Consider the following 137917-nt stretch of genomic DNA (forward strand, 5'->3'; position numbering starts at 1 on the left):
GAGGAGGGGATGAGAGAGGGGTAGAGGAGGAGAGAGGAGGGGATGAGAGGGTTAAAAAATCAGGTAATGGGATGAAGAAGTCTATCAAATAAAGCCTTGGAGCTGGGTAAGACATGCCTCATTGGTTGAAGTTAAGCATAAAGTAAAAAGCTGATACCCTGCCTACCACTGACTGTAGCCCAGGTCTGCCCAACCCACTACTACTACTGATCTACCACGCTGATACCCTGCCTACCACTGACTGTAGGCCAGGTCTGCCCAACCCACTACTACTACTGATCTACCACGCTGATACCCTGCCTACCACTGACTGTAGCCCAGGTCTGCCCAACCCACTACTACTACTGATCTACCACGCTGATACCCTGCCTACCACTGACTGTAGCCCAGGTCTGCCCAACCCTCTTCCTAGAGATCTACTGTCCTGTAGGTTCAGTCCAACCCTCTTCCTGGAGATCTACTGTCCTGTACATTCAGCCCACCCCACTTCCTGGAGATCTACTGTCCTGTACATTCAGCCCAACCCACTTCCTGGAGATCTACTGTCCTGTACGTTCAGTCCAACCCTCTTCCTGGAGATCTACTGTCCTGTGGGTTTTCAGTCCAAACCTCTTCCTGGAGATCTACTGTCCTGTGGGTTTTCAGTCCAAACCTCTTCCTGGAGATCTACTGTCCTGTACGTTCAGTCCAACCCTCTTCCTGGAGATCTACTGTCCTGTGGGTTTCAGTCCAAACCTCTTCCTGGAGATCTACTGTCCTGTACGTTCAGTCCAACCCTCTTCCTGGAGATCTACTGTCCTGTGGGTTTTCAGTCCAAACCTCTTCCTGGAGATCTACTGTCCTGTACGTTCAGTCCAACCCTCTTCCTGAGATCTACGCTTGTTCACCAATGTCTATATAGAATTGCCAATACCTATGGTATGGGCACCCAAGTATGGTATAATCTGGTTGAGTCTAGAGAGTAGTACCACAGCTCACCGCTTCAAGTTCATGTACCCCTCGTACCTTACCTTAGCAGGATGTAGTACCTTACCTCAGCAGCGATGTTGACTTTGGGGGAAGCCCTCCCACTTCTCCCTGCATTCAGGGCACTCAGTCTTCCTACTCGACTCCCACCAGAGAGCCAGGCAGTGGCGGCAGAAGCTGTGACCACAGTTCACGTTGTCGGGTTGACCAGGACATCGTAGCAACAGTGGCAACCCAAACTGGTCTTCGCTGGGAGGGGCTGGCCGAGGGCCGGGGGTACGGAGAGGGAGGGGGGGTCGAGGTCACAGGATGGGGTTAGGGGGAGGAGAGATCGGAGAGAGGGTTGGGGGCGGGGGCAGCAGGCGGCATCCCCCTCCATCTGCTGGATCATCTGGGGTCTGGAGGAGAGAGAACCAAAGAAAGTGAGAGGGGACAGAGGAGAGAGAGAACCAAAGAGGGGGACAGAGGAGAGCGCAAGAGAAAGAGCAAGAAACAGAATATGGGTTGTAAAAAAAAAACTACTTGTACTTCCTTACAAACTATATATTGTATATCTACATAATATGATATTGAAATGTCTTGATTATTTTGGACCTCTGAGTGTAATGTTTCACTGTTATTGTTAATTATCTACTCCATTTGCTTTGGCAATATTAACATGTGTTTCCCGTGCAGTAAGCCCTTGAATTGAATATGAGAGAGAGAGAGAGAGAGAGAGAGAGAGACAGAGACAGAGAGAGAGAGAGAGACAGAGAGACAAACAGAAAGAGGGAGAGAGAGAGAGAGACAGAGAGAGAGAGACAGAGAGACAGAGAGAGAGAGAGAGACAGAGAGAGACAGAGAGACAGAGACAGAGAGAGAGAGAACAGAGAGACAGAGAGAGAGAGACAGAGAGACAGAGAGAGAGAGACAGAGAGACAGAGAGAGACAGAGAGACAGAGAGAGAGAGAGACAGAGACGAGACAGAGAGAGAGACAGAGAGACAGAGAGAGAGACAGAGAGACAGAGAGAGACAGAGAGAGAGGAGACAGAGAGACAGAGAGACAGAGAGAGAGAGACAGAGACAGAGAGAGAGAGAGCATAGCCTTGCTATTGAGAAAGGCCGCCGTAGGCAGACATGGCTCTCAAGAGAAGACAGGCTATGTGCTCACTGCCCACAAAATGAGGTGGAAACTGAGCTGCACTTCCTAACCTCCTGCCCAATGTATGACCATATTAGAGAGACATATTTCCCTCAGATTACACAGATCCACAAAGAATTCGAAAACAAATCCAATTTTGAAAAACTCCCATATCTACTGGGTGAAATTCCACAGTGTGCCATCACAGCAGCAAGATTTGTGACCTGTTGCCACGAGAAAAGGGCAACCAGTGAAGAACAAACACCATTGTAAATACAACCCATATTTATGCTTATTTATTTGATCTTGTGTCCTTTAGCCATTTGTACATTGTTAGAACACTGTATATATATATATATAATATGACATTTGTAATGTCTTTACTGTTTTGAAACTTCTGTATGTGTAATGTTTACTGTTCATTTTTGTTGTTTTTCACTTTATATATTCACTTTGTATGTTGTCTACCTCACTTGCTTTGGCAATGTTAACACATGTTTCCCATGCCAATAAAGCCCTTGAATTGAATTGAATTGAATGAGAGAGAGAGAGAGAGACAGAGAGAGAGAGAGAGAGAGAGAGGCAGAGAGAGAGAGAGAGACAGAGAGACAAACAGAAAGAGGGAGAGAGACAAAACTATGAACTGTGTGAGACCCCAAATGGCAACGTATTACCCGCAAATCAAAGTTTATTGGTCCTTTACACAAATGTTCAATGTTATCGCAGGTGCAGCAAAATGCACACCTTTCTAGCGCCAACAGTGCAGTAATATTGAGCAATACACACAATCCAAAAGGAGGGGGAAAAAACAAGAAATATCACAACGACTACTTTCGACCAGAGCCCAGGGTCCATAGCATAGACACTCCTCCATAGCCCTATGGGTCATGGTCGACATATGTACACTCACTATACTAGGGAATAGGTTGCCATTTGGGACGAAAAAATGTTCAAATATTACAGAACAACTGGCTTTGAGTTCTGACAATGTATTTTATAGCTAATAACAGGAACCCACTTTTATAGCTTCCTTAAATTGAGTAGTACCTGGCGTTTTGACAGACATGCAGTTTGGCTAACTAAATGAGTTAGTAAACAGGAAGTTACTCAAATGAACACTGCAACAAATGCGTCCTTGTCAACTCCTCAGATCAACTTATACCGACCGGAAAACCTGTTCCTGGGAAAGAGAGGTTCATACAGGTTCTCATATAAGGCTAGCCATTCAATAAAAACAATCATTATTTTAGTTAGCTAATTCTTGACCAAATCACTGTATCTAACGTTAGCTGCTAACTAGTTAGCTAGCCAGTGGCAAACTCCCACATAATTGTGCTAACGTTAGCTACCGTTTGGTATTAAAAACAACATTTGTCATATTTAGTTTCCTACCTCGGGAATAACGGCCGTTGCAACCAAGCTGGAAAATCACATCACTGCCGAATAGATGGTTTTTTCAAAGTTAGTTTTGATTATGCTAGCTAGCTAATAAGACAAGTAGACATTTTGCAGAGCAGTCAGACGGGTAGCTAAACAGCTAGCTTCTCATTTCACTTCTTTCTTGCCAGGGGTATATTCATTACGCGGAAGCAAACAGAGCCGACGGGGAGGGACCTATATTTATTTATTTTTGTTGCAAAATGTTTTCCGTTTGGAGTGAAAGGTTTCCGTTACTAAACGTTTTGCAACAGACGAGAGCTTTTGAAGCGGAATCCGCGTAATGAATACACCCACAGACTCGCTATAGGAAAATGATGCGTTCAAAACAACTGGAAACTCGGAAAAATACGAATTTATATATCGTCGTTAGTGATCTTCAGGTCGGAAAGTCGGAGCTCTAGAAAGAGGCTCGAGTTGTTCATATACATTTCCCCCCTCGGGCCTCATTTATTTTCCGAGTTCCCCGTTGTTTTGAACACACTGATGTCGGAGCTTTCCGACTACCTAGTTGTGAGTTTCCAGTTGTTGTGAACGCGGCAAAACTCACACTCTGGTCACGTGAGCCGCGCGGTGACGTACTCATGAGCTAAAAAAAAAATAACAATATGCTAATGCTCTTCCAGTTCAAAGTTCGCTTGTTTGGTCCTTTCGTAGAATCTGTTTCCTGTTTATTATTTTTCATGGAAAGTCGTCTATCACACCACGTATGTAGTAATTATCATAGTACATGTCTACGATTGCAGCGTGTTACGTCACGTAAGGCGGAAGCTCAAAGAATCAAATGGTTAATGTCAGCTGAACTGAGCATACTGGTTACCCAGAGCAAACTGGCTACATCGGGCTCTAAAAAAGAGCGATCAGTGAACTAACTCTCTATATTGTGCTACATTGAACCTAAACCCATCGTCATCATGGATACTCTCTACACTTATAGATTACTACCACCCACATATACCAACACGAAGGACCCTGAATACAGTTATAGACTAGTGAAGCTCGAACTTGTAGACTGCTGGCAAACTCCAGACCTGAACATCATCATCAAACAAGAGGAGGAAGAGGATAGCGTTCTACAAGTTAAAGAAGAAGAGGAGGAAGAGGATATTTCTCTGCAAGTTGAAGAAGAAGAAGAGGAGGAGGAAGAGGATATCTCTCTACAAGTTAAAGAAGAAGAGGAGGAAGAGGATATATCTCTACAAGTTAAAGAAGAAGAGGAAGATCACACTTTCATGGTCAAAGTAGAGGAAGAAGAGAAGGACAAAGCTCTTGTAGTTAAAGAAGAAGAGGAGGGTGGTTTTACAGTCAAAAAAGAAGAAGAAGCTATAGAGGTTTTTATTTTTTCTGGTATGTACAGATAAATGGGTACGTCCCAAAATGGCACCCTATTCCCTGTAGAGCCCTACATGCCTTGGTCAAAAGTACTGCCCTATAAAGTGAATAAGGTGCCAATTGGGACGCAGACCAATATTGAGTGTTTGCTAGTACATGGCACTGTTTCTTCAGATTTAACCCAGCACTCTTTATTTCCTTGACGCAGATGGAAACTGCAACCAGTGGCCTGTCAGTGGGAAGAGTCCCTCGGTATCAGAAGAACAACAACAACAGACGCGACCAAAGAAACAGCCAAAACAAACCCAGGAACCCCATCACTCCCCTCTGTACTGCCCCGACTGTGGGATGAGTTTTGTCAGCCCTGGGATACTGAACGCGCACCGCAGAATCCACCAGCCCAGAATAATCCACACCACCACCACCACCGGTGAGCCGTCTCACTACTGCCATGACTGCGGCAAGACCTTCGACACCGCCCGCTACCTCAAAAAGCACCGCTTGGTTCACACAGCAGAGAGGACGCACCACTGTTCCCAGTGCGACCGGAGCTTCCTGAGACTCCAGCACCTCAAAGAGCACCAGAGAACCCACAGCGGAGAGAAGCCTCACTACTGCTCCGCGTGTGGGAAGGGCTTCACCAAGGTCCGACTGCTCCGGACACACCAGCGGCTGCATGCCGTGGAGGGGGCCGACGTCGTCCGGGATGTGTCGGAGACGGGGATGAAGGAAGGTAGTGGGGTGGTGATGTCAGCGATGGGGCGGAAGAGAGCGCTGAGAGTTCTGGCCGGAGTGGACTACTACTACTGCTCTGAGTGTGGGAAGAGCTTCTCCAGTGCGGCCTATCTTAAGGTGTGTCAAATAGAATCACTCTCACACTACTGTCTGTTCCCCATCACCGCCTGTATTGACAAGCCTATACAGTGGGCCGGCTTTTATTATTCCAGCACCTACGTTTGTTAAGGATGTGCGTATTGACCACAAACGTTTCCACAGATATCAAATCAAATCAAAGTTTATTTGTCACATATACACATGGTTAGCAAATGTTAATGCGAGTGTAGCGAAATGCTTGTGCTTTCTAGTTCCGACCGTGCAGTAATATCTAACAAGTAATCTAACCGAAACAATCACGCTGACATGCAGTTGCCAGACTTGGCTCAGTAGCTGTCTCTCCCATTGAAATAGAACGAATAGAACGCACCTCCCCCGTTCCAAGTCAATGATGTCATAATGGGTGAAATAGAACGTCAGTAGCTGTCTCTCCCATTGAAATAGAACGAATAGAACGCACCTCCCCCGTTCCAAGTCAATGATGTCATAATGGGTGGACGAACGGTTCAGTTTGCCAGTCCAATTGCCCGGGTTGGAGGTTCCTAGCCCGTTTCGTTCATTCCATTTCTATGGTGTCTCCAAATAACCATGTACAATAGAAAACCTATTGTACATGAAACGTTCAGATAGAAATAGTCTATCTAGAACAAACATGCCTCTCTGACCTGTAGCATACGGAATCACGTCGGCTCTATTCATGGCATTTCTATTCCGCAAAGTTCAACAACCTTTCGGGCTACTGAACGTGGCGGCCCTGTTGTTTCAATTTTGATGAACGATGCGTTTCTTAAACACAAGAGATCCTGTAAAATAAAGTTCTAATATGTAATTCTATGTTTCTGTCTCAGGTGCATCAGAAGGCTCACACAGGAGACAAACCATACCAGTGTGCTCACTGTAAGAAATCATTCAGCACGTCGTGGGGTTTAAAGGTTCACCGGCAGAATCGCTCTGGAGAGAAGCCCTACCAGTGCGCCGACTGTGGGAAGAGGTTCTCGGACCTGCGCAGCCACAAAGCCCACCGGAGCACCCACACTGGAGAGAAACCATACACATGCCCTGTCTGTGGAAAAGGCTTTGCCTGGCTAAAGAGCCTACAGAAACACCAGGCCGCACACAGCAGCAGTGATGGTGGAGTCATAGAAGTACATATAGAATAATGCAGGATATGCTGGAGGGTTTCACTCCAACCCCAATCCAGCAGGGTAGGTACAACTACGGGACAGGAGGGTAGGTACAACTACGGGACAGGAGGGTAGGTACAACTACGGGATAGGAGGGTAGCTCACCAGGAACAGGGTTATAGGAGGGTAGTTACAACTACGGGACAGGAGGGTAGTTACAACTACGGGATAGGAGGGTAGCTCACCAGGAACAGGGTTACAGGAGGGTAGCTCACCAGGAACAGGGTTATAGGAGGGTAGCTCACCAGGAACAGGGTTATAGGAGGGTAGCTCACCAGGAACAGGGTTATAGGAGGGTAGCTCACCAGGAACAGGGTTATAGGAGGGTAGCTCACCAGGAACAGGGTTATAGGAGGGTAGCTCACCAGGAACAGAGTTGGGTTATAGGAGGGTAGCTCTCCAGGAACAGGGTTGGGTTATAGGAGGGTAGTTACAACTACGGGACAGGAGGGTAGCTCTCCAGGAACAGGGGTATAGGAGGGTAGCTCACCAGGAACAGGGTTATAGGATGGTAGCTCACCAGGAACAGAGTTGGGTTATAGGAGGGTAGCTCTCCAGGAACAGGGTTGGGTTATAGGAGGGTAGTTACAACTACGGGACAGGAGGGTAGCTCTCCAGGAACAGGGTTATAGGAGGGTAGCTCACCAGGAACAGGGTTATAGGAGGGTAGCTCACCAGGAACAGAGTTGGGTTATAGGAGGGTAGCTCTCCAGGAACAGGGTTGGGTTATAGGAGGGTAGTTACAACTACGGGACAGGAGGGTAGCTCACCAGGAACAGGGTTATAGGAGGGTAGTTACAACTACAGGACAGGAGGGTAGCTCACCAGGAACAGGGTTATAGGAGGGTAGTTACAACTACGGGACAGGAGGGTAGCTCACCAGGAACATGGTTATAGGAGGGTAGCTCTCCAGGAACAGAGTTGGGTTATAGGAGGGTAGCTCTCCAGGAACAGGGTTGGGTTATAGGAGGGTAGTTACAACTACGGGACAGGAGGGTAGCTCACCAGGAACAGGGTTATAGGAGGGTAGTTACAACTACGGGACAGGAGGGTAGCTCACCAGGAACAGGGTTATAGGAGGGTAGCTCTCCAGGAACAGGGTTATAGGAGGGTAGCTCTCCAGGAACAGGGTTATAGGAGGGTAGCTCACCAGGAACAGGGTTGGGTTATAGGAAGGTAGCTCTCCAGGAACAGGGTTGGGTTATAGGAGGGTAGCTCTCCAGGAACAGGGTTGGGTTATAGGAGGGTAGCTCTCCAGGAACAGGGTTGGGTTATAGGAAGGTAGCTCTCCAGGAACAGGGTTGGGTTATAGGAGGGTAGCTCTCCAGGAACAGGGTTGGGTTAAAGGAGGGTAGCTCTCCAGGAACAGGGTTGGGTTATAGGAGGGTAGCTCTCCAGGAACATGGTTGGGTTATAGAAGGGTAGCTCTCCAGGAACAGGGTTGGTTTATAGGAAGGTAGCTCTCCAGGAACAGGGTTGGGTTATAGGAGGGTAGCTCTCCAGGAACAGGGTTGGGTTATAGGAGGGTAGCTCTCCAGGAACAGGGTTGGGTTATAGGAGGGTAGCTCTCCAGGAACAGGGTTGGTTTATAGAAAGGTAGCTCTCCAGGAACAGGGTTGGGTTAAAGGAGGGTAGCTCTCCAGGAACAGGGTTGGGTTATAGGAGGGTAGCTCTCCAGGAACAGGGTTGGGTTATAGGAAGGTAGCTCTCCAGGAACAGGGTTGGGTTATAGGAAGATAGTTCTCCAGGAACAGGGTTGGGTTACAGGAGGGTAGCTCTCCAGGAACAGGGTTGGGTTATAGAAGGGTAGCTCTCCAGGAACAGGGTTGGTTTATAGGAAGGTAGCTCTCCAGGAACAGGGTTGGGTTATAGGAGGGTAGCTCTCCAGGAACAGGGTTGGGTTATAGAAGGGTAGCTCTCCAGGAACAGGGTTGGGTTAAAGGAGGGTAGCTCTCCAGGTTGATCAGGTCACATCACCTGGATTTTAACCTTTTATTTGAAACCTTTTCCAGAAATGAGAATTGGATTCCAAATGAAAGCAACCGTCTCAGTGTGGTGCCGGAGGACGGGGCTGGACCAGCTGACATAAAACAATTGAAGGGGACAGTTTGATTAAAAGCTTGAAATAAAAGTACAAATCCAGGTCAAAACACAGGGCCCTGATTATAGAAACACAACGTCATGGTCTCTCTTGGATGAGGGAATGCTGTTGTGTCAGAAGGACATCAAAATGTCACATAACACCGGCTGGTAAAGCTCTCTCTTGGATGAGGGAATGCTGTTGTGTCAGAAGGACTGTTTTAATTACATCAAAATGTCACATAACACTGGCTGGTGAAGCTCTCTCTTGGATGAGGGAATGCTGTTGTGTCAGAAGGACTTTTAATTACATCAAAATGTCACATAACACCGGCTGGTAAAGCTCCCTCTTGGATGAGGGAATGCTGTTGTGTCAGAAGGACATCAAAATGTCACATTACACCGGCTGGTAAAGCTCTCTCTTGGATGAGGGAATGCTGTTGTGTCAGAAGGACATCAAAATGTCACATTACACCGGCTGGTAAAGCTCTCTCTTGGATGAGGGAATGCTGTTGTGTCAGAAGGACATCAAAATGTCACATTACACCGGCTGGTAAAGCTCTCTCTTGGATGAGGGAATGCTGTTGTGTCAGAAGGACTGTTTTAATTACATCAAAATGTCACATAACACCGGCTGGTGAAGCTCTCTCTTGGATGAGGGAATGCTGTTGTGTCAGAAGGACATCAAAATGTCACATAACACCGGCTGGTAAAGCTCTCTCTTGGATGAGGGAATGCTGTTGTGTCAGAAGGACATCAAAATGTCACATTACACCGGCTGGTAAAGCTCTCTCTTGGATGAGGGAATGCTGTTGTGTCAGAAGGACATCAAAATGTCACATAACACCGGCTGGTGAAGCTCCCTCTTGGATGAGGGAATGTTGTGGTGTCAGAAGGACATCAAAATGTCACATTACACCGGCTGGTGAAGCTCCCTCTTGGATGAGGGAATGTTGTTGTGTCAGAAGGACTGTTTTAATTACATCAAAATGTCACATAACACCGGCTGGTGAAGCTCTCTCTTGGATGAGGGAATGCTGTTGTGTCAGAAGGACTTTTAATTACATCAAAATGTCACATAACACCGGCTGGTAAAGCTCCCTCTTGGATGAGGGAATGCTGTTGTGTCAGAAGGACATCAAAATGTCACATTACACCGGCTGGTAAAGCTCTCTCTTGGATGAGGGAATGCTGTTGTGTCAGAAGGACATCAAAATGTCACATAACACCGGCTGGTAAAGCTCCCTCTTGGATGAGGGAATGCTGTTGTGTCAGAAGGACATCAAAATGTCACATTACACCGGCTGGTAAAGCTCTCTCTTGGATGAGGGAATGCTGTTGTGTCAGAAGGACATCAAAATGTCACATTACACCGGCTGGTAAAGCTCTCTCTTGGATGAGGGAATGCTGTTGTGTCAGAAGGACATCAAAATGTCACATTACACCGGCTGGTAAAGCTCTCTCTTGGATGAGGGAATGCTGTTGTGTCAGAAGGACTGTTTTAATTACATCAAAATGTCACATAACACCGGCTGGTGAAGCTCTCTCTTGGATGAGGGAATGCTGTTGTGTCAGAAGGACATCAAAATGTCACATAACACCGGCTGGTAAAGCTCTCTCTTGGATGAGGGAATGCTGTTGTGTCAGAAGGACATCAAAATGTCACATTACACCGGCTGGTAAAGCTCTCTCTTGGATGAGGGAATGCTGTTGTGTCAGAAGGACATCAAAATGTCACATAACACCGGCTGGTGAAGCTCCCTCTTGGATGAGGGAATGTTGTGGTGTCAGAAGGACATCAAAATGTCACATTACACCGGCTGGTGAAGCTCCCTCTTGGATGAGGGAATGTTGTTGTGTCAGAAGGACTGTTTTAATTACATCAAAATGTCACATAACACCGGCTGGTGAAGCTCTCTCTTGGATGAGGGAATGCTGTTGTGTCAGAAGGACTTTTAATTACATCAAAATGTCACATAACACCGGCTGGTAAAGCTCCCTCTTGGATGAGGGAATGCTGTTGTGTCAGAAGGACATCAAAATGTCACATTACACCGGCTGGTAAAGCTCTCTCTTGGATGAGGGAATGCTGTTGTGTCAGAAGGACATCAAAATGTCACATTACACCGGCTGGTAAAGCTCTCTCTTGGATGAGGGAATGCTGTTGTGTCAGAAGGACATCAAAATGTCACATTACACCGGCTGGTAAAGCTCTCTCTTGGATGAGGGAATGCTGTTGTGTCAGAAGGACTGTTTTAATTACATCAAAATGTCACATAACACCGGCTGGTGAAGCTCTCTCTTGGATGAGGGAATGCTGTTGTGTCAGAAGGACATCAAAATGTCACATTACACCGGCTGGTAAAGCTCTCTCTTGGATGAGGGAATGCTGTTGTGTCAGAAGGACATCAAAATGTCACATTACACTGGCTGGTAAAGCTCTCTCTTGGATGAGGGAATGCTGTTGTGTCAGAAGGACATCAAAATGTCACATTACACCGGCTGGTAAAGCTCTCTCTTGGATGAGGGAATGCTGTTGTGTCAGAAGGACATCAAAATGTCACATAACACCGGCTGGTGAAGCTCCCTCTTGGATGAGGGAATGTTGTTGTGTCAGAAGGACATCAAAATGTCACATTACACCGCCTGGTGAAGCTCCCTCTTGGATGAGGGAATGTTGTTGTGTCAGAAGGACTGTTTTAATTACATCAAAATGTCACATAACACCGGCTGGTGAAGCTCTCTCTTGGATGAGGGAATGCTGTTGTGTCAGAAGGACTTTTAATTACATCAAAATGTCACATAACACCGGCTGGTAAAGCTCCCTCTTGGATGAGGGAATGTTGTTGTGTCAGAAGGACATCAAAATGTCACATTACACCGGCTGGTAAAGCTCTCTCTTGGATGAGGGAATGCTGTTGTGTCAGAAGGACATCAAAATGTCACATAACACCGGCTGGTGAAGCTCCCTCTTGGATGAGGGAATGTTGTTGTGTCAGAAGGACATCAAAATGTCACATTACACCGCCTGGTGAAGCTCCCTCTTGGATGAGGGAATGTTGTTGTGTCAGAAGGACTGTTTTAATTACATCAAAATGTCACATAACACCGGCTGGTGAAGCTCTCTCTTGGATGAGGGAATGCTGTTGTGTCAGAAGGACTTTTAATTACATCAAAATGTCACATAACACCGGCTGGTAAAGCTCCCTCTTGGATGAGGGAATGTTGTTGTGTCAGAAGGACATCAAAATGTCACATTACACCGGCTGGTAAAGCTCTCTCTTGGATGAGGGAATGCTGTTGTGTCAGAAGGACATCAAAATGTCACATAACACCGGCTGGTGAAGCTCCCTCTTGGATGAGGGAATGTTGTTGTGTCAGAAGGACATCAAAATGTCACATTACACCGGCTGGTGAAGCTCCCTCTTGGATGAGGGAATGCTGTTGTGTCAGAAGGACTGTTTTAATTACATCAAAATGTCACATAAGTATGTGACTTGTAATTATATATTTTAGATGTTTATATTCATACACAAATGTCGTTTGTAAGCCTAGTTTTTTGTTCTCTCAAAGTGTTCTTTGGATGGATTGTGCAACAGGTGATGTCTATATTTGTTTTTTCCGACAGCAAAATGTGCTCACTATAACATGAAGTGTGTGGAGTAATGTTTGGTTTGGATCTGAAATGAATGGATGATGAAAATAAACATGGTCAGTTGTTGCACTCCGATCTGATTTATGTCTTTATTTTGTAGCTGAGCTCAAAGCACATGCTAACGTCTGGTAGCAAAACATCTGATTTATGTCTTTATTTTGTAGCTGAGCTCAAAGCACATGCTAACGTCTGGTAGCAAAACATCTGATTTATGTCTTTATTTTGTAGCTGAGCTCAAAGCACATGCTAACGTCTGGTAGCAAAACATCTGATTTATGTCTTTATTTTGTAGCTGAGCTCAAAGCACATGCTAACGTCTGGTAGCAAAACATCTGATTTATGTCTTTATTTTGTCGCTGAGTTCAAAGCACATGCTAACGTCTGGTAGCATAACAGCTGATTTATGTCTTTATTTTGTCGCTGAGCTCAAAGCACATGCTAATGTCTGGTAGCAAAACATCTGATTTATGTCTTTATTTTGTAGCTGAGCTCAAAGCACATGCTAACGTCTGGTAGCAAAACATCTGATTTATGTCTTTATTTTGTCGCTGAGTTCAAAGCACATGCTAACGTCTGGTAGCAAAACATCTGATTTATGTCTTTATTTTGTAGCTGAGCTCAAAGCACATGCTAACGTCTGGTAGCATAACAGTTTTCCACATTGTCACGTCTTGATATCCGCTTTGAAGCCTTTCAAAAGCAGATCTGGCATTGGAACTGGAGGCGGAGCAAAACCACTCTATTGAGCAGTGGAGGATCTATAGGAGGACGGGCTCGTTGTAATGGCTGGAAAGGATTGACATGGAATGGAGCCAAAACGTGGTTTACATATGTATTGTTTGATATCGTTCCATTTCAGACATTCCAATGACCCAGTCTTCCTATAGCTCCTCCCACCAGCCTCCACTGGTTTTGAGGTGTGTAACCCCCATCCAAAACATGGCTGTAGTTACTAGGTACACCACTTTAACAGATAAAGTGAAAGATGTTGTTTCGTTTCATGACTTATCTTCATTGATTAATTATACTGTATTGACAAATATGGTTTAACGGTAACCTTTACACAAACATGATTGCCAACAGATTTGTCCAAGAGAAACAATTCCCATCATAAACTAGGTTTACATTCCAATTGGCGACAGATTTCCATGTTAATATTCTAGAATTAGCATACATAAAATATGTGCATATTCCCACCAGTGGTGTTTCCGCCAAACTGAATTGTCGCAACAACAAAAAAAATCGGTGCGTGATGACGTAGTGAACGTACTTTTCCCACTTTAGATTTCATGTACCGAATACATTTTTTCAATGTGTTTCCGTTGCATTTTCAACACTACGGATAGTTTTGTCACAAAAACTGTTGCGTTAAATAGCAAATGTTCCTAGTCTGGTTTTGGCACGTGCTCTCGATCCAGCAGCTCACAGAGAGAGTTTGGGTAGGTTAGTCTACAATAAAGTATGTGATTATGGATAAGAGCGAGAATATTTTGATTTGTCAAAAGGCAATCAATCATCGATTATCATATCACCAGAATAAGACCCTCGACATTTATTGGAAAGGAGCATCAAGATCACCGTGCACTTTCACCACCCTGAGAAGTTCATGATTTCTACGTATTTCATCTGTAGCCTAATAAACTGCTTGCTTTCCCCGACGAGTCGTAGGGGAGGACCACACACCACGTCATCGCGTGAGTGACTCCAAATTTACTTCGATATGATGGGTATTATAATATCAATATTTGCACATAAGGCGTTTCCAGCGCCATTTCTCGCATAAATAATTTGACCGACACAAAAAGATCCCATCATGTCGACGCACAAATTATCTGTCGGCATTTATAAAATGGTATCAATAACTAAACAGCTATCATTCTTTTTTTGGTTTATACAGTATGACTTCACACACAAAAAAACTATAATGGAAACGTAGTAAAATGTGTCTTTCAATGTAATGTCAGTTTCTAAACAACCTAAAAAATGTTTTTTAAAAACAACAACATTTATATCAAAATGACCATTTTGTGGACATCTTAAACAGAGCGTTGACCTTGTGTCTGCTCAGTACAACGACAGAACATTCTAATAGACATGTTGACATTGTGACGTCATCACGGAACGAGTAGAGTGCTAGCAAAGTAATGTTCTATCTCTCTTTCCAATGATGTGGCATCCCCGAGGATGATAAATATATATATATATATATATATATATATATATATATATATTTATCATATATATATATTTGAGGGGGCTTCTGAGTGGCACAGCGGTCTAAGGCACTGCATTTCAGTGCAAGAGGCGTCACTACAGTCCCTGGTTTGAATCCAGGCTGTATCACATCCGGCCGTGACTGGGAGTCCCATAGTGCGGCGCACAATTGGCCCAGCGTCGTCCAAGCGTCGTCCAGGTTTGGCCGGGGTGGGTCGTCATTATAAATAAGAATTTGTTCTTAACTGACTTGCCTAGTTAAATAAAATAAAAAAATAAAAAAATGTAATGTCTGTTACTAGTCAAAAAAACAAAACAAAAATCAAGACATCGTTACATCATCACGTGACGTAGAGTAGAGCTTGTCCTCGTCCTCTATGTTACTGAGTCCGCTACGTGTGGTGCTGTGGTCCGGGTTGAACTTCATATGTTCCTTCAGCTGCTTCAGCTGATAGTAACTCTTCCCACAGTCGTAGCAGTAGAAGGGCTTCTCTCCCGTGTGAATCCTCTGGTGCACCTTCAACTCTGAGGACGTGATGAACCGCTTGTCACAGTCGGAGCAGGGGTAAGGCCTCTCTCCTGTGTGAGTCCTCAGGTGCACCTTCAAAGTAAAAAAAATACACAATTATAAATTGTATTAATTAATAAGAATTTCAGTAAATAGCAAGTATTATGTTGTGTAACTGAAATAAAATCCACAACTATATTGTACCTTTAAGGTCCCCTGAGCACGGAAGGTCTTGTCGCAGTAGGAGCAGGCGTAAGGCTTCTGGTCAGAGTGTATTCTCTGGTGGAGCTTGAGGTTGGACAGCTGTTTAAATGCCTTGTCACAGTAGGAACAGCTGTGAGGTTTCTCCTGGCTGTGGATCTTCTCATGGACCCTGGAACAACAGATAATACATGAACACTGGTTAATTACTAGTAGTTATAGTTCACTTGAATATCCCACAAAGGGACATTGACTGGTTAATTACTAGTAGTTCTAGATCACTTGAATATCCCACAATGGGACATTGACTGGTTAATTACTAGTAGTTCTAGATCACTTGAATATCCCACAACAGGAAATTGACTGGTTAATTACTAGTAGTTCTAGATCACTTGAATATCCCACAACAGGAAATTGGTTTGTGACCGTTAAAAAAATAATTTAAAAAGACATGACAACATTGAATCATAACAACAGAAACTACAGTTGAATGAAATAAATGACGACATAACGGATGTCGTAATAAAACAAACAGATGACTTAATAATAATGTTTTCTCCAGATAAAAACGTAGTAAATTATTACAATGTCCGGTGGTTATTACGTTATCAGGTGAGTAACACATGGGCCCATACTCATAAAGCATCTCAAAGTAGGAGAGCTGATCTAGGATCAGGTCCCCTTGTACATGTGATGCTGTTCAGATCAGATCCAATAGGAGAGCTGATCAGGTCCCCTTGTACATGTGATGTTGTTCAGATCCAATAGGAGAGCTGATCTAGGATCAGGTCCCCTTGTACATGTGATGTTGTTCAGATCCAATAGGAGAGCTGATCTAGGATCAGGTCCCCTTGTACATGTGATGTTGTTCAGATCCAATAGGAGAGCTGATCTAGGATCAGGTCCCCTTGTACATGTGATGTTGTTCAGATCAGATCCAATAGGAGAGCTGATCTAGGATCAGGTCCCCTTGTACATGTGATGTTGTTCAGATCCAATAGGAGAGCTGATCTAGGATCAGGTCCCCTTGTACATGTGATGTTGTTCAGATCAGATCCAATAGGAGAGCTGATCAGGTCCCCTTGTACATGTGATGTTGTTCAGATCAGATCCAATAGGAGAGCTGATCAGGTCCCCTTGTACATGTGATGTTGTTCAGATCCAATAGGAGAGCTGATCTAGGATCAGGTCCCCTTGTACATGTGATGTTGTTCAGATCCAATAGGAGAGCTGATCTAGGATCAGGTCCCCTTGTACATGTGATGTTGTTCAGATCCAATATGAGAGCTGATCTAGGATCAGGTCCCCTTGTACATGTGATGTTGTTCAGATCCAATAGGAGAGCTGATCTAGGATCAGGTCCCCTTGTACATGTGATGTTGTTCAGATCAGATCCAATAGGAGAGCTGATCTAGGATCAGGTCCCCTTGTACATGTGATGTTGTTCAGATCAGATCCAATAGGAGAGCTGATCAGGTCCCCTTGTACATGTGATGTTGTTCAGATCCAATAGGAGAGCTGATCTAGGATCAGGTCCCCTTGTACATGTGATGTTGTTCAGATCAGATCCAATAGGAGAGCTGATCTAGGATCAGGTCCCCTTGTACATGTGATGTTGTTCAGATCAGATCCAATAGGAGAGCTGATCAGGTCCCCTTGTACATGTAATGTTGTTCAGATCAGATCCAATAGGAGAGCTGATCAGGTCCCCTTGTACATGTGATGTTGTTCAGATCAGATCCAATAGGAGAGCTGATCAGGTCCCCTTGTACATGTGATGTTGTTCAGATCCAATAGGAGAGCTGATCTAGGATCAGATCCCTCTGTCCAGTCATTGTAATCGAAAAGACAAAACGGATCCTAAATCAACACTCCATCTCAGACGGTTTATAGGCCCTGAGTTACCTGAGCTCGCTGGAGGAAGGGAACTTCATGGGGCAGCTGCTGCAGTGGTACGGCTTCTCTCCTGTATGGATACGCTGGTGCTTCTTCAGATGGCCAGACTCTACAAAGGTCTTCCCACAGAAGGAGCAGGAGAACGGTCTCTCTCCGGTGTGCCTGCGCTCGTGGGATTTCAGGTTCCCCGTTTGGGCGAAGCCCTTAAAAATCAAATCAAATTTAAAGTGCATTTAAAATCCCAACACTCTTTTGCCAGAGTCTGGAGTATTTACACTGAGTGCACAAAACATTAGGAACGTCTTGCTAATATTGAGTTGCCCTTAGAACAGCCACACTTCCTTGGGGGCGTGGCCTCTACAAGGTGTGGAAAGCGTTCCACAGGGATGCTGGTCCATGTTGACTCCAATGCTTCCCACTGTTGTGTCATGTTGGTTGGATGTGCTTTGGGTGGTTCAACAGGAAATTGTTGAACGTGGAAAAACCCAGCAGCGTTGCGGTATCTTAACACACTCAAAACGGTGCACCTGGCACCTACCTGGCACCTACCTGGCAACTACCTTCCACCTACCTGCCACCTACCTGCCACCTACCTCAATACTCCGTTCAAAGGCACTTAAATATTTTGTCTCGAGGCTTAACAATGCTTCTTTAACCCGTCTCCTCCCCTTCATCTACACTGATTGAAGAGGATTTAACAAGCGACAGCAATAAGGGATCATCGCTTTCACCTGGTCAGTCTATGACATGAAAAGAGCAGGTGTTCCTAATGTTGTGTACACTCAGCGTATACACCTGGCGACATGGGTACGAATCCTCTCTCTCTCTCTGTATCTGTCTCCCCTATACATTCCGACTCTCACTGTTCATAAAACCTATAAATTACTATAAAATGTATTTTAAATTTGCAACACTCTTTACAATAAAACAATCAAATGACCATCAGTAAAAGAGATTTAATAAAAAGAACCAACCTTCCCACACACCTCACAGACGTAAGGTCTCTCTCCTGTGTGTGTTCTCTGGTGGGTCTTTAGAGATTTAATAAAAAGAACCAACCTTCCCACACACCTCACAGACGTAAGGTCTCTCTCCTGTGTGTGTTCTCTGGTGGGTCTTTAGAGATTGAATAAAAAGAACCAACCTTCCCACACACCTCACAGACGTAAGGTCTCTCTCCTGTGTGTGTTCTCTGGTGGGTCTTTAGAGATTTAATAAAAAGAACCAACCTTCCCACACACCTCACAGACGTAAGGTCTCTCTCCTGTGTGTGTTCTCTGGTGGGTCTTTAGAGATTTAATAAAAAGAACCAACCTTCCCACACACCTCACAGACGTAAGGTCTCTCTCCTGTGTGTGTTCTCTGGTGGGTCTTTAAAGCAGCCAGTATGGTGAAGCTCTTGTCACAGTCTGGACAGGGGAAGGGTCTCTCTCCTGTATTGGGTGAGGACACAAAACATATTGAACTTGATTGTCTGATGATTGAATGCCTTTAAAAAAAGGTACATTAGAACGACCTTAAACAATTCAACCCCAAAAAAGTGGACAAAACTTGTGTCAAAACTATTTATTGACCAGATTGGTTGAGAACCCGACTCTTGATTTTTCACTTGATTGAACTTTGAAAATAAATTTAGGCTGAATACTTTCGAAAGGAACCAAAGTAAAAAAATTAAAAATAAAAACCTGTGTGTGTGAGTGTGTGTCTCTTCAGCTCGGCTGGTGAGCAGAACCTCTTGGCGCAGGCCGGTACGGAGCAGGGGTACGGTCTCAGTCGGGTGTGGATGACTTGGTGTTTGTCTAAGCTAACAGTAGTGGATAAACGCTTCCCACACCTAGAGCAGGGGAACGGCCTCTGATGACCGCCTTTGGTCTTGTTGGGCTTAGTCCCTGGGTTTGCTGAGATCTGGGGGCTCCTCTCCTCATCTTCCTCTCTGGATGCAGGGTCCTTGTCCGATGCCCCTCCACTGACAGGGCCAGACCTGGGGTCATTGTTATGGCGGGGGTTGTTCTTGTCAGGGGTGGCTCTAGGGCCATTGTCAGGGCTGGAGTCGTCAGAACTGTGGCTGGTAATGTCAGAAGTGGGGCTTGGGTTGTCATCTGAGGGAACAGAGAAATCTCAGGTCAGATAAGAGGCTTAGTAACGCCATGGTAGCTCCTGTATAGGATATACTATGACTCCTCTGTGATGCTGTATTCACTAGTCTGTATAGGATATACTATGGCTCCTCTGTGATGCTGTACTCACTAGGCTGTATAGGATATACTATGGCTCCTCTGTGATGCTGTACTCACTAGGCTGTATAGGATATACTATGGCTCCTCTGTGATGCTGTATAGGATATACTATGGCTCCTCTGTGATGCTGTACTCACTAGTCTGTACAGGATATACTATGCCTCCTCTGTGATGCTGTATAGGATATACTATGGCTCCTCTGTGATGCTGTATAGGATATACTATGGCTCCTCTGTGATGCTGTACTCACTAGTCTGTATAGGATATATTATGGCTCCTCTGTGATGCTGTACCCACTAGGCTGTATAGGATATACTATGGCTCCTCTGTGATGCTGTACTCACTAGGCTGTGTAGGATATATTATGGCTTCTTCCTCTTCCTCCTTCTTGACGTTGAAGAACCCTGAAGGAAACACACAAGATGTAAATCACGGCAAGTTGTAAATAAACAAATCACAAAGAGAGAGAAGGCAAGAGCACCTGTACTTGGGTGAGCCACACCCCATATCTCTTCCTCCTCTTCTTCTGTTTTCACATGGGCAAAACTCATGTACATTGTTAGGGGTGTTGTTAGGGGCCCACAGTCCTCCTGCTTCACCCCCCTCAGGGTCTGCGTTACTTGGTCCCCATGTATACCTTTGGGCCCAGGGGACCCTGGGAGTTTGGTCTCCTGAGAGAGAAGAAAACTGAAGTGGATTTGTCACTACGATTATTTCCAGACAAAGCATTTTTTGTGGTTACATGTAACTTTCTTTAGTGTGTGTGTATATATATAAAAAAAAAAAATGCCGGCCAGGAAAAGTTGTAATGAATATAGTTGTTCAGTTTAACTCAATTCTTTGGTAGGTACCGGACATATTTTAACATGATTAAGTTTGAAAATTTTGTGAATGGCAAGTTGAATGGCTGTTTCCTGGGCTTAAAGGATAATCGCAATATTCAACTGACTCCTTCGTAAACCCAGATTCTGGTTTATTCTACATCATGCCTGAACACGCATCTCTATACATATTCATTTATGGAAACTACTAGCACCAACATGGTCGCTGCATATCACCATTCTAGCTATTTCACTTCACTTCTGTAACGGGAAATAATAATGGTGAAACGTATCGATTAGACTGCTTCCATCGGGCAAGGAAACTGCTGCTTTGTTCAAAACCGCTGAACTGAGCAGAAAAAAAACATACGTCCACCTTCGAAACATTCTACATGCTATATTGGAGTTTATTGTTATCTACTCACCACCACGTCCATTGTATATAGTAGTGCTCTTTTAAAAAAAGAAGAAGAAACAAACTGGTTGTTGTTTTTCTTCCGGCTTCCGCCTCAGTGTCGTCAGACGTGACCATCTAGACGAGAGTAATCAACTACCGCTTGTGATTGATCTTTTACTTCGGTCTTTTTTACTGTTAAGCTAGCAAGTTTATAGTTGGCCGATGGTCGCTTCTTATCTTCCCGTTTGCTAATACAACTATTCAGCTATGAATTTCGCTTTTGTCTTACGTTCATCGGCCACGGGACTAGGTTGAACGGCGACTTTTGGAGATCACCGTCATATTATGTCCTGGGCAACATCGTAAGACTAACAGGTGAACAGGTTTAGCTACCGTTAGCCATGGCCCTGTCCTGGTTGACACGGATCACCTGCTGATGATCCGTGTGTCATCCCTGTGATATTCCTGCCCGGTGGACCATCTTAAACATCACAGCATGGATGAGGTGACAGGACATTTGTCGGGGGGTAGTAAACCGCTTTATGGGGGAGGAACCGCTTTCTTTCAATATATATGAGTGTAAATATTTCATGTATCTAGCTTGCTGGCTTGTCGCCGATGCCAACTAGTGTCTGCTGTCAGTTGAATTGTTGGTTGTAATAACAATGTAGTTTTTAGCTAATCACATAGTCACCCTTTTATGTGTCTAGCGTTAACTGTGTTGTTTCGCAATATGAACAAAAACAGCAACAACTTCTTGATTTGAGTTTTTTTTAACTTTAGTATCCGGGAGGAGACGATACAGCAGTGTAGTGATGTTCCTAACTCAGGGTCCAGCGGACTAGACTGAACCAAGTGCTGAATTTGTTTAAATTGTTTACCTGTAAGGGTGAAGCCTAGCCTGTGCTGTTCTCTGCTGCAGGAGTCTGTAGACCAAGTGTCCAACCTGTCTCCTCTTCGCCACAACGCTGGAGCTGACTGTAACCATGGTGACCAGAGCTCACTGTTGAGCCAGCGGGAGATGGTGTTGGAAAACCACGATCATCTCCATCACCGTGAAACACTGGCCTCAAAGGCTTCAGCGGAAGAGAGAGGAGTGTGGTGCAAGTCTGATGTCCCTGTAGTACAACAGAACAACCTCGACAACACAACATCATCCACTAAGAAGTCTTTCTCCTGCTCTGTGTGTGGACGACTCTTCACTACAAAACAGTCCCGGGTCCGACACATGAAGACCCACACGGGAGAGAAGCCGTTCCACTGCACCGTGTGCGGGAAGAGCTTCTCTCAGCAGTCGTCCTTTAGGATACACCAGAAGAGCCACACGGGGGAGAAGTCCTACCGCTGCCTTGCACCTGACTGTGGAAAGAGCTTCTACCAATCAGGAGCCTTGTTGAGACACGGAAGGGGTCACGCTGAGGGATCGACTAGACTAAGAGCTGCTGAAGATGTGCTGCCACACCAACAGGAGCTGCTTGTCCAACAGGACGATACTAGTAACAAGGTGGGGGAGAACTAGGGCTGTGTCTCAATTGGAGGACTAGGGCTGTGTCTCAATTGGCGGACTAGGGCTGTGTCTCAATTGGAGGACTAGGGCTGTGTCTCAATTGGAGGACTAGGACTGTGTCTAAATTGGACTAGGGCTGTCTCAATTGGAGGACTAGGACTGTCTCAATTGGAGGACTAGGGCTGTGTCTAAATTGGAGGACTAGGGCTGTGTCTAAATTGGAAAACTAGGGCTGTGTCTAAATTGAAGAACTAGGGCTGTGTCTAAATTGAAGAACTAGGGCTGTGTCTCAATTGGAGGACTAGGGCTGTGTCTCAATTGGAGGACTAGAGCTGTGTCAATTGGAGGACTAGGGCTGTGTCTCAATTGGAGGACTAGGGCTGTGTCTCAATTGGAGGACTAGGGCTGTGTCTCAATTGGAGGACTAGGGCTGTGTCTCAATTGGAGGACTAGGGCTGTGTCTCAATTGGAGGACTAGGACTGTCTCAATTGGAGGACTAGGGCTGTGTCTCAATTGGCAACCCTACTCCTTATATAGTGCATTACTTTTGACAGGAGCTGGCTATAATCAGTTACTCAGCCCTATGGGCCCTGGTCAAAGGTAGTGTACTATTTAGGGAATAGGGATTGGTCCTGGTGCCTGGTAAAAAAAAGTAGTGTACAATATAGGGATTAGGGTGCTATTTGAGACACGACTCCTAGACAACTGGCTGTACAATAACTTTTCAACAGGTATGTTTCAACTGTCTTTAACTTCTCATTGTTGCTTCATTTTAGAATTCTAAACTTCAGGCTGTAGTGGATGTGCTGCCAGAGCAAGAGGATGTCCGTCTGACCCAAGGTACTGACAGGTGGTTTAGGAAGACATGTTGCTGCTGTGCAAGTTCCATAAATCACCCAGGCCGGCCCCCATTGGTAAAGGGCCGTAGTACCTCAAGGTACTGACGGGTGGTTTAGGAAGACGTGTTGCTACTATGCAAATCATGTTCAAGTGAGTTGCTGGCCCTTTGAGGTCCACAATATACACTGAGTGTACAAAACATTAAGAACACCAATTCTTTCCATGACATTTATATATATATGTGTGTGTGTAATCCCCATCCCCGCAGGAGGCCTTTTGCCTTCTGGTAGGCCGTCATTATAAATAAGATTTTTTTTTTAACTGACTTGCCTAGTTAAATAAAAGGCTAAATAACAATTTAAAAAAACATCATAGACTGACCAGGTGAATCCAGCTGAAAGCTATGATCCTTATTGCTGTCGCTTGTTCAAACCTCTTCAATCAGTGTAGATGAAGGGGAGGAGACGGGTTAAAGAAGGATTTTTAAGCCTTGAGACAAGTGAGACATGGATTGTGTATGTGTGCCATTCAGAGGGTGAATGGGCAAGATAAAAGATTTGTGCCTTTGAACAGGGTAGTAGGAGCCAGATGCACCAGTTTGTGTCAAGAACTGCAACGCTGCTGGGTTTTTGATACTTAACAGTTTTCTGTGTGTATCAAGAATTGTCCACCACCCAAAGGACATCCAGCCAACTTGACACAACCGTGGGAAGCATTGGAGTCAACATGGGCCAGCCATCCCTGTGCAACTCTTTAGACGCCTTGTGGAGTCCATGCCCCCCCCTGACAAATTTAGTCTGATCTGAGATCAAAGGGCGAAGTGCAACTCAATATTAGGAAGGTGTTTCTAATGTTTTGTACAATCAGTGTAAATAAGCCTCTGGACTTTGTGTTTTTATCCTGAATAATGTTCAATGTTCCACGACCATTGAAAAGTTTGGGGTCACAAGGAAATGTCCTTGTTTTTTGAAAGAAAATCGCCTTTTTTTGTCCATTTAAAATAACATCAAATTGATCAGAAATACAGTGTAGACATTGTTAATGTTGTAAATGACTATTGTAGCTGGAAACGGCAGATTTTTAATGGATTATCTACATAGGCGTACAGAGGCCCATTATCAGCAACCATCACTCCTGTGTTCCAATGGCACGTTGTGTTAGCTAATCCAAGTACAGAGGCCCATTATCAGCAACCATCACTCCTGTGTTCCAATGGCACGTTGTGTTAGCTAATCCAAGTACAGAGGCCCATTATCAGCAACCATCACTCCTGTGTTCCAATGGCACGTTGTGTTAGCTAATCCAAGTACAGAGGCCCATTATCAGCAACCATCACTCCTGTGTTCCAATGGCACGTTGTGTTAGCTAATCCAAGTACAGAGGCCCATTATCAGCAACCATCACTCCTGTGTTCCAATGGCACGTTGTGTTAGCTAATCCAAGTACAGAGGCCCATTATCAGCAACCATCACTCCTGTGTTCCAATGGCACGTTGTGTTAGCTAATCCAAGTACAGAGGCCGATTATCAGCAACCATCACTCCTGTGTTCCAATGGCACGTTGTGTTAGCTAATCCAAGTACAGAGGCCCATTATCAGCAACCATCACTCCTGTGTTCCAATGGCACGTTGTGTTAGCTAATCCAAGTACAGAGGCCCATTATCAGCAACCATCACTCCTGTGTTCCAATGGCACGTTGTGTTAGCTAATCCAAGTACAGAGGCCCATTATCAGCATCCATCACTCCTGTGTTCCAATGGCACGTTGTGTTAGCTAATCCAAGTTTATCATTTTAAAAGGCTAATTGATCATTAGAAATCCCTTTTGCAATTATGTTAGCACAGCTGAAAATGGTTGTTCTGATTTAAAGAAGCAATAAAACCTGGCCTTCTTTAGACTCGTTGAGTATCTGGAGCATCAGCATTTGTGGGTTTGATTACAGGCTCAAAATGGCCAGAAACAAAGCACTTACTTCTGAAACTCGTCATTCTATTCTTGTTCTGAGAAATGAAGGTTCATCCATGCAAGAAATTGCCAAGAAACTGAAGATCTCATACAACGCTGTGTACTACTCCCTTCACAGAACAGTGCAAACTGGCTCTAACCAGAATAGAAAGAGGAGTGGGAGGCCCCGGTGCACAACTGAGCAAGAGGACAAGTACATTAGAGTGTCTAGTTTGCAGCTCGACAGCTGCAACTAGACAGCTAGTGTCTAGTTGCAGCTTCATTAAATAGTACCCGCAAAACACCAGTCTCAACGTCAGCAGTAAAGAGGCGACTCAGGGATGCTGGCCTTCTAAGCAGAGTTGCAAGGAAAAAGCCATATCTCAGACTGGCCAATAAAAATGAAATATTAAGATGGGCAAAAGAATACAGACACTGGACAGAGGAACTCTGTTGCCAAAGGTGAGCATTTACCCACTGAAGTCAGTTTCGACGCCGAACAGCAGTCAGGTCGAGACCCTGGTGAGGACAACGAGCACGCAAATTAGCTGCCCTGAGACGGTTTCTGACAGTTCATGCAGAAATTATTTGGTTGTGCAAAACCCACAGTTTCATCATCTGTCCGGGTGGCTGGTGAAGAAGCCGGATGTGGAGGTCCTGGTGGTTACACGTGGTCTTCGGTTGTAAGGCCGGTTGGATGTACTGCCAAATTCTCTAAAACTTTACATTAAATTCTGTGGCAACAGATGTGGTGGACATTCCTGCAGTCAGCATGTCAATTTCACACTCCTTCAAAACTTGAGACAGCTGTGGCATTGTTTTGTTTGATAGAACTGTACATTTGAGTGGCCTTTTGTCCCCAGCACAAGGTGCACCTCTGTAATGATCATGCTGTTTAATTAAAACCTCTTAGGGCTGCAATCCCGTTAACGGGATGATATGACAACAGCCAGTGAAAGTGCAGGGCGCCAAATTCAAAACAACAGAAATCTCATAATTCAAATTCCTCAAACATACATGCATCTTATACTGTTTTAAAGGTAATCTTGTTGTTAATCCCACCACAGTGTCCGATTTCAAATAGGCTTTACATCGAAAGCACCACAAACGATTATGTTAGGTCACCACCAAGCCACAGAAAAACAGCCATTTTTCCAGCCAAAGAGAGGAGTCACAAAAAGCACAAAGAGATAAAATTAATCACTAACCTTTGATGATCTTCATCAGATGACACTCATAGGACTTCAGGTGACACAATACATGTATGTTTTGTTTGATAAAGTTAATATTTATATAAAAACATCTGAGTTTGCATTGGCGCGTTACATTCACTAGTTCCAAAAACATCCAGTGATTTTGCATAGCCACATCGATTCAACAGAAATAGTCATCATAAATGTAGATGATAATACAAGTAATAAATAATAAATGTAGATAATAAATGTAGATGATATACACATGGAATTATAGATATACCTCTCCTTAATGCAACCGCTGTGTCAGATTTTTTAAAAACTTTACGGAAAAAGCAAACCATGCAATAATCTGAGACGGCGCTCAGAAAATAAATACAATTTTCCGCCATTTTGGAGTCAACGGAAACCAGAAGTCACATTATAAATATTCCCTTACCTTTGATGATCTTCATGCACTCCCAGGAATCCTAGTTCCACAATAAATGCTTGATTTGTTCGATAATGTCCATTATTTATGTCCAAGTAGCTACTTTTGTTAGCGCGTTAGGTACACATATCTAAACGCTCGTGCAGGTCCCGCATAACAAAAACTTCAAAAAGTTATTACAGGTCGAAGAAACATTTCAAACTAAGTATATAATCAATCTTTAGGGTTTTGTTATCATAAATCTTCAATAAAGTTCCAACCGTAGAATTCCTTTGTGTCTAGAGAAGCAATGGAACGCAGGTCGATATCATGTGGAATGCGCGTGACCAGGAAATGGCTCTCTGCCAGTAACCTGACTCATTCAGCTCTTATTCAGGCCCATAACACAGTAGAAGCCTCATTCAAGTTTCCAAAGATGGTTGACATCTAGTGGAAGCCCTAGGAAGTGCAACTTCATCCATATCCCACTGTGAATTCAATAGGGCCTGGGTTGAAAATAGACCAACCTCGGATTTCTCACATCCTGTTTGGATTTCTTCTCAGGTTTTTGCCTGCCATATGAGTTCTGTTATACTCACAGAGTATAATGTTATACTCATTCAAACAGTTTTAGAAACGTCGGTGTTTTCCATCCAATACTAATAGTAATATGCATTTATTAGCAACTGAGACTAAGGAGCAGGCAGTTTACTCTGGGCACCTCTGGGCACCTTTCATCCAAGCTACTCAATACTGCCCCTGCAGCCATAAGAAGTTTTAATCAGCTTTTTGATATGCCACACCTGTCAGGTGGATGGATTATCGTGGCAAAGGAGAAATGCTCACTAACAGGATTTGTTAGAGAAATAAGCTTTTTTTATGGGAAATTTCTGGGATATTTTATTTCAGCTCGTGAAACATGGGACCAAAACTTTACATGTTGTGTTTTTTATATTTTTGTTTAGTGTATTTGAAGTCATTCCAAATACTTTATCTGGGATTAATTGGGCTTGTCTTGCGCAATGGAACCAATAAGAGTAGACGCAAACCCCGCCCATCTGGTGCTCCTGGCAAGCTAGAGCAAACGTTAACAGTATCTGAAAGATTTCAGATAGTATTTGAACCCAGGTCTGGTGGCCACTGGTCTAACCCAGAGACATATATTTAGAGCGTTGGGGTTCCATAGTCGCAGGCAGAACAGTTGAAACTGGAGCAGCAGCATGACCAGGTGGACTGGGGACAGCAAGGAGTCATCAGGCCAAGTAGTCCTGAGGCATGGTCCCAGGGCTCAGGTCCTCCGGGAGGGGAGGGAGAGAGAGAGAATTAGAGGGAGCATACTTAAATTCACACAGGACCCCGGATAAATATAAGACTGACTCTAGCCCCCCGACACAAACTATTGCAGCCTAAACCTATCTCATTCCCACAGGATACAGTCCTGCCCCTCCTCCCAGCTCCGTCCCCTCTACACCGGGAGGACTACCTGTCCAACACCAGCAGAACCACAACAACACTTCCAACACCTGTCAGAAGTGCGGAGAGCAGTTCTCTACCTTCTACAAGCTGCGTGTCCACCTGATCACCCACAGGGGAGAGAAGCCCTTCTCCTGTCCAGACTGTGGTCAACGCTTCTCAGCCCGGGGCTACATGGAGTCACACCAGAGGGTAGGTTCAGTTGATTTGTGTGCATCCCAAATGGGATCCTATTACCATTGGGCTCTGGTCAAAAGTGCATTCCAAATGGGATCCTATTACCATTGGGCTCTGGTCAAAAGTGCATTCCAAATGGGATCCTATTACCATTGGGCTCTGGTCAAAAGTGCATTCCAAATGGGATCCTATTACCATTGGGCTCTGGTCAAAAGTGCATTCCAAATGGGATCCTATTACCATTGGGCTCTGGTCAAATATATATATATATATATATATAGTGCACAGCTTTTGACCAGAGCCCAATGGTAATAGGATCCCATTTGGGACGCACTGGGATCCTATATATAGAATACAGGAACATTTGGGATGTATCCCCTATTTCTTGATTTAAATTGTTGTTCAGTTTAAAACCATTTTAAAAAGTACAAAGAAGTCCCAGAGGACAATGAAAGTGTTAAAGCTGAAATCCGCAAAGGGGGGAAACAGTGGCACTGTTCGCCCAGGCTGTTCACCCAGACTGTTCGCCCAGGCTGTTCGCCCAGGCTGTTCGCCCAGACTGTTCACCCAGGCTGTTCGCCCAGACTGTTCGCCCAGGCTGTTCGCCCAGACTGTTCGCCCAGACTGTTCGCCCAGGCTGTTCGCCCAGGCTGTTCGCCCAGGCTGTTCGCCCAGACTGTTCACCCAGGCTGTTCACCCAGGCTGTTCACCCAGACTGTTCACCCAGACTGTTCACCCAGACTGTTCACCCAGGCTGTTCGCCCAGGCTGTTCGCCCAGGCTGTTCGCCCAGGCTGTTCGCCCAGACTGTTCGCCCAGGCTGTTCGCCCAGACTGTTCGCCCAGGCGCTAATGTTGTTGAGGGTCCAGCAGCGCACAAAAAAATATGGTGTTCTAGCGCGCGTGCAATGATGTCCGAGGGAAAAGTAAACTGTTCATCGTTTCCAGTAACTTCTTTATTTTTGTAATATCCCAAATGGACGTGGCAGTTCCACCAAATGGACGTGGCAGTTCCACCAAATGCAGATTCCAGGTTTGACTAAAGGATCACTTTAGTCAAACAATATATTTAGGGTATTTTCATTCATTAATGATTGTACAACCCCTCCCCCCCCCAAAAAAACATGTTTTTAATAATAATTGTGCATGTCAAGTTTTGTAGATTGAGTACTTATTGTCCAAAGCAAAAACTCTGATCGTTAAAAAAATATATATATATTCCTTTTAAATACACTTATTTCCAATGTGGTCCTGGGTGTAGGTACACATCAAGGAGAGATCACACCCCTGCCCCGACTGTGGTAAAAGGTTCCTCTCACTGGGAGACCTGAAGAGACACCAGCAGAGCTTCTCCGAGGAGAGACCGTACAGCTGCTCCGAGTGCAGGAAGAGTTTCACCCAGCCGGGGTTCCTAAGGGCACACCAGAGGACACACACCGGGGTAAAAGGTTACCGCTGCCCCTACTGTCACAAGGACTTCTTCACTGCCTCCAGTCTGAGGAGACACAGGAAGCAGGCGCATGCGGAAGAGACCGTCACGCTGCCCCCTAGTGGTGGACTCCAGCTGTCACATGCTGGAGAGAGCCTGGGTCAAGCTGAAGCTGGTGTACCAGGACTGAAGGTCATAGTGAAGGAGGAGGAGGATCCTGCTTTTGGTGAGTACATGTTCTCTCACATGTCATGGTCACACCTTATTATGTCAGACCGGTTTAGTTACACACCAACTACTAATAAAACGAAGTAAGGAGGGATTCTCCTATAAAATATAAATCATTAAAGCTAGAGTCCTTAATTAAAACAATAACAAAGGGGACACCCCGCCCCTGTTTTGGTAAAAAGCTGAGGAACTGGCCTGGAGAAATGTAACCACTCTCAAATGCATAGACCGAGCAAGGACTGACCATCTATGATATCAAAATGTATAGTTTTAAGTCTACAAAAGTGTTTGATAAAAATGTACATTGTTTACAAACATTAGAGCAAAACAATTTTATATTTTGGGTTCTGATGGGTTACGACAGTTGAACTAAACTCATTTAAATATTTATAAGTTATATTCTACAAGAATCAATGGGTGTATATCATTAAAGGAATGTTCCACAGCTTGCCTCCACAACTCCACAGGAAGTTGTTACACGCAAACCTCTCCGGCCACGTTGCATGAGCGATGCAAAAATAAATGCACACATTCAGTACATGTCAATCAATCATTTCACCCACACCACTCGCGCACATGAACTAGCGTCTGTGTAGCCAAGCGCTCAAATAGAACTTGGTTCTATCTGAGATGCTCCATCCACTGCAAGACCCCTCCTTATTGGATATCAGGAAGACACAAACCCAAGACCCCTCCTTATTGGATACCAGGAAGATACAAACCCAAGTCCCCTCCTTATTGGATATCAGGAAGATACAAACCCAAGTCATACAAACCCAAGTCCCCTCCTTATTGGATATCAGGAAGATACAAACCCAAGTCCCCTCCTTATTGGATATCAGGAAGATACAAACCCAAGACCCCTCCTTATTGGATATCAGGAAGATACAAACCCAAGACCCCTCCTTATTGGATATCAGGAAGATACAAACCCAAGTCCCCTCCTTATTGGATATCAGGAAGATACAAACCCAAGTCCCCTCCTTATTGGATATCAGGAAGACACAAACCCAAGACCCCTCCTTATTGGATACCAGGAAGATACAAACCCAAGTCCCCTCCTTATTGGATACCAGGAAGATACAAACCCAAGACCCCTCCTTATTGGATATCAGGAAGATACAAACCCAAGACCCCTCCTTATTGGATATCAGGAAGATACAAACCCAAGTCCCCTCCTTATTGGATATCAGGAAGATACAAACCCAAGTCATACAAACCCAAGTCCCCTCCTTATTGGATATCAGGAAGATACAAACCCAAGACCCCTCCTTATTGGATATCAGGAAGATACAAACCCAAGTCCCCTCCTTATTGGATATCAGGAAGATACAAACCCAAGACCCCTCCTTATTGGATATCAAGAAGATACAAACCCAAGTCCCCTCCTTATTGGATATCAGGAAGATACAAACCCAAGACCCCTCCTTGTTGGATATTGTTGGGAAATAATCAGAATTGGTTGGTAACATAGGTAAGATGTTTTATATTCATCATATGTTTGTAAGTTACTTCTCATCAGAATGTGTTTGTATAATACTGTGGCGGGGTTGCAGATATCTGTTCTCTGTCAGGACTAAGTTACTTGGGCCGCAGAGAGGGGAGAGGTCAAGCATGTATCTCTTGGCTCCACAATGTCTGTGTGCCAGTCAATGTGTCTCTGTGATCTTGTCAAGATAGGGTGGATTTGATATATGCCTGTTGATATGAGGATTTGTTTTATGGTTCTGAGTTTGGGAAAATAACATAGTTTAGGAGACAAAGCTGAATGATAAATTATGGCCAATGCTGTCTGGCTATGTGTGTCTTTGCTATAAAGGATCTCAGTTGCAATGTGTAAGGGACTCTCAGAGAATTCATTTATAGACACTGAATTGATCTGAGAGTCACAGGGTTGTGATGGAGCTCATATAATTAAAGATGGACTTTGTGATATCTCTCACTTGTGTGTGGTTTGCTCTCATGATTTGGTAAATACAGGAAATTTCCATGACAATACCAGGAAGACACAAACCCAAGACCCCTCCTTATTGGATACCAGGAAGACACAAACCCAAGACCCCTCCTTATTGGATACCAGGAAGACACAAACCCAAGACCCCTCCTTATTGGATACCAGGAAGATACAAACCCAAGTCCTTATTTTTATTTATTTTTTGGAACCAGGAGAATGAGGGTAGGGCTGCCTTATTACCGGCTCTCAACCAATCATGCTATTTTGTTAGTTTTTTACGCGTTGTTCGTAACTTGTTTTGCACATAATGTTGCTTCCACCATCTCTTATGACCAAAAAGAGCTTCTGGACATCAGAACTGTTATTATTAATCTCAAATTGGACAAGGAGTTCTTCTTCAATGAGTCAGACGCAATGGATATACTGCAGACACCCGACCAGGACCCGATCCCCATGATTTACTGGAGAAGGAAACAGAGATTTTGAGGCAAAAGATCAGGGTGCCTAGCGAGGATCAGGCGACGAGTGGCTAATTTGCCCTTGCCTTCTGTTCTGCTAGCTGACGTTCAATCGCTGGGAAATAAAATGGGACGAACTGAAAGCACGTATATCCTACCAACTGTAACATCTTATGTTTCACCGAGTCGTGGCTGAATGACGACGCTAAGAACATACAGCTGGCGGGTTAAATACTCTATCGGCAAGACAACAGTAGCCTCTGGTAAAACCCGGGGCTGAGGCCTATGCATTTATGTAAACAACAGCTGGCGGGTTATACACTCTATCAGCAAGACAACAGTAGCCTCTGGTAAAACCCGGGGCGGAGGCCTATGCATTTATGTAAACAACAGCTGGCGTGTTATACACTCTATCGGAAAGACAACAGTAGCCTCTGGTAAAACCCGGGGCGGAGGCCTATGCATTTATGTAAACCACAGCTGGCGGGTTATACACTCTATCGGCAAGACAACAGTAGCCTCTGGTAAAACCCGGGGCGGAGGCCTATGCATTTATGTAAACAACAGCTGGCGGGTTATACACTCTATCGGCAAGACAACAGTAGCCTCTGGTAAAACCCAGGGCGGAGGCCTATGCATTTATGTAAACCACAGCTGGTGCAGTGAGTGAATATAAACTCCTGGTCTTACCCCGTTCTACTGTAGTATTCCATTTAATATGTTTTTAAACAACTCGGACACCATTTGAAAAAATGATTGCACATTATTACAGTTCATCCAGAGGACCTGGATGAAGCCTCTGTAGTGACCAATCAGGAGATCGATATTCCTCATCAACCTGGATGAAGCCTCTGTAGTGACCAATCAGGAGATCGATATTCCTCATCAACCTGGATGAAGCCTCTGTAGTGACCAATCAGGAGATCGATATTCCTCATCAACCTGGATAAAACCTCTGTAGTGACCATCAGGAGATATATATTCCTCATCAACCTGGATGAAGCCTCTGTAGTGCCCAATCAGGAGATCGATATTCCTCATCAACCTGGATAAAGCCTCTGTGGTGACAAGATCGATATTCCTCATCAACCTGGATAAAACCTCTGTAGTGACCAATCAGGAGATCGATATTCCTCATCAACCTGGATAAAACCTCTGTAGTGACCAATCAGGAGATCGATATTCCTCATCAACCTGGATGAAGCCTCTGTAGTGACCATCAGGAGATCGATATTCCTCATCAACCTGGATGAAGCCTCTGTAGTGTCCAATCAGGAGATCGATATTCCTCATCAACCTGGATGAAGCCTCTGTAGTGACCAATCAGGAGATCGATATTCCTCATCAACCTGGATGAAGCCTCTGTAGTGACCATCAGGAGATCGATATTCCTCATCAACCTGGATGAAGCCTCTGTAGTGACCAATCAGGAGATCGATATTCCTTATCAACCTGGATGAAGCCTCTGTAGTGACCATCAGGAGATCGATATTCCTCATCAACCTGGATAAAACCTCTGTAGTGACCAATCAGGAGATCGATATTCCTCATTAACCTGGATGAAGCCTCTGTAGTGACCATCAGGAGATCGATATTCCTCATCAACCTGGATGAAGCCTCTGTAGTGACCAATCAGGAGATCGATATTCCTTATCAACCTGGATGAAGCCTCTGTAGTGACCATCAGGAGATCGATATTCCTCATCAACCTGGATGAAGCCTCTGTAGTGACCAATCAGGAGATCGATATTCCTTATCAACCTGGATGAAGCCTCTGTAGTGACCATCAGGAGATCGATATTCCTCATCAACCTGGATAAAACCTCTGTAGTGACCAATCAGGAGATCGATATTCCTCATCAACCTGGATGAAGCCTCTGTAGTGACCATCAGGAGATCGATATACCTCAACCTGGATAAAACCTCTGTAGTGACCATCAGGGGATATATATTCCTCATCAACCTGGATGAAGCCTCTGTAGTGACCATCAGGAGATCGATATTCCTCATCAACCTGGATAAAACCTCTGTAGTGACCAATCAGGAGATATATTATCCTCATCAACCTGGATGAAGTCTCTGTTTCTCTACGTTACCAGCTAGGCTATGTCAATACTACCACTTTTCTCTACGTTACCAGCTAGGCTATGTCAATGCGCTAGCTCTAGATGTAAAGAAACTAGGCAGGTCTCTAAGTTACGTAACGATAGCAGAACTAACGATTCACAACAGCACTGACGTTATGTGTCAGGTTTTCAATATGAAAACATTAGCTGGCGCAAAACACTTACTCTGCTGTTATCTGTCTTCTTCTTCGCTGGTTTAGGATGTCTTCTCCAGATGATCTTCAGGATTACAGTCTCCAGGCTGTTTAACTAGGAACGCACACATTTCCCCCGCATTCGAGGGGGCGGGGCAGGGGGAAGTAGAGATCAGGAAATCAACCTCACTCCTCCCTGAAGCTCGTTGTAGTTTTTTTTTTTTTTTACGTGTTTACCCCGAAATATGCCACTGATGGTCAAATCCGGATACAGAAAAATAATACCTAGCTTTTGATCTACAGGGCTACAGGTTCATAACGTGATCTGGACAACAATGTTGAGGTCAAAAAATGGCCATAGAGTTCCTTTTTTAATTTTAAGTCCAAAAATGGATGTAGCAACTGTAGATTCTAGCTTTTTTTTAATGACTCATTACCCTTTGACCTTTTTTAAATGACTCATTACTCTTTGACCTGTCAAGTTAGTTAGTTAGTTAGTTAGTTAGTTATGGTTTAGTATATTTAACCCAAACTATTGTCCTCATCCACACAGGAGACAGTTCTAACAACCATCACTCTGAGACTACTGAGGAGAGTCTCCCTGCAGCCGTAGAGCATAAACAACAACAACAACAACAACAACATAAACAGCATCACAGCTGTCACAGAAGAGTCCACTCCTGCCTTGTGTGTGGAAAGGAGTTTCCCATTGCATACAAGCTACAAGTCCATATGAGAATCCACACTGGAGAGAAGCCTTACTCCTGCTCTGTGTGTGGGAAGAGCTTCGCCCAGAAGGGGAGCCTGACGCTCCACCAGATCGTCCACACCGGAGAGAAACCTTACTCCTGCCCCGACTGTGGGAACACCTTCTCCCAGATGATCAGGTGTGTTGTTGTTATCAGTGTAGACCAGTGTCATATTAATTAGTGCACACCATAGCAAAACGTTTTTGCAAAGGAGAACGAAAACAAGCCCTTCATATTGAACAACTACAGGTCATCCCTTCTGTTACGGCCGTGTGCATCCTTTTGGTTCCTAGTGAACACGATCCTCGTCCATCCTTTTTAAGTATATATATATATATATATATATATATAATATATGTGTATTTAGGTTGGCAAATGCCATTTGCTCATGGAGTTCATTGGTTTGTTTTGACTGGCTGCTATGTGGGTGTAATCAAACTTCAACTACCTATAACCAACTTATCTTTATAACTGATCAGCCTGAAGAGACACCAACTGCTGCACACAGGAGAGAGACCGTACAGCTGCTCCGAGTGTGGGAGAAGCTACACCCAGCAGAGAAACCTGAGGTGTAACCTATGCTTTTTATTTATCAATTATACGGTTTACATGGTCATTTCAAGTAGTCAGAAGTGTTTTTTTGTAAAAAAAAATTATCTACTTTTATCTTATCTTAGGGCCCACCAGCTGAAGCACACCGCAGAGAGACTTCACCGCTGCTCTGTGTGTGGGAAGAGCTTCTTCACACCCTCAGGACTCAGGGATCACCAGAGGTTAGTATGGACTTGAATTGATGATTTCACTATTATTTTTTGTCATCTCTTTTATTTGATGTTCCTTTATTCATCTATTTTATTGCCTTCTGTTGTTGTTTTTTTGATCTCCTATATTTCATTAAGTGTTGTGATTTTAAATACACTTTTAAATAAAGTTTAATTTGATTTAGGTCTCACACAGGAGAGAAACCATTCCCTTGCTCTGTGTGTGGGAAGAGCTTCTCACGGCCTGGTCCCCTGAGAGAACACCAGCAGACTCACACAGGAGATGGTGGACAGGTGGAGCGAGACCGCGGCAAGGTGGGAGACAATTGTAGCCACGTCCCAAATCGTAATAGCTTGGGCCTTGGGAATAGGGTTCCATTTAAATTATGACTGACAGTGTTTCAAGAGGAGACGTCAATATTCTGTCATCTGGGGAACCTACATAGGTAGTTAGGGCCAAGATCTTTGTTATTCCTATCTTGTTTAAAAATAATAATAATATTGAATTAAATTTCCATTCTAGGACCCTGGTGACCGATCGAGACCCAAACCCAAAGAGTCCCTGGGTGAAACTCTGGGACTGAAAATTATAGTTGAAGAACTGAAGAAAGAAGAGGAGGGGAAGGAGGCGAGAGGAGAAGAGGATGAGGAAGTTGGTGGTTTGATCAATTCCGACGGAGAGGAAGTTGGTCACGTTTCTCTTTCTAGTAAGAGGCAGAATGATGATGATTTTGATTGAGCTCTTCAAAATGGCACCCAATTCCCTACATAGCAATACTTTTGACCAGAGCCCTATAGGGAATAGGGTGCTATTTGGGACACAGCCTCTGTGTTAGTTAGTCGGTCAGCTAGTGTTAGCATAACGGCTAAGTATTTGTTTAACCTGGTCTACACTTTTTTGCCCATAGGGCTCTATGTAGGGAATAGGATTTCATTTGGGGACGCAGATCCATTGTTTAACCTCTCCACTTTTCCACACAGGAAAAAGCCCTGTCCCAGGCTTTGTTAGCGGTGAGATTCCCTCTACATCAACAGAACCTGAACAACACCAAAAAATCCAGGAGAAACGATACAGAACCAAGAAGCATCACCTCTGCTCGGTGTGTGGAAAGGAGTTCCCTAAACCATCGAAGCTAGTTGCACATCTCCGCACACACAGTGGAGAGAAACCCTTCCGCTGCTCCGTGTGCGGTAGAGGTTTCTCCACGGGGGGTATCACCCTACAGAGACACCTTCTGACGCACACAGGGGAGAAACCTTACCACTGCTCTGTCTGTGGGAAGAGGTTCATCCAGCGAGGGAATCTGTTAAAACACCAGAAGGTACACACTGGAGAGAAACCTTACTCCTGCTCCGTGTGTGGCCGGAGTTTCCCTCGATTTGAGCGTCTGAAGGACCACCAGCGGACACATACGGGAGAGAAACCTCAATCTTGCGATGTCTGTGGGATGAGGTTCTCCTACGCATCCTCCCTCAAGGTCCTTTAGCCATTATTGCCACACTTCCCTACATTGTTTTTTATCACTCAAATTTTATTTTATTTGTTACATGCTTTGTAAACAACAGATGTAGACAATATACACAATGAGTAACGATAACTTGGCTATATAGACAATGAGTAACAATAACTTGGCTATATAGACGATGAGTATCGATAACTTGGCTATATAGACAATGAGTAACGATAACTTGGCTATATAGACAATGAGTAACGATAACTTGGCTATATAGACAATGAGTAACAATAACTTGGCTATATAGACAATGAGTAACGATAACTTGGCTATATAGACAATGAGTAACAATAACTTGGCTATATAGACAATGAGTAACGATAACTTGGCCAGTACAGAGTCCATGTGCAGGGTTACGAGGTAATTGTTTACCTATATTTAACAAGGCAAGTCAGTTAAGACTTTTCAATGACGGCCTAGGAACAGTGGGTTAACTGGTCTAGGAACAGTGGGTTAACTGGCCTAGGAACAGTGGGTTAACTGGCCTAGGAACAGTGGGTTAACTAGGAACAGTGGGTTAACTGGCCTAGGAACAGTGGGTTAACTGGCCTAGGAACAGTGGGTTAACTGGCCTAGGAACAGTGGGTTAACTGGTCTAGGAACAGTGGGTTAACTGGTCTAGGAACAGTGGGTTAACTGGCCTAGGAACAGTGGGTTAACTAGGAACAGTGGGTTAACTGGCCTAGGAACAGTGGGTTAACTAGGAACAGTGGGTTAACTAGGAACAGTGGGTTAACTGGCCTAGGAACAGTGGGTTAACTGGCCTAGGAACAGTGGGTTAACTGGCCTAGGAACAGTGGGTTAACTGGCCTAGGAACAGTGGGTTAACTGGTCTAGGAACAGTGGGTTAACTGGTCTAGGAACAGTGGGTTAACTGGCCTAGGAACAGTGGGTTAACTGGCCTAGGAACAGTGGGTTAACTGGCCTAGGAACAGTAGGTTAACTGGCCTAGGAACAGTGGGTTAACTAGGAACAGTGGGTTAACTGGCCTAGGAACAGTGGGTTAACTAGGAACAGTGGGTTAACTGGCCTAGGAACAGTGGGTTAACTGGCCTAGGAACAGTGGGTTAACTGGCCTAGGAACAGTGGGTTAACTAGGAACAGTGGGTTAACTGGCCTAGGAACAGTGGGTTAACTAGGAACAGTGGGTTAACTGGCCTAGGAACAGTGGGTTAACTGGCCTAGGAACAGTGGGTTAACTGGCCTAGGAACAGTGGGTTAACTAGGAACAGTGGGTTAACTGGCCTAGGAACAGTGGGTTAACTGGCCTAGGAACAGTGGGTTAACTAGGAACAGTGGATTAACTGGCCTAGGAACAGTGGGTTAACTGGTCTAGGAACAGTGGATTAACTAGGAACAGTGGGTTAACTGGTCTAGGAACAGTGGGTTAACTGGCCTAGGAACAGTGGGTTAACTGGCCTAGGAACAGTGGGTTAACTGGCCTAGGAACAGTGGATTAACTGGCCTAGGAACAGTGGGTTAACTAGGAACAGTGGGTTAACTGGCCTAGGAACAGTGGGTTAACTGGCCTAGGAACAGTGGGTTAACTGGCCTAGGAACAGTGGGTTAACTGGCCTAGGAACAGTGGGTTAACTGGCCTAGGAACAGTGGGTTAACTGCCTTGTTCAGGGGCAGAACGGCACATTTGTACCTTGTCAGCTCGGGGATTCGAACACGGGGATTCGAACTTGCAACCTTTCGGTTACTAGTCCAATGCTCTAACCACTAAGCTACCCTGCCGTCCCAGGGTGGATATGAGGTAGACATGAGGTAGACATGAGGTTGACATGAGGTTGACATGAGGTTGACATGAGGTTGACATGAGGTTGACATGAGGTTGACATGAGGTAGACATGAGGTAGACATGAGGTAGACATGAGGTAGACATGAGGTAGACATGAGGTAGACATGTACAAATATAACTAGGAATAAAGTGACAGATAATAAAGAGTAACTAACTATTAATCTGATGGCTTGGGGGGGTAGAGGCTGTTCAGCAGTCTGATGGCTTGGGGGGGTAGAGGCTGTTCAGCAGTCTGATGGCTTGGGGGGCAGAGGCTGTTCAGCAGTCTGATGGCTTGGGGGGGTAGAGGCTGTTCAGCAGTCTGACGGCTTGGGGGGGTAGAGGCTGTTCAGCAGTCTGGCTTGGGGGGGTAGAGGCTGTTCAGCAGTCTGATGGCTTGGGGGGGTAGAGGCTGTTCAGCAGTCTGATGGCTTGGGGGGGTAGAGGCTGTTCAGCAGTCTGATGGCTTGGGGGGTAGAGGCTGTTCAGCAGTCTGATGGCTTGGGGGGGGTAGAGGCTGTTCAGCAGTCTGATGGCTTGGGGGGCAGAGGCTGTTCAGCAGTCTGATGGCTTGGGGGGGTAGAGGCTGTTCAGCAGTCTGATGGCTTGGGGGGCAGAGGCTGTTCAGCAGTCTGATGGCTTGGGGGGCAGAGGCTGTTCAGCAGTCTGATGGCTTGGGGGGGTAGAGGCTGTTCAGCAGTCTGATGGCTTCGGGGGGTAGAGGCTGCTCAGCAGTCTGGCTTGGGGGGTAGAGGCTGTTCAGCAGTCTGATGGCTTGGGGGGGTAGAGGCTGTTCAGCAGTCTGATGGCTTGGGGGCAGAGGCTGTTCAGCAGTCTGATGGCTTGGGGGGGTAGAGGCTGTTCAGCAGTCTTATGGCTTGGGGGGTAGAGGCTGTTCAGCAGTCTTATGGCTTGGGGGGGTAGAGGCTGCTCAGCAGTCTGATGGCTTCAGTGGGTAGAGGCTGCTCAGCAGTCTGGCTTGGGGGGTAGAGGCTGTTCAGCAGTCTGATGGCTTGGGGGGGTAGAGGCTGTTCAGCAGTCTGATGGCTTGGGGGGGTAGAGAATGTTCAGCAGTCTGATGGCTTGGGGGGTAGAGGCTGTTCAGCAGTCTGATGGCTTGGGGGGTAGAGGCTGTTCAGCAGTCTGGCTTGGGGTGTAGAGGCTGTTCAGCAGTCTGATGGCTTGGGGTAGAGGCTGTTCAGCAGTCTGATGGTTTGGGGGGTAGAGGCTGTTCATGGTCCTGTTGGTTCCAGACTTGGTGCATCGGTACCGCTTGCCATGCATGAGCACAGAGAGCAGTCTATGACTTGAGTCTTTGACAATGTTTAGGGCTTTCCGCCTGGTATAGAGTTCCTGGATGGCTGGGAGCGTGGAGTGCAATAGAGATTGCATCATCTGTGGATCTGTTGGGGCGGTAATGCGAATTGGACTGGGTCCAGGGTGTCTGGGATGAGGATGGTGTGATGTGAGCCATGACCAGCCTTTCAAAGCATTTCACGGCTACAGAAGAGTGTTACGGGCGATAGTCATTTAGACAGGTTACCTTGGCCTTCTTGGGCACAGGGACTAATGTGGTCTGCTTGAAACATGTTGGTATTACAAACTGGCTCAGGGAGAGATTGAAAATGTAAGTGAAGACACTTGCCAGCTGGTCAGCGCATGCTCTGAGTATGCATCCTGGTAATCTGTCTGAACCTGTGGCCATAGTGAATGTTAACCTGTTTAATGGTCTTACTCACATCGGCTACAGAGAGTGTGATCACAGAGTCGTCCGGAACAGCCAGTGCGCTCATGCAAGGTTTACTGTTGCTTGCCTCGAAGTGAGCATAGAAGGCATTTAGCTCGTCTGGTAGGCTCGTGTCACTGGGCAGCTCTCGGCTAGGTTTCCCTTTGTAATCTGTGATAGTTTTCAAGCCCTGCCACATCCGACGTGTGTCAGTGCCGATGTATGAGGATTCGATCTTAGTAATGTATTGATGCTCTGCCTGTTTGATGGTTCATCCGAGGGCATTGCAAAATTTCTTATCAGCATCCGGATTAGTGTCATGCTCCTTGGAAGCAAAGCTCTAGCCTTTAGCTCAGTGCGGATGTTGCCTGTAAACCATGGCTTCTGGTTGGGATATGTACGTACCGTCACTGTGGGGACGATGTCATCGATGCACTTATTAATGAAGCTGGTGGCTGATGTGGTAAACTCCTCAATCCTGGAACATATTCCAGTCTGTGCTGAAGAGAAACAGTCCTGTAGGTTTTAGCATCCGCTTCATCGGACCACTTTCGTATTGAGCGCATTACTGGTACTTCCTGATTAGAGTTTTTGCTTGTAAGCAGGAATCGGGAGGATAAGAGTTATGGTCAGATTTGCCAAATGGAGGGCAACGGAGATATTGGTATGCGTTTCTGTGTGTGGAGTAAAGGTGATGGTAGAAAGGAGGTAAAACAGATTTCAGCTCACACATTAACTCACATCAGTAGAAACTCCACCTCTCTTTAGGTGGGCTGTATTTTTCCACAGTTCACATACATAGTTTATCACACTTCTGCAAAATGTTTCATTATCTTCTGCAAGCCTAACCGTTTCTAACAGTTTTTCTCCTCCCTAGTGTGGGGAGGCCTCTCTCCAGTTATTAGTTTCACCGTTATTACAAGTCGACAGTTCAGTTGTCCTTGAAATGTCTCAACTATACCCAGCTCATAGTTTGCGAAATAGTAACACAATGGCCTAGTCTTAAAAAGTCTAGTCACACATATTATTGGATTATGACTGTAACACATTTTGACTCTAACACATTTCATACAATTATATGGTTTCAGGGTGGAATACTTTAGTCATTATCTTAAACATACAAATTCTTCTATCAACAGGTCCATCGCAGGATGCACACCGGGGAGAGACCTTACCAGTGCTCTGTCTGTGGGGAGAGCTTCAACTCAACAGCAAACCTGAGGAAACACAGACAGTCCCACACTGGAGATAAAGGGTCTGCTAACATGAAGAGGGGTCGGCTCCTGAGGTCGTCCCACACTGGAGAGGGGTGTGCTGCTGTTACTGGAGGATTTCAGACTGCTGGAGGTGATGCTCTGGTAAATCATCAGACTACCTGTGGACTATTCAAACCAGATGGGGGAATAGGACATCACTAACAGGATTAATTGATAGATTTTTGTCTGCAATATTTGTACAGTTTAAAAGTACAAATAAATGCCAGAGGGTAAAAACATTTTATAAACTGGGTGGTTCGAGCCCTAAATGCTAATTGGCTGACAGCAGTGGTATATCAGACCGTATACCACGGGTATGACAAAACATTACATTTTTGGGCTCTAATTACGTTGATAACCAGTTTATAATAGCAATAAGGCACCTTGGAGGTTTGTGGTATATGGCCAATATACCGCGGCTATACCCCCTCGTGCCTTATTCCTTAAAAATACACGTATTTCATCAGAGTAGGATGGAATACATTTTTAAAAACTAAACGGTCTCTTAACTCAACGTACTGTGTGACTCCTCTGCCATTTAGGGAACCGTGGACAAAGATAAAAGCTCTCTGGGTCCTGACCAAGGCCATGGTGATGGCTGCAGTCAAACATCTACCATATATATCGATAGTAAAGAAGAAGAAGAGGAGGAGGAGGAAGTTGGTGGTTTGATAAATTCCGAAGGAGAAGAAGTTAATTGGGATTACCTCAGTAAGTAAAATATTATTGGTGATGTATTGGCTGAATCCTACATAGTGAACTAGATGGTTGTTGATGTATTGGCTGAATCCTACATAGTGAACTAGATGGTTGTTGATGTATTGGCTGAATCCTACATAGTGAACTAGACTTGTTGATGTATTGGCTGAGTCCTACATAGTGAACTAGACTTGTTGATGTATTGGCTGAGTCCTTCATAGTGAACTAGATGGTTGTTGATGTATTGGCTGAATCCTACATAGTGAACTAGATGGTTGTTGATGTATTGGCTGAATCCTACATAGTGAACTAGACCGTTGTTGATGTATTGGCTGAATCCTACATAGTGAACTAGATGGTTGTTGATGTATTGGCTGAATCCTACATAGTGAACTAGATGGTTGTTGATGTATTGGCTGAATCCTACATAGTGAACTAGACGGTTGTTGATGTATTGGCTGAATCCTACATAGTGAACTAGACGGTTGTTGATGTACAGGCTGAATCCTACATAGTGAACTAGATGGTTGTTGATGTATTGGCTGAATCCTACATAGTGAACTAGATGGTTGTTGATGTACAGGCTGAATCCTACATAGTGAACTAGACTTGTTGATGTATTGGCTGAATCCTACATAGTGAACTAGATGGTTGTTGATGTATTGGCTGAATCCTACATAGTGAACTAGACCGTTGTTGATGTATTGGCTGAATCCTACATAGTGAACTAGATGGTTGTTGATGTATTGGCTGAATCCTACATAGTGAACTAGATGGTTGTTGATGTATTGGCTGAATCCTACATAGTGAACTAGACGGTTGTTGATGTATTGGCTGAATCCTACATAGTGAACTAGACGGTTGTTGATGTATTGGCTGAATCCTACATAGTGAACTAGACGGTTGTTGATGTACAGGCTGAATCCTACATAGTGAACTAGATGGTTGTTGATGTATTGGCTGAATCCTACATAGTGAACTAGACGGTTGTTGATGTATTGGCTGAATCCTACATAGTGAACTAGATGTTTGTTGATGTATTGGCTGAATCATCAGGTCCTGGATCTTCAGCATTGCAGGGACCGAAGTCAGTTTCTGAAAAGTTTGAGAACCAAGTTGAAGATGATGATGATGATGTGGAAGAAGAGGAAATTGGTGGTCTAATCAATTCAGACGGAGAAGAAATCGTTTGGGATCGTCATCGTATCAGTAAGTGATAGAATGTTGACAGTTAGAATGTTGACGCTTCGCTCGTCATCTAACCCCCCCCATACTGTTTCATCAACACAGGACAGCGTGTCAGCCGTCCTTCTGACAGCGAGGAGAGTCCCTCCGCATCAGGAGAACCTGAACAACACCAGGAGGATCACAACAACACCAGGAGGATCACAACAACACCAGGAGAACCTGAACGACACCAGGAGGATCACAACAACACCAAGTCTCACCACTGCTTTAGATGTGGGAAAGACTTCGCCAACATCTCTAACCTGCGGCGACACCAGAAGAGACACTCAGGTCGTTGTCTCCACTGAGTGCCTGTTAAAATGATGAGTTCTAAATATGGAATTCCACATGACGTTCTTTGATTCCTTTTCATTGATATGTTGTTGTGACCCATTTTAGAATTCACTTTGAATGTGTGTTCCAAATGGCACCCGATTCCCTTCCCAGTGTGCTACTTTTGACCAGAGCTCTATGGGCCCTAGTGCACCACCAAGGGAATAGGGTGCCAATTCGGACACAACCCTAAACACTGTAAATCTGACTCGACAGGAGAGAGTTCCGAACACAGATCTGACAGCGAAGCCAGGAAGTCCCACTGCTGCCCAGAATGTGGAAGAGACTGTAAGAAGCTATCAGCTCTACAAAAACACATGAAGATCCACACAGGAGAGAAGCCGTACCCTTGCTCCGTGTGTGGGAAACAGTTCCGTGAAAGAACAGCCCTCCGCGACCACCAGAAAGTGCACACGAGAGAAAAACCTTACCCTTGCCCCGACTGTGGGAAGAGGTTTGCTCACTCAGGAGCTATGAAGAGACACCTGCTGACGCACACCGGAGAAAAACCTTACTCCTGCTCTGTGTGTGGGAGGAGCTACACCCAGATAGGGCGACTGAGAGAACACGAGCGAACACACAGGTCGGTTCTATGTTAAGTTTAGATGTTCTGCTGTTTAGTCTTTTCTTGCTACTTTTTAGTCTGCCTATCTTGTAGTATTAGTCACACACATATATAGGTTTTAGCCCGTTTTTAAAAAGCATTTCTAACGCTGTTGCTGATGCACATCAGATCTGGGCCACAAAACTTCTCAGAGTAGAAGTGCTGATCTAGGACCTGTCCATATAATCTTATTCATGATGGCTAAACTGATCCTAGATCAGTACACCTACTCTGAGAGGTGTTGTGAATTACGGGCCCAGCTCGTTTGTTTAATTAATTGGACAAAAGATCAGAATTAGGCCTATCTGTGTAAACGTAGCCTTTGTGATTTCTGCGTGTAATAAAAAGTGGTCTACACATAAAATGCATTATTATTATTACTATTATTGTTATTATTACTATTATTATTATTATTACTATTAGTATTATTGTTTATTATTGTTGTTATTATTATTATTGTTATTATTACTTATTATTATGATTACTATTAGTATTATTGTTTATTATTGTTGTTATTATTATTATTGTTATTATTACTTATTATTATTACTATTAGTATTATTATTTATTATTATTGTTGTTGTTATTATTATTATTGTTATTATTGTTGTTATTATTATTATTATTGTTATTATTATTATTATTATTGTTGTTGTTGCTGTTATTATTATTATTATTGTTGTTGTTATTATTATTATAGTTGTTCTTATTATTGTTGTTGTTATTATTATAGCGATGAGAAACACGACTGTTCCGTCTGTTGGAGGAGCTTCGCCAAAGCTAAGGCCCTCGTCGCTCACTTCAGGTAAAGCACTTTGGGACAACAACTGACATGAAAAAAGGGGCTTTTATTAAATACATTTGTGATCCACTGATTCATTCATGAATTGACGTTTTGATTGATTCAGGACCCACACTGGAGAGAGACCCTACAGCTGTGAGGAGTGCGGGAAGAGCTACGTACGAACCCAGAACCTCCGAGCCCATCAGAGGAAAAGTCACAGCAGCTCACTACCAAACCCTGGGACTGAGACCGGGGAAACCCTGGTTGCAGGGGTGAAGAGTGAAGAGGATTCTATTAGTATCAGTGATGAAGAGGAAAAGGAGTTGATGCTAGCAGGGTGGAGGAAAACGAGGACTAGCCTTTCACATTAGGATAGATTCCTCTTTGTGCTGACCATCTCTAGACACCGAATGAATAGAATGGACCAGAGCAAGGACTAGCCAACCACATAGGATTTTCTGCATCCAAAATGGTACCCTATTCCCTAAATACCAGGTCCTGGTCAAAACTAGTGCACTATATATAGGGAATAGGGTGTCATTTAAGATGTAGATAGAATCTGTGGTGATGATCTGTAGACAAAGAACCAATAGAATGGACTGTAGTTCTAATTTCCACCAGCGGAGGGTGAGCAAAGTCTGACAAAAATTATTAGTGTTGAGAAATTGAGTTTTATCTAAAACATACTTTTAGTCATGTAGTGTATGTGGACACCTGCTCATCTAACATCTCATTCCAAAATCATTGGCATTAATATGGAGTCGGTCCCGACTTTGCTGCTATATCAGCCTCTACCTCTTCTGGGAAGGCTTTCCACTAGATGTTGGAACATTGCTGCGGGGACTTGCTTCCATTCAGCCACAAGAGCATTAGTGAGGTCAGGTACTGATGTTGGGCGATTAGGCCTGTCTCGCAATCTGCGTTCCAATTCATCCCAAAGGTGTTCGATGGGGTTGAGGTCAGGGCTCTGTGCAGGCCAGTCAAGCTCTTCCACACTGATCTGAACAAACCATTTCTGTATGGACCTACCTTTGTGCACGGGGGCATTGTCATGCTGAAACAGGAAAAGGCCTTCCCCAAACTGTTGTCACAAAATCGGAAGCACAGAATCATCTAGAATGTCATTGTATGCTGTAGCGTTAATATTGGTAGCGAACTTTACACCACTCTGCCCGACGCTTGGTATTGCGCATGGTGATCTTAGGCTTGTGTGCGGCTGCTCGGCCATGGAAACCCATTTCGTGAAGCTCCGGACTAACATTTATTGTGCTGATGTTGCTTCCAGAGGTGATTTGGAACTCGGTAGTGAGTATTGCAACCGAGGACAGGTGATTTTTTACACACTTCAGCACTCTGCGGTCCTGTTCTGTGAGCTTGTGTGGCCTACCACTTTGTGGCTGAGCCGTCTTTGCTCCAAGAAGTTTCCACTCCACAATAACAGCACGTACAGTTAGTTGAAATGTGGCATCCTATTACGATGCCACATTGAAAGTCACTGAGCTCATCAGTAAGGCCATTTTACTAGTTTGTCTATGGAGATTGCATGGCTCGATTTTAAACGGATGTGACTTAAATAGCCGGATCCACTAATTTGAAGGGGTGTCCACATACTTTTGTATATATAGTGTATAGAAGGGTTGTCTTTTATTTTTTTTAAACTGCATTGTTGGTTAGGGGCTCGTAAATAAGCAGTTCACTGTAAAGTCTACATCTGTTGTAGTCAGCGAATGTGACTAATACAATTTGATAGTCACGAAAATTATGTATGCAAGTCGATGTGGCAGAAGGCCATGAGTTGTTATGATTCTGAACGTCATATAGCAAAGCAACAATGACAAGAAGCTGCCATAGTGCCATCTTGTTCTCGATACCATGTCTTGTTTTGACTGATGTCTCATCTACGCTAATGTGGCTAAAATTCACTAGCTAGCTAACCAACAACTCTAACGATGTATTGAGCGACTTGAACAAGTGCTCATTGTGCAAATGTATTGGTTTTCAAAAAATATTTGAAGAATAAAAATATAGTTTACATATTGTCAACAATATAAGCCAGTTTTTTCTTCAAAGTTGCGCCCTCATTATTAACGTAAACTCACCCCATTCCTTACAAATGTGCGCAACCGCAACATTCTAACGAGGCTACAAAGAAAACTAATGGGACTGTGTTGACTTCAAAATCGGGGGGGGGGGGGGGGGGTGAACTAGGTTTCTGTTCAAGCGTTGATCGATATGGTAATGGCTCTACAGTATTGGAGAAAAGTTGAAAAAACGGACCCTCCGTTACATCAGGACGTGTCATGTCGTAACGTACAGCACACATAAAGCAACTATTTATGTCTTACAATCTCTCTCCACCAGGTGTAGCACTACTCACATCCTTTAAAAACAAGAAATGGACAGTGACGGGGGTAAGGGGGGGATACCTAGTCATTTTTTTTTTGCGTCATCCTTCTCAAAGCCACTGTTTATTTCTAAGATCACTTTAGCACCGCCCTAAAAACCCGATTCAAATTCGACACAAACCTTCCAATAGGTCTGTAATGACACATTATATAAACTCTTTATAGCGTTTTATTTACATTTTAGAGGCAATAAGTTGGACAGATCAGTGAAAAGAAGCAATTTTCCCACACCTCTCTCCTTCTCACTATCACGCATTAGTTTCGCTTCCCCACCCGCCATTTATAAAAAGACCAGACGGAGCTCATTGCCTGCTTGAATTATGCAGAAACAGGCAGCGTTTAGGTCATGCAATTGATTCTGTTGGAAAGGGGAGACATTGTGCTTTACAATGGTATTGACATTACAGTTGATCTGGAAGTATTACGTTTGGGGGCGCTAAAATAAGGGCAATTGTACGGACCAAGGCGATGTACGAGTTTACGTTAGTTGCTTAACAACCAACCCATCCACTGACCACGAACATTCCGTTAAATTTGGATAACCTGACTGAAGAGATTATGCAATTATTCTGTTATTTTTGTATACATCTCAATCATTCAAATATGTTAAATTCCTTCACAATTGATCATATTTGTATTTGTTCTGGTGGTGCCAATAATTAACCCGGTGCGTTGTAGCCAACACATGCAATACCACTCACTGACGTCTATGCACAATCAATGTCATGATTTTATTTTATTTATTTATTTATTTTACCTTTATTTAACCAGGTAGGCAAGTTGAGAACAAGTTCTCATTTACAATTGCGACCTGGCCAAGATAAAGCAAAGCAGTTCGACAGATAAAACGACACAGAGTTACACATGGAGTAAAAACAAACATACAGTCAATAATGCAGTATAAACAAGTCTATATACAATGTGAGGTGAGAAGGGAGGTAAAGGCAAAAAAGGCCATGATGGCAAAGTAAATACAATATAGCAAGTAAAATACTGGAATGGTAGTTTTGCAATGGAAGAATGTGCAAAGTAGAAATAAAAAATAATGGGGTGCAAAGGAGCAAAATAAATAAATAAATTAAAATTAAATACAGTTGGGAAAGAGGTAGTTGTTTGGGCATTGAATAAATACCCATTAAATACCCATTAAAAACCTGCTCATTTCCCTAAATTAACGAATCAATGATATTGTAATTAATGTCACTAGGGTCTATGGCAGTTTACCAGGCAGTTGCCCCTCTCCCTCCTGTTTACTGCCGTTCCCCTCCAACACGTGGCGGTAGAGCGCCAGGAGCTGCTCACTGACCGAAGAAGAATAACCCGGAAGTAGGTGGATGCAGGTTCTAGTTAGATAGCTACTTCACTTCAAAATACTGATTAAAATATGTCCATATGCCCATTTCTGATACGGTTGTGATTGGCATAGACATTATGTAAAAAAAAACATTATGTAACTCTAACGAGCCTGACGCGAGGAGGCACAAAACAACTTTTGGTAATTTAGCTTGTTTAGCTAACAAGTTAGCTGTCAAATAGTTTCCACGACAAACTGTTCCGACCCCCCGTTCTGAGGTGACAGTTTGTTTCGGTGGAAATTTCTCCAAACCACAAAAGTCTACAGAAGAACTGTTGGGTCGATTCACAATGGATGAGGTGAGAAAGCGCACATCTAGTAACAAACGTTCGCTAGGTAGCTAGCTAGCGCCATGGTTGTCATACCAAATGTTAGTGGCTAGTTATTGTGGAATAAAAGGCAAGCGGTCAGTCGATCCCTGTGTTATTGCTCCATCTAATGATCGTTATATTCCACTACAGTAGGTAATGGTAGTAAATGCAATCTTTAGCGGTCTGTCAGATTCATAATATAGGCCGCAGATTTATCCCTGACTAAAGACCACGTGACCTGGCCAGGAACACTCTGGGCCTTGTTTCCGGATCAGATCGTATTGGCCTGTTCCAAGTGGCACCCGATTCCCTATATAGTGCACCGCTTTTGACCAGGCTCCATAGGACTGAAGTATTGTACTATATAGCCATTTGTGAAGGATACATTGTCAGGGTAAAACTCATGGTCGTAGTAGTATAATATAATACATTGTAGTTAACGTCAGACATCCCTCTGTTCCATCATTGTATCTGTGGCAGATCGCCTAGCAGTTACAAGCATTGGGACAGTCACTAGTTTGAATTGTATTTATTTAATTTTTATTTAACTAGGCAAGTCAGTTAAAGAACAAATTCTTATTTACAATGACAGCCTACACCGGCCAAACCCAGACGACGCTGGGACAATTGTGCACCGCCCTGTGGTACTCCCAATCACAGCTGGTTGTGATACAGCCTGGATTCGAACCAGGGTGTCTGTAGTGCCTGAGACCGCTGAGCCACTTGGAATCCCCTAGCCGACCTGGTGAATCTGTCGATGTGCCCTCGAGCAAGGCACTTAACCCTAATTGCTCCTGTAAATCGCTCTGGATTGGAGTGTCTGTTAAATGACTCAAATGTAAACATTTATTTTAGGACGGTGATGGCAGATCCAGCCTGTCTAACTCCTGTCCCACTCGACCTAAACCCACACAGTCACCAGTTCCTGTCAGGAACCACAGGAACCAGAGAACACTGCAGGGCCCCAAGCTGCTAGAAGTTGACTGGGATTCTCTTTTTAGTAAGTTGGAATAGCTCGGAATGTTTTGAATTTGAATTTTTGGGGATAGAATAGAAAATGACTTCTCGTTGAATGATTTTGAGTTTTTGCACATTTGAGTTTTTGCCCTACCACTCACACACTTTGAACTAATCAACTCATCATCAACCCTTGATTTGAATCAGGTGTTTTAGTGCTAGGGCAAAAAAAAAAAAAAAGGGCACCCATTTGGGTCCCTGGGACCAGGATTGAGAAACGCTGATCTAACCCAGATGTGTTGAATTCATGTATTTCCACCAATAAAACTAATGTTATAACGCATTAATACGATCATTCACACAGGAGAGAGACAACTTCCACCAGGAGCAGCTAAACAACACCAGGAGAATCAGCAGAAACCCAAGACATTTCACGCCTGTCCAGTGTGTGGAAGACACTGCCAAAAGTTATCCATCCTGCAGATCCACATGAGAATCCACACTGGAGAGAAGCCGTACCCCTGCCCCGACTGTGGCAAGAAGTTCGCTCACCTGGGAGCCATGAGACGACACCACCTCACACACACGGGAGAGAAGCCTTACTCCTGCTCTGTGTGTGGGAAGAGTTTCACCCAATCAGGACATCTGAAAGAGCACCAACAGTCTCACTCCGGAGAGAAGCACCACTGTCTGATCTGTCTGAAACAGTATATCAGAGCAGAAGATCTGAAGATTCACCACAGAGTTCACACGGGAGAAAGGCCCTACCGCTGTGCAGAGTGTGGCAAGAGCTACATCAGGTCAAAGAATCTCCGGGCTCACAAGCTGACTCACCAGAGGACAGGAGGTGGTGGTAAAAGTGACAGGGAGATGGCAGCTACTATCCAGGGTGAGTTGGGAGATCATTTATTCATTATAAACAATGCATAAAGGACTGGGGGTGTCCCGACTAAGAAGATCTTTTAATTTTTTTATTTTTTTTATTTTACCTTTTATTTAACCAGGTAGGCAAGTTGAGAACAAGTTCTCATTTACAATTGCGACCTGGCCAAGATAAAGCAAAGCAGTTCGACAGATAAAACGACACAGAGTTACACATGGAGTAAAAACAAACATACAGTCAATAATGCAGTATAAACAAGTATATATACAATGTGAGCAAATGAGGTGAGAAGGGAGGTAAAGGCAAAAAAGGCCATGATGGCAAAGTAAATACAATATAGCAAGTAAAATACTGGAATAGTAGTTTTGCAATGGAGAATCTCCATTGACAATGCTTGTTAGTCTGGCACTAGGCACATTCTGTGTCTGGGAAACTGTCCCAGGAGGTTTTCCTGACCTGATGATGATGATTAGTTCTACATTTAGACTAAAGATGCCTGTACATCAATAGCTGTGTCATAAATTAACAAACAGATGCTTTGTCTTTCTCTCTGCCTGCCAGTGAAAGTGAAGGAGGAGGAAGAAGAGGAAGAGGTTGGTGGTTTCATCAATGCTGAAGGAGAGGAGGGAGAGGAGGTTGGTGGTTTCATCAATGCTGAAGGAGAGGAAGTTGGCTGGAGTTTCCCTGATCTCAGTAAGTAGAGGCAGAATGGTGACACAATCAGTTGTATTGGTTGTGTGTTCCAATTGACACCCTAATTCCCTTTTATAGTGCACTTATTTTGACCAGAGCCTTGTGGGGAATAGGGTGCCATTTTGGACACAACCTAGACCTAGATCACTTGTTGGCTTATTTATCAACCCAATTATTTAACTCACAAATTATCTCCACAGGAGAGTCTGTAATACCAACCTATCTCCACAGGAGAGAGTCCTGTCCTTGGCTCTGGTAGTCTCATTATAACCAAAAATACCAACCAGTGAGAGTTAACATTATGTTTTCGAATGACATCCCCAGGAGGTAAAAATATATAGTGAAAACAATAGTGGTCCTAAAACGAAACCTTGAGGAACACCGAAATGTACAGTTGATTTGTCAGAGGACAAACCATTCACAGAGACAAACTGATATCTTTCCGACAGATAAGATCTAAACCAGGCCAGAACTTGGGTTTCCAATCTCTCCAAAAGAATGTGGTGATCGATGGTATCAAAAGCAGCACTAAGGTCTAGGAGCACGAGGACAGATGCAGAGCCTCGGTCTGACGCCATTAAAATGTAATTTACCACCTTCACGAGTGCAGTCTCAGTGCTATGATGGGGTCTAAAACCAGACTGAAGCGTTTCATATACATTATTTGTGTTCAGGAAGGCAGTTCAACAATTTTGAGAGGAATGGGAGATTCGATATAGGCCAATATTTGTATTTGTTTTCTGGGTCAAGATTTGGCTTTTTCAAGAGAGGCTTTATTACTGCCACTTTTAGTGAGTTTGGTACACATCCGGTGGATAGAGAGCCGTTTATTATGTTCAACATAGGAGGGCCAAGCACAGGAAGCAGCTCTTTCAGTAGTTTAGTTGGAATAGGGTTTAGTAGGCAGCTGGAAGGTTTAGAGACCCTAACCTTTTTTGGGAATATTTGAGAGAGATACAGGATTAAAAAACTCTGTCTCCCTTGATCCGAGGTCCTGGCAGTTCTGTTCAGACTCAGGACAACTGAGTTTTAGAGAAATACGCAGATTCAAAGAGGAGTCTGTAATTTGCTTTCTAATGATCATGGTATTTTCGTCAAAGAAGTTCCTGAAATGATCACTGCTGAAGTGAAGGCCATCCTGTCTGGGTGAATGCTGCTTTTTAGTTAGCTTTGCAACAGTATCAAACATACACTTTGGATTGTCTTTTCTCCTCAATCAGGTTGGAAAAGTAGACTGATCGAGCAGCTAATCGAGGGCTCTTCGATACCGCACGCTACTGTCTTTCCAAGCTAGTCGGAAGACTTCCAGTTTGATGTGGCGCCATTTCCTTTCCAATTTTCTGGAAGCTTGCTTCAGGGCTCGATTATTTTCTGTATACCAGGGAGTTCATTTCTTGTGACAAATGTTTTTTGTTTTTTGGGGTGTGACTGCCTTCTAGGGTATTATGCAAAGTTAAATGTAGATACCTGGTTCGGGGGTTAATTGATTTTTGTACTCTGACGTCCTTGGGTAGGTGGAGGGAGTCTGGAAGGGCATCTAGGAATCTTTGGGTTGTCTGAGAATTTATAGCACAGCTTTTGATGATCCTTGGTTGGGGTCCGAGCAGATTATTTGTTGCGATTGCAAACGTAATAAAATGGTGATCCGATAGTCCAGGATTATGATCCAGAATATTTATTCCACGGGATGAAACTAGATCCAGAGTATGACTGTGTCAATGCTTAGGTCCAGAGACATGCTGGACATGATGGCTCCGAAAGCCTTTTGGAATGAGAATGTGGACTTCTCCATGTGAATATTGAAGTCACCAACAATGTGAATATAATCTGCCATGACTACAAGGTCCGATAGGAACTCAGGGAACTCAGTGAGGAATGCTGTTTATGGCCCAGGAGGCCTGTAAACAATAGCTATAAAAAATGTTTGGGTAGGCTGCATAGATTTCATGACTACAAGCGCAACAGACTAAACTGCTTTAAAAAAAAAATATATATATATATATATATCAATAGACATTTTCTGTCAAATGTTAGCAACACCTCAGTCTTTGCGGAATGCGTGGGGGATATGGTCACTAGTGTCACCTGGGGAAGAGGCCTCTTAACTCAGTAAATCCATCAGGCTTAAGCCATGTTTCAGTCAGGCCAACCACATCAAGATTATTATCAGTTATTAGTTCATTGACTATAACTGCCTTGGAAGTGAGGGATCTAACATTAAGTAGCCCTATTTTGAGATGTGAGGTATTATCACAGTCTCTTTAAATAATGACAGGTATGGAGGAGGTCTCTATTTCAGTGAGATTGCTAAGGCGAACACTGCCATGTTTAGTTTTTCCCAACCTAACCCACAGACGCCGTTTCATCCTTTCCTACACTGAAATTACCCTTTACCTAACGATGGCATCTGAAGCTGGGCTTGCAACACAGCTATCCTCGCCGTAAGGCGATCGTTGTCCTGTATATTATGATACAGCGACTGCAGTTAGAAGGCATCATGTTAATGTTACTACTGAGCTTCGGCTGGTGGAGGTCCTGTAGAACCACGTCCAGAGAAAGCGTCATGTTAATGTTACTACTGAGCTTCGGCTGGTGGAGGTCCTGTAGAACCACGTCCAGAGAAAGCGTCATGTTAATGTTACTACTGAGCTTCGGCTGGTGGAGGTCCTGTAGAACCACGTCCAGAGAAAGCGTCCGGGGTCGAAAAGATGAATGAAAGAAAAATAAATAGTGAGGACAAAACTAAGACATTGGTAAATTTGTTAAATGCAAAGTTTTGATTAAATGGTTAATGAAAGTAAAACAAAATAAAAAGTTTAGCAGGAAGCCGAGAAGCAACAAAATGGTTATCTATAACACATAATACCAACCTCTCTCTACAGGAGTCCTGGTAGTCTCATTATAACCCATAATACACACCTCTCTCTACAGGTGAGAGTCCTGTCCATGACTCTGGTAGTGAAGGAGGAAGTCCCCCTACATCACACATCAACAAGGTGGGAGACAATAATGACCAACATTTTATGAGATTAAACGTATTTATTTTAAAGGCCGCACATGGAACCTAATGTAAAGCTTTCAGGTCTTGAACCTAATGTAAAGCTTTCAGGCCTTGAACCTAATGTAAAGCTGTCAGGTCTTGAACCTAATGTAAAGCTTTCAGGCCTTGAACCTAATGTAAAGCTTTCAGGCCTTGAACCTAATGTAAAGCTTTCAGGTCTTGAACCTAATGTAAAGCTTTCAGGCCTTGAACCTAATGTAAAGCTTTCAGGCCTTGAACCTAATGTAAAGCTTTCAGGCCTTGAACCTAATGTAAAGCTTTCAGGCCTTGAACCTAATGTAAAGCTTTCAGGTCTTGAACCTAATGTAAAGCTTTCAGGCCTTGAACCTAATGTAAAGCTTTCAGGTCTTGAACCTAATGTAAAGCTTTCAGGCCTTGAACCTAATGTAAAGCTTTCAGGTCTTGAACCTAATGTAAAGCTTTCAGGTCTTGAACCTAATGTAAAGCTTTCAGGCCTTGCACCTAATGTAAAGCTTTCAGGTCTTGAACCTAATGTAAAGCTTTCAGGTCTTGAACCTAATGTAAAGCTTTCAGGTCTTGAACCTAATGTAAAGCTTTCAGGTCTTGAACCTAATGTAAAGCTTTCAGGCCTTGAACCTAATGTAAAGCTTTCAGGTCTTGAACCTAATGTAAAGCTTTCAGGCCTTGAACCTAATGTAAAGCTTTCTTGTATTGTGTTTATAAATATAGTTCTGACATGGTTCATGATGATGTTATGTTTTCATTGTAGGATCCCGGTGACCAATCCAGCACCAAAGCTATAGAGTCCCAGGGTCCCGATCCAAGACATGAGGAGGACATCACTCAAACACCTGGGATGAACATTCATATTGTAGAAGAGGAGAAGGAGGAAGTGAAAGAGGAGGATGAAGTTGGTGGTTTCATCAATTCTGAAGGAGAAGAATTTGACTGGGATTCTGTTCAACATAGTAAGTGGAGGCAGAACTCTGACTGTTCTTTAGTTGACTGGGGTTCTGTTCAACATAGTAAGTGGAGGCAGAACACTGTTCTTTAGTTGACTGGGGTTCTGTTCAACATAGTAAGTGGAGGCAGAACTCTGTTCTTTAGTTGACTGGGGTTCTGTTCAACATAGTAAGTGGAGGCAGAACTCTGTTCTTTAGTTGACTGGGGTTCTGTTCAACATAGTAAGTGGAGGTAGAACACTGACTGTTCTTTAGTTGACTGGGGTTCTGTTCAACATAGTAAGTGGAGGCAGAACTCTGTTCTTTAGTTGACTGGGGTTCTGTTCAACATAGTAAGTGGAGGTAGAACTCTGTTCTTTAGTTGACTGGGGTTCTGTTCAACATAATAAGTGGAGGCAGAACTCTGTTCTTTAGTTGACTGGGGTTCTGTTCAACATAGTAAGTGGAGGCAGAACACTGTTCTTTAGTTGACTGGGGTTCTGTTCAACATAGTAAGTGGAGGCAGAACTCTGTTCTTTAGTTGACTGGGGTTCTGTTCAACATAGTAAGTGGAGGCAGAACTCTGTTCTTTAGTTGACTGGGGTTCTGTTCAACATAGTAAGTGGAGGTAGAACACTGACTGTTCTTTAGTTGACTGGGGTTCTGTTCAACATAGTAAGTGGAGGCAGAACTCTGTTCTTTAGTTGACTGGGGTTCTGTTCAACATAGTAAGTGGAGGTAGAACTCTGTTCTTTAGTTGACTGGGGTTCTGTTCAACATAGTAAGTGGAGGCAGAACTCTGTTCTTTAGTTGACTGGGGTTCTGTTCAACATAGTAAGTGGAGGTAGAACACTGACTGTTCTTTAGTTGACTGGGGTTCTGTTCAACATAGTAAGTGGAGGCAGAACTCTGTTCTTTAGTTGACTGGGGTTCTGTTCAACATAGTAAGTGGAGGCAGAACACTGTTTAGTTGACTGGGGTTCTGTTCAACATAGTAAGTGGAGGCAGAACTCTGTTCTTTAGTTGACTGGGGTTCTGTTCAACATAGTAAGTGGAGGTAGAACTCTGTTCTTTAGTTGACTGGGGTTCTGTTCAACATAGTAAGTGGAGGCAGAACTCTGTTCTTTAGTTGACTGGGGTTCTGTTCAACATAGTAAGTGGAGGCAGAACTCTGTTCTTTAGTTGACTGGGGTTCTGTTCAACATAGTAAGTGGAGGCAGAACTCTGTTCTTTAGTTGACTGGGGTTCTGTTCAACATAGTAAGTGGAGGTAGAACTCTGTTCTTTAGTTGACTGGGGTTCTGTTCAACATAGTAAGTGGAGGCAGAACGTTGACAGTTCTTTAGTTGACTGGGGTTCTGTTCAACATAGTAAGTGGGGGCAGAACTCTGTTCTTTAGTTGACTGGGGTTCTGTTCACCCCGTCTCCTATGAAGTGCACTACTTGTTGACCAGGGTCCTGGACAAAGTGGATGCCCTTGATAGAGGATAAGGTACCATTTTGGATACGGACTGTGAATGAATGTCGACTTGCTCGCCTCAATACCTAACCCACTCTGTTATTCACACAGGAGAGAGCCCTAACTGTGGCTTAGACAGCAGAGCGAGCCCCGCCACATCAGAACATCCTGAACACCAGGAGAGTCACAAAACTAAGACGTCTCACTGCTGTTCAGTGTGTGGCAGAGAGTGCTACAAGCTCTCTGTACTACAGATCCACATGAGAATCCACACGGGAGAGAAGCCGTACCCCTGCCCCGACTGTGGCAAGAAGTTCGCTCACCTGGGAGCCATGAGACGACATCTTCTCACACACACGGGAGAGAAGCCCTACTCTTGCCCTGTGTGCGGGAAGAGTTTCACCCAATCAGGACATCTGAGGGAGCACCAGCAGTCTCACAGTGGAGAGAAGCCTCACCTGTGTCTGGTCTGTGGGAGAGGGTTCTCTAGAGCGTCAGACCTCCGGATCCACCACAGAGTTCACACAGGGGAGAGGCCGTACAGCTGTGACTACTGTGGGAAGAGATACGGCCGCTGTCAGAAGCTACGGGCTCACCAACGGACACACCACAGAGACAGGACGCACGCTGATACTGGAGAGGAGACTGAGTGAATGACCACGAGGCTTTGAACATAAGACGTGATCAGCTTAGTGTTCCTATAGGTGATATTAGCCGGCTGGACAACAACGATGATACACGTTGATCGTCATCAGACAGGAGAACAATACACTCCATTGGAATAGACATGGTTCTATAATCCACCTAAATGATTCACAGAATTCTGATGCAGGACACGGGCTGCTGGGGAGGGGAGAGACTCTGGGTGAAGTTCCCCTGCCTGAATCCTAACCTTAACCGTTAGTGGGGAGATGCAAAACTGACCAGCGTCTAGGGGCAACTTCACCCTACTCCGTTTGGGGGAAAGAATGGGGAGGCTTTATCAGTAAGTGTTGACAGTAGAACTAATGGGTGTTTGTTAGTAGGGTGGACAAACACAACTATTAACCTTGTGATGAAGAACGAGAGGCTCGGTTAGAACTATTACAATGCACGTGGTTCTACATTCCACTTGAAGGAAGCACCCAGTTCTGATGGAGAGATGAAATAATCAGCACTGTTCAGTTTGTTACTGAACTTGAACCAGAGAAAGTGAACCCCCAAAAAATGGCCGCTAGACGGTGTTCTAAATTGGAATCGTGGAATGCTTGTTCTCTGTCCTCCACATCCTGTGTGAGGAACCCAGTTGAAATGATTGTTAAAAAAAAATAGAAAAGAATGTTGATGTAATAATTGTGTTCTATATTGGATAACATCCCAAATAATGTGCAGTCGCAGGACATTTTGATGACAGAGAGAGAGAGAGAGCTGTGGCTCCGTCCATGCTGTCATTCAGTTCATTACGCCTCTATAAGATCGTAAACAAAGGTGTGTCCATGGTGATTTTAATAAACAGGTTACAAAAACCTACCTAACTCTTTAATCTATTTTAAAAAAATGTAAAAAGTTGATGTTTTCTGTACCATTTTATTCCAACTCTTTTCACACTACTGAGCTGATGGATATGAAGAGTAAGGTGTTTATTTTCCCTGCTTGAAGACGGCCTTGGTAAACGTGGGGCTTTTATATGGCAATGTGGAAAAGGTAACAGGGCTATATTGAAGTGTTTACTATGATTACAGCAGGGGAACTGCCAGTACACTCAGTTGAACTGTTGGTGATAATAGTTGCCCTCCAGTGGGTGGAGGACGTACAACCTGTTAGAATTATAGGATGCTCAGATTCTCCGTCTGTCTTGAATAGTTTTATCATCTGGTAAATCTGGTAGGAGTGACCTGCTATTGGAGGTATTCATGTTATTGTGGAGAATTGAGAGAATGGGTGTAGTATTCTCTCAATACTATACGCTGCAACTCCCCAACGGGCTCGGGAGAGGCGAAGGTCGCCAAGCTGCACTTCTTCACACTCGCTCGCTTAACCCGGAAGCTGCACCAATGTGTCAGAGGAAACACCGTTCAACTGATGACCGAAGTCAGCCTACAGGCTGACTCCTTGTGGCAGGCCTGGGGTCGGCCTGCAGGCGCCCTGGGGTCGGCCTGCAGGCGCTCGGCCTGCCACAAGGAGTCAGCCTGCAGGCGCCCGGCCTGCCACAAGGAGTCAGCCTACAGGCGCCCAGCCTGCCACAAGGAGTCAGCCTACAGGCGCCCAGCCTGCCACAAGGAGTCAGCCTGCAGGCGCCCGGCCTGCCACAAGGAGTCAGCCTGCAGGCGCCCGGCCTGCCACAAGGAGTCTGCCTACAGGCGCCCAGCCTGCCACAAGGAGTCAGCCTGCAGGCGCCCGGCCCGCCACAAGGAGTCTCTAGAGCACGATGAGCCAACTATAGCCCCCCATGGCCTGGGATCGAACCCCAGGCTGTAGTAACGCCGCAACACTGCGATGCAGTGCCTCCCAGCACATTTGGGTGTGTAAGGGAATGTAATGTCGACCAGTTAGCCAAAATAGTTTTGAAATAAGATATCATTGATATTAATGTTCCACTGGGTAGAGATGAGGCCAAATGTAGGATCAGAGCCATTTTGATAGATGTGTGTCAGAAGATATGGGACTCTGAGCCCAAGGGACGGTGTTTATATGCCCTCTACAGAAAGGTCAGTGGACCAAGGTTCAAAGGTCAGATTAGGAAGGAAGAGGTGGTGATTTTGTGTTTAGGACATTGTACATTGAACTCATCATTACATCTGGTTGGCAGCATGTGAATGGTTTGTGGGGTAGGCCGTCATTGTAAATAAGAATTTGTTCTTAACTGACTTGCCTAGTTAAATAAAGTTTAAATAAAAAATATATATTTTGAACAAGATTCCAGCTGGTTGTAAACTCCTTGTATTGCCTGCCTTCTCACTCCTGTACAATAGGTGGCGCTAATACACCGGGTAGTTTAGTCATGCAGAAGAATCATACCCGGAAGTACGGTGATGCAGTAACGCAGACAGTCGGCTTATTTACCTTTCTTCAAAACAGTCTAGCTAGCTAGTTACTGTTAAAATGGCAACATATAGGATTTCTGCATGTATTTGCCTTCGTTAAGATGGCTGGTTTCAAATCGTTTCACGACCAGTAAATTGTTCAACTGACGTGAGTGACCTCCAGCTGATGTGAACGCAAAAGAACAACAATCAGTAACATGTCGGCAGAATTCACTCTTCCCGGTTCTGACCGACCAATAATGGATGAGGTAAGACACGGGAGGGACGAATGCCCGTTAGCTAGCCAGCCAAATCTAATAACATTGTCCTAGCCCGAATGCCTCACATGACATGAATGGTACAAGCTTTGTCTCAAATCGGGTTGTGAACACTCCATTGCTGTAATTGCAAGACGATGCGTAATAGAGTTGCAGTAATAGCACAGACCGGTTATATACCAGGTCCGTTTATGCCCAGTCGTCTGAAAACCGATTTGATTGTAGTTGTTCATGTTACAAAGTATCAAGCTGGCGTTTTTTTTACTGCTGCTGTTCAGTCAGTCCGTAGTCGCAACTTTTTGAGACAAGGCCAGTCTGATCTGGGTGGGTCTTTTGAGACAAGGCCAGTCTGATCTGGGTGGGTCTTTTGAGACAAGGCCAGTCTGATCTGGGGGGGGTCTTTTGAGGTAAGGCCAGTCTTATCTGGGGGCGTCTTTTGAGACAAGGCCAGTCTGATCTGGGGGGTCTTTTGAGGCAAGGCCAGTCTGATCTGGGGGAGTCTTTTGAGGCAAGGCCAGTCTGATCTGGGGGGGTCTTTTGAGGCAAGGCCAGTCTGATCTGGGGGGGGTCTTTTGAGGTAAGGCCAGTCTTATCTGGGGGCGTCTTTTGAGACAAGGCCAGTCTGATCTGGGGGGGTCTTTTGAGGCAAGGCCAGTCTGATCTGGGGGGGGGGTCTTTTGAGGCAAGGCCAGTCTGATCTGGGGGGTCTTTTGAGGCAAGGCCAGTCTGATCTGGGTGGGTGCAGTCATTTGTTCCTACCAAGCACTACCACAAACACACTGATCTAGGATCAGTTTTGGCTTATTACCTGGACAGGGAGGGTCTGAGGTCAGCATTCCTACTGGTAGATGCTTTGTGAAATACAGGCCCTGATTCTCTGATCAAAGTATTGGACACTCATATGGGCTACCACAACAACACTCATATAGTCTACCACAGCAACACTCATATAGTCTACCACAGCAACACTCATATAGTCTACCACAGCAACACTCATATAGTCTACCACAGCAACACTCATATAGTCTACCACAGCAACACTCATATAGTCTACCACAACAACACTCATATAGTCTACCACAGCAACACTCATATAGTCTACCACAGCAACACTCATATAGTCTACCACAGCAACACTCATATAGTCTACCACAGCAACACTCATATAGTCTACCGCAACAACACACATATAGTCTACCACAGCAACACTCATATAGTCTACCACAGCAACACTCATATAGTCTACCACAGCAACACTCATATAGTCTACCACAGCAACACTCATATAGTCTACCACAGCAACACTCATATAGTCTACCACAGCAACACTCATATAGTCTACCGCAACAACACTCATATAGTCTACCACAGCAACACTCATATAGTCTACCACAGCAACACTCATATAGTCTACCACAGCAACACTCATATAGTCTACCACAGCAACACTCATATAGTCTACCACAGCAACACTCATATAGTCTACCACAACAACACTCATATAGTCTACCACAGCAACACTCATATAGTCTACCACAACAACACTCATATAGTCTACCACAGCAACACTCATATAGTCTACCACAACAACACTCATATAGTCTACCACAGCAACACTCATATAGTCTACCACAGCAACACTCATATAGTCTACCACAGCAACACTCATATAGTCTACCGCAGCAACACTCATATAGTCTACCACAGCAACACTCATATAGTCTACCACAGCAACACTCATATAGTCTACCACAGCAACACTCATATAGTCTACCACAGCAACACTCATATAGTCTACCGCAACAACACTCATATAGTCTACCACAGCAACACTCATATAGTCTACCACAGCAACACTCATATAGTCTACCACAGCAACACTCATATAGTCTACCACAGCAACACTCATATAGTCTACCACAGCAACACTCATATAGTCTACCACAGCAACACTCATATAGTCTACCACAGCAACACTCATATAGTCTACCGCAGCAACACTCATATAGTCTACCGCAACACTCATATAGTCTACCACAGCAACACTCATATAGTCTACCACAACAACACTCATATAGTCTACCACAGCAACACTCATATAGTCTACCACAGCAACACTCATATAGTCTACCACAGCAACACTCATATAGTCTACCACAGCAACACTCATATAGTCTACCGCAACAACACTCATATAGTCTACCGCAACAACACTCATATAGTCTACCGCAACAACACTCATATAGTCTACCGCAACAACACTCAGTCTACCGCAACAACACACTCATATAGTCTACCGCAACAACACACTCGTATAGTCTACCACAACAACACACTCATAGTCTACCACAACAACACACTCATAGTCTACCACAACAACACACTCATAGTCTACCACAACAACACACTCATATAGTCTACCACAACAACACACTCGTATAGTCTACCACAACAACACACTCATATAGTCTACCACAACAACACACTCATATAGTCTACCACAACAACACACTCATATAATCTACCACAACAACACACTCATATAGTCTACCACAACAACACTCGTATAGTCTACCACAACAACACTCGTATAGTCTACCACAACAACACTCGTATAGTCTACCACAACAACACTCGTATAGTCTACCACAACAACACTCGTATAGTCTATCACAACAAAACAATTGTTCCCCTCTCCAGAACTAGTCAAGGCTGCCTTCTGCCCTTCATCCTCTTTTAGGATGATGTTAACAACCAGCCCAGCCCGTCCCCATCCCACAGCCCCCCTGCATCAGGAGAAGCTGATCAAGAGGACCAAACAGAACCAACCAAAACCTTTTCTCACGGTTGTCTGGACTGTGGGAAAGAGTTTTCCCGCCCATGTGACCTGGTGAGTTTGACATATACACACAGTACATGAAACATGGCAGGACAACACTATGAAGTGGCTGTAAGTCAATGACCTACCCCTGTCAGGACAACACTATGAAGTGGCTGTAAGTCAATGACCTACCCCTGTCAGGACAACACTATGAAGTGGCTGTAAGTCAATGACCTACCCCTGTCAGCACAACACTATGAAGTGGCTGTAAGTCAATGACCTACCCCTGTCAGGACAACACTATGAAGTGGCTGTAAGTCAATGACCTACCCCTGTCAGGACAACACTATGAAGTGGCTGTAAGTCAATGACCTACCCCTGTCAGGACAACACAATGAAGTGGCTGTAAGTCAATGACCTACCCCTGTCAGGACAACACTATGAAGTGGCTGTAAGTCAATGACCTACCCCTGTCAGGACAACACAATGAAGTGGCTGTAAGTCAATGACCTACCCCTGTCAGGACAACACAATGAAGTGGCTGTAGGTCAATGACTTACAGACTTACAGTCAATGACCTACCCCTGTCAGGACAACACAGTGAAGTGGCTGTAAGTCAATGACCTACCCCTGTCAGGACAACACAATGAAGTGGCTGTAAGTCAATGACCTACCCCTGTCAGGACAACACTATGAAGTGGCTGTAAGTCAATGACCTACCCCTGTCAGGACAACACAGTGAAGTGGCTGTAAGTCAATGACCTACCCCTGTCAGGACAACACTATGAAGTGGCTGTAAGTTAATGACCTACCCCTGTCAGGACAACACAGTGAAGTGGCTGTAAGTCAATGACCTACCCCTGTCAGGACAACACTATGAAGTGGCTGTAAGTCAATGACCTACCCCTGTCAGGACAACACAATGAAGTGGCTGTAAGTCAATGACCTACCCCTGTCAGGACAACACAATGAAGTGGCTGTAAGTCAATGACCTACCCCTGTCAGGACAACACAGTGAAGTGGCTGTAAGTCAATGACCTACCCCTGTCAGGATAACACAAAACAACTAATTAATAACTTATTTCCATTGTGTTCCATAAGGTGAGACACCAGAGAGTACACACAGGGGAGAAGCCCTACCCCTGTCCTGACTGTGGCAAGAGGTTCGCCCACTCAGGAGGCCTCCGAGAACACGAGAGGATACACTCCGGAGAGAAGCCTCACACCTGCACTGTGTGTGGGAAGAGCTTCACCCAGAAGGGAAGTCTTAGAGTTCACCTACGGACACACACGGGGGAGAGACCTTATTCTTGCGCCGTCTGTGGCAAGAGTTACACCCAAAATGAATTTTTGAAAGTGCACCAGCGAACACACACGGGAGAGAGGCCCTACTCCTGTTCTGTGTGTGGCAAGGGCTTTGCTCAGATAGGAAACCTGAAGAAACACCAGAGGATTCACACCGGGGAGAAGCCTTACCAGTGCCTGGAGTGTGGCGCCAGTTTCACCCAGAAGGACAGCCTGAAGATGCATCAGAGGTCATTTATTTCATTCTTGTTTTCATTTGATCTCCTTGTTGTTTTACCGTAAAGTCTGTTTCCAAGTTTTAAATGCACTTTGAATAAAGAACGATTTGATTTTAGGTCTCACACGGGAGAGAAACCCTGCGTCTGCCCCGAGTGCGGGAAGGGTTTCCGCGACAACGGGCACCTGAAAGTCCACTTGAGAGTGCATACAGGTGAGGTTGATTTTAACGATCGAAGGACATCAGTGTCTCAAAACTCTCGAGTTGTCCACAATGTGGTTATTTTAATAAAACCTGAATCTTTATGCAGCTATTGACAACATACATTACAGCATTGTCATTTGTCTGGGATACGCATGGTAAAACAACGTCCAATGAAATGGTTACTTCCAGGTTCCTTTTCAACAACAATAAGAAATAATATACGAACAAAGTAAATGGCTCATTATTGTGGAGTGACACTGTCTGTCTTTCCCACCCACCCGTCTGTCCACCCATCCATCAGGGGAGAAGCCGTACTCCTGCCCCGACTGTGGGAGACGGTTCAGCCAGGCAGACGTCCTGAAGCGACACCAGATGGTGCACACAGGGGAGAAGCCGTACTTCTGCGCCCTGTGTGGGAGGAGGTTCGCCCAGCCTGCCACTCTGAAGTACCACCTCCGGACTCACGCAAGAGAGAACCAGACAGGAGGTGAGTTCAACAACACTGGCCTGTCGGCCACTTCACTGCCTTCTGAGACTGTCGGCCACTTCACTGCCTTCTGAGAATGTCGGCCACTTCACTGCCTTCTGACACTGTCGGCCACTTCACTGCCTTCTGAGACTGTCGGCCACTTCACTGCCTTCTGAGACTGTCGGCCACTTCACTGCCTTCTGAGACTGTCGGCCACTTCACTGCCTTCTGACACTGTCGGCCACTTCACTGCCTTCTGACACTGCCGGCCACTTCACTGCCTTCTGAGACTGTCGGCCACTTCACTGCCTTCTGACACTGTCGGCCACTTCGCTGCCTTCTGAGACTGTCGGCCACTTCACTGCCTTCTGAGACTGTCGGCCACTTCACTGCCTTCTGAGACTGTCGGCCACTTCACTGCCTTCTGAGACTGTCGGCCACTTCACTGCCTTCTCGGCCTGTCGGCCACTTCACTGCCTTCTCGGCCTGTCGGCCACTTCAAAGCCTTCTGACACTCTGCCACTTCACTGCCATTCTCGGCCATGTCGGCCACTTCACTGCCTTCTGAGACTGTTGGCCACTTCACTGCCTTCTCGGCCTGTCGGCCACTTCACTGCCTTCTGAGACTGTCGGCCACTTCACTGCCTTCTGACACTGTCGGCCACTTCACTTCCTTCTGAGACTGTCGGCCACTTCACTGCCTTCTGAGACTGTCGGCCACTTCACTGCCTTCTGAGAATGTCGGCCACTTCACTGCCTTCTGAGAATGTCGGCCACTTCACTGCCTTCTGAGAATGTCGGCCACTTCACTGCCTTCTGAGAATGTCGGCCACTTCACTGCCTTCTGAGACTGTCGACCACTTCACTGCCTTCTGACACTGTCGGCCACTTCACTGCCTTCTGAGACTGTCGGCCACTTCACTGCCTTCTGACACTGTCGGCCACTTCACTTCACTGCCTTCTGACACTGTCGGCCACTTCACTGCCTTCTGACACTGTCGGCCACTTCACTGCCTTCTGAGACTGTCGGCCACTTCACTGCCTTCTGAGACTGTCGGCCACTTCACTGCCTTCTGACACTGTCGGCCACTTCACTGCCTTCTGACACTGTCGGCCACTTCACTGCCTTCTGACACTGTCGGCCACTTCACTGCCTTCTGACACTGTCGGCCACTTCACTGCCTTCTGAGACTGTCGGCCACTTCACTGCCTTCTCGGCCTGTCGGCCACTTCACTGCCTTCTGAGACTGTCGGCCACTTCACTGCCTTCTGAGACTGTCGGCCACTTCACTGCCTTCTGACACTGTCGGCCACTTCACTGCCTTCTGACACTGTCGGCCACTTCACTGCCTTCTGACACTGTCGGCCACTTCACTGCCTTCTGACACTGTCGGCCACTTCACTGCCTTCTGACACTGTCGGCCACTTCACTGCCTTCTGACACTGTCGGCCACTTCACTGCCTTCTGACACTGTCGGCCACTTCACTGCCTTCTCGGCCTGTCGGCCACTTCACTGCCTTCTCGGCCTGTCGGCCACTTCACTGCCTTCTCGGCCTGTCGGCCACTTCACAGCCTTCTGAGACTCTGCCACTTCACTGCCTTCTGAGACTGTCGGCCACTTCACTGCCTTCTCGGCCTGTCGGCCACTTCACTGCCTTCTGAGACTGTCGGCCACTTCACTGCCTTCTGAGACTGTCGGCCACTTCACTGCCTTCTGAGACTGTCGGCCACTTCACTGCCTTCTGACACTGTCGGCCACTTCACTGCCTTCTCGGCTTGTCGGCCACTTCACTGCCTTCTGAGACTGTCGGCCACTTCACTGCCTTCTGAGACTGTCGGCCACTTCACTGCCTTCTGACACTGTCGGCCACTTCACTGCCTTCTGACACTGTCGGCCACTTCACTGCCTTCTGACACTGTCGGCCACTTCACTGCCTTCTGAGACTGTCGGCCACTTCACTGCCTTCTGACACTGTCGGCCACTTCACTGCCTTCTCGGCTTGTCGGCCACTTCACTGCCTTCTGAGACTGTCGGCCACTTCACTGCCTTCTGAGACTGTCGGCCACTTCACTGCCTTCTGACACTGTCGGCCACTTCACTGCCTTCTGACACTGTCGGCCACTTCACTGCCTTCTGACACTGTCGGCCACTTCACTGCCTTCTGAGACTGTCGGCCACTTCACTGCCTTCTGAGAATGTCGGCCACTTCACTGCCTTCTGAGAATGTCGGCCACTTCACTGCCTTCTGAGAATGTCGGCCACTTCACTGCCTTCTGAGACTGTCGGCCACTTCACTGCCTTCTGAGACTGTCGACCACTTCACTGCCTTCTGACACTGTCGGCCACTTCACTGCCTTCTGAGACTGTCGGCCACTTCACTGCCTTCTGACACTGTCGGCCACTTCACTTCACTGCCTTCTGACACTGTCGGCCACTTCACTGCCTTCTGACACTGTCGGCCACTTCGCTGCCTTCTGAGACTGTCGGCCACTTCGCTGCCTTCTGAGACTGTCGGCCACTTCGCTGCCTTCTGAGACTGTCGGCCACTTCGCTGCCTTCTGAGACTGTCGGCCACTTCGCTGCCTTCTGAGACTGTCGGCCACTTCACTGCCTTCGGAGACTGTCGGCCACTTCACTGCCTTCTGAGACTGTCGGCCACTTCACTGCCTTCTGACACTGTCGGCCACTTCACTGCCTTCTGACACTGTCGGCCACTTCACTGCCTTCTGACACTGTCGGCCACTTCACTGCCTTCTGACACTGTCGGCCACTTCACTGCCTTCTGACACTGTCGGCCACTTCACTGCCTTCTGACACTGTCGGCCACTTCACTGCCTTCTGAGACTGTTGGCCACTTCACTGCCTTCTCGGCCTGTCGGCCACTTCACTGCCTTCTGAGACTGTCGGCCACTTCACTGCCTTCTGAGACTGTCGGCCACTTCACTGCCTTCTGACACTGTCGGCCACTTCACTGCCTTCTGACACTGTCGGCCACTTCACTGCCTTCTGACACTGTCGGCCACTTCACTGCCTTCTGACACTGTCGGCCACTTCACTGCCTTCTGACACTGTCGGCCACTTCACTGCCTTCTGACACTGTCGGCCACTTCACTGCCTTCTCGGCCTGTCGGCCACTTCACTGCCTTCTCGGCCTGTCGGCCACTTCACAGCCTTCTGAGACTCTGCCACTTCACTGCCTTCTGAGACTGTCGGCCACTTCACTGCCTTCTCGGCCTGTCGGCCACTTCACTGCCTTCTGAGACTGTCGGCCACTTCACTGCCTTCTGAGACTGTCGGCCACTTCACTGCCTTCTGACACTGTCGGCCACTTCACTGCCTTCTGACACTGTCGGCCACTTCACTGCCTTCTGACACTGTCGGCCACTTCACTGCCTTCTGAGAATGTCGGCCACTTCACTGCCTTCTGACACTGTCGGCCACTTCACTGCCTTCTGAGACTGTCGACCACTTCACTGCCTTCTGACACTGTCGGCCACTTCACTGCCTTCTGAGACTGTCGGCCACTTCACTGCCTTCTGACACTGTCGGCCACTTCACTGCCTTCTGACACTGTCGGCCACTTCACTGCCTTCTGAGACTGTCGACCACTTCACTGCCTTCTGAGACTGTCGGCCACTTCACTGCCTTCTGAGAATGTCGGCCACTTCACTGCCTTCTGAGAATGTCGGCCACTTCACTGCCTTCTGAGAATGTCGGCCACTTCACTGCCTTCTGAGAATGTCGGCCACTTCACTGCCTTCTGAGACTGTCGACCACTTCACTGCCTTCTGACACTGTCGGCCACTTCACTGCCTTCTGAGACTGTCGGCCACTTCACTGCCTTCTGACACTGTCGGCCACTTCACTTCACTGCCTTCTGACACTGTCGGCCACTTCACTGCCTTCTGACACTGTCGGCCACTTCACTGCCTTCTGAGACTGTCGGCCACTTCACTGCCTTCTGAGACTGTCGGCCACTTCACTGCCTTCTGACACTGTCGGCCACTTCACTGCCTTCTGACACTGTCGGCCACTTCACTGCCTTCTGACACTGTCGGCCACTTCACTGCCTTCTGACACTGTCGGCCACTTCACTGCCTTCTGAGACTGTCGGCCACTTCACTGCCTTCTCGGCCTGTCGGCCACTTCACTGCCTTCTGAGACTGTCGGCCACTTCACTGCCTTCTGAGACTGTCGGCCACTTCACTGCCTTCTGACACTGTCGGCCACTTCACTGCCTTCTGACACTGTCGGCCACTTCACTGCCTTCTGACACTGTCGGCCACTTCACTGCCTTCTGACACTGTCGGCCACTTCACTGCCTTCTGACACTGTCGGCCACTTCACTGCCTTCTGACACTGTCGGCCACTTCACTGCCTTCTGACACTGTCGGCCACTTCACTGCCTTCTCGGCCTGTCGGCCACTTCACTGCCTTCTCGGCCTGTCGGCCACTTCACTGCCTTCTCGGCCTGTCGGCCACTTCACAGCCTTCTGAGACTCTGCCACTTCACTGCCTTCTGAGACTGTCGGCCACTTCACTGCCTTCTCGGCCTGTCGGCCACTTCACTGCCTTCTGAGACTGTCGGCCACTTCACTGCCTTCTGAGACTGTCGGCCACTTCACTGCCTTCTGAGACTGTCGGCCACTTCACTGCCTTCTGACACTGTCGGCCACTTCACTGCCTTCTCGGCTTGTCGGCCACTTCACTGCCTTCTGAGACTGTCGGCCACTTCACTGCCTTCTGAGACTGTCGGCCACTTCACTGCCTTCTGACACTGTCGGCCACTTCACTGCCTTCTGACACTGTCGGCCACTTCACTGCCTTCTGACACTGTCGGCCACTTCACTGCCTTCTGAGACTGTCGGCCACTTCACTGCCTTCTGACACTGTCGGCCACTTCACTGCCTTCTCGGCTTGTCGGCCACTTCACTGCCTTCTGAGACTGTCGGCCACTTCACTGCCTTCTGAGACTGTCGGCCACTTCACTGCCTTCTGACACTGTCGGCCACTTCACTGCCTTCTGACACTGTCGGCCACTTCACTGCCTTCTGACACTGTCGGCCACTTCACTGCCTTCTGAGACTGTCGGCCACTTCACTGCCTTCTGAGAATGTCGGCCACTTCACTGCCTTCTGAGAATGTCGGCCACTTCACTGCCTTCTGAGAATGTCGGCCACTTCACTGCCTTCTGAGAATGTCGGCCACTTCACTGCCTTCTGAGACTGTCGGCCACTTCACTGCCTTCTGAGACTGTCGACCACTTCACTGCCTTCTGACACTGTCGGCCACTTCACTGCCTTCTGAGACTGTCGGCCACTTCACTGCCTTCTGACACTGTCGGCCACTTCACTTCACTGCCTTCTGACACTGTCGGCCACTTCACTGCCTTCTGACACTGTCGGCCACTTCGCTGCCTTCTGAGACTGTCGGCCACTTCGCTGCCTTCTGAGACTGTCGGCCACTTCGCTGCCTTCTGAGACTGTCGGCCACTTCGCTGCCTTCTGAGACTGTCGGCCACTTCGCTGCCTTCTGAGACTGTCGGCCACTTCACTGCCTTCGGAGACTGTCGGCCACTTCACTGCCTTCTGAGACTGTCGGCCACTTCACTGCCTTCTGACACTGTCGGCCACTTCACTGCCTTCTGACACTGTCGGCCACTTCACTGCCTTCTGACACTGTCGGCCACTTCACTGCCTTCTGACACTGTCGGCCACTTCACTGCCTTCTGACACTGTCGGCCACTTCACTGCCTTCTGACACTGTCGGCCACTTCACTGCCTTCTGAGACTGTTGGCCACTTCACTGCCTTCTCGGCCTGTCGGCCACTTCACTGCCTTCTGAGACTGTCGGCCACTTCACTGCCTTCTGAGACTGTCGGCCACTTCACTGCCTTCTGACACTGTCGGCCACTTCACTGCCTTCTGACACTGTCGGCCACTTCACTGCCTTCTGACACTGTCGGCCACTTCACTGCCTTCTGACACTGTCGGCCACTTCACTGCCTTCTGACACTGTCGGCCACTTCACTGCCTTCTGACACTGTCGGCCACTTCACTGCCTTCTCGGCCTGTCGGCCACTTCACTGCCTTCTCGGCCTGTCGGCCACTTCACAGCCTTCTGAGACTCTGCCACTTCACTGCCTTCTGAGACTGTCGGCCACTTCACTGCCTTCTCGGCCTGTCGGCCACTTCACTGCCTTCTGAGACTGTCGGCCACTTCACTGCCTTCTGAGACTGTCGGCCACTTCACTGCCTTCTGACACTGTCGGCCACTTCACTGCCTTCTGACACTGTCGGCCACTTCACTGCCTTCTGACACTGTCGGCCACTTCACTGCCTTCTGAGAATGTCGGCCACTTCACTGCCTTCTGACACTGTCGGCCACTTCACTGCCTTCTGAGACTGTCGACCACTTCACTGCCTTCTGACACTGTCGGCCACTTCACTGCCTTCTGAGACTGTCGGCCACTTCACTGCCTTCTGACACTGTCGGCCACTTCACTGCCTTCTGACACTGTCGGCCACTTCACTGCCTTCTGACACTGTCGGCCACTTCACTGCCTTCTGACACTGTCGGCCACTTCACTGCCTTCTGACACTGTCGGCCACTTCACTGCCTTCTCGGCCTGTCGGCCACTTCACTGCCTTCTCGGCCTGTCGGCCACTTCACTGCCTTCTCGGCCTGTCGGCCACTTCACTGCCTTCTCGGCCTGTCGGCCACTTCACTGGCTTCTCGGCCTGTCGGCCACTTCACTGGCTTCTCGGCCTGTCGGCCACTTCACTGCCTTCTCGGCCTGTCGGCCACTTCACTGCCGACACAAAACAAACAGAACGCTGTTGCTAGCATTCTAACGTTTACAAACCATTTCCCCAGGGCCTCAATGCTGCCCAGTGTGTGGACAGGACCTCCCTACAGAGCAGGCTCTGAGAAAACACCTACAGGCACACATGGGGGAGGAGCTCGGTCAGAACGGGGGACAGGAAGACGGGGAGGAGGAAGTTGGTGGTCTGATCAATTCTGATGGAGAGGACGTTGGCTGGGACCCTTCTCATCTTAGTAAGTGGAGGCAGGTTATTCGTCCCTATTGGCTCCCTATTCCCTACGTAGTGCACTACTTTACCCTAATATACATCCCTATTGGCTCCCTATTCCCTACGTAGTGCACTACTTTAGACCATTCATCCTTCCATCAAATGATAAACATGAGAGAGTCCTGTCCATGGCTCTGGTAGTCTCATTATAACCCATAATACCAACCGATCTCTACATGAGAGAGTCCTGGTAGTCTCATTATAACCCATAATACCAACCTCTCTCTACAGGAGTCCTGGTAGTCTCATTATAACCCATAATACCAACCTCTCTCTACAGGAGTCCTGGTAGTCTCATTATAACCCATAATACCAACCTCTCTCTACAGGAGTCCTGGTAGTCTCATTATAACCCATAATACCAACCTCTCTCCACAGGAGAGAGTCCAGTCCGTGGCTCCGGTAGTGAAGAAAGTCCTCCTACATCAGACATCAACAAGGTGGGAGAAAATTAGCTTTATACATTTTACTGTAAACTAATGTAATCTATTTCAGGGGCATGTACAAGGGAACCTGATCCTAGATCAGCTCTCCTATTGGACCTGATCTGAACAACATCACATGTACAAGGGAACCTGATCCTAGATCAGCTCTCCTCTTGGACCTGATCTGAACAACATCACATGTACAAGGGGACCTGATCCTAGATCAGCTCTCCTCTTGGACCTGATCTGAACAACATCACATGTACAAGGGAACCTGATCCTAGATCAGCTCTCCTCTTCTCAGATGCTTTATTAACACAGACCCTGATCTTCAGAGGAAATATTACTTCCTGTATTATTGATCACTGTTTTCATTCTAGAATCCGGGTGACCAATCCGGATTCGGATCGTCACCTGACGACAGAAAGGCCTTCAGTCAGACACTGGGTCCTGACGACAGAGAGGCCTTCAGTCAGACACTGGGTCCTGGCGACAGAGAGGCCTTCAGTCAGACACTGGGTCCTGACGACAGAGAAGCCTTCAGTCAGACACTGGGTCCTGACGACAGAGAGGCCTTCAGTCAGACACTGGGTCCTGACGACAGAGGGGCCTTCAGTCAGACACTGGGTCCTGACGACAGAGAGGCCTTCAGTCAGACACTGGGTCCTGACGACAGAGGGGCCTTCAGTCAGACACTGGGTCCTGACGACAGAGAGGCCTTCAGTCAGACACTGGGTCCTGACGACAGAGAGGCCTTCAGTCAGACACTGGGTCCTGACGACAGAGGGGCCTTCAGTCAGACACTGGGTCCTGACGACAGAGGGGCCTTCAGTCAGACACTGGGGATGAACATTAAAGTAGTGGAGGAGGAGGAGCTGGAGGACTTGAGTCAAATTGTTGGGATGACGGTTAAAGAAGAAGAGGAAGAGGTGGAGCTGGAGGACTTGAGTCAAACTGTTGGGGTGACGGTTAAAGAAGAAGAGGATGAGGAAGTCAGCAGATTCATTCAGTCCCCAGTAGAAGAAGTGAACTGGGAGGCTGTTGAACTTGGTAAGTAGAGGGAGGGAGTCTGTTGAACTTAGTAAGTAGAGGGAGGGAGGCTGTTGAACTTGGTAAGTAGAGGGAGGGAGGCTGTTGAACTTGGTAAGTAGAGGGAGGGAGGCTGTTGAACTTGGTAAGTAGAGGGAGGGAGGCTGTTGAACTTGGTAAGTAGAGGGAGGGAGGCTGTTGAACTTGGTAAGTAGAGGGAGGGAGTCTGTTGAACTTGGTAAGTAGAGGGAGGGAGTCTGTTGACTTGGTAAGTAGAGGGAGGGTGGCTGTTGAACTTGGTAAGTAGAGGGAGGGAGGCTGTTGAACTTGGTAAGTAGAGGGAGGGAGGCTGTTGAACTTGGTAAGTAGAGGGAGGGAGGCTGTTGAACTTGGTAAGTAGAGGGAGGGAGGCTGTTGAACTTGGTAAGTAGAGGGAGGGAGGCTGTTGAACTTGGTAAGTAGAGGGAGGGAGGCTGTTGAACTTGGTAAGTAGAGGGAGGGAGGCTGTTGAACTTGGTAAGTAGAGGGAGGGAGTCTGTTGAACTTGGTAAGTAGAGGGAGGGAGGCTGTTGAACTTGGTAAGTAGAGGGAGGGAGGCTGTTGAACTTGGTAAGTAGAGGGAGGGAGTCTGTTGAACTTGGTAAGTAGAGGGAGGGAGTCTGTTGACTTGGTAAGTAGAGGGAGGGTGGCTGTTGAACTTGGTAAGTAGAGGGAGGGAGTCTGTTGAACTTGGTAAGTAGAGGGAGGGAGTCTGTTGACTTGGTAAGTAGGAGGGAGGGAGTCTGTTGACTTGGTAAGTAGAGGGAGGGAGTCTGTTGAACTTAAAGAAACATGAAGTAATCAGGACTTACTATCTCTGTGTCCCAAATGGCATCCTACCCCCTACTTTAGACCAGAGTTCTATGGGGAATAGGGTGCCATACTATCCCCTACTTTAGACCAGAGTTCTATGGGGAATAGGGTGCCATGCTATCCCCTACTTTAGACCAGAGTTCTATGGGGAATAGGGTGCCATCCTACCCCCTACTTTAGACCAGAGTTCTATGGGGAATAGGGTGACATCCCACCCCCTATTTTAGACCAGAGTTCTATGGGGAATAGGGTGCCATCCTACTCCCTACTTTAGACCAGAGTTCAATAGGGAATAGGGTGCCATCCTATCCCCTACTTTAGACCAGAGTTCAATAGGGAATAGGGTGCCATACTATCCCCTACTTTAGACCAGAGCTCAATAGGGAATAGGGTGCCATCCTATCCCCTACTTTAGACCAGAGTTCTATGGGGAATAGGGTGCCATCCTACCCCCTACTTTAGACCAGAGTTCAATGGGGAATAGGGTACCATACTATCCCCTACTTTAGACCGACCAGATTTCTATGGGGAATAGGGTGCCATCCTACCCCCTACTTTAGACCAGAGTTCTATGGGGAATAGGGTGCCATCCTACCCCCTACTTTAGACCAGAGTTCAATAGGGAATAGGGTGCCATCCTATCCCCTACTTTAGACCAGAGTTCTATGGGGAATAGGGTGCCATTCTACCCCCTACTTTAGACCAGAGTTCTATGGGGAATAGGGTGCCATCCTACCCCCTACTTTAGACCAGAGTTCTATGGGGAATAGGGTGCCATCCTAACCCCTACTTTAGACCAGAGTTCTATGGGGAATAGGGTGCCATCCTACCCCATACTTTAGACCAGAGTTCTATGGGGAATAGGGTGCCATCCTACCCCCTACTTTAGACCAGAGTTCAATAGGGAATAGGGTGCCATCCTACCCCCTACTTTAGACCAGAGTTCTATGGGGAATAGGGTGCCATCCTACCCCCTACTTTAGACCAGAGTTCAATAGGGAATAGGGTGCCATCTGGGTAACATCTCATATCTTAAAGGTTGTGTATTTCCCATATTGTGTTCTATATGTAACCTGTACTTACTGTTCCCATAGGAGAGAGTCCTAACCACTGCTCAGACCGTGATGAGAGACCTCCCCAGCAGGAGAATCACACAGCTAAACACCATCATCACCACACAGAGAACACAAGCCACACTCCTGCTCCGACTCTATTTGAAGGACCTGATCAAAGCCATTGATTAGGAAATAATTAGGTTCATGATATAATTTAGTTACTGTACCCTATTACAGATATCGATGTTTAATTAATTGCCTTTGATTTAATAAATCATGGTTGCAACAACCTGGTTCTCCGATCTATCAATCATTAGAAACTGGGTGGTTTGAGCCCTGAATACTGATTGGCTGACAGGAGTGGTATATCAGACCGTATACCACGGGTATGACAAAACATGTATTTTTACTGCCTCAATTACATTGGTAACCAGTTTATAATAGCAATAAGGCACCTTGGGGGTTGTGGTGTATGGCCAATATACCACAGCTAATAACTATATACTACAGTATTTAACCGATATACCACAGCTAATAACTATATACTACAGTATTTAACTGATATACCACAGCTAATAACTATATACTACAGTATTTAACCGATATACCACAGCTAATAACTATATACTATAGTATTTAACCGATATACCACAGCTAATAACTAATAACTATATACTACAGTATTTAACTGATATACCACAGCTAATAACTATATACTACAGTATTTAACTGATATACCACAGCTAATAACTATATACTATATACTACAGTATTTAACCGATATACCACAGCTAATAACTATATACTACAGTATTTAACTGATATACCACAGCTAATAACTAATAACTATATACTACAGTATTTAACCGATATACCACAGCTAATAACTATATACTACAGTATTTAACCGATATACCACAGCTAATAACTATATACTACAGTATTTAACCGATATACCACAGCTAATAACTATATACTACAGTATTTAACCGATATACCACAGCTAATAACTATATACTATATACTACAGTATTTAACCGATATACCACAGCTAATAACTATATACTACAGTATTTAACCGATATACCACAGCTAATAACTAATAACTATATACTATAGTATTTAACCGATATACCACAGCTAATAACTATATACTACAGTATTTAACCGATATACCACAGCTAATAACTATATACTACAGTATTTAACCGATATACCACAGCTAATAACTATATACTACAGTATTTAACCGATATACCACAGCTAATAACTATATACTATATACTACAGTATTTAACCGATATACCACAGCTAATAACTAATAACTATATACTACAGTATTTAACCGATATACCACAGCTAATAACTATATACTACAGTATTTAACTGATATACCACAGCTAATAACTAATAACTATATACTACAGTATTTAACCGATATACCACAGCTAATAACTATATACTATAGTATTTAACCGTGGTAAATTTGCCATATACCATGCCCCTTCGGACCTTATTTCTTAAATAGACCATTCAATCTTAATTCTAGGGTGACCAGACGTCCCCGATTTTGGTGGCCAGTACCCGGATATAACTGTCCCAGAAAATGTCTCTGATTAGGCTTGAGAAAGGAAAAACAACAACTTTGAAGTTAAATTGAGTCTGATATTTCCATTAAAAGAATGGCTATCCCATCCCTGTCCCAAGCTCGTTTGCTCCCGCAGCTTTGCCACGGGCCTTTTTATGACAACGTTTAATCAGTGGTACATTAACCACCATATGAACAGCCATGTCCAGGTTTTGGTGACAGGTTTTTCACGAGAATATTCTAAAATCGTTATAAAAACAATATGCAATTTCAGAGTTTCCTTTAGGAAAAGTAGGCGCCGGACATCACGACAGGGAATTTGCCGGACATTTTAGAAATGTAACGGACATTCATATGCATTCAGACCTAACCTGGCGCAGCCAGCGCCATCAATAAACGAGGGATGTTGGCCAAAGAAGCCCCATTTACATGTTCTTAAAAACCACCTATAACAAATTACAAAAACACTATTCCGTGTGTTTTAATGTGTAGCATAGGCAAAACTTTATATATATATAAAAATACTACTTTCCTAAAACATGAATTGTCCTCCTGTCGTGGTGACTAGTACTGGCCGCCTCCCAGACGTCCTACTGGGTCCACTGCCGCGCGGATGGTCTTTGCCTGTGGATCTTCTCTTGACCGCAGTATGAGCCTCTTTCCTGGTGAGGGGAGCCTCTCGGTCTTCCTACCGGAGGCTGAGTTAGCAATGGAGCCCTGGGCTTCACTTTATCAACCCGGGTCACCCCTCTTGGTACATATCTGCTTGCCACAGAGGTTAGTTCACTCCTTCCTACTGGAAACATTTCACCGGGTAGTTGGTGACACGGTATACTACCCGTCAGCGGGGGTTATTTCTGTGTACAACACCAAAGAGTAATCCGATATTTATTTATCGTCCGCTCGGGCGCTATTTTAGCGTGGCCCAGTTCTTACTGCGTGTTATCTCGTATTTCACGCAGGATACGTTCAACCGTGGCGTTATACTAGGTTATTTGTGTGCGCGCGGCATAGTCTCAGACACTCCTGCTAGCGTTTCTAGTTGACCGGACAACACACTCACTGGTGAGTCACACTCGTCAAATACCGGTTATAGGGTTTCAGCTAAAACAAATGTATTGAAATACATTCTTAACTGAAAGCAGGGGTTCAGCACTTCAAGGACAAACTACAGCCTACTCAGTGCTCTTCACACAGTTACCCTCGAGCTCCCCTGTGGTTTCCTGCTGGAGCCCACAATATGGACTCGCTGCAGGACACCTAAGGTGAAGCCCCTGAGTCTGTAGTTGTTATAATGCTACTCTTCTTCTTCTACACTTTATTCAACAAATCATTTAACTAGTCAATGAAACCCAGTAACACTTCTCTTTTAGTTCCACAACTGTTGGAATTTATAGTTTATTTTGTATTTTTTATATTGCAATTACAATTCAGTAGCTTCTAACAATAGTAATTGAGTTCTGTTCTTACCTCAAGAGTCTTCTAACTTCTAACAATAGTAATTAAGTTCTGTTCTTACCTCAAGAGTCTTCTAACTTCTAACAATAGTAATTGAGTTCTGTTCTTACCTCAAGAGACTTCTAACAATAGTAATTGAGTTCTGTTCTTACCTCAAGAGTCTTCTAACTTCTAACAATAGTAATTAAGTTCTGTTCTTACCTCAAGAGTCTTCTAACTTCTAACAATAGTAATTGAGTTCTGTTCTTACCTCAAGAGACTTCTAACAATAGTAATTGAGTTCTGTTCTTACCTCAAGAGTCTTCTAACTTCTAACACATCAGTCAGCTCCTGATCTGTGTTCCCCAGAATCTCCGCTCCTCTCCCCATCTTTTACATTGGTTTTTCTACTCCTGAATTCCCCAAGCCCATGGCCTCTTTTGACTACAGCCACACAAGACATCCTCAACCTGACACGTGAGATAAACACAGTGGTTCCTTTACATGTGACGTCTACACAGAGTCAGATAAACACAGTGGTTCCTTTACACGTGACGTCTACACAGAGTCAGATAAACACAGTGGTTCCTTTACACGTGACGTCTACACAGAGTCAGATAAACACAGTGGTTCCTTCGTAGGTGATGACAATCCGTGACGTCTACACAGAGTCAGATAAACACAGTGGTTCCTTCGCAGGTGATGACAATCCGTGACGTCTACACAGAGTCAGATAAACACAGTGGTTCCTTCGTAGGTGATGACAATCCGTGACGTCATCTGCTTCATGTCTCACGTGCCATCAGGCAACTGTACCAACTCCATCCCAGCGTTGAGATCTTACAGGGTGTGGCCAGAAAGGAACCTCCGCCCTCCAGCAGTGGATCATCTGCATAGTCTACCTGCACCAATCAGGTGGAGGGAGGAGTCACCAATCACTTCCTCTCTGCCTTTAACTGGGTTCTGTTGCTCCCCAACTGTCTGTGGCTGAGGCTTCTCCTCTCTGCCTTTAACTGGGTTCTGTTGCTCCCCAACTGTCTGTGGTTGAGGCTTATCCTCTCTGCCTTTAACTGGGTTCTGTTGCTCCCCAACTGTCTGTGGCTGAGGCGTCTCCTCTCTACCTTTAACTGGGTTCTGTTGCTCCCCAACTGTCTGTGGCCTTTTCCTGTCCTTCTTCTGCTTCTTCTTCCTTGTCTCAGTGTTACCATGACTCTGTCTGGAGACTGGAGGGAGGAGTCACCAGGTCCTCTTCCTTGTCTCAGTGTTACCATGACTCTGTCTGGAGACTGGAGGGAGGAGTCAACAGGTCCTCTTCCTTGTCTCAGTGTTACCATGACTCTGTCTGGAGACTGGAGGGAGGAGTCACCAGGTCCTCTTCCTTGTCTCAGTGTTACCATGACTCTGTCTGGAGACTGGAGGGAGGAGTCAACAGGTCCTCTTCCTTGTCCCAGGTTCACCATGACTCTGTCTGGAGACTGGAGGGAGGAGTCAACAGGTCCTCTTCCTTGTCTCAGTGTTACCATGACTCTGTCTGGAGACTGGAGGGAGGAGTCACCAGGTCCTCGTCCTTGTCTCAGTATTACCATGACTCTGTCTGGAGACTGGAGGGAGGAGTCACCAGGTCCTCTTCCTTGTCTCAGTGTTACCATGACTCTTGTCTGGAGACTGGAGGGAGGAGTCACCAGGTCCTCTTCGTTGTCTCAGTGTTACCATGACTCTGTCTGGAGACTGGAGGGAGGAGTCACCAGGTCCTCTTCCTTGTCTCAGTGTTACCATGACTCTGTCTGGAGACTGGAGGGAGGAGTCACCAGGTCCTCTTCCTTGTCTCAGTGTTACCATGACTCTGTCTGGAGACTGGAGGGAGGAGTCACCAGTTCCTCTTCCTTGTCTCAGTGTTACCATGACTCTGTCTGGAGACTGGAGGGAGGAGTCACCAGGTCCTCGTCCTTGTCTCAGTGTTACCATGACTCTGTCTGGAGACTGGAGGGAGGAGTCACCAGGTCCTCTTCCTTGTCTCAGTGTTACCATGACTCTGTCTGGAGACTGGAGGGAGGAGTCACCAGGTCCTCTTCCTTGTCTCAGTGTTACCATGACTCTGTCTGGAGACTGGAGGGAGGAGTCACCAGGTCCTCTTCCTTGCCTCAGTGTTACCATGACTCTGTCTGGAGACTGGAGGGAGGAGTCACCAGGTCCTCGTCCTTGTCTCAGTGTTACCATGACTCTGTCTGGAGACTGGAGGGAGGAGTCAACAGGTCCTCTTCCTTGTCTCAGTGTTACCATGACTCTGTCTGGAGACTGTTTGGGGTCGGAGTCAACAGGTCCTCTTCCTTGTCTCAGTGTTACCATGACTCTGTCTGGAGACTGGAGGGAGGAGTCACCAGGTCCTCTTCCTTGTCTCAGTGTTACCATGACTCTGTCTGGAGACTGGAGGGAGGAGTCACCAGGTCCTCTTCCTTGTCTCAGTGTTACCATGACTCTGTCTGGAGTCTGGAGGGAGGAGTCACCAGGTCCTCTTCCTTGTCTCAGTGTTACCATGACTCTGTCTGGAGACTGGAGGGAGGAGTCACCAGGTCCTCTTCCTTGTCTCAGTGTTACCATGACTCTGTCTGGAGACTGGAGGGAGGAGTCACCAGGTCCTCTTCCTTGTCTCAGTGTTACCATGACTCTGTCTGGAGACTGGAGGGAGGAGTCACCAGGTCGTCTTCCTTGTCTCAGTGTTACCATGACTCTGTCTGGAGACTGGAGGGAGGAGTCACCAGGTCCTCGTCCTTGTCTCAGTGTTACCATGACTCTGTCTGGAGACTGGAGGGAGGAGTCACCAGGTCCTCTTCCTTGTCTCAGTGTTACCATGACTCTGTCTGGAGACTGGAGGGAGGAGTCACCAGGTCCTCTTCCTTGTCTCAGTGTTACCATGACTCTGTCTGGAGACTGGAGGGAGGAGTCACCAGGTCCTCTTCCTTGCCTCAGTGTTACCATGACTCTGTCTGGAGACTGGAGGGAGGAGTCACCAGGTCCTCGTCCTTGTCTCAGTGTTACCATGACTCTGTCTGGAGACTGGAGGGAGGAGTCAACAGGTCCTCTTCCTTGTCTCAGTGTTACCATGACTCTGTCTGGAGACTGTTTGGGGTCGGAGTCAACAGGTCCTCTTCCTTGTCTCAGTGTTACCATGACTCTGTCTGGAGACTGGAGGGAGGAGTCACCAGGTCCTCTTCCTTGTCTCAGTGTTACCATGACTCTGTCTGGAGACTGGAGGGAGGAGTCACCAGGTCCTCTTCCTTGTCTCAGTGTTACCATGACTCTGTCTGGAGTCTGGAGGGAGGAGTCACCAGGTCCTCTTCCTTGTCTCAGTGTTACCATGACTCTGTCTGGAGACTGGAGGGAGGAGTCACCAGGTCCTCTTCCTTGTCTCAGTGTTACCATGACTCTGTCTGGAGACTGGAGGGAGGAGTCACCAGGTCCTCTTCCTTGTCTCAGTGTTACCATGACTCTGTCTGGAGACTGGAGGGAGGAGTCACCAGGTCGTCTTCCTTGTCTCAGTGTTACCATGACTCTGTCTGGAGACTGGAGGGAGGAGTCACCAGGTCCTCTTCCTTGTCTCAGTGTTACCATGACTCTGTCTGGAGACTGGAGGGAGGAGTCACCAGGTCCTCTTCCTTGCCTCAGTGTTACCATGACTCTGTCTGGAGACTGGAGGGAGGAGTCACCAGGTCCTCGTCCTTGTCTCAGTGTTACCATGACTCTGTCTGGAGACTGGAGGGAGGAGTCACCAGGTCCTCTTCCTTGTCTCAGTGTTACCATGACTCTGTCTGGAGACTGGAGGGAGGAGTCACCAGGTCATACTAACTAGGCTCATTCATGACACACCTCACAGTTCAGCTGTCAGAGATTTCAGCACTAAATGTATCAGGGCATTGCATGCATAGACCTATAGCCTTAGGTGTCCACTGTATGATCTTAATATTTTACCTTCTATTTATTTATTTATTTATATATATATATATTGCCTACAGAGCATTCGGCAACTCTTCAGACCCCTTGATTTTTCCCCCCCACATTTTGTTACATTACAGCCTTATTATAAAATTGATTAAAAAAAATGTTGTGCCATTTTTGCTAATTTATTAAAAACAAAAACAGACATATCACATATACATAAGTATTCAGACCCTTTACTCAGTACTTTGTTGAAGCCTCTTTGGCAGCGATTACAGCCTCGAGTCTTCTTGGGTATGACGCTACACGCTTGACACACCTGTATTTGGGGAGTTTCTCCCATTCTTCTCTGCAGATCCTCTCAAGCTCTGTCAGATTGGATGGGGAGCGTCGCTGCACAGCTATTTTCAGGTCTTTCCAGAAATGTTCGACCGGGTTCATGGTGAGCGTCTTATATGGTGAGCTACTGAGTGGCTAAGACAGACAAGCCCCATACTATTGTGAAGGACTTAATTCTTCCTGCTGCTGCGGATATGGCTGGGACAATGCTGGGGGGGAAAAGGCCCCCAAAAACTATACAGACAATGCCTCCATCAAACAACACTGTTTCACGACCCATCAGTGACATGGCAGGAGATGTTTTGATACAATTACTGCTTCACATACAAGCCAGTGAATTCTATGCTTTACAGCTGGATGAGTTAACAGACGTGGAGGGCCTGGCACAGCTCCTGGTATATGTCTGTTACGTTTATGGGGGGTCAATTAAGGAAGACATCCTCTTCTGCAAACCACTGGAAACCAGGACAACAGGAGAGGATCATTTTAAAGTACTGGACACCATCAAATGGACTTCGGTGGTCAATATGTTGGTATCTGTACTGATGGAGCAAAAGCCATGACAGGGAGACATAGTGGACTGGTAACGCAAGCAGTTGCTCCCGACGCCACTTGAGTACACTGCAGCATCCACCGAGAGGCTCTTGCTGCCAAGGGAATGCCTGACAGCTTGAAATACGTTTTGGACAATACAGTGAAAATGGTTAACTTTGTTAAAGCAAGGCCCCTGAACTCTCGTGTATTTTCTGCATTATGCAACAATATGGGCAGCGACCATGTAACACTTTTACAACATACAGAAGTGCGCTGGTTATCAAGGGGCAAAGTATTGACACGTTTTTTTTAAATTGAGAGAAGAGCTTAAAGGTTTCTTTACTGACCATCATTTCCACTTCTCTGACCGCTTGCATGATGACGAGTTTCTCACACGACTGGCTTATCTGGGTGATGTTTTCTCACCTGAATGATCTGAATCTAGGATTACAGGGACCCCGCAACTATATTCAATGTGTGGGACAAAGTTGAGGCTATGATTCAGAAGTTGGAGCTCTTCTCTGTCAGCATTAACAAGGACAACACACACGTCTTTCCATCATTGTATGATTTTTTGTGTGCAAATGAACTCAAGCTTACAGACAATGTCAAATGTGATATAGCGAACCACCTGCATGAGCTGGGTGCGCAATTACGCAGGTACTTTCCCAAAATGGACGACACAAATAATTGGATTCGTTATGCCTTTCGTCCCCTCCAGTCCACCTACCGATATCTGAACGAAGGAGCCTCATCGAAATTGCAACAAGTAGTTCTGTGAAAATGTAATTTAATCAGAAGCCACTGCCCGATTTCTGGATAGGGCTGCCCTCAGAGTATCCTGCCTTGGCAAATCACGCTGTTAAGACACTGATGCCCTTTGCAACCACGTACCTATGTGAGAGTGGATTCTCGGCCCTCACTAGCATGAAACTAAATACAGGCACAGACTGTGTGTGGAAAATGATTTAAGACTGAGACGCTCTCCAATACAACCCAACATTGCAGAGTTCTGTGCATCCTTTGAAGCACACCCTTCTCATTAACCTGTGGTGAGTTATTCACACCCTTCTCGTTAACCTGTGGTGAGTTATTTACACCCTTCTCGTTAACCTGTGGTGAGTTATTTACACCCTTCTCATTAATCTGTGGTGAGTTATTCACACCCTTCTCATTAACCTGTGGTGAGTTACTCACACCCTTCTCATTAATCTGTGGTGAGTTATTCACACCCTTCTCATTAACCTGTGGTGAGTTACTCACACCCTTCTCATTAATCTGTGGTGAGTTATTCACACCCTTCTCATTAACCTGTGGTGAGTTACTCACACCCTTCTCATTAATCTGTGGTGAGTTACTCACACCCTTCTCATTAATCTGTGGTGAGTGATTCACACCCTTCTCATTAACCTGTGGTGAGTTACTCACACCCTTCTCATTAACCTGTGGTGAGTTATTCACACCCTTCTCATTAATCTGTGGTGAGTTACTCACACCCTTCTCATTAATCTGTGGTGAGTTATTCACACCCTTCTCATTAATCTGTGGTGAGTTACTCACACCCTTCTCATTAATCTGTGGTGAGTTACTCACACCCTTCTCATTAATCTGTGGTGAGTTATTCACACCCTTCTCATTAATCTGTGGTGAGTTACTCACACCCTTCTCATTAATCTGTGGTGAGTTACTCACACCCTTCTCATTAATCTGTGGTGAGTGATTCACACCCTTCTCATTCATCTGTGGTGAGTTACTCACACCCTTCTCATTAATCTGTGGTGAGTTATTCACACCCTTCTCATTAATCTGTGGTGAGTTATTCACACCCTTCTCATTAATCTGTGGTGAGTTATTCACACCCTTCTCATTAATCTGTGGTGAGTTATTCACACCCTTCTCATTAACCTGTGGTGAGTTATTCACACCCTTCTCATTAATCTGTGGTGAGTTACTCACACCCTTCCCATTAATCTGTGGTGAGTTATTCACACCCTTCTCATTAATCTGTGGTGAGTTACTCACACCCTTCTCATTAATCTGTGGTGAGTTACTCACACCCTTCTCATTAATCTGTGGTGAGTTACTCACACCCTTCTCATTAATCTGTGGTGAGTTATTCACACCCTTCTCATTAATCTGTGGTGAGTGATTCACACCCTTCTAATTAATCTGTGGTGAGTTACTCACACCCTTCTCATTAATCTGTGGTGAGTTACTCACACCCTTCTCATTAATCTGTGGTGAGTTACTCACACCCTTCTCATTAATCTGTGGTGAGTTACTCACACCCTTCTCATTATTCTGTGGTGAGTTACTCACACCCTTCTCATTAATCTGTGGTGAGTTACTCACACCCTTCTCATTAATCTGTGGTGAGTTACTCACACCCTTCTCATTAATCTGTGGTGAGTTATTCACACCCTTCTCATTAACCTGTGGTGAGGTATTCACACCCTTCTCATTAACCTGTGGTGAGTTACTCACACCCTTCTCATTAATCTGTGGTGAGTTATTTACACCCTTCTTATTAATCTGTGGTGAGTTACTCACACCCTTCTCATTAATCTGTGGTGAGTTATTCACACCCTTCTCATTAATCTGTGGTGAGTTACTCACACCCTTCTCATTAATCTGTGGTGAGTTACTCACACCCTTCTCATTAACCTGTGGTGAGGTATTCACACCCTTCTCATTAACCTGTGGTGAGTTACTCACACCCTTCTCATTAACCTGTGGTGAGGTATTCACACCCTTCTCATTAACCTGTGGTGAGTTACTCACACCCTTCTCATTAATCTGTGGTGAGTTATTTACACCCTTCTTATTAATCTGTGGTGAGTTACTCACACCCTTCTCATTAATCTGTGGTGAGTTATTCACACCCTTCTCATTAATCTGTGGTGAGTTACTCACACCCTTCTCATTAATCTGTGGTGAGTTATTCACACCCTTCTCATTAATCTGTGGTGAGTTACTCACACCCTTCTCATTAATCTGTGGTGAGTTATTCACACCCTTCTCGTTAATCTGTGGTGAGTTATTCACACCCTTCTCATTAATCTGTGGCGAGTTATTCACACCCTTCTCATTAATCTGTGGTGAGTTACTCACACCCTTCTCATTAATCTGTGGTGAGTTATTCACACCCTTCTCATTAATCTGTGGTGAGTTATTCACACCCTTCTCATTAATCTGTGGTGAGTTATTCACACCCTTCTCATTAATCTGTGGTGAGTGATTCACACCCTTCTCATTAACCTGTGGTGAGTTATTCACACCCTTCTCATTAATCTGTGGTGAGTGATTCACAATTTCTGATGAACAAATAATGTTTTATATGTGAGATGGTTAAATAAAGAGGTAAATTATTGATTATTATAATATTATTATTTGTGTCCTGGTCCTATAAGAGCTCTTTGTCACTTCCCACGAGCCGGGTTGTGACAAAAACTAACACTCATTCTTATGTTTAATAAATGTATCGTATAGTGTGTGTGTGTGTGGCAGGCTTACAATGATGACCAAAAAAACAACATTTGAGAGTGCACTGACCCTGGTGCAAGAGGGGGTACAGCTGGAGGTTGAATGTTTGAAGGGATACTGGACTATAACAAGGGAAGTACTGCTGTATTCTATACAGATTTCGATGTACATAAGGAGGGTCATTTGATAATTTGTATAAAGATAAGCATGATATATTGTTAGATTATAGGAGTAACTCTGGTAGGTCTGAAACAGTCTTCCCAACCTCAAGTTCAACTGTGGGAGTCGGTTGGAGCACCAGGCCGCACTGCCTTCATTTCAGAGGCCTGCAGTAGCTACAGATTAATAAGACACACCAAACCTTCCCAAACGTTTCTTATCTTTATTAGGGTGATATCAAAAGTAAGTCAAGACGTTGTTTAAAGGGAAAATATGACCAGAAGAGCGAATGCAACCAGAAGAGTGAATGCAACCAGAAGAGTGAATGCAACCAGAAGAGTGAATGCAACCAGAAGAGTGAATGCAACCAGAAGAGTGAATGTAACCAGAAGAGTGAATGCAACCAGAAGAGTGAATGCAACCAGAAGAGTGAATGTAACCAGAAGAGTGAATGTAACCAGAAGAGTGAATGTAACCAGAAGAGTGAATGCAACCAGAAGAGTGAATGTAACCAGAAGAGTGAATGCAACCAGAAGAGTGAATGCAACCAGAAGAGTGAATGCAACCAGAAGAGTGAATGCAACCAGAAGAGTGAATGCAACCAGAAGAGTGAATGCAACCAGAAGAGTGAATGCAACCAGAAGAGTGAATGCAACCAGAAGAGTGAATGCAACCAGAAGAGTGAATGCAACCAGAAGAGTGAATGCAACCAGAAGAGTGAATGCAACCAGAAGAGTGAATGCAACCAGAAGAGTGAATGCAACCAGAAGAGTGAATGCAACCAGAAGAGTGAATGCAACCAGAAGAGTGAATGCAACCAGAAGAGTGAATGCAACCAGAAGAGTGAATGTAACCAGAAGAGTGAATGCAACCAGAAGATTGAATGCAACCAGAAGAGTGAATGCAACCAGAAGAGTGAATGCAACCAGAAGAGTGAATGCAACCAGAAGAGCGAATGCAACCAGAAGAGCGAATGCAACCAGAAGAGCGAATGCAACCAGAAGAGCGAATGTAACCAGAAGAGCGAATGCAACCAGAAGAGCGAATGTAACCAGAAGAGCGAATGCAACCAGAAGAGCGAATGCAACCAGAAGAGCGAATGCAACCAGAAGAGCGAATGCAACCAGAAGAGCGAATGCAACCAGAAGAGTGAATGCAACCAGAAGAGTGAATGCCTCACTACTCTCCCCAAAGCAATAAATAAATAAATATGACAACCCTCACTTATTTTGGACCCCCCCCCCCCCTGCAGGAAGTTTCAATCTGTATTTTACTGCCCCCAACTGAACTATAGTATGAATCCATTACACTTTGTGATATAAAATGGGAAAAGGGGAAATATAAAATCATATTTTTAATTACCCTTCCGACTAACTCTACACTAATTAAAAACCCACTACCTCATTCCACTACTTTGACCCTCTCAATCAAACGTATTTATAAAGCTCTTTCTACATCAGCCGATGTTACAAAGTGCTGTACAGAAACCCAGCCTAAAACCCCAAACAGCAACGCAGACACAGAAACCCAGCCTAAAACCCCACACAGCAACGCAGACACAGAAACCCAGCCTAAAACCCCAAACAGCAACGCAGACACAGAAACCCAGCCTAAAACCCCACACAGCAACGCAGACACAGAAACCCAGCCTAAAACCCCAAACAGCAACGCAGACGTAGAAACACAGACCCTATCTGCTCCTGCACCAACAAAGTCAAATCTCGTATACACAAATTCTACCACAACAATTATTTTCTGTGATTTTTACGTTCCATTTCTGCGATACGGTTGATAACCATCGCTGTGAACGCTAAGAAGCCAAACTTATTGAAGCTCGTTATATCACTCGTTGGCCTTTCCCTCTGGGCTGCACAGACCTGCTCCCCACTGGGATCCTCTCAGGATCCAATGTATATATATATGTGTTTATTTGAGCCTTTACGTAACTCGGCCAGTCAGTTACGTAACTCGGCCAGTCAGTTACGTAACTCGGCCAGTCAGTTACGTAACTCGGCCAGTCAGTTACGTAACTCGGCCAGTCAGTTACGTAACTCGGCCAGTCAGTTACGTAACTCGGCCAGTCAGTTACGTAACTCGGCCAGTCAGTTACGTAACTCGGCCAGTCAGTTACGTAACTCGGCCAGTCAGTTACGTAACTCGGCCAGTCAGTTACGTAACTCGGCCAGTCAGTTACGTAACTCGGCCAGTCAGTTACGTAACTCGGCCAGTCAGTTACGTAACTCGGCCAGTCAGTTACGTAACTCGGCCAGTCAGTTACGTAACTCGGCCAGTCAGTTACGTAACTCGGCCAGTCAGTTACGTAACTCGGCCAGTCAGTTACGTAACTCGGCCAGTCAGTTACGTAACTCGGCCAGTCAGTTACGTAACTCGGCCAGTCAGTTACGTAACTCGGCCAGTCAGTTACGTAACTCGGCCAGTCAGTTACGTAACTCGGCCAGTCAGTTACGTAACTCGGCCAGTCAGTTACGTAACTCGGCCAGTCAGTTACGTAACTCGGCCAGTCAGTTACGTAACTCGGCCAGTCAGTTACGTAACTCGGCCAGTCAGTTACGTAACTCGGCCAGTCAGTTACGTAACTCGGCCAGTCAGTTACGTAACTCGGCCAGTCAGTTACGTAACTCGGCCAGTCAGTTACGTAACTCGGCCAGTCAGTTACGTAACTCGGCCAGTCAGTTAAGAACAAATTCTTATTTACAATGACAGCCTCCCCATCTTCCTTTCTTCACTGCCTCGGCATACGACAGCTTCTGCACTACTCTGACTCTTGCCACCTCAAACATCCTGTCTCACACCAGACACTTCCAGTCCCCCAGCAACATGGGCACCCCTTACAGTTGACATACACTTTATCCACCAAAACAACACAATCCTCTGTCCAATGCCTTTTATTTTGAACCTTTAGTCAATTAGTCAAGTCAGTTTTAAGAACAAATTCTTATTTACAATGACGGCCTCCCCCGGCCAAACCCAGACGACTCTGGGCTAATTGGGCTCCAGAGGGGCGCAGCAGTCTAAGACGCTGCATCTCAGTGCAAGAGGCATCACTATAGTCCCTGGTTCAAATCCATCATTGTAAATAGCAATGTGTTCTTAACTGACTTGCCTAGTTATTTAAAGGTTACATTTAAAAATATATATTTTTTAAGTAAATTGCGCACCGGCCTATGGGACTCCCAATAACGGCCCGGGTGTGGTACAGCCTGGAATCGAACTGTAGTGACTCCTCTTGCACTGAGATGCAGTGCCTTAGACTGCTGCACCACTCGGGAGCCCAAACACAATCCTCACTCCTGCTCTGACTCTATTTGAAGGACCTGATCAAAGCCATTGATTAGGAAATAATTAGGTTCATGATATGATTAGTTACTGTACCCTATTACTACTACAACACAGCACATTATCTTCACTTTATTGAAAAACCCTGATGTTGCTAAGAAACCTGATGACTGGCAACAGTAGCATACCTACATCATGTGAAGACAGTCAGTGGGGCAATTCTGCATAAGGTATTTGATTGAATAAATCATCACTGCAACAACTTGCATCTCTCAATTCAACAAACCGTTCAGTACCTATTTGGAAAATCTCTAGTTGCACGTCTTGTATGTCTTTACACTCCAGTGTGGCATTACCGCCACGACAGTAGGTGGCGGTAATGCGCATTTTCAGTTGGTTTGCAAACATTACAACAAAAAAAAACCACAACACTACAGCAGAATCAAAAAGGTGAAGAAGAAAATAGGAAGTAGTCGACGAGAAGCTAGCTAGCATGTTTAATATTTAGCTTAGTTGCTTCACTTCAGAATACAGTACTAACTCATTAACAATCTCTTGAACGGATTGTAGCTGTCTTGTCATTGACTACGTGTTGTTGTTGTTGGTACGTGGGTAGGACAATATGAGCGGAGAGAGAGAAACGTTGTTGGATGGAATCGAACAGAGTTTGTGGAATTTAACCGAGAACAATTTACGTTACCTGTGTGAACGGTGTGGAATAGCTGGTCAAGATGGCCTCGACGTTAAAGGGAAGAATTATCGCTCGTTGCGTCGTAAAATAGAAGAATATTGTGAAAGTGATGATTTAATGAAATTAGAGGACCAGGGAATGTCTTGGTTACTCCAACTGCAAAACGACATCAAAACGATACAACGAGATGCTATCCTCAGGCAGTCAGCGCAAGTGGACACACTGGACGGCACCGAGCCAAGCAGAACCGAGAACGAGGGGGGCGCTGAGAGCTCGACAGACCCGGATCCAGAGAGACACATACCGCCAGAACGGAGGGAGAACGTGAGTGATGGGAGTATTAAATCCCAGTCACGGAGACTTCACAGTTACTGGCCAGATAATTATTAAAGTAGATCAGAAAACAGATACAGATTAGCTCAGCTTCAGTAGCCTAGAATCGCAGGCTATTTAGCCCGATCTAGGATCAGTTTAGCCTTTTGGATCATAACGAATGAATTATGTACATGAGGGGGGTGGGACCTGATCGTAGATCAGCACCCATACTCTGAGACGATTTATTAATATATAGGCCCAGATCCTTATTACTTTAAGACTACACTGACACACACTCTATTTTGTACTGTAGGACTCAGAAGACCCATCGTCCAGACAGTCCCCACCCAGTTCTTCAGAACCCCAACTCTCGACGTCATCACCGGGTCCCGACAGCAACCATGGTGACCAGAGGTCAAAACTGGGTAGTCTGCGGATAGTTCTACAAAAAGTTGTTGTCGTCAAGGAGGAGGAAGACGACTGGGATTGTTGTGTTGCAGGTAAGTGATTAGATGTGTTGAGATGAGATGTACTTTAATGTCCATTAACTTAGAGCACTTTGTGTTAGTTTTTGTGTTAGTGCTGGATGGAACGAAAGACTGCACAGTCTGTAGATAATTAAGCCTTGGGACAGGATGTACAAGTACACCCACTGGACAGGACATTATTCCCCGGGACCAAATGAAGAATAACAACATGAGCTGGACTCACTTGCCTCTGTTCCTTATTCTCTCCCATCTCTGTCCCACAGGTGAGAGTCCCAACCAACCGTCTGCCAGTGAATATAGTCCCTCTTCATCGGAAGAACCAGAACATTCCGAATCCGAAGATCCTGAACATTCCGAATACGAAGATCCTGAACATTCCGAATCAGAAGAACCTGAACAACGACGAGCGAAACGCAAAACTAAGACTCACAGCTGCCTAGCGTGTGGGAGGAAGTTTGTCTCCTTGTACACACTAAGGAGACACCAGAACAGGACACACACAGGAGAGGAGACGGAGAACAGGACACACACAGGAGAGGAGACAGAGAAGAGAAAAAGACAGAGTCCTGCTTCAGGAGAACCTGAACAACAGAAGAGAAAATGGGGAGTCAGGAAGACCCACTCCTGCCCCGAGTGTGGGAGACACTGCCCATCGTTATCAGCACTGAAGGTCCACCAGAGAATCCACACTGGAGAGAAGCCTTACCTCTGCTCTGAGTGTGGGAAGGGCTTCACTTATCAAAGTAGCTTGAGATTACACCAGAAGAAAGACTCCGCCGACAAGGTGACCTGCTGCTGTGGACAAGAGTTCTCCTCAAAGTGCGTTCTGGAGGTTCACTTGAAGACGGACACGGGAGCCAAGCCTTACACCTGCTGTGTGTGTGGCAAAGGGTTCGGTAAAAAAGAACGGCTGAAAGAACACCAGCGATCTCACACAGGAGAGATGCCTTACTCTTGCTCGTTCTGTGGCAAGGGTTACTACCAAAAACCGGCTTGGAAAGCCCACGAGCGAACGCACACCGAGGAGAAGCCCCTGTGCTCCGTGTGCGGACGGACCTTCTCTAACAAGACTACGTTAAAAGTCCACCAGCGAACACACACAGGAGAGAAGCCTTTCCTCTGCTCTGAGTGTGGCAAGGGCTTCCTCAGTAAAGCATACCTGACGACCCACCAGCGATTCAACTGTTCCGGGGGAGAAGAACGACGGCGTGCGAAGAGGTTTCACAAGTGTCCGGACTGTGGGAAGGAGTTCACACAAGCAAACAAACTGGAGAGACACATGAGAACACACACAGGAGAGAGGCCTTACCAGTGCTCTGTGTGTGGGATGAGGTTCAACCAGAAAGGGAATCTCAAAACGCATTTTAAAGTGCACACGGGTGAGTGTTCTCCTTTACCGTTAATACATCCTGACTAGCTAGCTACTATTAACTGTCAGTGATCCAAACCATGTTGTTTTTAAAACAATAATCTCATTCACACCTTAACAATAACATTGTTGCATGTTGCATTGGTTGAGTCCCAGACGACACCCTATTCATCTATAGTGCACTACTTTTGACCAGGGCCCATATGGGCCCACTGAGTTTCCCTGTGTCTGTCTATACAGGAGTGGATCCCAGTTTAGTGGCTGACATGGAGACTCCCTCTGAACAACCTCGGGACAACAGACGTAAAGCTGGGAGGCCACAACGCTGCCTCCATCAGCATGACGAGGAGGGAACCCAAAACCTACCGGCACCACAAACCCACCACCTCCCGGCACCACAGAGGGAGGGAACCCAAAACCTACCGGCGCCACAAACCCACCACCTCCCGGCACCACAGAGGGAGGGAACACAAAACCTACCGGCTCCACAAACCCACCACCTCCCGGCACCACAGAGGGAGGGAACCCAAAACCTACCGGCACCACAAACCCACCACCTACCGGCACCACAGAGGGAGGGAACATCCCACCACATCTCGGCACCACAGAAACCCACCATGTCCCCCAGGGGAGAAAAACACTATCTCTGCCCTGAATGTGGCAAGACTTACACCCGGGAATACGACCTCCGAGTCCACCTCAGAACGCACACAGGAGAGCGACCGTACCAGTGCGATGAATGCGGAAAGACCTTTGTTCGGAAACAAGGGCTCCGTCAACACCGGCGGTCACACGCTCCCAAGCCCATGGGACCGACCCGTCAGTTAGGCAGACCCGTCAGCATGGGTTCCAGTAGCAGGAGACCGAACCAGTCACCCAGGATGGGAAGCTCCAAGCAGCAGTTGTCCAGGGTTGATAAAGCCACGCCTCCGTTCTCTAGTGTAGAGAGACCCATGCCCTTCCACACAGTGGAGAGACCCATGCCTTTACATCGAGTGGAGAGACCCATGCCGTTACCAGACATGGAGAGAGAACACTGGCAGTACTGGCATCTTTAAACTCCACGGCTATGGTCTGCATCCTATTCCCTATGTAGTGCACTGCTTTTGACCAGGGCTCATGGGGGAGGGGGGGGGGGTTCTGGACCAAATGTGTAGTGTACTATAAATGGAATAGGGTGCCATTTTGGACATTGCATGTCTCTCATGACTAAAACAGAACTGTTATTTTTGCTTCCGTGTGTGTGTGTGTGTGTGTTGTTGCTTCCTCATTTATGGGTCAGTATAATAATCGTTACCACTGAGCGAGATAATCTTGCCAACTGTAGTTATAGTAACGTACATATTTTTTAAATCAACAAAAAATTAAGCGATTGCATTTTTGTCCATTCTAGTGTTTAATATATATATATATATAAATATGTGTTATTTTACTGATTGAAGCTGTGATGATGCAACAATAAGAATCCACAGAGACGTACGTGTCATAATGCCAGGATCAAACGGTCGGCCCTTTTTCTATATGCCTTATAACATTATAACATTTTGATTTCATTGACAGTATAAGCAGAGATGGCTAAGTTGTCAGAGATGTCATCTGTTGTCTTTACACTTCAACCCGGATGGTGTGTGTGTGTGTGTGGTGTGTGTGTGTGTGTGTGTGTGTGTGTGTGTTGCTTCCTCATCTGTGATCAGTACAATAAAGTCTGCTGTATTGTGTAAGATAATCATTCCAACTGTAGTTGTCGTCCTGTGCATATTTCAAATCAACAAAAATGAAGTGTTTGCATTTTAGTCCTTGTGTTTTTTATATATATATCTTATGTTACTGATTGAAGCGGTCATGATACTAAGAAATCCACAGTGACTTGCATGTCATGATGACATGGACCAATAAATTAACATTGGGAGGGGGGAGGGGGGGGGGCGTATTTCTCTCTTTATTACCTTTACCTATAAAAACATTTAACTTCAGAAACTGTCAGGGAGCTACGTTGAAAGAGACTTGTACTCTTATTATTGTCTTTGTTCTCCCGACCGCATGGGGGCGCTACAGCACAAACACAAGACAACCTCATACCAGAAGTAGGAAGCCAAACTGAGTTCCGACAGTTTACCGAACTTCACTTATAACATCTCATCGTTCAAAAAACACTTTTGCAGAAAGAAAAAAATGTAATGGAAAAGGAAGACCGCAGCTTTTGATTAAATAGCCTCAGGCGTTGGTATTTCTCAGCTTCCATCCAACGAGACTCGAGGTTACGATCAACAACATTGCAAGACATCATTATACATTTTAAACTCAACTAGTTTTCTAGTTATCTCAGGAATTAAATCCCTATGCTATGGACGAGGTAAGAATCAATGTGTGCTCGCCACATCTCTTTTCAGCAATCTGCTCCGCGGTTGCTATACAAAATGTTGTGGCTAGTTAGTAAATCAAGTTGCTCAGTATTTTATAGACTACAGTGAACGGTAGCAACATCAGTATCGTTACTAGCTGACTATGTTGTAGCTCGCTGATATAATGTTTTCTTGTAAGGTAACGTAGCTAGTTAACTAACTAGCTAGATGAATGACAATACAATCAACAGTAGCTGGTGTGTTTTGGTTTGCATTGATTGATATCAAACGTTATTGGTCACATATTGAGCATATTTTATTGCGGGTGTAGCGAAATGCTTGTGTTCCTGGCTCCAACAGTGCATTAATATCTTAACAATTCACAACAACACACACATCTAAAAATCAAAGAATGGAATTAAGAAATGTATAAATATTAGGACGAGCAATGTCGGAGTGGCATTGACTAAATACAGTACAATAGAATACAGTATATACATATGAGATGAGTAAAGCATTGACTAAATACAGTACAATAGAATACAGTATATACATATGAGATGAGTAAAGCATTGACTAAATACAGTAGAATAGAATACAGTATATACATATGAGATGAGTAAAGCATTGACTAAATACAGTAGAATAGAATACAGTATATACATATGAGATGAGTAAAGCATTGACTAAATACAGTAGAATAGAATACAGTATATACATATGAGATGAGTAAAGCATTGACTAAATACAGTAGAATAGAATACAGTATATACATATGAGATGAGTAAAGCATTGACTAAATACAGTAGAATAGAATACAGTATATACATATGAGATGAGTAAAGCATTGACTAAATACAGTAGAATAGAATACAGTATATACATATGAGATGAGTAAAGCATTGACTAAATACAGTAGAATAGAATACAGTATATACATATGAGATGAGTAAAGCATTGACTAAATACAGTAGAATAGAATACAGTATATACATATGAGATGAGTAAAGCAGTATGTAAACATTATTAAAGTGACTAGTGTTCCATTATTAAAGTGGCCAGTGATTCCATGTCTATGTTTGTAGGGCAGCAGCCTCTAAGGTGCAGGGTTGAGTAACCGGTTGGAAGTCATCTAGTGAGGGCTATTTAACAGTCTGATGGCCTTGAGATAGAGGCTGTTTTTCAGCCTACCTGTCCAACTTTGAAGCACCTGTACTGACCTCGCCTTCTGGATGATAGCGGGGTGAACAGGCCGTGGCTCAGGTGGTTGATGTCCTTTATGATTTTTTTGGGCCTTCCTGTGACATCGGGTGCTGTAGGTGTCCTGGAGGGCAGGCAGTGTGCCCCTGATGATGCATTAGGTAGACCACACCACCCTCTGGAGAGCCCTACAGTTGCGGGCGGTGCAGTTGCCGTACCAGGCGGTTATACAGCTCGACAGGATGCTCTCAATTGTGCATCTGTAAAAGTTTGTGAGGGTCTTCGGGACCAAGACAAATGTCTTCAGCCTCCTGAGGTTGAAGAGGCGCTGTTGTGCCTTCTTCCCCACACTGTGTGTGTGTGTGTGTGGACCATTTCAAATGGTCAGGGATGTGTACGCCGAGCGACTTGAAGCTTTCCACTGATAGTTCCTCAACCAGTTCTACTTAACTGGAAACGTTTATTTCATAGAGAAGTTGTATTTTTTTCCATAGCAAACAAAAAAATTGCCTTGCTATTTAGGATGGTGTCATATTGCTAAATCGACATATTAATAATGTAACTAGCTAGTGTGCTGCTAAAACTGCGCTGTCACTCTTCATCATATAGGATTCTGAAGACCCGTCCAGCCCATCTCCATCCTGCTCCACTGAACCCCAACCCACTGTGTCCCCGGGTCCTGACCGGAACCATGGCGACCAGGAGGACAGTAACCATGGTGATCAGAATGACAAACCGCAAGGTCAGGAGAGGGTTACTGTGAGTCTGGACATCAACAGTGAAACACCAACATTTAATATCGTAGTCAAAGAAGAAGAAGAAGACTGGGAACTAGATAATACAGGTGGGTAGCTGGAGCCATGCTAACTTGGGATGGGTCCCAAAGGGAATACTAATCCCTATCTAGTACACTACAGTTGACCAGAATTGCACCCTATTCCCTATATAGTGCACTACTGTTGACCAGAATGGCACCCTATTCCCTATCTAGTGCACTACTGTTGACAAGGGCCCTATTCCCTATCTAGTGCACTACTGTTGACCAGAATGGCACCTTATTCCCTATCTAGTGGACTACTGTTGACCAAAATAGCACCTTATTCCCTATCTCGTCCACTACTCTTGACCAGAATGGCACCTTATTCCCTATCTCGTCCACTACTCTTGACCAGAATGGCACCTTATTCCCTATCTCGTCCACTACTCTTGACCAGAATGGCACCTTATTCCCTATCTCGTCCACTACTCTTGACCAGAACCCTATGGCTATGGTCAAAAGGAGTGCACTTTATAGGGTGCCATTTGGGGAGCTGTCTTGCTTTGCCATCAAACCTGCAACAGGAGAAGCACAGGAGACGTTGTAAAATAAGGGAGAAACCCGGTAGGTCTGCATATGCACACTGAGTCTGACTCAGTCTCACTGACTATCTGTCCTGTCTCATCCCCACAGGAGAGAGTCCCAGCCATCACTCTGAAGCTGGGGAGAGACCCTCTACATCAGGAGAACCTGAGTCTGACTCAGTCTCACTGACTATATCTGTCCTGTCTCATCCCCACAGGAGAGAGTCCCAGCCATCACTCTGAAGCTGGGGAGAGACCCTCTACATCAGGAGAACCTGAGTCTGACTCAGTCTCACTGACTATCTGTCCTGTCTCATCCCCACAGGAGAGAGTCCCAGCCATCACTCTGCAGCCAGGGAGAGACCCTCTACATCAGGAGAACCTGAGTCTGACTCAGTCTCACTGACTATATCTGTCCTGTCTCATCCCCACAGGAGAGAGTCCCAGCCATCACTCTGAAGCTGGAGAGAGACCCTCTACATCAGGAGAACCTGAGTCTGACTCAGTCTCACTGACTATATCTGTCCTGTCTCATCCCCACAGGAGAGAGTCCCAGCCATCACTCTGAAGCTGGGGAGAGACCCTCTACATCAGGAGAACCTGAGTCTGACTCAGTCTCACTGACTATCTGTCCTGTCTCATCCCCACAGGAGAGAGTCCCAGCCATCACTCTGCAGCCGGGGAGAGGCCCTCTACATCAGGAGAACCTGAACAACACCAGATGAAACGCAGAACGAGGCAGAAAAAGACCCACCTATGCCCAGATTGTGGGAAACACTGCCAGACATTATCGGCACTACAAATACACCAGCGAACCCACACAGGAGAGAAGCCTTACGCTTGCTTTGTGTGTAAGAAAACATTCATTATTAGACAAGCTTTGAAAACACACCAGCGAACACACACAGGAGAGAAGCCTTATACCTGCTCTGAGTGTGGGAAGGGCTTCGCTCATCAATGTAGTTTGAGATACCATCAAAAGAGGAATTCTGAACAGATTAAAACAGACCCGAATGAGAAGATGACCTGCTGCTGTGGACAAGAGTTCTCCTCAAAGTGCGTTCTGGAGGTTCACTTGAAGACAGACACGGGAGCCAAGCCTTACACCTGTTGTGTGTGTGGCAAGAGGTTCAATAAAGAATCATTAAAAGAACACCAGCGATCCCACACAGGAGAGATGCCTTACTCTTGCTCTTTCTGTGGCAAGGGTTACTATCACAAACCGGCTTGGAAAGCCCACGAGCGAACGCACACCGAGGAGAAGCCCCTGTGCTCCGTGTGCGGACGGACCTGCTCTAGTAAGTATACGTTAAAAGTCCACGAGCGAACACACACAGGAGAGATGCCTTTCCTCTGCTCTGAGTGTGGCAAGGGCTTCATCAGTAAAGGACTCCTGATGACCCACGAGCGATTCAACTGTTCCGGGGGAGAAGAACGACGGCGAGCGAAGAGGTTTCACAAGTGTCCGGACTGTGGGAAGGAGTTCACACAAGCAAACAAACTGGAGAGACACATGAGAACACATACAGGAGAGAGGCCTTACCAGTGCTCTGTGTGTGGGATGAGGTTCAACCAGAAAGGGAATCTCAAAACGCATTTTAAAGTGCACACGGGTGAGTGTCCTCCTTTACCGTTAATACATCCTGATGGACTACTAGCTACTACTAACTGTCAGTGATCCAACCATGTTGTTTAAAACAACATGAAAACCATGACTTAGTATACTCATCCACACCTTAACAATAACATTGTTGCATCGTGTCTCTCCTTTCTCTCTGTCCGTTTTGTCTGTCATGCAGGCAGGGATCCCAGTTTGCTGCCTGACATGGACATGAGGACGACTTCTTCAGAAGCAGCGAAACAGCCTCTGGACAACAGACATAATGTTGGGAAACCACAACAATTTCTGAATCAGATTGGCGAGGGAACCCACAACCTTCCGGCACCACAAACCCACAACCTTCCGGCACCACAAACCCACAACCTACCGGCACCACAAACCTACAACCTACCGGCACCACAAACCCACAACCAACGGGCACCACAAACCCACAACCATCCGGCACCACAAACCCACAACCTTCCGGCACCACAAACCTACAACCCACCGGCACCACAAACCCACAACCTACCGGCACCACAAACCCACAACCTACCGGCACCACAAACCCACAACCAACGGGCACCACAAACCCACAACCTACCGGCACCACAAACCCACAACCTTCCGGCACCACAAACCCACAACCTACCGGCACCACAAACCCACAACCTACCGGCACCACAAACCCACAACCTACCGGCACCACAAACCCACAACCTACCGGCACCACAAACCCACAACCTACCGGCACCACAAACCTACAACCATTCGGCACCACAACCCCACAACCTCCCGGCACCACAAACCCACCACCTCCCGGGACCACAAACCCACCACCTCCCGGCACCACAAACCCACCAAATCCCGGCACTACAAACCCACAACCTACCGGCACCACAAACCCACAACCTCCCGGCAGCGCAGAGGGAGGGAAGCCACCACCTCTCTGCAGCGCAGAGGGAGGGAAGCCACCACCTCCCGGCACCACAGAAACCCACCATGTCCCCCAGGGGAGAAAAACACTATCTCTGCCCTGAATGTGGCAAGACTTACACCCGGGAATACGACCTCCGAGTCCACCTCAGAACGCACACAGGAGAGAGACCGTACCAGTGTTATGACTGCGGGAAGGCCTACGTCCGGAAAAACAATCTCCAACAACACCGGCGGTCACATGCTCCCAAGCCCATAGGACCGACCCGCCATTTAGGCAGACCACCCAGGGTGGGCTCTAGTAGTGGAAGGTCCAACCAGTCACCCAGGGTGGGCTCTAGTAGTGGAAGGTCCAACCAACCACCCAGGGTAGGAAGAGCTAAGCAAAAAATGCATACATCAATGTAAATATGAGAGACTCATGCCCTTACCGCAGATGGAGAGAGGACACTGGCAGTGCTGGCACCTTTAAACACGGGGCTGGGTCCATATCAACATCCCAAATGGCACCCTATTCCCTATATAGTGCACTACTTTTGACCAAGGCCCATATGGGAACCTTTTAAGGGCTCTGCTGAAATGCAGTGCACTATATAGGGAATAGGGTGCTATTTTGGACACTCACAATGCCTCTTATGACTACAGAATCGTTATTCTTTCTGGTGTGTGCGCGCGCGTCTGTATGCACGCATGTATTTGTGTGTGTGTGTTGTTGTGATCAGTACAATACAGTCCACTGTGCTGTGTAAGATAATCATACTATGTAATCCTGTGCATTGTATTTCTTGTTTATTTTATATATCTTATTTTACTTATTGAAGCTATCATGATACTAAGAAATGTCATATAACGCCATGGTCCAATAAATGAACATTTGGGGAAAAAACATCTCTCCTTTATTACACCTTATCCAGGGCACGATACACCGACGTCACAGATGCGCGACTCTTTCGGGTGGCAGTAAGGAAGCCATCGCGCGATCTGCCCTCATAGCCTAGATTTACGTTTTTATTACTTCTAAACAAAATAAACGTTTTGGTGTTCTTATAGGCTTACAATTATGTTTTGATTATTTCTTTAACAGTCGCTAAGATTATATTTGGTTGTGATCTTAGCAAAATTACTATTTTTGGATGTAGCAGTTGTTAGCTAGAATGCTAACGCTCATTGATTATAACCTGTCGCAAAATCTAGCCAAAAGAGACATTTTACTGGTTTAAGTTGAAGTGTTTAAGTATAATGCAGTTGATTTGTGATGATGACACAAACACTAAATTAATCAGGACATTCATATGACCCTTAAAATCCATGTATAATCCAAAAGTAGTGTGAAATGCACTCATAAGCAACATGTAAATAGATGCTTTTTTTTGCTGGCGTTCTATAAGAACTCCCTCTTGTTCTATAACAACTCCCTCTTGTTCTATAACAACTCCCTCTTGTTCTATAACAACTCCCTCTTGTTCTATAACAACTCCCTCTTGTTCTATAACAACTCCCTCTTGTTCTATAACAACTCCCTCGTTCTATAACAACTCCCTCTTGTTCTATAACAACTCCCTCTTGTTCTATAACAACTCCCTCTTGTTCTATAACAACTCCCTCTTGTTCTATAACAACTCCCTCTTGTTCTATAACAACTCCCTCTTTTTCTATAACAACTCCCTCTTTTTCTATAACAACTCCCTCTTGTTCTTTAACAACTCCCCCTTGTTCTTTAACAACTCCCTCTTGTTCTTTAACAACTCCCTCTTGTTCTTCCACCAACTTGCGCACGTCGCCCTCGTGCGGCAATGTTTTCAACCAGAAAGGGGTCTCTATAAAACATTTAAATTCAGAAGTGGTCAAATAGCTACAGGTAACTGCCAGAATAAAGGAAACACCAATATAAGGCGTCTTCTTTATAGGACGCTGGGTCAACACGATCAGTTAGAACATCTTCAATGCACCTTGGCATAAATTCTACACGTGTCTGGACCTCTATTGGAGGGATGTGACACCATTCTTACACGAGAAATTACATCATATTTTGTTTTGTTGATGGTGGAAAACACTGGCTCTGGTCTTGCTGCAGAATCTCCCATACGTGTTCAACTGAGTTGAGATCTGGTGACTGAGACGGCCATGGCATATGGTTTACATTGTTTTCATGCTCATCAAACCCTTCAGTGACCACTAGTGCTCTGTGGATGAGCTAATTGTAATTCTCGGAAGTCACTGCCATCAGCATTTAAATGATTCACCATAGGTTTCAGCCAGGGTTCTCCAACCTTGTTCCTGGAGAGCAACCCTCCTATAGGTTTTCACTCCAACCCCAGTTGTAACTAACCAGATTCAGCTCATCAACAAGCTAATTATTAGAATCAGCTCATCAACCAGCTAATTATTAGAATCAGGTGCGCTACCTGAAGGTTGTAGCAAAAACCTACAGTACGGAACAGTGTTGGAGAGGCCTGGTTTAAACCGACAAGATGGAACAGTGTTGGAGAGGCCTGATTTAAACCTACAAGAGGGAACAGTGTTGGAGAGGCCTGCTTTAAACCTACAAGAGGGAACAGTGTTGGAGAGGCCTGGTTTAAACCGACAAGACAGAACAGTGTTGGAGAGGCCTGCTTTAAACCGACAAGACAGAACAGTGTTGGAGAGGCCTGCTTTAAACCGACAAGACAGAACAGTATTGGAGAGGCCTGCTTTAAACCGACAAGACAGAACAGTGTTGGAGAGGCCTGCTTTAAACCGACAAGACAGAACAGTATTGGAGAGGCCTGCTTTAAACCGACAAGACAGAACAGTGTTGGAGAGGCCTGATTTAAACCGACAAGACAGAACAGTGTTGGAGAGGCCTGCTTTAAACCTACAAGAGGGAACAGTGTTGGAGAGGCCTGGTTTAAACCTACAGGAAGGAACAGTGTTGGAGAGGCCTGGTTTAAACCTACAGGACGGTAGCTCCCCAGGAACAGGGTTAGAGAGCCCTGGTTTAAACCTACAGGACGGAACAGTGTTGGAGAGGCCTGGTTTAAACCTACAGCACGGTAGCTCCCCAGGAACAGTGTTGGAGAGCCCTGGTTTAAACCTACAGGACGGTAGCTCCCCAGGAACAGGGTTAGAGAGCCCTGGTTTAAACCTACAGGACGGAACAGGGTTGGAGAGCCCTGGTGTAAACCTACAGGACTGTAGCTCCCCAGGAACAGGGTTGGAGAGCCCTGGTGTAAACCTACAGGACTGTAGCTCCCCAGGAACAGGGTTGGAGAGCGCTGGTTTAAACCTACAGGATGGTAGCTCCCCAGGAACATTGTTGGAGAGCCCTGGTTTAAACCTACAGGACGGTAGCTCCAGGAACACCTGGTTTAAGGTGATCACTCAAAATGGCTGTAAGGAGGGACGAGTGTTTGCAGGTATTTCTTTCCTATCAATTAAGACAGAGATCCTTACTAATGAGGGACCTTTATTTGTCAATCAAGTACAAGGGTGGAGCGAAAACCTGCAGACACTCGGCCCTCCGCGGAATGAGTTTGATACGTGCTCTAAGGCAGCGTTTCCCAAAACCATGCCAGGAACAAGCATCCTACATCATAACATCATTTGTATCCCTCATTTCCTCAAGAGTTTCACTCCCAACACTCAGACATATTTTGACAACATATTTGTATTTAGTGAGTCTGCCAGATCAGAGGCAGTAGGAATGACCAGGGATGTTAGCTTGATACATGCGTGTCTTGAACCATTTTCCTGTCATGCTAAGCATTCTAAATGTAATGAGTACTTTTGGGTGTTAGGGAAAATATATGGAGTAAAAAGTCCATGATTTGGAGTAAAATGTGGTAAAATATGTAAAGTACAGACCCCCCCCCCCCAAAAAAAAACTACTTATGTAATACTTCAAAGTATTTACACTTAATTAAGTACGTTGCACCACTGCAAGAGATCTGTAATCAATTTGCCTTTAACTTCCAGACCGCATGTCGGCGCTAAACCGGAAGTAGGAAGCCAACGAAAGTTTGACAGTTTATTTACCCGTTTATTTAAATGTAAACAATGTAACGTTAGCATTGCTATTTGAAAAAAAGAATACAGTAACTTTCGATTAAATATTCTCAGGTGTTGGTATTTCCCAGCCTACATCCGACGAGACGCGAGGTTACGACCAACAGCATTGGCAGTCATCATAAGTTAAAACTAAACTAGAAGTATATCTAATTTATCAGTTAGCTAGCTAGCTCAGGGATTGATTTACAATGGAAGAGGTAGTAATCTGAACGTGTGCTAGCCACATCACTTTTCTGCTCTGCAAACTGCTCGTTTGTTGCTATACCAAATGGTGCAAGTCAAGTTGCTCAACGCATGCTAGTAACAGCAGTACTAGCTAGCTACGTTTTTGTTGCTTGATGATGCGACTTTGTTTTCTAGTAGGCATCTACCGTTAGCTAACTGGCCAGCGCTAGCTAGCTAGGTGAATGAAAATACAATAAATTAGCTGCTGTAATTTGGTTTGCAAGTATTTTTAGTTTGAACGGTTTCTTTACTGAGAAATGGTCATTTCTATAACAAGCAGAGACATTGCCTTGCTGTTAAGGATGGTGTCATATTGCTTAGTCCATCTTTCATAATGTAGCTTGTTGTGAAAACTCCGCTGTCACTCTTCATCATATAGGACCCGTCCAGCCCGTCTCCACCCTGCTCCACTAAACCCCAACCCACGGTGTCCCCGGGTCATGAAAGTAACCATGGCGACCAGGAGGACAGTAACCACGGTGATCAGAAAGGCACACCGCAGGGTCAGGAGAGGGTTACTGTGAGTCTGGACATCAACAGTGAAACACCAACATTTAATATCGTAGTCAAAGAAGAAGAAGACTGGGAACTAGATAATACAGGTGAGTAGCTGGAGCCATGCTAACTTGGGATGGGTCCCAAAGGGAATACTAATCCCTATCTACTACACTGCTCTCTATGGTCCATCGGGCTCTAATCAAAAGTGGTGCACTATATAGGGAATAGGGTGGCATGATTTGGGACTCAGTCTTGTGTGTTGCCATAAATATGAGAATGGGAGTAGCATGGGAGGTGGTGTAAAACAATGGAGAAACGCAGTAGGTATGTACAATAAACTCAGTCCCAGCCATCACTCTGCAGGCGAGGAGATGCCCTCTACATCAGGAGAACCTGAGTCTGACTCAGTCTCACTGACTATCTGTCCTGTCTCATCCCCACAGGAGAGAGTCCCAGCCATCACTGCAGCCGGGGAGACCCTCTACATCAGGAGAGCCTGACTCATTCTCACTGACTATCTGTCCTGTCTCATCCCCACAGGAGAGAGTCCCAGCCATCACTCTGCAGCCGGGGAGAGACCCTCTACATCAGGAGAACCTGAGTCTGACTCAGTCTCACTGACTATCTGTCCTGTCTCATCCCCACAGGAGAGAGTCCTAGCCATCACTCTGCAGCCAGGGAGAGACCCTCTATATCAGGAGAACCTGAACAACACCAGATGAAACGCAGAACGAGGCAGAAAAAGACCCACCCATGCCCAGATTGTGGGAAACACTGCCAGACATTATTGGCGCTACAAATACACCAGCGAACCCACACAGGAGAGAAGCCTTATACCTGCTCTGAGTGTGGGAAGGGCTTCACCTATCAATGTAGTTTGAGATGCCACCACCAGAAGAAACATTCTGAACAGATTAAAACCGAACCGGATGACAAGATTGGCTGTTGTTGTGGACAAGAGTTCTCTTCCAAGAATGTTCTGGAGGTTCACTTGAAGACAAACACTGGAGACAAGCCTTACACCTGCTGTGTGTGTAAGAAGACCTTTACTCATAAAGCATTACTGAAAGTACACCAGCGATCCCACACAGGAGAGAAGCCTTTCTCTTGCTCTCTGTGTGAGAAGAGTTTTACTCAAAAAGGAAATTTGACAACGCACGAGAAGTCGCACGCCGGAGAGAAACATCCTTGCTCAGTCTGTGGAAAGAGTTTCACTCAGAAAGGCTATCTGAAGATTCATCAGCGGCTTCACTGTTCTGAAGGGGAGTTGAGTTCCTCTGTATCAAGAGCACTTGAACACCGACAGAGGAGAGCTAAGGCGACTCACAGATGCCCAGACTGTGGGAAGGAGTTCCCTCAAACATATTACCTGGACCGACACATGAGAACACACACAGGAGAGAGGCCTTACCAGTGCTCTGTGTGTGGGATGAGTTTCACGCAGAAAGGAAATTTAAAAACGCATCAGAAAGTGCACACTGGTGAGAACACGTTATGCTGTCATTGATTTATTATTATTATTATTGATTAATCATGATTGATGACGACAGCCTACACGCCTAACAGCTTCATATTTAGCACGTTGCATGTAAAACATTAATGGAAGTGGTAGGACCCTGGTTTGCAAGCTACAAATAGTGTGTGGGCTATAGAGTGAAAAAATATATGAAATGGCATTAAAACAAATAGGAAATAGGGTATCTGAAACGGTTCAGATTTGCACACTGTTTCTTTCCCACAGGAGATTATCCCAGCTCCTGGTCCACTGGTGAGGGGAGTCCCTGTACATCGGGAGAAGCTGAACAACACCAGGAGAACCAGGCGGACGTCACATCTCACGGCTGCCTCGTGTGCGGCGAGGAACACTCTAACCTCCCAGAACTACACAAACACATGAGATCTCACTCGGGAGAAAAGTGCCTCGTCTGCCCTGTGTGTGGCAAGACTTACCCCAGAGAATTTGACCTCAAAGTCCACCTCAGAACACACACAGGTGAGAAACCCCACAAGTGCATTGAATGCGACAAGAGCTTTGTTCGTAAACAAGGGCTCCGGCAGCACCAGAGGACACATGACGCCAAGCCCATCGGACCGACCCGCCAGTTAGGCAGGCCAAAGCACTTAACCAGGGCTCAAATGTCCAAGAAAGTGCCAAAGATGGAGAGTGATACGGAGATGCAGGACTGCCAGTACTATGACAATTAGCCGCGACTTTGAGTTCTTCTTCTCGCTGAAGCTGTGTCTGTGTTGTCACCATCTCTGATCAGTTAGATAATCATGCTAACGCTCACTCATCTCATCAATCAACATATTATGAGCAACAAAAAGGGGGGGCCAATTTTTCATCAATGCTGTGATGGTGCTAAGAAATCAACCTTGTAGCCCACTTGTGAAATGTTCCTCACTGAGAATAACCATGTCATGATTAATAAAGTAGCATTCTGGTTATGGTTCCTGTTTTCTTTCCCTCCAGCTCAGATGGTGGCAGTAATGTCCAGGCAGGAGAGGACCTGAAGGACACAAGGAAGTAGTAATGTAGCTAGCTAAGCTAACGTTGGATAAGCGGTTGTTTACGTTCTCACTTCACTGACTAACGTTAGCTTGCAACTTGCTAGCGTAACCTTTCTTTGAGCTGAACGCAACAAGGAAAGAACAACATTTTTGTTCTTCGTAGCAAAGCCAGCAACGGTGGATTAACGCAGGCACAGCGTACTTCTCGAGATAATTTCGAGTTCATTCACAATGCAGGAGGTTAGCTAACGTCAGCTAGGTAGCTAACTAGTTGGAGCCATAGATATCCTATTAAATTACAAGAGGGGGGCTACGCCATAAACCCTCAAAGTTCCATAGTGGAGCCAAAATGGCAGCCATCTTGGTCAGGGAGAAATACAAAACCAGTCTAATTGGTGTGAACGGCAGTAGGTGATGCATTTCCTGCTTTTACAGATGCGGAAAAATAAAAGTAAGGCATGTGATGTATCAGAAATTGTGTCATAAATTACATTCAACCTAAAAATATTGGTTATAAAATTATAAATACCTGTTATACTCAGGTATATGTCTCAGCCTCCAGTATTTATGCTGCAGTAGTTTATGTGTCGGGGGGGCTAGGGTCAGTGTGTTATATCTGGAGTACTTCTCGGAGGACCTGAGCCCTAGGACCATGCCCCAGGATTACCTGACATGATGACTCCTTGCTGTCCCCAGTCCACCTGGCCGTGCTGGGTTTTAGGCTGGGTTTGGTTTGAGATATCAGCTGATGTACGAAGGGCTATATAAATACATTTGATTTATACAGGTTTTATACAAATGCTCTGTATAAATTGTCTCTAAAATATATGCAAACAGACCATAAATGTCTCCATTTCTTTTTATTGGAAAGCTGTGACTGCTATTATATCATACAATATTAGTACTTGTTGCATTTACAAGTTATCTAGTTCATTTAAACAACTGATGTAATCATTCCTGTAGATACAGAGATCCTATTCAATTAGTTTAGGTGAGATTCTACATGTTATTCTGTGTGTATCTCACAGAGATCCTATTCAATTAGATTAGGTGAGATTCTGCATGTTATTCTGGGTGAAACTCACAGAGATCCTATTCAATTAGATTAGGTGAGATTCTGCATGTTATTCTGGGTGAAACTCACAGAGATCCTATTCAATTAGATTAGGTGAGATTCTACATGTTATTCTGTGTGTATCTCACAGAGATCCTATTCAATTAGATTAGGTGAGATTCTACATGTTATTCTGTGTATCTCACAGAGATCCTATTCAATTAGATTAGGTGAGATTCTACATGTTATTCTGTGTGTATCTCACAGAGATCCTATTCAATTAGATTAGGTGAGATTCTACATGTTATTCTGTGTGTATCTCACAGAGATCCTATTCAATTAGATTAGGTGAGATTCTACATGTTATTCTGTGTGTATCTCACAGAGATCCTATTCAATTAGATTAGGTGAGATTCTACATGTTATTCTGTGTGTATCTCACAGAGATCCTATTCAATTAGATTAGGTGAGATTCTACATGTTATTCTGTGTGTATCTCACAGAGATCCTATTCAATTAGATTAGGTGAGATTCTACATGTTATTCTGTGTGTATCTCACAGAGATCCTATTCAATTAGATTAGGTGAGATTCTACATGTTATTCTGTGTGTAATTCACAGAGATCCTATTCAATTAGATTATGTGATATTCTGCATGTTATTCTGTGTGTATCTCACAGAGATCCTATTCAATTAGTTTAGGTGAGATTCTACATGTTATTCTGTGTGTATCTCACAGAGATCCTATTAGATTAGGTGAGATTCTACATGTTATTCTGTGTATCTCACAGAGATCCTATTCAATTAGTTTAGGTGAGATTCTACATGTTATTCTGTGTATCTCACAGAGATCCTATTCAATTAGTTTAGGTGAGATTCTACATGTTATTCTGTGTGTAATTCACAGAGATCCTATTCAATTAGATTAGGTGGGATTCTGCATGTTATTCTGTGTGTAACTCACAGAGATCCTATTCAATTAGATTAGGTGAGATTCTGCATGTTATTCTGGGTGAAACTCACAGAGATCCTATTCAATTAGATTAGGTGAGATTCTGCATGTTATTCTGGGTGTAAGAACCTGTGATGGAAACCATGACCGCTAGACTGTAAATCAGGTTTAGGGTCAATTTGAATTGAAGGCAGTCAATTCAGGAAGTGATTTGAATGGAACAACTTTATTTAAATTTTTTATTCATCTTTTATTTTTCAACTTATTGAGAAGTCATTGAAAATATATGTTTTTTCTTTCAATTATTGAATTGGAATGTCAATTTACATCCTGAAAGGATTGACTTAAACTCAAATTGACCCCAACCCAGGTGTAAGTGGTTGTGAGTGACTGAAAGTCTGGTTTATCACACTTAGTTTAGCACAGCTCAACATTAGTGACGTTACATCATGGAACACTTCGCATCAAAGAAACAACTGCACCGGTACCCCCCTGTATATAGCCTCGCTATTGTTACTTTACTGCTGCTCTTTAATTATTTGGTACATTTTTTTTGTGTGTGTGTATTTTTTCTTAAAACTGCATTGTTGGTTAATAATTAAGGGCTTGTAAGTACGCGTTTCACTGTAAGGTCTACACCTGTTGTATTCGGCGCATGTGACAAATAACATTTGATTTGATTTGACAATGGCAGCACTACTATCTCTGCCCTCTTTCAGAAGTGTGCACTTGGTCACGAACCCCTCATGCATTTAAAGCCATTGGATTGGTGCAAGCATGGCTCGAGGGAGTTTCCACCATATTCCTTTTCCACCAATCCATTCCTTTAAATACATGAGGGGGAGTGCGCGAGTGCACAAGGACAGAGAATCCGAATTTCTTCAGCCATGTTATATTTCCCACCACCTGTTCGTCTGTTACGTGATATATTTTATATTATTTTATAAGAACAAAACTAAGGGCCCCTCTGCACAAAGCTTCTGTTTGGTCATAAAGAATTACGTCAAACAACACATTATTTACTTGCCACCCATTTGAATTGTCTGTATATTATTATTATTTCACCTCATTGATGTTACATATTGTGCCAAGAAATCCAGTGACTTACAGACCACTAGTGACATGTTACTCACTGATCATATGTCCTGATGGAATGAATACAAGAGCATTGTGGGGATAAACATCTTATGTGTTTATTATCTATAAAACATGTGATTTAAGAAACCGTGTCAGTAGGCTACTTAGTATACTGATATATTGTAACAGGCTTTGGACATTGTCTTTCCCATCCAGCCCAGATGATGACAGTACAGGTGCATCCAAGAGGCGAAAAAAAAACAGCTTTCCAGGCCATCAGATTGTTCATTAGTGACCATTAGCCGGCCTCTGCCCAGCCTGGTACTCTACACCGCACCTTACAGACTGCTTCCTAACACTGGTCACTTTAATCATATTTACATACTGTTTTACACACTTCATATGTATATACTGTATTTTAGCCAATGATAATGCTATATTACTACTGCTATACACACCTTATATATTAATATACTGTCTATACACACCTCAACATATATACATTGACATTCCTGACTTGGACCATGGCTCGTTCTCATATTTCTTAATTTCCACATTTTTTATTTTTGGGGGATTTTGTGTTTTGTATTGTTTGGTATTACTGCACGAACTAGAAACATAAGCATGTCACTGCACCTGCGATAACAGCTGCAAAAGATGTGCACGCCACCAATACAATTGGATTTGATTTACTAAGGCGCACCAAGAAGACGACGTAAACCAAACACGGAAGTAGTAATGCAGCTAGCTGATGTTAACTAACCAGTTTATTTATCGCACTTCAAAGCATTGTAGCTAGTTCCATACAGCTAATATCACCAGATATAACTTATGATACAGTTATGGTAACGTTAAGTATTATTCACTGGCTGGACTAGTTAACGTATGGAACTATGAAACGCAGGATTTCCGCCTCTGCCAGTTTAGGAGCTACAATACTAGCCAGTTGTAGCAGCGCGCTATCGTTAGATAACATTTCTCCCTCACAGCACAGCAAGAGACTGGAATAACTCTGGCACAACAACATATTCTTTGAGATATTTGAAGCCCATTCACAATGCATGAGGTGAGAAGACAACCTCTTAACTTATTAGTTTGCTAACGTTAACTAGCTAGCTATATTAGCTAACTAACGCGTTTAGCTATGCAACTGCACTTGTCAGAGTTGAATAAGTTGAATAAGTCGATAAGTTGTCAGGACGGTCAGCTAGCTAGTTATCTCAGTTGTTAGGACTGTAAACAAAGCTTAATTTACATTTTTATTACATTTTGTGATGTGCTCTCTCACCTTTTTAATAGTTTGATGAACGCCAACAGTCAAAATGGCGGAGTCCTGGCTGTAACCATGGTGACCAGAGCAGCAGACTCCAGGGTCCCGAGATGGTCCAAAGATTTAACATTGTATTCAAAGAGGAGCCAGAAGATGATGATCATGCACCTTGTGGTCAGAGTAATACTGGTGAGTGTGCAATGTCTTTCAATAGTTGTCCCATGTAGCTGGACACAAGAGAGAATAACCTGACAAAGACCCAAGGTTTACGTTCCAAATGACAACTCTTTAGTGCAATAGATTGATGCTGTATATAGGGAACAGAGTGCCATTTGCAACACATATCATCTTTGTGGAAACTGCTTTTGTATCGTCAAGGGCATTAAAGGGTCAACTGTAGCAGCAACCAGTGAGCAGACAGAGATTGGCTTTATTAGTTCATGCTGATAGTCCAATAAGATCCCACTTGAGAAAAAGCTCCACCTTGTCCTCTGAGAGGTCAGGTGGAATCATCCCCGTACTGCTTAGACCAATCAGATCTCAACAAGTGTGTAGGTTCTATTTGGAACTGGGCCTCTAATGTGGTTCCCATTGGAGCTAGACGGACCGGACTCTTCCTATATCGCCACAGGAGAGAGTTGCAGCCGTCACTCTGACAGTGAGGAGGTTCTACCTCAGGAGAACCTAAACAATAGGACCAGTCCAAACACAAATCCAAGAAGAGACACACGGCTGCAGAGAGTGTGGAAAGGAGTTCCCTACCTCGTATAAACTATGCGGACACCAACAGATCCCACCAAGGGGTGAAACCTTACCGATGTTCTGCATCCAGGAAGAACTTGAAGCTACACCAGGTAGTGCACACAGGAGAGAAACCTTACTCCTGCCCTGTCTGTGGCATGGGCTTGACTCAGCAGGAAGATCAAATCAAATCAAATCAAATTTATTTATATAGCCCTTCGTACATCAGCTGATATCTCAAAGTGCTGTACAGAAACCCAGCCTAAAACCCCAAACAGCAAGATATGACTGCCCACACTGTAGAGAGAGAGAGACTAATGACACTGAGGAGGAAGAGAAGGAAGAAGAGAAAGGGGAGGAAGAAGAGGAAGTAGGTGGATTGATACATTCTGAAGGAGAATTAGGTCATTTGGATTCTCTTCAGCTTGGTAAGTAGTGGTGAAAGGATGCCTTTAAACATAAAATATAGGCCCCAAATGGCACCCTATTCCCAACATAGTGCACTACTTTACCCTGTGATACATCCCTAATGGCAACCTATTCCCTACATAGTGCACTACTTTACCCTGTGATACATCCCTAATGGCAACCTATTCCCTACATAGTGCACTACTTTACCCTGTGATACATCCCTAATGGCAACCTATTCCCTACATAGTGCACTACTTTACCCTGTGATACATCCCTAATGGCAACCTATTCCCTACATAGTGCACTACTTTACCCTGTGATACATCCCTCATGGCAACCTATTCCCTACATAGTGCACTACTTTACCCTGTGATACATCCCTAATGGCAACCTATTCCCTACATAGTGCAATACTTTACCCTGTGATACATCCCTAATGGCAACCTATTCCCTACATAGTGCACTACTTTACCCTGTGATACATCCCTCATGGCAACCTATTCCCTACATAGTGCACTACTTTACCCTGTGATACATCCCTAATGGCACCCTATTCCCTACATAGTGCAATACTTTACCCTGTGATACATCCCTAATGGCAACCTATTCCCTACATAGTTTACTACTTTTGACTAGGGCCCATAGGGTTCTGGTCAAAAGTAGTGCACCATAAAGGGAATAGGGAGTCATTTGGGATCGACTCAACCAATACTACCATAGTTATTGACCTATTTGCTCTATTTGTAAATCCATATTATTTTCCCCCACAGGAATGAGTCCTGCCTCCAGCCACGGTAGTGAGGAGACTACCTCTACATCAGGAGAACCTGAGCAACACCACGAGACTCATCAGACAGCCACATCGTCTCTCCGGGAGACTCATCAGACAGCCACGTCGTCTCTCCGGGAGACTCATCAGACAGCCACGTCGTCTCTCCGGGAGACTCATCAGACAGAAAAATCGTCTCTCCGGGAGACTCATCAGACAGAAAAATCGTCTCTCCGGGAGACTCATCAGACAGCCACGTCGTCTCTCTGGGAGACTCATCAGACAGCCACACCGTCTCACCGGGAGACTCATCAGACAGCCACGTCGTCTCTCCGGGAGACTCATCAGACAGCCACGTCGTCTCTCCGGGAGACTCATCAGACAGCCACGTCGTCACTCCGGGAGACTCATCAGACAGCCACGTCGTCTCACCGGGAGACTCATCAGACAGCCACGTCGTCACTCCGGGAGACTCATCAGACAGCCACGTCGTCTCACCGGGAGACTCATCAGACAGCCACGTCGTCACTCCGGGAGACTCATCAGACAGCCACGTCGTCTCTCCGGGAGACTCATCAGACAGCCACGTCGTCTCACCACTGCTGCTGTGCCTGTGGACAGGAGTTCCCTGGTGCCTATGACCTCATGCTACACCAGAGGACTCACTATATAAGGAACAGTGTTCCATGTGGGACACATACCATGACTGCACATCTGCAAACATCCACTGTAAAGAGAGAGCGTGGTCACACTGAGGAGGAGGAGGAAGGAGAGGAAGTTGGTGGATTTATTAAACGTGAAGAAGCAGCTACTTGGGATCCTCCTCAACTCGGTAAGGGGCTGGGATATGATGCTATTAAAGAACACAAAGGTTAGTCCTAAATGGCACCCTATCCCCTACATAGTGCACTACTTTTGACCAGAGCCCCCATAGGGAAAAGGGTGCCATTTGGGACACTATACTATACCACCATAGTGGTTGGGTTAAATGCAGAAGAGCCATTTCAGTTGAAGGCATTCAGTTGTACCCGTTTCCCTTTCGTTTCCATAGTAATGGACTTACAAGGTAACTGCTAAAAAAGAGGAAGCACCAACATGAAGTGTTTTAATTGGCCGTTGGGCCACAAGCAATCAGAACATCTTCAATGTGCCTTGGCTTGAATTCTACAAGGTTCTGGAACTCTCTTGGGCGTGGGCCACCATGAGACAGTACAGCTTCAATGTGCATGAATTCTACAAGGTTCTGGAACTCTCTTGGAGGTGGGCCACCATGAGACAGAACATCTTCAATGTGCCTTGGCATGAATTCTACAAGGGTCTGCAACTCTCTTGGAGGTGGGCCACCATGAGACAGAACATCTTCAATGTGCCTTGGCATGAATTCTACAAGGGTCTGCAACTCTCTTGGAGGTGGGCGACCATGAGACAGAACATCTTTAATGTGCCTTGGCATGAATTCTACAAGGGTCTGGAACTCTTGCAGGGATACAACACCATTATTCCTCAATAAATTACATCATTTGTTGTTTTGTTAATGGTGGTGGGAAAACGCTGGATCTGGCCCTGCTCCAGAGTCTCCCTTTTTTTTGTTATTTACCTTTACTAGGCAAGTCAGTTAAAGAACAAATTCTTATTTTCAATGACGGCCTAGGAACAGTGGGTTAACTGCCTGTTCAGGGGCAGAACGACAGATCGGGGATTTGAACTTGCAACCTTCCGGTTACTAGTCCAACGCTCTAACCACTAGGCTACCCTGCCGCCCCATAGTTCAACTGGGTTGAGATCTGGTGACTGAGACGGCCATGGCATATGGTTTACATCGTTTTCATGCTCATCAAACTATTCAGTGACCACTCGTGCCCTGCGGATGGGGGCATTGTCATCCTGGAAGAGACCACCCCCATTTGGATAGAAATGATTTGCCAAAGGTTGACGGTGATCAGTCAGAATGGTGGTGTATTTATTGGTATCTTGTCCTCTAAGGGGTGGATTGGACCTAACCCATGCCAGGAAAATGCTCCCCACGACATAACGGAGAAGCCACAATACTAATTTACTCAAGTGTTTCCTTTATTTTGGTAGTTACCTATAGGTCTAACAGAGCAGCCAGATTCCTAATTTACTCAATGTTTCCTTTATTTTGGTAGTTACCTATAGGTCTAACAGAGCAGCCAGATTCCTAATTTACTCAATGTTTCCTTTATTTTGGTAGTTACATATAGGTCTAACAGAGCAGCCAGATTCCTAATTTACTCAATGTTTCCTTTATTTTGGTAGTTACCTATAGGTCTAACAGAGCAGCCAGATTCCTAATTTACTCAATGTTTCCTTTATTTTGGCAGTTACCTATAGGTCTAACAGAGCAGCCAGATTCCTAATTTACTCAATGTTTCCTTTATTTTGGTAGTTACATATAGGTCTAACAGAGCAGCCAGATTCCTAATTGACTCAAGTGTTTCCTTTATTTTGGCAGTTACCTATAGGTCTAACAGAGCAGCCAGATTCCTAATTTACTCAATGTTTCCTTTATTTTGGCAGTTACCTATATATGCTCTATTCGTAAATCCATATTATTTTCCCCCACAGGAATGAGTCCTGCTTCCAGCCACGGCAGTGAGGAGACTACCTCTACATCAGGAGAACCTGAGCAACACCAGGAGAACCACGACACAGCCACAATGTCTCACCACTGCTTTGGCTGTGGACAGGAGTTCCCTGCCGCCTACGACCTCGTGTTACACCAGAGGACACACATAGAGAGAGGCTTCTACAAGTCTGTCTGTGGAGAGCTGTTCTACCAGAAAGAGTTACTCAAAACACACCATCAGAAAGTTGACACAGGTGAAAAGCCACAGAGATCCTTTTAAAATAATGAGATTCTTGTTGGCCATGTAGGAAACCATGACAGCTAGAATGTAGCCTGAGTGACTGAAAATATGGTTTATCACACTAAGTTTACCACAGCTCAACTTTAGTAATGTTGCATGTAAAACTCAACTACAGTACCAGTCAAAAGTTTGGACATACCTAATCATTCAAGGGTTTTTCTTTAATTTTTACTATTTTCTACATGGTAGAATAATAGTAAAGACATCAAAACTATGAAATAACACATATGGAGTCATGTAGTAACCATAAAAAGTGTTAAAGAAATCAAAATATGTTTTATGTTTGAGATTCTACAAAGTAGCCATCCTTTGACTTGATGACAGTTTTGCACACTCTTGACATTCTCTCAACCAGCTTCACCTGGAATGCTAATCCCGACAGTCTTGAAGGAGTTCCCACATATGCTGAATACTTGTTGGCTGCTTTTCCTTCACTCTGCGGTCCAACTCATCCCAAACCGTCTCAATTGGATTTGAGGTCGTGTGATTGTGGAGGCCAGCTCATCTGATGCAGCACTCCATCACTCCCCTTGGTCAAATAGCCCTTACACAGCCTGGAGGTGTGTTGGGTCACTGTCCTGTTGAAAAGCAAGTGATAGTCCCACTAAGTGCAAACCAGATGGGATGGCGTATTGCTGCAGAATGCTGTGGAAGCTATGCTGGTTAAGTGTGCCTTGAATTCTAAATAAATCAGACAGTGTCACCAGCAAAGCACCATCACACCACCTCCGTGCTTCACGGTGGGAACCACACATGTGGAGATCATCCGTTCACCTACTCTACGTCTCACAAAGACATGGCGGTTGGAACCAAAAATCTCAAATTTGGACTCATCAGACCCAAGAACAGATATTCACCGGTCTAATTTTCATTGCTCGTGTTTCTTGGCCCAAGCAAGTCTCTTCCTATTGGTGTCTTTTAGTAGTGGTTTCTTTGCAGCAATTCGACCATGAAGGCCCGATTCACGCAGTCTCCTCTGAACAGTTGATGTTGAGATGCGTCTGTTACTTGAACTCTGTGAAGCATTTATTTGAGCTGCAATCTGAGGTGCAGGTAACTCTAATGAACTTATCCTCTGCAGCAGAGGTAACTCTGGGTCTTCCTTTCCCGTGGTGGTCCTCATGAGAGCCAGTTAACTCTAATGAACGTATCCTCTGCAGCAGAGGTAACTCTGGGTCTTCCTTTCCCGTGGTGGTCCTCATGAGAGCCAGTTAACTCTAATGAACGTATCCTCTGCAGCAGAGGTAACTCTGGGTCTTCCTTTCCAGTGGTGGTCCTCATGAGAGCCAGTTTCATCATAGAGCTTGATGGTTTTTACGACTGCACTTGTAGAAACTGTCAAGGCAAAGTGTGGCTACTTTGAAGATTATAAAAAAAATGTCAACACTTTTATACTACATGATTCCATATGTGTTATCTCATAGTTTTGATGTTTTCACTATTATTCTACAATGTAGAAAATAGTAAAAATAAAGAAAAACCCTTGAACGAGTACATGTGTCCAAAATGTTGACTGGTACTGTGCATTTAGACTGGTACTGTACATTTAGACTGGTACTGTACATTGCAGACTGGTACTGTGCATTGCAGACTGGTACTGTGCGTTTAGACTGGTACTGTACATTTAGACTGGTACTGTACATTTAGACTGGTACTGTGCATTTAGACTGGTACTGTGCATTTAGACTGGTACTGTACATTTGGACTGGTACTGTACATTTAGACTGGTACTGTACATTTAGACTGGTACTGTACATTTAGACTGGTACTGTGCATTTAGACTGGTACTGTACATTGAGACTGGTACTGTACATTGAGACTGGTACTGTGCATTTAGACTGGTACTGTACATTGAGACTGGTACTGTACATTGAGACTGGTACTGTGCATTTAGACTGGTACTGTACATTTAGACTGGTACTGTACATTTAGACTGGTACTGTACATTGAGACTGGTACTGTACATTGAGACTGGTACTGTACATTGAGACTGGTACTGTGCATTTAGACTGGTACTGTACATTTAGACTGGTACTGTGCATTTAGACTGGTACTGTACATTTAGACTGGTACTGTGCATTTAGACTGGTACTGTACATTTAGACTGGTACTGTGCATTTAGACTGGTACTGTACATTTAGACTGGTACTGTACATTTAGACTGGTACTGTGCATTTAGACTGGTACTGTGCATTTAGACTGGTACTGTGCATTTAGACTGGTACTGTGCATTTAGACTGGTACTGTGCATTTAGACTGGTACTGTACATTGCACCAGCCAATGGTTGCGTGCCATGTCATCGACTACACAGTCGGGCATCAGATTGCCGTATCCTATGACGTGGTCTGATGATAATATTTATGTTAAACACCTATCCATGCGTCGTGAGGTCTGGCATGCGTCTGCAATGCAGTCCGCCTGGAATGTGACCAGTGATAACTCACTTTTTTTTTTTTAAACATGTTGGCCTTTTACTAGTAAACCGACCCATGCTGGCGTACTAAATAGTATGCGGAAATATATATATTTTAAAGTGTTATAGTATGTCTTCGCTATTGATTATCAGCTGTGGTCAGACACGTGAGTCAGGAAAACACGTGTGAATTCTATTGATTATCAGCTGTGGTCAGACACGTGAGTCAGGAAAACACGTGTGAATTCTACTAGAACAAACGTCGAAATTAGTGTAGTAGACTAGTATGGGTATTCGGACATGGCCACTGTCTTTCTTTCCTGCATCAGGAATACCTGGAGAACACCGGACGAATCTCAAAGCTAAGAAGTCTCACGACTGTGTAGTGTGTGGAAAACAACTATCGGAAGCAATGAAGCTGAAGAGGCACATGAGAACACACACGGGAGAGAAACCTCACGGCTGCTCTGTGTGCGGCAGAGGATTCACGCAGAAAGGAAATCTGAAAACACACATGAAAACACACAGAGGTGAGAAGAAATAACTATGCATAGCAGTAACTATGGAAATGTCTGTCATCTGTCCCAGTAATAACTATGCATAGCAGTAACTATGGAAACATTTGTCATCTGTCCCAGTAATAACTATGCATAGCAGTAACTATGGAAACATTTGTCATCTGTCCCAGTAATAACTATGCATAGCAGTAACTATGGAAACATTTGTCAGCTTGAGTTTATTATGCAAAAAATATATACTTCAGACACTTGAAATGTACACTTTTAAACAGTTTTATCCGATTTAAAAAAAATAATAATGTTGAGTTAGTTCTGAAAAGATAAACATTTATGTCCTAGTAAGTGTTTGATCGCATTTCCATTGGACGTGTGTGTGTGCGTGTGTGTTTATGTGTGCGTGTGTGCGTGCGTGTGTGTGTGTGTGTGTGTGTGTGTGTGTTTATGCGTGTGCGTGTGTGTGTGTGTCATGCTGGTTTGACCGACTTCACACCATGTCTTCCACGCAGGGCTGAACCCCAAATTGTGGTCCGCTGGAGAGGACAGTCCCTCGACATCAGGAGAACCTGAACAACACCAGAAGAACCACACAGCTAAGACATTTCATAATTGCATAGAATGTGGGGAGATGTGCCGAACTCTACCAGCACTAAAAAAACACATGAAAACTCACACCAGTAAGAAGCCGTCTTACCAATGCTCCCTTTGCGGGGCGGAATTCACTGAGAAAGGGCAAATCCAAGACCACCAGTTACAGCATGTTGGAGAGAAGCCGTACTCCTGCCCTGACTGCGGGAAATGTTTCGTCAATGAAAGCTACATTAAAATTCACCAGCGAACGCACACTGGAGAGAGACCCTACAGCTGCCTTGTGTGCGGAAATAGTTTCGTGAAAAAAGCATACTTAAAAAGTCATGTACTGACACACACGGGAGAGAAACCGTACCTTTGCTCCATCTGCGGGAAGACATACAGTAGAGAAGGAACTTTCAAAATCCACCAGAGAGTTCACACGGGAGAGAAACCGTACCTGTGCACTGAATGTGGGAAGCGTTTCAGCTGTAGAGCAAACCTTTATTCGCACAACAAGAGACACGCTGGCAAACCCATAGGACCTAAACGTCAGTTAGGCAGACCGAAGCAACTGCCAAACTGACAATGGGACAAATGAACTTGTGTAGTGTCTCTCCTGATCACCAACAAAATAGTTATGTTCCATCTTGATTATAGTAAGTTCCATCTTGGGGCGGCAGCGTAGCCTAGTGGTTAGAGTGTAGAGGCGGCAGGTAGCCTAGTGGTTAGAGTGTAGAGGCGGCAGGTAGCCTAGTGGTTAGAGTGTAGGGGCGGCAGGGTAGCCTAGTGGTTAGAGTGTAGAGGCGGCAGGTAGCCTAGTGGTTAGAGTGTAGAGGCGGCAGGTAGCCTAGTGGTTAGAGTGTAGAGGCGGCAGGTAGCCTAGTGGTTAGAGTGTAGGGGCGGCAGCGTAGCCTAGTGGTTAGAGTGTAGAGGCGGCAGGTAGCCTAGTGGTTAGAGTGTAGAGGCGGCAGGTAGCCTAGTGGTTAGAGTGTAGGGGCGGCAGGTAGCCTAGTGGTTAGAGTGTAGAGGCGGCAGGTAGCCTAGTGGTTAGAGTGTAGAGGCGGCAGGTAGCCTAGTGGTTAGAGTGTAGAGGCGGCAGGTAGCCTAGTGGTTAGAGTGTAGAGGCGGCAGGTAGCCTAGTGGTTAGAGTGTAGAGGCGGCAGCGTAGCCTAGTGGTTAGAGCGTTGGACTAGTAACCGGAAGGTTGCAAGTTCAAACCCCCGAGCTGACAAGGTACAAATCTGTCGTTCTGCCCCTGAACAGGCAGTTAACCCACTGTTCCTAGGCCGTCATTGAAAATAAGAATTTGTTCTTAACTGACTTGCCTAGTTAAATAAAGGTCAAATAAATAAAAAATTGTGCATTTCTCATAAACGGACATAAAACAATAGAATATGAAGCGTCTGTGGACGTCTGAAAGACTGAAGATATGTCATCACCTGGACCTAAACGGCAGTTAGGCAGAGCCAAAGAAACTGCCATAGGGGAAACAGTGCTGGTTAAATTAACTTACGCAGTGACTTCATTTTATCTAAGACGTCACAGCAGAGTTGAAAAATATATGGCCCGTGGAAATCAAGAGAGTGGTGGTCTTTAGAGAGTGGTGGTCCACAGAGAGTGGTGGTCCACAGAGAGAGGTGGTCCACAGAGAGAGGTGGTCCACAGAGAGAGGTGGTCCACAGAGAGAGGTGGTCCACAGAGAGAGGTGGTCCACAGAGAGTGGTGGTCCACAGAGAGTGGTGGTCCACAGAGAGTGGTGGGATTTAAAAAATATATATATATCTGTAATCGTTAGGAAACACCACATATATCATGTATACAGGAGGGGGCTTAGAGTGGTGTTGTGGCTAACCAGCGTCAACAAAACCCGGAGCAAATTCGACGCCAGGGGACAGTGAGGTGCGTTGCTGAGGCTGCGGATCTGACTGGCTCCCTTCGAGCCCACGAATGCTTCCTCCGCTCTCAATACCATCTGTTCTGCCTCAACTCTCAGACCACCTTCCATTCGTAAGCTCCCATCCGTCAGCCCCCATCCGTCAGCCTCCATCCGTCAGCTCCCATCCGTCAGCCTCCATCCGTCAGCCTCCATCCGTCAGCTCCCATCTGTCAGCCTCCATCCGTCAGCTCCCATCTGTCAGCCTCCATCCGTCAGCTCCCATCCGTCAGCCTCCATCAGTCAGCTCCCATCAGTCAGCTCCCATCCGTCAGCTCCCATCAGTCAGCTCCCATCCGTCAGCTCCCATCAGTCAGCTCCTATCCGTCAGCTCCCATCCGTCAGCCTCCATCCGTCAGCCTCCATCCGTCAGCCTCCATCCGTCAGCTCCCATCAATCAGCTCCCATCCATCAGCTCCCATCCATCAGCTCCCATCCATCAGCTCCCATCCATCAGCTCCCATCCATCAGCTCCCATCCATCAGCCCCCATCCATCAGCCCCCATCCATCAGCTCCCATCCATCAGCCCCCATCCATCAGCTCCCATCCATCAGCCCCCATCCATCAGCTCCCATCCGTCAGCCCCCATCCGTGCAGATGTGTATGTTTTTGGGGGGTTCCAGCTTGTATGTGCAGATGTGTATGTTTTTGGGGGGTTCAGCTTGTATGTGCAGATGTGTATGTTTTTGGGGGGTTCAGCTTGTATGTGCAGATGTGTATGTTTTTGGGGGGTCCAGCTTGTATGTGCAGATGTGTATGTTTTTGGGGGGTCCAGCTTGTATGTGCAGATGTGTATGTTTTTGGGGGGTTCAGCTTGTATGTGCAGATGTGTATGTTTTTGGGGGGTTCAGCTTGTATGTGCAGATGTGTATGTTTTTGGGGGGTTCAGCTTGTATGTGCTGATATTGAGTTTTTACCTGCCAAGTTTTATTGGAATGTAACTGTTATGAAAGTTGTCCATTTGTTTTGGGATTTAAACACCCCTTTAAAGGTGTACATGACACTGGAACAACATTTCCCCCCTGGGGACAATAAAGTCTGTAAAGTAGGGCCTACGTGTAGTAATAACAGAGTGGCTCCACCTACATGTAGTAATAACAGAGTGGCTCCACCTACATGTAGTAATAACAGAGTGGCTCCACCTACATGTAGTAATAACAGAGTGGCTCCACCTACATGTAGTAATAACAGAGTGGCTCCACCTACATGTAGTAATAACAGAGTGGCTCCACCTACATGTAGTAATAACAGAGTGGCTCCACCTACATGTAGTAATAACAGAGTGGCTCCACCTACATGTAGTAATAACAGAGGGGTGAGGAGGAGCTCCACCTACAGTGGGGCAAAACAAGAATTTAGTCAGCCACCAATTGTGCAAGTTCTCCCACTTAAAAAGATGAGAGAGGCCTGTCATTTTCGTTTTCATTTTCGTCATTTTCGTCAACTATGACAGAAAATCACATTGTAGGATTTTTAATGAATTTATTTGCTATTTTTGGTGGAAAATAAGTATTTGGTCAATAACAAAAGTTTATCTCAATACTTTGTTATATACCCTTTGTTGGCAATGACAGAGGTCAAACGTTTTCTGTAAGTCTTCACAAGGTTTTCACACACTGTTGCTGGTATTTTGGCCCATTCCTCCATGCAGATCTCCTCTAGAGCAGTGATGTTTTGGGGCTGTTGCTGGGCAACACGGACTTTCAACTCCCTCCAAAGATTTTCTATGGGGTTGAGATCTGGAGACTGGCTAGGCCACTCCAGGACCTTGAAATTCTTCTTACGAAGCCACTCCTTCGTTGCCCGGGCGGTGTGTTTGGGATCATTGTCATGCTGAAAGACCCAGCCACGTTTCATCTTCAATGCCCTTGCTGATGGAAGGAGGTTTTCACTCAAAATCTCTTCAATACATCTTCTTCTGGATCATCCAAATGCTCTCTAGAAAACTTCAGACGGGCCTGGACATGTACTGGCTTAAGCAGGGGGACACGTCTGGCACTGCAGGATTTGAGTCCCTGGCGGCGTAGTGTGTTACTGATGGTAGGCTTTGTTACTTTGGTCCCAGCTCTCTGCAGGTCATTCACTAGGTCCCCCCGTGTGGTTCTGAGATTTTTGCTCACCGTTCTTGTGACAATTTAGACCCCACGGGGTGAGATCTTGCGTGGAGCTGCAGATCGAGGGAGATTATCAGTGGTCTTGTATGTCTTCCATTTCCTAATAGTTGTTCTCACAGTTGATTTCTTCAAACCAAGCTGCTTACCTATTGCAGATTCAGTCTTCCCAGTCTAGTGCAGGTCTACAATTTTGTTTCTGATGTCCTTTGACAGCTCTTTGGTCTTGGCCATAGTGGAGTTTGGAGTGTGACTGTTTGAGGTTGTGGACAGGTGTCTTTTATACTGATAACAAGTTCAAACAGGTGCCATTAATACAGGTAACGAGTGGAGGACAGAGGAACCTCTTAAAGAAGAAGTTACAGGTCTGTGAGAGCCAGAAATCTTGCTTGTTTGTAGGTGACCAAATATTTATTTTCCACCATAATTTGCAAATAAATTCATTATAAATCCTACAATGTGATTTTCTGGATTTTTTTTCTCATCAAAAACTTTGATCATGGTAAAGTTATTAATTACACTTGCATATATGGTTTACTACATTTCCTATGATACATAAAAGGACATAAACAATGGAACTTAAAGGAATACCTCTGTAAATGTCTGAAGCACAACATGTTTTTCTTATTTTAAAAGCCCAAACAAAGAACTGCTGATGCTGTAAATGAGTGCGCTAAATAAAATGACTCTTCATCTGTATCTGTCCTTGCCAAATGAATCATGACCACCTGACTCTTCATCTGTACAACCACCTGACTCTTCATCTCTATCTGTCCCTACCAAATGAATCACGACTACCTGACTTCATCTGTACGACCACCTGACTCTTCATCTGTATCTGTCCCTGCCAAATGAATCATGACCACCTGACTCTTCATCTGTATCTGTCCCTGCCAAATGAATCACGACCACCTGACTCTTCATCTGCATCTGTCCCTACCAAATGAATCATGACCACCTGACTCTTCATCTGTATCTGTCCCTACCAAAAGAATCACGACCACCTGACTCTTCATCTGTATCTGTCCCTGCCAAATGAATCATGACCACCTGACTCTTCATCTGTATCTGTCCCTACCAAATGAATCACGACCACCTGACTCTTCATCTGTATCTGTCCCTACCAAATGAATCACGACTACCTGACTCTTCATCTGTATCTGTCCCTGCCAAATGAATCGGGACCACCTGACTCTTCATCTGTATCTGTCCCTACCAAATGAATCACGACCACCTGACTCTTCATCTGTATCTGTCCCTGCCAAATGAATCACGACCACCTGACTCTTCATCTGTATCTGACCCTGTGATTCATATTGTTTTGTTTTATTCTTACCAAATAAATTAGGACCGGTTGGATCCCCATCTTCAGCCATGTTATATTTCCCACCACCTGTTTGTCTGTTACGTGTTTCATTCCTGATATATTTTATAAGAACAAAACTAAGGGTCCCTCTGCACAAAGCTTCTGTTTGGTCATAAAGAATTACTGCAACAACATTGTTTACTGTCACCATTTTATTAACTCTGGTTGAGGCAAACCACCCTTTAAAATGGAAAACATACTAAATGCAAACCAGCCTTTAAAATGGACAACATATCTTTAGATCCACGTTATGTGTGTAAATCCAGCCCATTACTACTACTACCCATACTACCTCTACTACTACTACTACCCATACTACCTCTACTACTACCCATACTACCTCTACTACTACTACCCATACTACCTCTACTACTACCCATACTACCTCTACTACTACTACCCATACTACCTCTACTACTACCCATACTACCTCTACTACTACTACTACTACTACCCATACTACCTCTACTACTACTACCCATACTACCTCCACTACTACCCATACTACCTCTACTACTACCCATACTACCTCTACTACTACTACTACCCATACTACCTCTACTACCACTACCCATACTACCTCTACTACTACCCATACTACCTCTACTACTACTACCCATACTACCTCTACTACTACTACCCATACTACCTCCACTACTACCCATACTACCCTCTTCTTCTACTACCCATACTACCTCTACTACTACCCATACTACCTCCACTACTACCCATACTACCTCTTCTTCTACTACCCATACTACCTCTACTACTACCCATACTACCTCCACTACTACCCATACTACCTCTTCTCTACTACCCATACTACCTCTACTACTACCCATACTACCCATACTACCTCTACTACTACTACCCATACTACCTCTACTACTACTACCCATACTACCTCTTCTACTACTACCCATACTACCTCTTCTACTACCCATACTACCTCTTCTACTACTACCCATACTACCTCTACTACTACCCATACTACCTCTACTACTACCCATACTACTACCCATACTACCTCTACTACTACCCATACTACCTCTACTACTACCCATACTACCTCCACTACTACCCATACTACCTCTTCTTCTACTACCCATACTACCTCTACTACTACCCATACTACCTCTACTACTACTACCCATACTACATCTACTACTACTACCCATACTACCTCTTCTACTACTACCCATACTACCTCTTCTACTACCCATACTACCTCTTCTACTACTACCCATACTACCTCTACTACTACCCATACTACCTCTACTACTACCCATAACTACCTCTACTACTACCCATACTACCTCTACTACTACCCATACTACCTCTACTACTACTACCCATACTACCTCTACTACTACCCATACTACCTCTACTACTACTACCCATACTACCTCTACAACTACCCATACTACCTCTACTACTACCCATACTACCTCTACCTCTACTACTACTACCCATACTACCTCTACTACTAATACTACCCATACTACCTCTACTACTACCTACCCATACTACCTCTACTACTACTACCCATACTACCTCTACTACTAATACTACCCATACTACCTCTACTACTTACCCATACTACCTCTTCTACTACTACCCATACTACCTCTTCTACTACTACCCATACTACCTCTACTACTACTACCCATACTACCTCTACTACTACTACCCATACTACCTCTACTACCCATACTACCTCTACTACTACTACTAACCATACTACCTCTACTACTACTACCCATACTACCTCTACTACTACTACCCATACTACCTCTACTACTACCCATACTACCTCTACTACTACTACCCATACTACCTCTACTACTACTACCCATACTACCTCTTCTACTACTACCCATACTACCTCTACTACTACTACCCATACTACCTCTACTACTACCCATACTACCTCTACTACTACTACCCATACTACCTCTACTACTACTACTACCCATACTACCTCTACTAATACCCATACTACCTCTACTACTACTACCCATACTACCTCTACTACTACTACTACCCATACTACCTCTACTACTACTACTACCCATACTACCTATACTACTACCCATACTACCTCTACTACTACTACCCATACTACCTATACTACTACTACCCATACTACTAATACTACCCATACAACCTCCTACTACTACTACCCATACTACCTCTACTACTACTACCCATACTACCTCTTCTACTACTACCCATACTACCTCTTCTACTACTACCCATACTACCTCTACTACTACCCATACTACCTCTACTACTACTACCCATACTACCTCCACCACTACCCATACTACCTCTACTACTACCCATACTACCTCTACTACTACTACTACCCATACTACCTCTACTACCACTACCCATACTACCTCTACTACTACCCATACTACCTCTACTACTACTACCCATACTACCTCTACTACTACTACCCATACTACCTCCACTACTACCCATACTACCTCTTCTTCTACTACCCATTACTACCTCCACTACTACCCATACTACCTCTTCTTCTACTACCCATACTACCTCTACTACTACCCATACTACCTCCACTACTACCCATACTACCTCTTCTTCTACTACCCATACTACCTCTACTACTACCCATACTACCCATACTACCTCTACTACTACTACCCATACTACCTCTACTACTACTACCCATACTACCTCTTCTACTACTACCCATACTACCTCTTCTACTACCCATACTACCTCTTCTACTACTACCCATACTACCTCTACTACTACCCATACTACCTCTACTACTACCCATACTACTACCCATACTACCTCTACTACTACCCATACTACCTCTACTACTACCCATACTACCTCCACTACTACCCATACTACCTCTTCTTCTACTACCCATACTACCTCTACTACTACCCATACTACCTCTACTACTACTACCCATACTACATCTACTACTACTACCCATACTACCTCTTCTACTACTACCCATACTACCTCTTCTACTACCCATACTACCCATACTACCTCTTCTACTACTACCCATACTACCCTCTACTACTACCCATACTACCTCTACTACCTCTACTATACCCATACTACCTCTACTACTACCCATACTACCTCTACTACTACTACCCATACTACCTCTACTACTACCCATACTACCTCTACTACTACTACCCATACTACCTCTACAACTACCCCATACTACCTCTACTACTACCCATACTACCTCTACCTCTACTACTACTACCCATACTACCTCTACTACTAATACTACCCATACTACTCTACTACTACTACCCATACTTACCCTCTACTACTACTACCCATACTACCTCTACTACTAATACTACCCATACTACCTCTACTACTACTACCCATACTACCTCTACTACTACGACCCATACTACCTCTACTACTACTACCCATACTACCTCTTCTACTACTAACCCATACTACCTCTACTACCACTACCCATACTACCTCGACTACTACTACTACCCATTACTACCTCTACTAATACCCATACTACCTCTACTACTACTACCCATACTACCTCTACTACTACTACCCATACTACCTCTACCACTACCCATACTACCTCTACTACTACTACCCATACTACCTCTACTACTACTACTACCCATACTACCTCTACTAATACCCATACTACCTCTACTACTACTACCCATACTACCCTCTACTACTACTACTACTACCCATACTACCTCTACTACTACTACTACCCATACTACCTATACTACTACCCATACTACCTTCTACTACTACTACCCATACTACCTATACTACTACTACCCATACTACTAATACTACCCATACAACCTCTACTACTACTACCCATACTACCTCTACTACTACTACCCATACTACCTCTTCTACTACTACCCATACTACCTCTTCTACTACTACCCATACTACCTCTACTACTACCCATACTACCTCTACTACTACTACCCATACTACCTCCACCACTACCCATACTACCTCTACTACTACCCATACTACCTCTACTACTACCCATACTACCTCTACTACCACTACCCATACTACCTCTACTACTACCCATACTACCTCTACTACTACTACCCATACTACCATCTACTACTACTACCCCATACTACCTCCACTACTACCCATACTACCTCTTCTTCTACTACCCATACTACTACCGCATACTACCTCCACGTACTACCCATACTACCTCTTCTTCTAACTACCCATACTACCTCTACTACTAACCCATACTACCTCCACTACTACCCATACTACCTCTTCTTCTACTACCCATACTACCTCTACTACTACCTTACCCCATACTACCCATACTACCTCTACTACACTACCCATACTACCTCTACTACGTACTACCCATACTACCTCTTCTACTACTACCCATACTACCTCTTCTACTTACCCATACTACCTCTTTCTACTACCCATACTACCTCTTCTACTACTACCCATACTACCTCTACTACTACCATACTACCTCTACTACTACCCATACTACCCATACTACTACCCATACTACCTCTACTACTACTACCATAACTACCTCTACTACTACCCATACTACCTCCACACTACCCAGACTACCTCTCTTCTACTACCCATACTACCTCTACTACTACCCATACTACCTCTACTACTACCCATACTACCTCTACTACTACCCATACTACCTCTACTACTACCCATACTACCTCTACTACTACTACCCATACTACCTCTACTACTACCCATACTACCTCTACTACTACTACCCATACTACCTCTACAACTACCCATACTACCTCTACTACTACCCATACTACCTCTACTACTACCCATACTACCTCTACCTCTACTACTACTACCCATACTACCTCTACTACTACTACCCATACTAACCTCTACTACTACGACCCATACTACCTCTACTACTAATACTACCGCATACTACCTCTACTACTACTACCCAGTAGCTACCTCTTCTACTACTACCCATATACTACTACTACTACCCATACTACCTCTACTACTACTACCCATACTACTACCTCTACTACTACTACTAACCATACTACCTCTACTACTACTACCCATACTACCTCTACTACTACTACCCATACTACCTCTACTACTACCCATACTACCTCTACTACTACTACCCATACTACCTCTACTACTACTACCCATACTACCTCTTCTACTACTACCCATACTACCTCTACTACTACTACCCATACTACCTCTACTACTACCCATACTACCTCTACTACTACTACCCATACTACCTCTACTACTACTACTACTACTACCCATACTACCTCTACTACTACCCATACTATACTACCCATACTACCTCTACTACTACTACCCATACTACCTCTACTACTACTACTACCCATACTACCTCTACTACCACTACCCATACTACCTCTACTACTACTACCCATACTACCTCTACTACTACTACTACCCATACTACCTCTACTAATACCCATACTACCTCTACTACTACTACCCATACTACCTCTACTACTACTACTACCCATACTACCTCTACTACTACTACTACCCATACTACCTATACTACTACCCATACTGCCTCTACTACTACTACCTATACTACTACTACCCATACTACTAATACTACCCATACAACCTCTACTACTACTACCCATACTACCTCTACTACTACTACCCATACTACCTCTTCTACTACTACCCATACTACCTCTTCTACTACTACCCATACTACCTCTACTACTACCCATACTACCTCTACTACTACTACCCATACTACCTCTTCTACTACTACCCATACTACCTCTACTACTACTACCCATACTACCTCTACTACCACTACTACTACTACCCATACTACCTCTTCTACTACTACTACCCATACTACCTCTTCTACTACTACCCATACGACCTCTACTACTACTACCCATACTACCTCTACTACTACTACCCATACTACCTCTTCTACTACTACCCATACTACCTCTACTACTACTACCCATACTACCTCTACTACTACCCATACTACCTCTACTACTACTACCCATACCCTACTACTACCTCTACTACTACTACCCATACTACCTCTACTACTACTACCCATACTACCTCTACTACTACTACTACCCATACTACCTCTACTACTACTACCCATACTACCTCTACTACTACTACCCATACTACCTCTACTACTACTACCCATACTACCTCTACTACTACTACCCATACTACCTCTTCTACTACTACCCATACTACCTCTACTACTACTACCCATACTACCTCTACTACAACTACCCATACTACCTCTACTACTACTACCCATACTACCTTTACTACTACTACCCATACTACCTCTACTACTACTACCCATACTACCTCTACTACTACTACCCATACTACCTTTACTACTACTACCCATACTACCTCTACTACTACTACCCATACTACCTCTACTACCCATACAACCTCTACTACTACTACCCATACTACCTCTACTACTACTACCCATACTACTACTACTACTACTACCCATACTACCTCTACTACTACCCATACTACCTCTACTACTACTACCCATACTACCTCTACTAATACCCATACTACCTCTATACTACTACCCATACTACCTCTACTACTACTACCCATACTACCTCTACTACTACGTACCCATACTACTCTACTTACTACTACCCATACTACCTCTACTACTACTACCCATACTACCTCTACTACTACCCATACTACCTCTACTACTACTGACCCATACTACCTCTACTACTACTACCCCATACTACCGCTACTACTACTACCCATACTACCTCTCCTACTACTACCCTACTACCTCTACTACTACTACCCATACTACCTCTACTACTACTACCCATACTACCTCTACTACTACTACCCCTACTACCTCTACTACTACTACCCATACTACCTCTACTACTACTACCCATACTACCTCTACTACTACTACCCATACTACCCTACTACTACTACCATACTACTCTACTACTACTACCATACTATCTCTACTACTACCCATACTACCTCTACTACTACCCATACTACCTCTACTACTACACCCATACTACCTCTACTACTACTACCCCTACTACCTCTACTACTACTACCCATCTACCTCTACTACTACTACCCATACTACCTCTACTACTACTACCCATACTACCTCTACTACTACCCATACTACCTCTACTCATACTACCCATACTACCTCTACTACTACTACCCATACTACCTCTACTACTACTACCCATACTACCTCTACTACCCATACTACCTCTACTACCCATACTACCTCTACTACTACTACCCATACTACCTCATCTACTACCCATACTACCTCATACTACCTCTACTACTACTACTACCCCATACTACCTCTACTACCCCTGACTACTACTACCCATACTACCTCTACTACTACTACCCATACTACCTCTACTACCCATACTACCTCTACCTACTACTACCCATACTACCTCTACTACTACTACCTCTACTACTACTACCCATACTACCCATACTACTACACTACCCATACTAACCTCTACTACTACACAACCATACTACCCATACTACTACTACTACCCATACTACCTCTACTACTACTTGTTATTGACTGGACTCTTATTGTTGTTATGTACTGTATTGTGGAGGGAACTAGCACATTCACATTTCCCTGCATCTTTTATACCTGCTGTGAACTGTGTCTGTGACCCAATACAATTTGATTTGACTGTCAACCCGTTCATACAAAAAAACTCCTAGGCAAGAATGTGATCAGAGTAAAATAATTTATGTTTGAAACAGACAAAGTGCAATACCTTTCCCAGTAATATATATATACAGGAAACACTGCTATGGAATTCTATGGAGTCATTTAGAATGTTTGAAGACGAGCCTTTCAGAACCTGGAATCAGAACCTGGAATCAGAACCTGGAACTGATCCAATACTTTGTCCAGTGACAGGAGGTCAGTTGTATCGAGTTCTACTTCATGGGCGGGTGTCCCGATTCTCCACAAGTGTGACAACTTTGAACACTTTGGGAGAATCTTCAATTGCCTTTGATTCCTCGCGTCCTCTCTCCTCGCCTCCTTCTCAAAACCCATTGGATAAGAAAGTCAGAGCGGATGGGGAACCTCTGACCTTCTCATCCAATGGGTTTTTGAGAAGCCGACGCGAAGAAATTGAGATTCTCCTATTCTGGAATGGATTTGACCAATGGTGGAAGCTCTCTTCAGCCCGATGCTTGTAACAATCCCCTGCGTTTAGATCCATGTCGAACGGTCAGGGCCAAACGGGATGTGATAGGTAAAGGGTGTGGGGGGGGGTTCTAAGTCTAGGGTTCTGTTCCAATACCTTTACAGAGATGCACAGTAGAGCTGCGGGCGATATGGTCACAAATCTCCATATCGTCATAAATTGCCTGAACTGATGTGGATAACGACATACAGAACAATACATTTATAACATCAACGAGCACCACGGTAATTAATCAATTATCCTTTTAAAAATACTACTACTAGTTGGATGGTTCTAGCCATGAATTGTCCCATGAACAATCAGCCATATTAACAAACTTGTTTCATTTGAAACGTTCTAGTGTATAGGGTTATTTGGGGCAGCAGGGTAGCCTAGTGGTTAGACGTTGACTCATAACCGAAAGGTTGCTAGTTCAAATCCCCGAGCTGACAAAATTACAACATTTATCGTAATGAATGACAGAGCAAAACGCTGTTCTGTCGTTCTGCCCCTGAACAGGCAGTTAACCTACTGTTCCTAGGCTGTCATTGAAAATAAGAATTTGCTCCTAACTGACTTGCCTAGTTAAAAAAAGGTTAAATAAAGGTGAAATTTTAAAAAATTACAACATTTATCGTAATGAATGACAGAGCAAAACGCCCTGCAATAAGTGATTGGTATGTTCGCTGTAGATCATTCTGGGTTTAATGTCCCAGCTCTAGTACATGTAGTCTTGTGGTAGCACAGCTGGATACTCTATGTATGCCTCAGCCTCCCCAATGGGAGACCAGGGTTCAATCCCTGCATCTACTCTTCACTGTCTTCCCTCCTCATCTGTCTCCCCCTCTACTTCTAACCTGTCTCCATTAAAAACAATTACAACATCAAATATACCACCCCTAAAAAACACATGCTTCACATCTTGTTTCCTTGAAGTAGTAAACACACCTATAATGGATTGGACAGGTGTAAACCAGGTTACAATGGAGTGTGATGTGGGTAGGGATAAGGGACATGCTGATTTGGTGGTAGGTAGGGATTAGGGAGTCTTGGGACAGAGACAGGCTGAGTTTGCCTGTGTGTCTCCTGATGTTTCTTCAGACTGCTCAACTGGGCGAAGGCTTTATCACACACAGCGGCATTGGAACGGTTTCTCTCCTGTGTGGGTCCGCCGGTGGTTTTTCAGGACATTCCCGTCACGAAACCTCCTCCCGCAGTCAGGGCATTGGTACGGTTTCTCTCCAGTGTGGATTCGCAGGTGAAGAGTGCAGTGGCTCTTACTTGTGAAGCTCTTGTCACAGTAAGTACAGCAGTAAGGTTTCTCACCCGCATGAATCCGGAGATGAAGTTTTAAACTCCCTGTCAGAGAGAAACTCTTCCCACACTGAGGGCAAAGGTAAGGCCTCTCTCCAGTGTGCTTCCTCTGGTGGACTAGTAAATTACGTTTAGTGGAGAAGGTCTTGTCGCACTGTGGGCAGTGGACACGGCTGTTGTGGGTCTTCTGCAGGTGATCCTTCAGAAGAGCCTTGGTAGAGAACTTCTCCCCACAGTGGGGGCATGGAAGAGGGCCTTGGTGCATACGGACTGGACCCAGTGTCTCCCCCTTGTGGTTCTTCAGGTGGTGTGCTGCTTTAACGAGATTGTATGACGAAACTTCATCCCGCACACTGAGCAGTGATAGGGTTTCTCTTCTCCCGTGTGAGTTCTCATGTGTCTCTGTAAGAGTCCTGATTGGGTAAAATCCTTACCGCAACGAGGGCAGACGTACGGTTCTTCTCCCCGGTATGGATTCTCAGGTGTATTTTAAGATTGTCGGCATATCTGAATCCCCTTCCACATTCAGAGCACACATGTGGGTTCTTCAGAGGATCATTAGGCGGGTGTCGTGTCTTAATGTGTGATTCCAGTCTTTCTGCAGTTATGAAACTCTTCTTACATTGACCACAGCGGTGAGGGTGGTCTGTGTGAACAATTTCCTGGTGATGTACAAGGCTTATTTTTACACGGAAATTCTTCCCACAATCCGAGCAGTGGTAAGGTTTCTCACCTGTGTGGGTTCTGATGTGTTTCTGTAAGTTTCCAGAATCATTGTAGTTCTTCCACAATGATGGCAGACGTACGGTTTCTCGCCAGTGTGAGTTCTCGGTGTCTCTTAAGACTGCCAGCCTCACTTGAATCCCTTTTCCGCATGTAGAGCACACGTGTGTTTCTCTCCAGTCAAGTTATCT

General features: G+C 45.2%; 9 protein-coding genes across 25 annotated transcripts; 8 read left to right on the forward strand and 1 right to left on the reverse strand.

Moving 5' to 3' along the window:
• The first annotated feature begins 4165 nt into the window (after nt 1-4165).
• Nucleotides 4166-12683, forward strand: LOC109881942 (zinc finger protein 135). The gene is made up of 4 exons (XM_031821702.1): nt 4166-4871; nt 5065-5708; nt 6539-6895; nt 8887-12683. The coding sequence occupies exons 1-3, from the start codon at nt 4439-4441 to the stop codon at nt 6848-6850; spliced, it is 1389 nt and encodes a 462-aa protein (XP_031677562.1). The 5' UTR covers nt 4166-4438; the 3' UTR covers nt 6851-6895; nt 8887-12683.
• A 499-nt stretch (nt 12684-13182) lies between these two features.
• Nucleotides 13183-21023, reverse strand: LOC109881953 (gastrula zinc finger protein XlCGF52.1). 4 transcript variants are annotated; one of them, XM_031821701.1, is made up of 8 exons: nt 20911-21023; nt 20146-20335; nt 20009-20068; nt 19113-19526; nt 18754-18860; nt 17437-17630; nt 15535-15703; nt 13183-15423 (listed from the first exon to the last, which is right to left on the reverse strand). In XM_031821701.1, the coding sequence occupies exons 1-8, from the start codon at nt 20920-20922 to the stop codon at nt 15145-15147; spliced, it is 1425 nt and encodes a 474-aa protein (XP_031677561.1). In that variant the 5' UTR covers nt 20923-21023; the 3' UTR covers nt 13183-15144. The 4 variants fall into 4 exon arrangements, with proteins under 4 accessions (XP_031677561.1, XP_031677560.1, XP_031677558.1 ...); XM_031821700.1 differs by having other exon boundaries at nt 18742-18860; nt 20911-21022; XM_031821698.1 differs by having other exon boundaries at nt 20146-20351; nt 20911-20994.
• LOC109881949 (zinc finger protein 420) lies at nt 21002-48235 on the forward strand. 4 transcript variants are annotated; one of them, XM_031821695.1, is made up of 18 exons: nt 21002-21257; nt 21805-22386; nt 23167-23230; nt 28206-28441; nt 29686-30079; nt 35307-35640; nt 35982-36071; nt 36180-36275; nt 36449-36578; nt 36787-36970; nt 37245-37741; nt 42426-42644; nt 43085-43253; nt 44298-44450; nt 44532-44759; nt 45018-45384; nt 46139-46210; nt 46314-48235. In XM_031821695.1, the coding sequence occupies exons 2-18, from the start codon at nt 21904-21906 to the stop codon at nt 46558-46560; spliced, it is 3963 nt and encodes a 1320-aa protein (XP_031677555.1). In that variant the 5' UTR covers nt 21002-21257; nt 21805-21903; the 3' UTR covers nt 46561-48235. The 4 variants fall into 4 exon arrangements, with proteins under 4 accessions (XP_031677555.1, XP_031677554.1, XP_031677553.1 ...); XM_031821694.1 differs by having other exon boundaries at nt 21022-21387; nt 44313-44450; XM_031821693.1 differs by having other exon boundaries at nt 21023-21387.
• Nucleotides 48236-49818: 1583 nt separating this feature from the next.
• LOC109881939 (zinc finger protein 771) lies at nt 49819-59722 on the forward strand. Of its 3 annotated transcripts, none has more exons than XM_031821707.1 (7): nt 49819-49920; nt 51115-51259; nt 51581-52105; nt 52661-52792; nt 55724-55788; nt 56584-56782; nt 58325-59722. In XM_031821707.1, exons 3-7 carry the CDS (start codon nt 51706-51708, stop codon nt 58864-58866), a joined length of 1338 nt encoding a protein of 445 aa, XP_031677567.1. In that variant the 5' UTR covers nt 49819-49920; nt 51115-51259; nt 51581-51705; the 3' UTR covers nt 58867-59722. The 3 variants fall into 3 exon arrangements, with proteins under 3 accessions (XP_031677567.1, XP_031677565.1, XP_031677566.1); XM_031821705.1 differs by having other exon boundaries at nt 49895-50247; XM_031821706.1 differs by having other exon boundaries at nt 49905-50247; nt 51175-51259.
• Nucleotides 59723-61167: 1445 nt separating this feature from the next.
• On the forward strand, nt 61168-77255 carry LOC109881948 (zinc finger protein 84). Its single transcript, XM_031821704.1, has 9 exons — nt 61168-61484; nt 64234-64383; nt 65416-65849; nt 65955-66049; nt 66342-66527; nt 73388-73570; nt 73984-74045; nt 74411-75080; nt 77006-77255. Exons 1-9 carry the CDS (start codon nt 61434-61436, stop codon nt 77149-77151), a joined length of 1977 nt encoding a protein of 658 aa, XP_031677564.1. The 5' UTR covers nt 61168-61433; the 3' UTR covers nt 77152-77255.
• Nucleotides 77256-92170: 14915 nt separating this feature from the next.
• On the forward strand, nt 92171-96334 carry LOC109881749 (oocyte zinc finger protein XlCOF6). The gene is made up of 4 exons (XM_020473862.2): nt 92171-92751; nt 93056-93242; nt 93494-94609; nt 94840-96334. Exons 1-4 carry the CDS (start codon nt 92359-92361, stop codon nt 95655-95657), a joined length of 2514 nt encoding a protein of 837 aa, XP_020329451.2. The 5' UTR covers nt 92171-92358; the 3' UTR covers nt 95658-96334.
• Nucleotides 96335-96669: 335 nt separating this feature from the next.
• Nucleotides 96670-103006, forward strand: LOC116373022 (zinc finger protein 182-like). Of its 5 annotated transcripts, XM_031821715.1 has the most exons (4): nt 96679-96952; nt 98751-98985; nt 100133-101095; nt 101282-103000. In XM_031821715.1, exons 1-4 carry the CDS (start codon nt 96944-96946, stop codon nt 102424-102426), a joined length of 2352 nt encoding a protein of 783 aa, XP_031677575.1. In that variant the 5' UTR covers nt 96679-96943; the 3' UTR covers nt 102427-103000. The 5 variants fall into 5 exon arrangements, with proteins under 5 accessions (XP_031677579.1, XP_031677578.1, XP_031677575.1 ...); XM_031821719.1 differs by lacking the exon at nt 101282-103000 and having other exon boundaries at nt 96670-96952; nt 99808-100250; XM_031821718.1 differs by lacking the exon at nt 101282-103000 and having other exon boundaries at nt 96672-96952; nt 99592-100250.
• A 2970-nt stretch (nt 103007-105976) lies between these two features.
• LOC109881747 (zinc finger protein 182-like) lies at nt 105977-109236 on the forward strand. Of its 5 annotated transcripts, none has more exons than XM_031821721.1 (4): nt 105977-106262; nt 106670-106892; nt 107436-108269; nt 108530-109236. In XM_031821721.1, the coding sequence occupies exons 1-4, from the start codon at nt 106254-106256 to the stop codon at nt 108991-108993; spliced, it is 1530 nt and encodes a 509-aa protein (XP_031677581.1). In that variant the 5' UTR covers nt 105977-106253; the 3' UTR covers nt 108994-109236. The 5 variants fall into 5 exon arrangements, with proteins under 5 accessions (XP_031677581.1, XP_031677583.1, XP_031677584.1 ...); XM_031821723.1 differs by having other exon boundaries at nt 105977-106205; XM_031821724.1 differs by having other exon boundaries at nt 105977-106187.
• A 3839-nt stretch (nt 109237-113075) lies between these two features.
• On the forward strand, nt 113076-122729 carry LOC116373026 (oocyte zinc finger protein XlCOF6). Its single transcript, XM_031821733.1, has 6 exons — nt 113076-113448; nt 113682-113841; nt 115575-116405; nt 118160-118414; nt 121205-121405; nt 121900-122729. Exons 1-6 carry the CDS (start codon nt 113440-113442, stop codon nt 122544-122546), a joined length of 2103 nt encoding a protein of 700 aa, XP_031677593.1. The 5' UTR covers nt 113076-113439; the 3' UTR covers nt 122547-122729.
• The last annotated feature ends 15188 nt before the right edge of the window (nt 122730-137917 follow it).

Source organism: Oncorhynchus kisutch, unplaced genomic scaffold, assembly GCF_002021735.2.
Source record: "Oncorhynchus kisutch isolate 150728-3 unplaced genomic scaffold, Okis_V2 scaffold4011, whole genome shotgun sequence".
In the NCBI taxonomy this organism is placed as follows: domain Eukaryota; kingdom Metazoa; phylum Chordata; class Actinopteri; order Salmoniformes; family Salmonidae; genus Oncorhynchus; species Oncorhynchus kisutch.

Bases quoted from the DNA above. Each gene is read 5' to 3' on its own strand.
- LOC109881942 (XM_031821702.1), top strand. From the start codon at position 4,439: ATGGATACTCTCTACACTTATAGATTACTACCACCCACATATACCAAC. The intron at 4,872-5,064 runs GTATGTACAGAT...TCCTTGACGCAG, and splicing joins AGAGGTTTTTATTTTTTCTG to ATGGAAACTGCAACCAGTGG. The intron at 5,709-6,538 runs GTGTGTCAAATA...TTTCTGTCTCAG, and splicing joins CCAGTGCGGCCTATCTTAAG to GTGCATCAGAAGGCTCACAC.
- LOC109881953 (XM_031821700.1), bottom strand. The intron at 19,527-20,008 runs GTGAGTACAGCA...CTGTTCCCTCAG, and splicing joins AATATATCCTACACAGCCTA to ATGACAACCCAAGCCCCACT. The intron at 15,704-17,436 runs GTAACTCAGGGC...CTGTTGTTCCAG, and splicing joins CCTTCCTCCAGCGAGCTCAG to GGTCCATGAGAAGATCCACA.
- LOC109881949 (XM_031821693.1), top strand. The intron at 28,442-29,685 runs GTAGGTTCAGTT...TCCTGGGTGTAG, and splicing joins ACATGGAGTCACACCAGAGG to GTACACATCAAGGAGAGATC. The intron at 45,385-46,138 runs GTCGGTTCTATG...TTATTATTATAG, and splicing joins GAACACGAGCGAACACACAG to CGATGAGAAACACGACTGTT.
- LOC109881939 (XM_031821705.1), top strand. The intron at 51,260-51,580 runs GTAAGTTGGAAT...TCATTCACACAG, and splicing joins TGACTGGGATTCTCTTTTTA to GAGAGAGACAACTTCCACCA. The intron at 55,789-56,583 runs GTGGGAGACAAT...TTTTCATTGTAG, and splicing joins CTACATCACACATCAACAAG to GATCCCGGTGACCAATCCAG.
- LOC109881948 (XM_031821704.1), top strand. From the start codon at position 61,434: ATGTCGGCAGAATTCACTCTTCCCGGTTCTGACCGACCAATAATGGAT. The intron at 65,850-65,954 runs GTCATTTATTTC...ATTTGATTTTAG, and splicing joins AGCCTGAAGATGCATCAGAG to GTCTCACACGGGAGAGAAAC. The intron at 73,571-73,983 runs GTAAGTGGAGGC...CTCTCTCCACAG, and splicing joins CTGGGACCCTTCTCATCTTA to GAGAGAGTCCAGTCCGTGGC.
- LOC109881749 (XM_020473862.2), top strand. From the start codon at position 92,359: ATGAGCGGAGAGAGAGAAACGTTGTTGGATGGAATCGAACAGAGTTTG. The intron at 92,752-93,055 runs GTGAGTGATGGG...TTTGTACTGTAG, and splicing joins CGCCAGAACGGAGGGAGAAC to GACTCAGAAGACCCATCGTC. The intron at 93,243-93,493 runs GTAAGTGATTAG...TCTGTCCCACAG, and splicing joins CTGGGATTGTTGTGTTGCAG to GTGAGAGTCCCAACCAACCG.
- LOC116373022 (XM_031821715.1), top strand. The intron at 98,986-100,132 runs GTGGGTAGCTGG...TCATCCCCACAG, and splicing joins CTGGGAACTAGATAATACAG to GAGAGAGTCCCAGCCATCAC. The intron at 101,096-101,281 runs GTGAGTGTCCTC...TCTGTCATGCAG, and splicing joins GCATTTTAAAGTGCACACGG to GCAGGGATCCCAGTTTGCTG.
- LOC109881747 (XM_031821721.1), top strand. The intron at 106,893-107,435 runs GTGAGTAGCTGG...TCATCCCCACAG, and splicing joins CTGGGAACTAGATAATACAG to GAGAGAGTCCTAGCCATCAC. The intron at 108,270-108,529 runs GTGAGAACACGT...TCTTTCCCACAG, and splicing joins GCATCAGAAAGTGCACACTG to GAGATTATCCCAGCTCCTGG.
- LOC116373026 (XM_031821733.1), top strand. The intron at 113,842-115,574 runs GTGAGTGTGCAA...TTTCCCCCACAG, and splicing joins TTGTGGTCAGAGTAATACTG to GAATGAGTCCTGCCTCCAGC. The intron at 121,406-121,899 runs GTGAGAAGAAAT...TCTTCCACGCAG, and splicing joins ACACATGAAAACACACAGAG to GGCTGAACCCCAAATTGTGG.